Here is a 144,179-nt window from a genome sequence, read left to right on the forward strand (position 1 = left end):
CTCGCGGTGCAGATATTCATATCTTTATACAGATGGCATTGTAGATATTTCCTTATTCACACAGATGTCGGTGTAGATATTTCCATATTTATACAGATAGCGGTGTAGATATTTCCATGTTTATACAGAGAGCGGTGGAAATATTTCCATGTTTATACAGATAGTGTTGGAGATATTTCATGTTTATACAGATGGCGGTGTAGATATTTCCATGTTTATACATATAGCGGTGTAGATATTTCAAAGTTTATACAGATAGCGGTGTAGATATTTTCATGTTCATAGATATAGCATTGCAGATATTTCCATGTTTATACAGATGGCGGTGTAGATAGTTCCAAGTTTATGGAGATGGCGGTGTAGATATTTTCATGTTTATAGAGATTGCGGTGTAGATATTTCCATGTTTCTAAAGATAGTGGTGTAGGTGTTTCCATCTTTTTAGAGTTGGTGGTGTAGATATTTCCATGTTTATACAGATGGCTGTGTAGATATATCCATGTGTATACAGATGGTAGTGTTGATATTTCCATGTTTATAGAGATGGTGGTGTAGATATTTCCATGTTTATACAGATGTCTGTGAAGATATTTCCATGTTTATATAGACGGCGGTGTAGATATTTCAATGTTTATAGAGATAGCGTTGTAGATATTTCCATGTTTATAGAGATAGCGGTGTAGATATTTCCATCTTTGCACAGATTGCGGTGTAGATATTTCCATTTTTGCACAGATAGCGGTATAGATATTTCCATGTTTACACAGATAGCTGTGTAGATATTTCCATGTTTACACAGATAGCTGTGTAGTTATTTCCATTTTTACACAGATATCATTGTAGATATTTCCGTGTTTATACAGATAGCGTTGTAGAGATTTCCATGTTTATAAAAATAGTGGTATAGATATTTCCATGTTTATAGAGATAGCGGTGGAGCTATTTCCATGTTTATACAGAAAGCAGTGAAGGTATTTCCATGCTTATACAGATAGCAGTGTTGTTATATCCATGATTATACAGATAGTGGTGTAGATATTTCTAAGTTTATACAGATAACTGGGGAGATATTTCCATGTTTATAAAGATAGCGGTGGAGATATTTCCATGTTTATATAGATGGCGGTGTAGATATTTCCATGTTTATACAGATAGCGGTGTAGATATTTCCAAGTTGCTGCAGATAGTGGTGTAGATATTTCCATGTTTATAGAGATAGCAGTGTGGATATTTCCATGTTTACACAGATAGCGTTGTAGATATTTCCATGTCTATAGAGATGGCTGTCTAGATATTTCCATGTGTATACAGATAGCGGTGTAGATATTTCCATGTTTATACAGATGGCGGTGTAGATAGTTCCATGTTTATGGAGATTGCGTTGTAGATATTTTCATGTTTATAGGGATGACGGTGTAGATATTTCCAAGTTTATAGAGATTGCTGTGCAGATATTTCCACGTTTATACAGATAGCGGTGTTGGTATTTCCATGTTTTTAGAGATAGTGGTGTAGCTATGTCCATGTTCATGCAGATCGCTGTGTACATATTTCCATGTGTATACAGATGGCAGTGTAGATATTTCCATGATTATAGAGATGGTGATGTAGATATTTCCATGTTTATACAGATGACAGTGTAAATATTTCCGTTTATACAGATATCAGTGTAGATATTTCCATTTTTATACAGATAGCGGTGTAGATATTTCCATGTTTATATAGATAACCGTGTAGATATTTCCATGTTTATAGAAATAGCTGTTTAGATATTTCCATATTTATACAGATAGCATTGTAAATATTTCCATGTTTATAAAGATGGCGGTTTAGGTATTTCCATGTTTATGGAGATCGTGGTGTAGATATTTTCACATTTATACAGATAGCGGTGTAGATATTTCCATGTTTATACAGATAGCGGTGTAGATATTTCCATGTTTACACAGATAGCGGTGTAGATATTTCCATCTTTGCACAGATTGCGGTGTAGATATTTCCATCTTTAGACAGAAAGCGGTGTAGATATTCCCATATTTATAGAGATAGCGATGTAGGTATTTCTATGTTTATACAGATCGCGGTGTAGATATTTCCATGTTTCTACAGATGGAATTGTAGATATTTCCATGTTTAAACAGATGGCTCGGTAGATATTTCCATGTTTATACAGATAGCAGTGTAGATGTTTCCATGATTACACAGATAGCGGTGTGGATATTTCCATCTTTGCACAGATTGCGGTGTAGATATTTAGATGTTTAGACAGAGAGCTGTGTAGATATTTCCATGTTTACACAGATAGCGTTGTAGATATTTCCATGTTTATAGAGATAGCGGTTAAGATATTTCCATGTTTATAGAGAGAGCGGTGTAGACATTTCCATGTTTATAGACATAGCGGTGTAGATCTTTCCATATTTGTACACATAGCAATGTCGATATTTCCATGTTTATACAGATAGCGGTGTAGATATTTCCATGTTTCTATAGATGGATGTGTAGATATTTCCATGTGTATACAGATGTCATTGTAGATATTTCCATGTTTATAAAGATGGTGGTATAGATATTTCCATGTTTATACAGATGACTGTGTAGATATTTCCATGTTTTTACAGATGGCAGTGTAGATTTTTCCATGTTTATAGTGATAGCGGTGTGAATTTTCCATGTTTATACACATAGCGGTTTAGATATTTCCATGTTTATAGAGATAGCGGTGTAGATATTTCTATGTTTACACAGATAGTGGTGTAGATATTTGCATGTTTATACAAGGAGTGGTGTAGATATTTCCATGTTTATACAGATCGCGGTGTAGAGATTTCCGTCTTTCTTCAGATGGCAGTGTAGATATTTCCATGTTTATAGAGATAGTGGTTTAGGTATTTCCATGTTTATACAGATAGGGGCGCAGTTATTTCGAAGATTATACAGATAGCGGTGTAGGTATTTCCATGTTTATACAGATCATTGTGTAGATATTTCCATGTTTTTAGAGATGGCAGTACAGATATTTCCATGTTTATACACATGGCTGTGTAGATATTTCCATGTTTATACAGGTGGCAGTGTAGATATTTCCAAGTTTATAGAGATGGTGGTGTAGATATTTCCATGTTTATACAGATGACAGTGTAGATATTTCCATGTTTATACAGATGGCAGTGTAGATATTTCCATGTTTATAGAGATGTCGGAGTAGATATTTCCATGTTTATACAGATAGCGGTGTTGGTATTTCCATGTTTATACAGATAGCAGTGTAGATATTTCCATGTTTATACAGTTCACGGTGCAGATATTTACATCTTTATACAGATGGCAGTGTAGATATTTCCATGTTTACACAGATGGCGGTGTAGATATTTCCATGTTTATACAGATGGCAGAGTAGATAGTTCCATGTTTATGGAGATGGCAATGTAGATATTTTCATGTTCATGCAGATGGCGGTGTAGATATTTCCATGTTTATAAAGATAGTGATGTATGTATTTCCATGTTTTTAGAGATAGTGTTGTAGGCATTTCCATGTTTATACAGATGGCGGTGTAGATATTTCCAAGTTCATAGAGATATCGGTGGAGATATTTCCATTTTTATAGAGATAGCGGTGTAGATATTTCCATATTTATAGAGATAGCGGTGTAGATATTTCCATGTTTATACAGATAGCAGTGTAGATATTTCCATGTTTATACAGATGGTGATGTAGATATTTCCATGTTTATACAGATAGTGGTTTAGATATTTCCAAGTTTACGGAGATAGCTGTGTAGATATTCCCATCTTTGCACAGATTGCATTGTAGATATTTCCATTTTTACACAGATAGCGTTGTAGATATTTCCAGGTTTACACAGAGAGCTGTGAAGATGTTTCCATGTTTACACAGATAGCTGTGTAGATATTTCCATGTTTACACAGATAGCATTGTAGATATTTCCATGTCTATACAGGTAGATGTGTAGATATTTCCATGTTTATAAAGATAGTGGTGTAGATATTTCCATGTTTATAGAGATAGCGATGGAGATATTTCCATGTTTATACAGATAGCGGTGAAGGTATTTCCATGATTATACAGATAGCTGTGTAGATATCTCCATGTTTATACAGATAGCCATGTAGATATTTCTATGTTAATACAGATAGCGGGGGAGATATTTCCATGTTTATACCGATAGCGGTGTAGATATTTCCATGTTTAAACAGATGGCGGTGTAAATAATTCCATGTTTATACAGATAGCGGTGTAGATATTTCCAAGTTTATGCAGATAGCGGTGTAGATATTGCCATGTTTATACAGATAGCGTTGTAGATATTTCCATCTTTACACAGATAGTGGTGTAGATATTTCCATGTTTAGACAGATAGCTGTGTAGATATTTCCGTGTTTCTCAAGACAGCGGTGTAGGTATTTCCATGTTTTTAGAGTTAGTGGTTTAGATATTTCCATGTTTATACAGATGGCTTTATAGATATTTCCATGTGTATACTGATGGCAGTGTACATATTTCCATGTTTATAGAGATGGTGGTGTAGATATTTGCACGTTTGTACAGATGACAGTGTAGATATTTCCATGTTTATACAGATGGCAGTTTAGATATTTCCATGTTTATAGAGATAGCGGTGTAGATATTTCCATGTTTATGCACATAGCGGTGTAGATATTTCCATGTTTATAGAGATAGCTATTTAGATATTTCCATATTTATACAGATAGCAGAGGAGTTATTTCCGTGTTTATACAGATGGCGGTGTAGATATTTCCAGGTTTAAAGAGATGGTGGTGTAGATAGTTCCATGTTTATACAGATAGCGGTGTAGATATTTCCATGTTTATACTGTTAGCGTTGTAGATATTCCATGTTTATACAGATCATGGTGTAGATATTTCCATGTTTATAGAGATAGCGGTGTAGATATTTCCATGTTTATACAGATAGCGGTGTAGATATTTCCATGTTCATACAGATTGTGGTGTAGATATTTCCATGTTTATAGAGATAGTGATGTGGATATTTCCATGTTTATACAGATCGCCATGTAGATATTACCATCTTTCTATAGATGGCATTGTAGATATTTCCATGTTTATACAGATGGCGGTGTAGATATTTCCATGTTTACACAGATAGCAGTGTAGATATTTCCATCTTTGCAAAGATAGTGTTGTAGATATTTCCATGTTTAGACAGATAACTGTGTAGATATTTCCATGTTTACACCGATAGCATCGAAGATATTTCCATGTTTATAGAGATAGCGGTTTAGATATTTCCATGTTTATACAGATAGCGGTGTAGATAATTACATGTTCCTTCAGATTGTCGTGTAGCTATTTCCATGTTTATACAGATTGCGGTGTAGATATTTCCATGCTTATACAGATAGCGATGTCGATATTTCTTTCTTTATACAGATAGCGGTGTTGGTATTTCCATGTTTACAGATAGCGGTGTAGATATTTCCATGTTTAAACAGATGGCACTGTAGATAGTTCCATGTTTATGGAGATGGCGTTGCAGATATTTTCATTTTTATAGTGATGGCGGTGTATTTCCATGATCGTTGAGACAGCAGTGTAGATATTTCAAGGTTTATACAGTTGTCTGCGTAGATATTTCTATGTGTATACAGATGGTAGAGCACATATATCCATGTTTATACAGTTGGAAGTGTAGATACTTACATGTTTATACAGATGACTATGTAGATATTTCCATGTTTTTACAGATGGCGGTGTAGATATTTCGAGGTTTATACAGACAGCGGTGGAGATATTTCCATGTTTATACAGATAGTGGTGGAGATATTTCCATGTTTATACAGATGGCAGTGTAGGGATTTCCAAGTTCATACAGATGGCGTTGTAGATATTTCCATGTATATAGAGATAGCAATGTAGATATTTCCATGTTTATACAGATAGCGGTGTAGGCATTTCCATGTTCATAGAGAAGGCATTGTAGATATTTCCATATGTAGACACATAGGGGTGTAGATATTTCCAAGTTTATACAGATGGCGTTGTAGATATTCCCATGTTTATACAGATAGCGGAGTGGCTATTTCCATGTTTATACAGATAGCGATGTAGATATTTCCATGTTTATGGAGATGGCTGTGTAGATATTTCCATGTTTATACAGATGGCTGTGTAGATATTTCCATGTGTATACAGACGACTGTATAGATATTTCCTTGTATAAACAGATGGCGGTGTAGTTATTTCCATGTATATAGAGATAGCCATGTAGATATTTCCATGTTTATACAGATAGCGGTGTAGTTATTTCCATGTTTATATAGATAGCGGCGGAGATATTTCCATGTTTACACAGATAGCGGTGGATATATTTCCATGTTTATACAGATAGTGCTGTGGCTATTTCCATGTTTATACAGATAGCGATGTAGATATTTCCATGTTTATACAGACCGCGGTGCAGATATTTCCATGTTTGTACAGATGGCGGTGTTGGTATTTCCGTCTATACACAGATGACCGTGTAGATATTTCCATGTTTATACAGACGGAAGCGCAGATAATTCTATGGATATGTAGATGGCGGTGTGGATATTTCCATGTATATACAGATAGCGGTGTAGTTATTTCCATGTTTATAGAGAGAGCGGTGTAGATATTTCCATATTTATACAGATAACTTTGTAACTATTTCCATGTTTACACAGATGGCGGTGTAGATATTTCCATGTTTATACAGATCGCGGTGTAGATATTTCCATGTTTATACAGATAGCGGTGAAGATATTTCCATGTTTTTATAGATATCGGTGTAGATATTTCCATGTTTACACAGATTGCGTTGTAGTTATTTCCGTCTTTCTACAGATGGCATTGTAGATATTTCCATGTTTATACAGATGGCCGTGTAGATATTTCCATGTTTATATAGATGGTGGTGTAGATATTACCATGTTTATACAGATAGCGGTGTAGATATTTCCATGTTTATACAGATCGTTTTGAAGATATTTCCATGTTTATGCAGATCGTGGTGTAGATATTTCCATGTTTATACAGATAGTGGTGGAGATATTTCCATGTTTATACAGATATAGGTGTAGATATTTCCATGTGTATAGAGATAGCAGTGTAGGTATTTCCATGTTTATAGACATAGCGGTGTAGATACTTCCATGTTTATGTAGATGGCGTTGTAGATATTTCCATGTATATACACATGGCTCTGTAGATATTTCCATGTTTATACAGATGGCGGTGTGGATATTTCCATGTTTATACACATAACTTTGTAAGTATTTCCATGTTTATAACCATGGTGGTGTTGATATTTCGATGTTTATAGAGATAGCAGTGGAGATATATCCATGTTTATACAGATAGCGGTGTAGATATTTCCATGTTTATACTGATCGTGGTGTAGATATTTCCATGTTTATAGAGATGGCGGTGTAGATATTTCCACGTTCATAGAGATAGCGGTGTTGATTTTTCCATGTTTATAGAGATAACGGTGTGTATATTTCCATGTTTATACAGATAGGGGTGGAGATATTTCCATGTTTATAGAGATGGCGGTGTAGATATTTCCATATTTATACAGATCACGGTGTAGATATTTCCTTGTTTATACAAATAGCAGTGTAGTTATTTCCATGTTTATACAGACAGCGGTGTAGGTATTTCCATGTATATACAGATGGCTGTGTAGATATTTCCTTGTTTATACAGATGGCTGTGTAGATATTTCCATGTTTATACAGATGACTTTGTAGGTATTTCCATGTTTATAGACATAGTGGTGTAGATATTTCCATGTTTATATAGATGGCGTTGTAGATATTTCCACGTTTATACCCATAGCGGTGTTGGTGTTTCCACGTTTATACACATAGCGATGCAGATATTTCCATGTTTATACAGCTCGCGGTGCAGATATTTATCTCTTTATACAGATGGCATTGTAGATATTTCCTTGTCCACACAGATGGCGGTGTAGATGTTTCCATGTATATACAGATGGCGGAGTAGTTAGTTCCATGTTTATGGAGATGGCGGTGCAGATATTTTCATGTTTATAGAGATGGCGGTGTAGATATTTCCATGTTTGTAGAAATAGCAGTGTAGATATTTACATATTTCTACAGATGACTGTGTAGATATTTCCATGTGTATACAGATGGCATTGTAGATATTTCCATGTTTATACAGATGACGGCATAGGTATTTCCATGTTTTTACAAATGGCAGTGCAGATATTTCCATCTTTATAGAGATAGCGGTGTAGATATTTCCATGTTTGTACAGATGGCGGTGTTGATATTTCCATCTATACACAGATTGCCGTGAAGGTATTTCCATGTGTATACAGATGGCATTGTAGATATTTCCATGTTTATACAGATGGTGGTGTAGATATTTCCATGTTTACACAGTTGACTGTATAGGTATTTCCATGTTTATACAGATGGCAGTGTAGATATTTCCATGTTTATAGAGATAGCGGTGTGGATATTTCCATATTTATACATATAACGGTGTAGAAGTTTCCAAGTTTATACAGATAGCGGTGTAAATATTTCCATGTTTATACAGATCACGGTGTAGATATTTCCATGGTTATACAGATATCGGTGCAGATATTTCCATGTTTGTATAGATGGCGGTGTTGATATTTCCATCTATACACAGATGACCGTGTAGATATTTCCATGTTTATACAGATGGCGGCGCAGATATTTCCATGGATATGTAGATGGCGGTGTAGATATTTCCATGTTTATACAGATAGTGGTGTAGTTATTTCCTTGTTTATATAGATAGCGTTGTAGATATTTCCATGTATATACACATTGCTGTGTAGATATTTCCATGTTTATACAGATGCCTGTGTAGATATTTCCTTGTTTATACAGATAACTTTGTAAGTATTTCCATGTTTATACAGATGGCGGTGTAGATATTTCGATGTTTATAGAGATACCAGTGGAGATATTTCCATGTTTATACAGATAGCGGTGTAGATATTTCCATGTTTATACTGATCGTGGTGTAGATATTTCCATGTTTATACTGATCGTGGTGTAGATATTTCCATGTTTATACAGATTGATGTGTAGATATTTCCATGTGTATTGAGATAGCGGTGTAGGTATTTCCATGTTTATAGACATAGCGGTGTAGATATTTCCATGTTTATATAGATGGCGTTGTAGATATTTCTATGATTATACCGATAGCGGTGTTGGTGTTTCCACGTTTATACAGATAGCGATGGTGATATTTCCATGTTTATACAGCTCGCGGTGCAGATATTTATATCTTTATACAAATGGCATTGTAGATATGTCGTTATTCACACAGATGGCGGTGTAGATGTTTCCATGTTTATACAGATGGCGGACTAGTTAGTTCCATGTTTATGGAGATGGCAGTGTAGATATTTTCTTGTTTATAGAGATGGCGGTGTAGATATTTCCATGTTTATAGAGATAGCAGTGTAGATATTTACATGTTTATATAGATGGCTATGTAGATAATTCCATGTGTATACAGATGGCATTGTAGATATTTCCATGTTTATACGGATGACTGTATAGGTATTTCCATGTTTTTACAGATGGCATTGCAGATATTTCCATGTTTATAGAGTTAGCGATGTAGTTATTTCCATGTTTGTACAGATGGTGGTGTTGATATTTCCATCTATACACAGATGGCCATGTAGATATTACCATGTTTATACAGATGGCAGCGTAGATATTTCCATGGACATGCAGATGGCTGTGTAGATATTTCCATGTTTATACAGATGGCCGTGTAGATATTTCCATATTTATACAGATGTCTGTGTAGATATTTCCATGTTTTTACACAAGGCAGTGTAGATATTTCAATGTTTATAGAGATGGCGCTGTAGATATTTCCATGTTTAAACAGATACCGGTGTAAATATTTCCATGTTTATACAGATCACGGTGTAGATATTTCCATGTTTATACAGATAGTGGTGTAGATATTTCCATGTTTATACAGACCACGGTGAAGATATTTCCATGGTTATACAGATAGCGGTGCAGATATTTCCAAGTTTGTACAGATGGCGGTGTTGATATTTCCATCTATACACAGATGACCGTGTAGATATTTCCATGTTTATACAGATGGCGGCGCAGATATTTCCATGGAAATGTAGATGGTGGTGTAGATATTTCCATGTTTATACAGATAGCGGTGTAGTTATTTCCATGTTTATATAGATAGCGGTGTATATATTTCCATGTATATACACATGGCTGTGTAGATATTTCCATGTTTATACAGATGGCGGTGTAGATATTTCCATGTTTATACAGATAACTTTGTAAGTTTTTCCATGTTTATACAGATGGTGGTGTAGATATTTCGATGTTTATAGAGATAGCAGTGGAGATATTTCCATGTTTATACAAATAGTGTTGTAGATATTTCCATGTTTACAGATATAGCGGTAAAAATATTTCCATCTTTGCACAGATTGCGATGTAGACATTGCAAACTTTACACAGATAGCGGTGTAGATATTTCCAAGTTTAAACAGTTACCTGTGTCTATATTTCCATGTTTACAGAGATAGCATTGTAGATATTTCCATGTTTATACAGATAGCGGTGTAGTTATTTCCATGTTGATACTGATATCGGTGTAGATATTTTCAGGGTTATACAGATAGTGGTGAAGGTGTTTCCACGATTATACAGATAGCGATGTAGATATTTCCACGTTTATAGAGATAGCGTTGTAGGTACTTCCACATTTATACAGATAGCGGTTTAGATATTTCCACATTTATACAGATAGCGGTGTAGGTATTTCCACGTTTTACAGATAGCTGTGTAGATATTTACCTGTTTACACAGATAGCGTTGTAAATATTTCCATGTTGACACTGATAGCGTTGTAGATATTTCCATGCTTACACAGATTGCGGTGTAGATATTTCCAAGTTTACACAGATAGCTGTGTAGATATTTCCATGTTTACACAGATGGTTTTATAGATATTTCATTGTTTATTGAGATAGCGGTGTAGGTATTTCCATGTTGATAACGATACCGGCGTAGGTATTTCCGTGTTTATAAAGATAGCAGTGGAGATATTTCCATGTTTATACAGATAGCGGTGTAAAACTTTCCATGTTTATACAGATAGCGGTGTAGATAATTCCATGTTTATACAGATAGCGCTGTAGATATTTCCATGTTTATAGAGGCTGCGGTGTAGATATTTCCATCTTTGCACAGATTGCTGTCTAGATATTTTGATTTTTACACCGATTGCTGTGTAGATATTTCCAAGTTTACACAGATAGCGGTGTAGATATTTCCATGTTTATAGAAATAGCAGTGTGGATATTTCCATGTTTATACAGATGGCTCGGTACATATTTCCATGTGTATACAGATGGCAGTGTAGATATTTCCATGTACATACAGATAGCTCTGTAAATATTTCCATGTTTATGCAGATGGCAGTGTAGATATTTCCATGTTTATACAGATAGCGGTGTAGATATTTCCATGTTTACAGAGATAGCGGTGAAGATATTTCCATCTTTGCACAGATTGCGCTGTAGTTATTGCCAAATTTACACAGATAGCGGTTTAGATATTTCCAAGTTTACATAGATAGCTCTGTAGATATTTCCATGTTTACAGAGATAGCATTGTAGATATTTCCATCTTTATACAGATTGCGTTGTAGTTTTTTCCATGTTGATACAGATAGCGGTGTAGAAATTCCCATGTTTATACAGATCACTTTGTAGATATTTCCATCTTTCTACAAATGTCAGTGTAGATATTTCCAAGTTTATACAGACGGCAGTGTAGATATTTCCATGTTCATACCGATGACTGTGTAGATATTTCCATGTTTGTGCAGATGGCGGTGTAGATATTACCATGTTTATAGAGATGTCGGTGTAGATATTTCTATGTTTAAAGAGATAGCGGTGTAAATATTTCCATGTTTACAGAGATGGTGGTGTAGCTATTTTCATGTTTATAGCGATAGCGGTGTAGATATTTCCATGTTTATACAGATCGCGGTGTAGATATCTCCTTGTTTATTCAAATAGCGGTGTATTTATTTCCATGTTTATACAGATAGCGGTGTAGATATTTCCATGTATGCACAAATGGCTGCGTAGATATTACCATGTTTATACAGATGGCTGTGTAGATATTTCCATGTTTATACAGATGACTTTGTAGGTATTTCCATGTTTATACAGATGGCGGTGTAGATATTTCCATGTTTATGGAGATAGCTGTGTAGATATTTCCATGTTTATACAGATCGCGGTGTAGATACTTCCATGTTTATACAGATCGCGGTGTAGATATTTCCATGTTTATACATATAGCGGTGTAGACATTTCCATGTTTTTACAGATATCGGTGTAGATATTTCCATGTTTACACAGATTCCGTTGTAGATATTGCCATCTTTCTACAGATGGCATTGTAGATATTTCCATGTTTATACAGATGGCGGTGTAGATATTTCCATGTTTATACAGATGGTGTTGAAGATATTACCATGTTTATACAGATAGCGGTGTAGATATTTCCATGTTTATACAGATCGTTTTGAAGTTATTTCCATGTTTATGCAGATCGCGGTGTAGATATTTCCATGTTTATACAGATCGCGGTGTAGATATTTCCATGTTTATACAGATAGCGGTTTAGATATTTCCCTGTTTATACAGATTGATGTGTAGATATTTCCATGTGTATTGAGATAGCGGTGTAGGTATTTCCATGTTTATAGACATAGCAGTGTAGATATTTCCATGTTTATATAGATGGCGTTGTAGATATTTCTATGATTATACCGATAGCGGTGTTGGTGTTTCCACGTTTATACAGATAGCGATGGTGATATTTCCATGTTTATACAGCTCGCGGTGCAGATATTTATATCTTTATACAAATGGCATTGTAGATATGTCGTTATTCACACAGATGGCGGTGTAGATGTTTCCATGTTTATACAGATGGCGGACTAGTTAGTTCCATGTTTATGGAGATGGCAGTGTAGATATTTTCTTGTTTATAGAGATGGCGGTGTAGATATTTCCATGTTTATAGAGATAGCAGTGTAGATATTTACATGTTTATATAGATGGCTATGTAGATAATTCCATGTGTATACAGATGGCATTGTAGATATTTCCATGTTTATACGGATGACTGTATAGGTATTTCCATGTTTTTACAGATGGCATTGCAGATATTTCCATGTTTATAGAGTTAGCGATGTAGTTATTTCCATGTTTGTACAGATGGTGGTGTTGATATTTCCATCTATACACAGATGGCCATGTAGATATTACCATGTTTATACAGATGGCAGCGTAGATATTTCCATGGACATGCAGATGGCTGTGTAGATATTTCCATGTTTATACAGATGGCCGTGTAGATATTTCCATATTTATACAGATGTCTGTGTAGATATTTCCATGTTTTTACACAAGGCAGTGTAGATATTTCAATGTTTATAGAGATGGCGCTGTAGATATTTCCATGTTTAAACAGATACCGGTGTAAATATTTCCATGTTTATACAGATCACGGTGTAGATATTTCCATGTTTATACAGATAGTGGTGTAGATATTTCCATGTTTATACAGACCACGGTGAAGATATTTCCATGGTTATACAGATAGCGGTGCAGATATTTCCAAGTTTGTACAGATGGCGGTGTTGATATTTCCATCTATACACAGATGACCGTGTAGATATTTCCATGTTTATACAGATGGCGGCGCAGATATTTCCATGGAAATGTAGATGGTGGTGTAGATATTTCCATGTTTATACAGATAGCGGTGTAGTTATTTCCATGTTTATATAGATAGCGGTGTATATATTTCCATGTATATACACATGGCTGTGTAGATATTTCCATGTTTATACAGATGGCGGTGTAGATATTTCCATGTTTATACAGATAACTTTGTAAGTTTTTCCATGTTTATACAGATGGTGGTGTAGATATTTCGATGTTTATAGAGATAGCAGTGGAGATATTTCCATGTTTATACAAATAGTGTTGTAGATATTTCCATGTTTACAGATATAGCGGTAAAAATATTTCCATCTTTGCACAGATTGCGATGTAGACATTGCAAACTTTACACAGATAGCGGTGTAGATATTTCCAAGTTTAAACAGTTACCTGTGTCTATATTTCCATGTTTACAGAGATAGCATTGTAGATATTTCCATGTTTATACAGATAGCGGTGTAGTTATTTCCATGTTGATACTGATATCGGTGTAGATATTTTCAGGGTTATACAGATAGTGGTGAAGGTGTTTCCACGATTATACAGATAGCGATGTAGATATTTCCACGTTTATAGAGATAGCGTTGTAGGTACTTCCACATTTATACAGATAGCGGTTTAGATATTTCCACATTTATACAGATAGCGGTGTAGGTATTTCCACGTTTTACAGATAGCTGTGTAGATATTTACCTGTTTACACAGATAGCGTTGTAAATATTTCCATGTTGACACTGATAGCGTTGTAGATATTTCCATGCTTACACAGATTGCGGTGTAGATATTTCCAAGTTTACACAGATAGCTGTGTAGATATTTCCATGTTTACACAGATGGTTTTATAGATATTTCATTGTTTATTGAGATAGCGGTGTAGGTATTTCCATGTTGATAACGATACCGGCGTAGGTATTTCCGTGTTTATAAAGATAGCAGTGGAGATATTTCCATGTTTATACAGATAGCGGTGTAAAACTTTCCATGTTTATACAGATAGCGGTGTAGATAATTCCATGTTTATACAGATAGCGCTGTAGATATTTCCATGTTTATAGAGGCTGCGGTGTAGATATTTCCATCTTTGCACAGATTGCTGTCTAGATATTTTGATTTTTACACCGATTGCTGTGTAGATATTTCCAAGTTTACACAGATAGCGGTGTAGATATTTCCATGTTTATAGAAATAGCAGTGTGGATATTTCCATGTTTATACAGATGGCTCGGTACATATTTCCATGTGTATACAGATGGCAGTGTAGATATTTCCATGTACATACAGATAGCTCTGTAAATATTTCCATGTTTATGCAGATGGCAGTGTAGATATTTCCATGTTTATACAGATAGCGGTGTAGATATTTCCATGTTTACAGAGATAGCGGTGAAGATATTTCCATCTTTGCACAGATTGCGCTGTAGTTATTGCCAAATTTACACAGATAGCGGTTTAGATATTTCCAAGTTTACATAGATAGCTCTGTAGATATTTCCATGTTTACAGAGATAGCATTGTAGATATTTCCATCTTTATACAGATTGCGTTGTAGTTTTTTCCATGTTGATACAGATAGCGGTGTAGAAATTCCCATGTTTATACAGATCACTTTGTAGATATTTCCATCTTTCTACAAATGTCAGTGTAGATATTTCCAAGTTTATACAGACGGCAGTGTAGATATTTCCATGTTCATACAGATGACTGTGTAGATATTTCCATGTTTGTGCAGATGGCGGTGTAGATATTACCATGTTTATAGAGATGTCGGTGTAGATATTTCTATGTTTAAAGAGATAGCGGTGTAAATATTTCCATGTTTACAGAGATGGTGGTGTAGCTATTTTCATGTTTATAGCGATAGCGGTGTAGATATTTCCATGTTTATACAGATAGCGGTGTTGCTATTTCCATGTTTATAGAAATAGCGGTGTAGATATTTCCATGTTAATACAGCTCACGGTGTAGATATTTCCATCTTTATACAGATGGCAGTGTAGATATTTCCATGTTTATACAGATAGCGGTGTAGATATTTCCTTGTCTATAGAGATAGCGGTGTAGGTATTTCCATATTTATACAGATTGCGGTGTAGATATTTCCATCTTTATACAGATGGCGGTGTAGGTTTTTCCATGTTTATACAGATAGCAGTGAAGGTATTTCCATGTTTATACAAATAGTGGTGTAGATATTTCCATGTTTCTACAGATGGCGGTGTAGATACATCCATGTTTCTGAAGATGGCGGTGTATTTTCTTGTTTATAGAGATGCCGGTGCAGATATTTCCATGTATGTAGAGATTGCAGTGTAGATATTTCCATGTTTATGGAGAAAGTGGTGTACGTATTTACAAGATTATTGAGATAGCGGCGTAGATATTTCCATATTTATACAGATAGCGGTGTAGATATTTCCATGTTTCTACAGATGGCGGTGTAGTTATTTCCTTGTTTATGCAGACAGCAGTGTAGATATTTCCATGTTTATACAGGTAGCGGTGTAGATATTTCCATTTTTACAGAGATAGCGGTGTAGTTATTTCCATCTTTGCACAGATTGCCGTGTAGATATTTCCATGTTTACGCAAATATCAGTGTAGATATTTCCAAGTTTACACATATAGCTGTGTAGATATTTCCATGTTTACACACATAGCGTTGTAGGTATTTCCATGTTTATACAGACTGCGGTGTAGATATGTCCATGTTTATACAGATAGCGGTGTAGATATTTTCATGTTTATACAGATAGCGGTGGAGATATTTCCATGTTTATAGAGACAGCAGTATAGATATTTCCATGTTTATACAGATAGCGGTGTAGATATTTCCATGTTTACAGAGATATCAGTGTAGATATTTCAATCTTTGCAGAGATGGCTATGTAGATATTTTCATTTTTACACAGATAGCTGTGTAGATATTTCCAAGTTTACACAGATAGCTGTGTAGATATTTCCATGTTTACTCAGATAGCATTGTAGATATTTCCAAGTTTATACAGATAGCGATGTAGACATTTTCATGTTTATAGAGATAGCGGTGTAGATATTTCCATGTTTATACAGATGGCTATTTAGATATTTCAATGAGTGTAGAGATGGTGGTGTAGATATTTCCATGTTTATACAGATGGCAGTGTAGATATTTCCATTTTTATACAGATAGCGGTGTAGATATTTCCATGATTACAGAGATAGCGGTGTAGATATTTCCATCTTTGCACAGATTACGCTGTAGGTATTGCCAAATTTACCCAGATAGCGGTGTAGATATTTCCAAGTTTACACAGATAGTTGTGTAGATATTCCCATGTTTACAGAGATAGCATTGTAGATATTTCGATGTTTATACAGATTGCGGTGTAGTTATTTCCATGTTTATACAGCTCGCGGTGTAGATATTTCCATCTTTATACAGATGGCAGTGTAGATATTTCCATGTTTATACAGATAGCGGTGTAGATATTTCCATGTCTATAGAGATAGCGGTGTAGATATTTCCATATTTATACAGATGGCGGTGTAGATATTTCCATGTTTATACAGATGGCAGTGAAGATATTTCCATGTTTATACAGATAGTGGTGTAGATATTAACATGTTTATACAGATGGCGGTGTAGATACATCCATGTTTCTGAAGATGGCGGTGTAGATATTTTCATGTTTATAGAGATGGAGGTGTAGATATTTCCATGTTTATACAGATGTCTGTGTAGATATTTCCAAGTTTATGCACATGGCGGTGTAGATATTTCCATGTTTATAGAGATGGCGGTGTAGTTATTTCTATGTTTATAGAGATAGCGTTGTAAATATTTCCATGTTTATAGAGATCGTGGTGTAAGTATTTTCATGTTTATAGAGATAGCGGTGTAGATATTTCCATGTTTAAACAGATAGCGGTGTTGGTAGTTCCATGTTTATACAGATAGCGGTGTAGATATTTCCATGTTTACACAGCTGACGGTGTAGATATTTCCATCTTCATACAGATGGCAGTGTAGGTATTTCCATTTTTATACAGATAGCGGTGTAGATATTTCCATGTCTATAGAGATAGCGGTGTAGATATTTCCATATTTATACAGATAGCGGAGTAGATATTTCCATCTTTATACAGATGGCGGTGTAGATATTTCCAACTTTTTACAGATAGTGGTGTAGATATTTCCATGTTTATAGAGATAGCAGTGTAGATATTTCAATCTTTATACAGATAGCGCTGTAGATATTTCCATGTTTATACAGATGGAGGTGTAGATAGTTCCATGTTTATGGAGATGGCAGTGTAGATATTTTCATGTTTATATACATGGTCGTGTAGATATTTCCATGTTTGTAGAGATTGCGGTGTAGATATTTCCATGTTTATAGAGATAGCGGTGCAGGTATTTCCTTGTTTATAGAGATAGCTGTGTAGATACATCCATGTTTATATAGATGATTGTGTAGGTATTTCCATGTCTATACAGATGACTGTGTAGATATTTGTATGTTTACACAAATGGCCGTGTAGATATTTCCATATTTATACAGATAGCGGTGTATATATTTCCATGTTTATACAGATAATGGTGTAGATATATCCATGTTTATACAGATAGCGATGTAGATATTTCCATGTTTATACAGATAGTGGTGTAGATATTTCCATGTTTACGGAGATAGAGCTGTAGATATTTCCATCTTTGCGCAGATTGCGGTGTAGTTATTTCCATCTTTACACAGATAGCGGTGCAGATATTTTCATATTTATACAGATCGTGGTGTAGATATTTCCATCTTTCCACAGATGGCAGTGTAGATATCTCCATATTTATACAGATGACAGTGTAGATATTTCCATGTTTATACAGATAATGGTGTAGATATTTCCATGTTCATGCAGATGGCGGTGTAGATATTTCCATGTTTATAGAGGTGGTGGTGTAGATATTTCAATGTTTATAGAGATAGCAGTGTAGATATTTCTATGGGTATAGAGATGGCAGTGTAGGTATTTCCATGTTTATAGAGATAGTTGTGTAGATATTTCCATGTTTATGCAGATAGCAGTGTAGATATTTCCGTGGTTATACAGATAGCGGTGTTGGTATTTCCATGTTTGTACAACTAGCGTTGTAGTTATTTCCATGTTTATACAGCTCGCAGTGCAGATATTTCCATCTTTATAGAGATGGAAGTGTAGATATTTCCATGTTTATACAGATAGCGGTTTAGATATTTCCATGTTTATACAGATGGCGGTGTAGATATTTCCATGTTTATACAGATATCGGTTTAGGTATTTCCGTGTTTATACAGATAGCTGTGTTGTTATTTCCATGTTTATGCAGATAGCGGTGTAGATTTTTCCATATTTATAGAAATAGCCATGTAGGTATTTCCATGTTTAAACAGATAGCGGTGTAGACTTTTCCATTTTTATATAGATAGCGGTGTAGATATTTCCATATTTATACAGATAGCGGTTTAGATATTTCCATGTTTATACAGATAACTTTGTAAGTTTTTCAACGTTTATACTGATGGCGGTGTTGATATTTCGATGTTTATAGGGATAGCAGTGGAGATATTTCCATGTTTATACAGATAGCGGTGTAGATATTTCCATGTTTATAGAGATGGCGGTGTAGATATTTCCATGTTCATAGAGATAGCGGTGTTGATTTTTCCATGTTTATAGAGATAGCGGTGTGGATATTTCCATGTTTATACAGATAGGGGTGTAGATATTTCCATGTTTATAGAGATGGCGGTGTAGATATTTCCATTTTTATACAGAACACGGTGTAGATATTTCCATGTTTATACAGATCGCGGTGTAGATATTTCCATGTTTATACAGATCATGGTGTAGATATTTCCATGTTTATACAGACCGCAGTGTATATATTTAAATGTTTACAGAGATATCGTTGTAGATATTTCCATGTTTGTACAGATGGCGGTGTTGATGTTTCCATCTATACACAGATTGCCGTGTAGTTTTTCCATGTGTATACAGGTGGCATTGTAAATATTTCCATGTTTATACAGATGGTGGTGTAGATATTTCCATGTTTATACAGATGACTGTATAGGTATTTCCATGTTTTTACAGATGGCATTGTAGATATTTCCATGTTTATAGAGATAGCAGGGTAGATATTTCCATGTTTATATAGATGGCGGTGTAGATATTTCCATGTTTATAGAGATAGCGGTGTAGATATTTCCATGTTCATACAGATAGCGGTGTAGATATTTCCATGTTTATACAGACTGCAGTGTACATATTTCCATGTTTATACAGATAGCGGTGCAGATATTTCCATGTTTGTACAGATGGCGGTGTTGATATTTCCATCTATACAAAGATGACCGTGTAGATATTTCCATGTATATACAGATGGCAGTGTAGATATTTCCATATTTATAGAAATAGCCATGTAGGTATTTCCATGTTTAAACAGATAGCGGTGTAGACTTTTCCATTTTTATTGAGATAGCGGTGTAGATATTTCCATATTTATACAGAAAGTGGTGTAGATATTTCCATGTTTATACAGATAATTTTGTAAGTTTTTCAACGTTTATACTGATGGCGGTGTTGATATTTCGATGTTTATAGGGATAGCAGTGGAGATATTTCCATGTTTATACAGATAGCGGTGTAGATATTTCCATGTTTATAGAGATGGCGGTGTAGATATTTCCATTTTTATACAGAACACGGTGTAGATATTTCCATGTTTATGCAGATCGCGGTGTAGATATTTCCATGTTTATACAGATCATGGTGTAGATATTTCCATGTTTATACAGACCGCAGTGTATATATTTAAATGTTTACAGAGATATCGGTGTAGATATTTCCATGTTTGTACAGATGGCGGTGTTGATGTTTCCATCTATACACAGATTGCCGTGTAGTTTTTCCATGTGTATACAGGTGGCATTGTAAATATTTCCATGTTTATACAGATGGTGGTGTAGATATTTCCATGTTTATACAGATGACTGTATAGGTATTTCCATGTTTTTACAGATGGCATTGTAGATATTTCCATGTTTATAGAGATAGCAGTGTAGATATTTCCATGTTTATATAGATGGCGGTGTAGATATTTCCATGTTTATAGAGATAGCGGTGTAGATATTTCCATGTTTATACAGATAGCGGTGTAGATATTTCCATGTTTATACAGACTGCGGTGTACATATTTCCATGTTTATACAGATAGCAGTGCAGATATTTCCATGTTTGTACAGATGGCGGTGTTGATATTTCCATCTATACAAAGATGACCGTGTAGATATTTACATGTTTATACAGATGGCGGCACAGATATTTCCATGGATAAGTAGATGGTGGTGTAGATATTTCCTTGTTTATACAGATAGCGGTGTAGTTATTTCCATGTTTATATAGATAGCGGTGTAGATTTTTCCATGTATATACACATGGCTGTGTAGATATTTCCATGTTTATACAGATGGCGGTGTAGATATTTCCATGTTTATGCAGAGAAATTTGTAAGTATTTCCATGTTTATACAGATGGCGTTGTAGATATTTCGATGTTTATAGAGATAGCAGTGGAGATATTTCCATGTTTATACAGATACCGGTGTAGATATTTCCATGTTTATACTGATCGCGGTGTAGATAATTCCATGTTTATAGAGATGGCAGTGTAGATATTTCCATGTTCATAGAGATAGCGGTGTTGATTTTTCCATGTTTATAGAGATAGCTGTGCGGATATTTCCATGTTTATACAGATGGTGTGTAGATATTTCCATGTTTATAGAGATGGCGGTGTAGATATTTCCATGTTTATACAGATCACGGTGTAGATATTTCCAAGTTTATACAGATCTCGGTGTAGATATTTCCATGTTTATACAGATCATGGTGTAGATATTTCCATGTTTATACAGATCACGATGTTGATATTACCATGTTTATAGGGATGGCGGTGCAAATATTTCCACATTTATACAGATAGCCGTGTAGTTATTAGCATGTTTATACAGATATCGGTGTAGATATTTCCATGTATAAACAGATGTCTGTGTATATATTTCCATGTTTAAACAGATGGCGGTGTAGATATTTCCTTGTTTATTAAAATAGCGGTGTAGAAATTTCCATGTTTATACAGATAGCGGTGTAGATATTTCCATGTATATACAGATGGCTGTGTAGATATTTCCATGTTTATACAGATGGCTGTGTAGATATTTCCATGTTTATACAGATGACTTTGTAGGTATTTCCATGTTTATACAGATGGCTGTGTAGGTATTTCGATGTTTATAGAGATAGATGTGTAGATATTTCCATGTTTATAGAGATAGCGGTGTAGATATTACATGTTTATACAGATAGCGGTGTAGATATTTCCATGTTTATACAGACCGCGGTGTAAATATTTCCATGTTTATACAGATAGCATTGCAGATATTTCCATGTTTGTACAGATGGCGGTGTTGATATTTCCATCTATACACATATGACCGTGTAGATATTTCCATGTTTATAGAGATGGTGGCACAGATATTTCTATGGATATGTAGATGGCGGTGTAAATATTTCCATGTTTATACAGATAGCGGTGTAGTTAATTCCATGGTTATATAGATAGCGGTGTAGATATTTCCATGTATATACACATGGCTGTGTAGATATTTCCATGTTTATACATTTGGCGGTGTAGATATTTCCATGTTTACACAGATAACTTTGTAAGTATTTCCATGCTTATACAGATGGCGGTGTAGATATTTCGATGTTTATAGAGATAGCAGTGGAGGTATTTACATGTTTATACAGATAGCAGTGTAGATATTTCCATGTATATACTGATCGCGGTGTAGATATTTCCATGTTTACAGAGATGGCTGTGTAGATATTTCCATGTTCATAGAGATAGTGGTGTTGATTTTTCCATGTTTATAGAGATAGCGCTGTGTATATTTCCATGTTTATACAAATAGGGGTGTAGATATTTCCATGTTTATACAGAAGGCGGTGTAGATATTTCCATGTTTATACAGATCACGGTGTAGATATTTCCATGTTTGTACAGATCATGGTGTAGATATTTCCATGTTTATACAGATCGCGGTGTTTATATTACCATGTTTATATGGATAGCGGTGCAAATATTTCCACATATATACTGATAGCGGTGTAGTGATTATCATGTTTATACAGATAGCGGTGTAGATATTTCCATGTATAAACAGATGTCTGTGTATATATTGCCATGTTTAAACAGATGGCGGTGTAGATATTTCCTTGTTTATAGAAATAGCGGTGTAGTTATTTCCATGTTTATACAGATAGCGGTGTAGATATTTCCATGTATATACAGATGGTTGTGTAGATATTTCCATGTTTATACACATGGCTGAGTAGATATTAGCATGTTTACACACATGACTTTGTAGTTATTTCCATGTTTATACAGATGGCGGTGTAGGTATTTCCATGTTTATAGAGATAGATGTGTAGATATTTCCATGTTTACAGATAGCGGTGGAGATATTTCCATGTTTATACAGATGCCTATGCAGAAATTTCCATATTTATACAGAGGGCTCTGTAGATATTTCTATGTTTATACAGATGGCAGTGTAGATATTTTCATGTTCCTACACATGACTGTGTAGGTGTTTCCATGTTTATACAGATGGCTTTGTAGATATTTCCATGTTTATAGAGATAGCAGTGGAGATATTTCCATGTTTATACAGATAGCGGTGTAGATATTTCCATGTTTATGGAGATGGCGGTATAGATATATCCAAATTCATAGAGATAGCAGTGAGGATATTTCCATGTTTATACAGATAGCAGTGTTGATATTTCAATTTTTATAGAGATAGCGGTTTAGATATTTCATATTTATACAGATTACGGTGTAGATATTTCCATCTTTATACAGATTACGTTGTAGATATTTCCATGTTTACTCAGATGACTGTGTAGATATTTCCATGTTTATAGAGATGGCGGTGTAGATATTTCCTTGTTTATACAAATAGCGGTGTAGTTATTTCCATATTTATACAGATATCGGTGTAGATATATCCATGTATATACAGATGGCTGTGTAGATATTTCCATGTTTTTACAGATGGCTGTGTAGATATTTCCATGTTTATACAGATTACGGTGTAGATATTTCCGTGTTTATACAGATCACGGTGTAGATATTTCCATGTTTATACAGGTCGCAGTGTAGATATTTCCATGTTTATACAGATCGCAGTGTAGATATTTCCATGTTTATAAAGATAGCTGTGTAGATGTTTCCATGTTTATACAGATAGGGCTGTAGATATTTCCATGTTTATACAGATGGCGGAGTAGATATTTCCATGTTTATGGAGATGGCGGTGTAGATATATCCATGTTCATAGAGATAGCAGTGAGGATATTTCCATGTTTATACAGATAGCAGTGTTGATATTTCCAATTTTATAGAGAGAGCGGTTTAGATATTTCATATTTATACAGATTGCGGTGTAGATATTTCCATCTTTATACAGATTATGGTGTAGATATTTCCATGTTTATTCAGATGACTGTCTAGATATTTCCATGTTTTTACAGATGGCAGTGTAGGTATTTCAATGTTTATAGAGATGGGGCTGTAGATATTTCCATGTTTATACATTTAACGGTGGAGATATTTCCATGTTTATGCAGACAGCAGTGGAGATATTTCCATGTTTATACACATAGCGGTGTACATATTTCCATGTTTATAGAGACAGCGGTGTAGGTATTTCCATGTTTCTACAGATCGCGGTGTAGAAATTTCCATGTTTATACAGATGGCTGAGTAGATATTTGCATGTTTACACAGATGACTTTGTAGGTATTTCCATGTTTATACAGATGGTGGTGTAGGTATTTCCATGTTTATAGAGATAGATGTGTAGATATTTCCATGTTTATACAGATAGCGGTGTAGATATTTCCATGTTTATACAGATCGCGGTGTAGATATTTCCATGTTTATACAGACAGCAGTGGAGATATTTCCATGTTTATACACATAGCGGTGTACATATTTCCATGTTTATAGAGACAGCGGTGTAGGTATTTCCATGTTTATACAGATAGCGGTGCAGATATTTCCATGTTTATACAGATGCCTATGCAGAAATTTCCATATTTATACAGAGGGCTCTGTAGATATTTCCATGTTTATACAGATGGCAGTGTAGATATTTCCATGTTCCTACACATGACTGTGTAGGTGTTTCCATGTTTATACAGATGGCTTTGTAGATATTTCCATGTTTATAGAGATAGCAGTGGAGATATTTCCATGTTTATACAGATAGCGGTGTAGATATTTCCATGTTTATACTGATCGCGGTGTAGATATTTCCATGTTTATAGAGATGGCGGTGTAGATATTTCCATGTTCATAGAGATAGCGGTGTTGATTTTTCCATGTTTATAGAGATAGCGCTGTGGATATTTCCATGTTTATACAGATAGGGGTGTAGATATTTCCATGTTTATAGAGATGGCGGTGTAGATATTTCCAAGTTTATACAGATCACGGTGTAGATATTTGCATGATTATACAGATCATGGTGTAGATATTTCCAAGTTTATACAGATCACGGTGTAGGTATTTCCATGATTATACAGATCATGGTGTAGATATTTCCATGTTTATACAGAGCGCGGTGTTGATATTACCATGTTTATAGGGATAGCGGTGCAAATATTTCCACATATATACTGATTGCGGTGTAGTTATTATCATGTTTATACAGATAGGGGTGTAGATATTTCCATGTTTATAGAGATGGCGGTGTAGATATTTCCTTGTTTATACAAATAGCGGTGTAGTTATTTCCATCTTTATACAGATATCGGTGTAGATATTTCCATATATATACAGATGGCTGTGTAGTTATTTCCATGTTTTTACAGATGGCTGTGTAGATATTTCCATGTTTATACAGATGACTTTGTAGGTATTTCCATGTTTATACAGATCGTGGTATAGATATTTCCATGTTTATAGAGATAGCTGTGTAGATATTTCCGTGTTTATACAGATTACGGTGTAGATATTTCCGTGTTTATACAGATCACGGTGTAGATATTTCTATGTTTATACAGATCGCAGTGTAGATATTTCCATGTTTATAAAGATAGCTGTGTAGATGTTTCCATGTTTATACAGATAGGGCTGTAGATATTTCCATGTTTATACAGATGGCGGAGTAGATATTTCCATGTTTATGGAGATGGCGGTGTAGATATATCCATGTTCATAGAGATAGCAGTGAGGATATTTCCATGTTTATACAGATAGCAGTGTTGATATTTCCATTTTTATAGAGATAGCGGTTTAGATATTTCATATTTATACAGATTGCGGTGTAGATATTTCCATCTTTATACAGATTACGGTGTAGATATTTCCATGTTTATTCAGGTGACTGTGTAGATATTTCCATGTTTTTACAGATGGCAGTGTAGGTATTTCAATGTTTATAGAGATGGGGCTGTAGATATTGCCATGTTTATACATTTAACTGTGGAGATATTTCCATGTTTATGCAGACAGCAGTGGAGATATTTCCATGTTTATACACTTAGCGGTGTACATATTTCCATGTTTATAGAGACAGCGGTGTAGGTGTTTCCATGTTTCTACAGATCGCGGTGTAGAAATTTCCATGTTTATACTGATGGGTGAGTAGATATTTGCATGTTTACACAGATGACTTTGTAGGTATTTCCATGTTTATACAGATGGCGTTGTAGGTATTTCCATGTTTATAGAGATAGATGTGTAGATATTTCCATGTTTATACAGATAGCGGTGTAGATATTTCCATGTTTATACAGATCGCGGTGTAGATATTTCCATGTTTATACAGAAAGCAGTGGAGATATTTCCATGTTTATACACATAGCGGTGTACATATTTCCATGTTTATAGAGACAGCGGTGTAGGTATTTCCATGTTTATACAGATAGCGGTGCAGATATTTCCATGTTTATACAGATGCCTATGCAGAAATTTCCATATTTATACAGAGGGCTCTGTAGATATTTCAATGTTTATAGAGATGGCAGTGTAGATATTTCCATGTTCCTACACATGACTGTGTAGGTGTTTCCATGTTTATACAGATGGCTTTGTAGATATTTCCATGTTTATAGAGATAGCAGTGGAGATATTTCCATGTTTATACAGATAGCGGTGTAGATATTTCCATGTTTATACTGATCGCGGTGTAGATATTTCCATGTTTAAAGAGATGGCGGTGTAGATATTTCCATGTTCATAGAGATAGCGGTGTTGATTTTTCCATGTTTATAGAGATAGCGCTGTGGATATTTCCATGTTTATACAGATAGGGGTGTAGATATTTCCATGTATATAGAGATAGCTGTGTAGATATTTCCATGTTTATACAGATTACGGTGTAGATATTTCCGTGTTTATACAGATCACGGTGTAGATATTTCCATGTTTATACAGATCGCAGTGTAGATATTTCCATGATTATACAGATCATGGTGTAGATATTTCCATGTTTATACAGAGCGCGGTGTTGATATTACCATGTTTATAGGGATAGCGGTGCAAATATTTCCACATATATACTGATAGCGGTGTAGTTATTATCATGTTTATACAGATAGGGGTGAAGATATTTCCATGTTTATAGAGATGGCGGTGTAGATATTTCCTTGTTTATACAAATAGCGGTGTAGTTATTTCCATATTTATACAGATATCGGTGTAGATATTTCCATGTATATACAGATGGCTGTGTAGATATTTCCATGTTTTTACAGATGGCTGTGTAGATATTTCCATGTTTATACAGATGACTTTGTAGGTATTTCCATGTTTATACAGATGGCGGTATAGATATTTCCATGTTTATAGAGATAGCTGTGTAGATATTTCCATGTTTATACAGATTACGGTGTAGATATTTCCGTGTTTATACAGATCACGGTGTAGATATTTCCATGTTTATACAGATCGCAGTGTAGATATTTCCATGTTTATACAGATTGCAGTGTAGATATTTCCATGTTTATAAAGATAGCTGTGTAGATGTTTTCATGTTTATACAGATAGGGCTGTAGATATTTCCATGTTTATACAGATGGCGGAGTAGATATTTCCATGTTTATGGAGATGGCGGTATAGATATATCCAAGTTCATAGAGATAGCAGTGAGGATATTTCCATGTTTATACAGATAGCAGTGTTGATATTTCCATTTTTATAGAGATAGCGGTTTAGATATTTCATATTTATACAGATTACGGTGTAGATATTTCCATCTTTATACAGATTACGGTGTAGATATTTCCATGTTTACTCAGATGACTGTGTAGATATTTCCATGTTTATAGAGATGGCGGTGTAGATATTTCCTTGTTTATACAAATAGCGGTGTAGTTATTTCCATATTTATACAGATATCGGTGTAGATATTTCCATGTATATACAGATGGCTGTGTAGATATTTCCATGTTTTTACAGATGGCTGTGTAGATATTTCCATGTTTATACAGATTACGGTGTAGATATTTCCGTGTTTATACAGATCACGGTGTAGATATTTCCATGTTTATACAGATCGCAGTGTAGATATTTCCATGTTTATACAGATCGCATTGTAGATATTTCCATGTTTATAAAGATAGCTGTGTAGATGTTTCCATGTTTATACAGATAGGGCTGTAGATATTTCCATGTTTATACAGATGGCGGAGTAGATATTTCCATGTTTATGGAGATGGCGGTGTAGATATATCCATGTTCATAGAGATAGCAGTGAGGATATTTCCATGTTTATACAGATAGCAGTGTTGATATTTCCATTTTTATAGAGAGAGCGGTTTAGATATTTCATATTTATACAGATTGCGGTGTAGATATTTCCATCTTTATACAGATTACGGTGTAGGTATTTCCATGTTTATTCAGATGACTGTCTAGATATTTCCATGTTTTTACAGATGGCAGTGTAGGTATTTCAATGTTTATAGAGATGGGGCTGTAGATATTTCCATGTTTATACATTTAACGGTGGAGATATTTCCATGTTTATGCAGACAGCAGTGGAGATGTTTCCATGTTTATACACATAGCGGTGTACATATTTCCATGTTTATAGAGACAGCGGTGTAGGTATTTCCATGTTTCTACAGATCGCGGTGTAGAAATTTCCATGTTTATACAGATGGCTGAGTAGATATTTGCATGTTAACACAGATGACTTTGTAGGTATTTCCATGTTTATACAGATGGTGGTGTAGGTATTTCCATGTTTATAGAGATAGATGTGTAGATATTTCCATGTTTATACAGATAGCGGTGTAGATATTTCCATGTTTATACAGATCACGGTGTAGATATTTCCATGTTTATACAGACAGCAGTGGAGATATTTCCATGTTTATACACATAGCGGTGTACATATTTCCATGTTTATAGAGACAGCGTTGTAGGTATTTCCATGTTTATACAGATAGCGGTGCAGATATTTCCATGTTTATACAGATGCCTATGCAGAAATTTCCATATTTATACAGAGGGCTCTGTAGATATTTCCATGTTTATACAGATGGCAGTGTAGATATTTCCATGTTCCTACACATGACTGTGTAGGTGTTTCCCTGTTTATACAGATGGCTTTGTAGATATTTCCATGTTTATAGAGATAGCAGTGGAGATATTTCCATGTTTATACAGATAGCGGTGTAGATATTTCCATGTTTATACTGATCGCGGTGTAGATATTTCCATGTTTATAGAGATGGCGGTGTAGATATTTCCATGTTCATAGAGATAGCGGTGTTGATTTTTCCATGTTTATAGAGATAGCGCTGTGGATATTTCCAAGTTTATACAGATCACGGTGTAGATATTTCCATGATTATACAGATCATGGTGTAGATATTTCCATGTTTATACAGAGCGCGGGGTTGATATTACCATGTTTATAGGGATAGCGGTGCAAATATTTCCACATATATACTGATAGCGGTGTAGTTATTATCATGTTTATACAGATAGGGGTGTAGATATTTCCATGTTTATAGAGATGGCGGTGTAGATATTTCCTTGTTTATACAAATAGCGGTGTAGTTATTTCCATATTTATACAGATATCGGTGTAGATATTTCCATGTATATACAGATGGCTGTGTAGATATTTCCATGTTTTTACAGATGGCTGTGTAGATATTTCCATGTTTATACAGATGACTTTGTAGGTATTTCCATGTTTATACAGATGGCGGTATAGATATTTCCATGTTTATAGAGATAGCTGTGTAGATATTTCCATGTTTATACAGATTACGGTGTAGATATTTCCGTGTTTATACAGATCACGGTGTAGATATTTCCATGTTTATACAGATCGCAGTGTAGATATTTCCATGTTTATACAGATTGCAGTGTAGATATTTCCATGTTTATAAAGATAGCTGTGTAGATGTTTCCATGTTTATACAGATAGGGCTGTAGATATTTCCATGTTTATACAGATGGCGGAGTAGATATTTCCATGTTTATGGAGATGGCGGTGTAGATATATCCATGTTCATAGAGATAGCAGTGAGGATATTTCCATGTTTATACAGATAGCAGTGTTGATATTTCCATTTTTATAGAGATAGCGGTTTAGATATTTCATATTTATACAGATTGCGGTGTAGATATTTCCATCTTTATACAGATTACGGTGTAGATATTTCCATGTTTATTCAGATGACTGTCTAGATATTTCCATGTTTTTACAGATGGCAGTGTAGGTATTACAATGTTTATAGAGATGGGGCTGTAGATATTTCCACGTTTATACATTTAACGGTGGAGATATTTCCATGTTTATGCAGACAGCAGTGGAGATATTTCCATGTTTATACACATAGCGGTGTACATATTTCCATGTTTATAGAGACAGCGGTGTGGTGTAGGTATTTCCATGTTTCTACAGATCGCGGTGTAGAAATTTCCATGTTTATACAGATGGCTGAGTAGATATTTGCATGTTTACACAGATGACTTTGTAGGTATTTCCATGTTTATACAGATGGCGGTGTAGGTATTTCCATGTTTATAGAGATAGATGTGTAGATATTTCCATGTTTATACAGATAGCGGTGTAGATATTTCCATGTTTATACAGATAACGGTGGAGATATTTCCATGTTTATACAGACAGCAGTGGAGATATTTCCAATTTTATACACATAGCGGTGTACATATTTCCATGTTTATAGAGACAGCGGTGTAGGTATTTCCATATTTATACAGATAGCGGTGCAGATATTTCCATGTTTACAAAGATGCCTATGAAGGTATTTCCATATTTATACAGAGGGCTGTGTAGTTATTACTATGTTTATACAGATGGCAGTGTAGATATTTCCATGTTCCTACACATGACTGTGTAGGTATTTCCATGTTTATACAGATGGCTTTGTAGATATTTCCATGTTTATTGAGATAGCGGTGCAGATATTTCCATGTTTATACAGATAGCGCTGTATATATTTCCATGTTTATACAAATCGTGGTGTAGATATGTCCAGGTTTATACAGATACCGGTGTAGATATTTCCATGTTTATACAGACCGCATTGTAGACAATTCCCTGTTTATAGAGATAGCAGTGTAGATATTTTCATGTTTGTACAGATGGCGGTGATGATGTTTCCATCTATACACAGATAGCCGTGTAGGTATTTCCATGTGTATACAGATGGCATTGCAGATATTTCCATGTTTATACAGATGGCGGTGTAGATATTTCCATGTTTATAGAGATAGCGGTGTAGATATTTCCATATTTATACAGATAACGGTGTAGAAATTTCCAAGTTTATACAGATAGCGGTGTAAATATTTCCATGTTTATACAAATCGTGGTGTAGATATTTCCAGGTTTATACAGATACCGGTGTAGATATTTCCATGTTTATACAGACCGCATTGTAGACAATTCCCTGTTTATAGAGATAGCAGTGTAGATATTTTCATGTTTGTACAGATGGCGGTGATGATGTTTCCATCTATACACAGATAGCCGTGTAGGTATTTCCATGTGTATACAGATGGCATTGCAGATATTTCCATGTTTATACAGATGGCGGTGTAGATATTTCCATGTTTATAGAGATAGCGGTGTAGATATTTCCATATTTATACAGATAACGGTGTAGAAATTTCCAAGTTCATACAGATAGCGGTGTAAATATTTTCATGTTTATACAGATCGCGCTGTAGATATTTCCATGTTTATACAGATAGTGGTGTAGATACTTCCATGTTTATACAGACCGCGGTTAAGATATTTCCATGGTTACACAGATAGCGGTGCAGATATTTACATGTTTGAACAGATGGCGGTGTTGATATTTCCATCTTTACACAGATGAACGTGTAGATATTTCCATGTTTATACAGATGACGGCACAGATATTTCCATGGATATGTAGATGGCGGTTTAGATATTTCCATGTTTATACAGATAGCAGTGTAGTTATTTCCATGTTTATATAGATATCGGTGTAGATATTTCCATGTATGTACACATGGCAATGTAGATAATTCCATGTTTATACAGATGGCGGTGTAGATATTTCCATGTTTATACAGATAACTTTTTAAGTATTTCCATGTTTATACAGGTGGCGGTGTAGATATTTCGATGTTTATAGAGATAGCAGTGGAGATATTTCCATGTTTATACAGATAGCGGTGTAGATATTGCAATGTTTATACTGATGTTTGTGTAGATATTTCCATGTTTATAGAGATGGCGGTGTAGATATTTCCATGTTCATAGAGATAGTGGTGTCGATTTTTCCATGTTTATAGTGACAGCGGTGTGGATATTTCCATGTTTATACAGATAGGGTTGTGGATATCTCCATGTTTATAGAGATGGTGGTGTAGATATTTCCATGTTTATACAGATCACGGTGTAGATATTTCCTTGTTTATACAAATATAGGAGTAGTTATTTCCATGTTTATATATATAGCGGTGTAGATATTTCCATGTATATACAGATGGCTGTGTAGATATTTCCATGTTTATACAGATGGCTGTGTAGATATTTCCAAGTTTATACAGATGACTTTGTAGGTATTTCCATGTTTATACAGATGGCGGTGCAGATATTTCCATGTTTATGGAGATAGCTGTGTGGATATTTCCATGTTTATACAGATCGCGGTGTAGATATTTCCATGTTTATACAGATAGCGGTGTTGATATTTCCATGTTTATACAGATGGCTGTGTAGATATTTCCATGTGTATACAGATGGCATTGTAGATATTTCCATGTTTATACAGATGACTGCATAGGTATTTCCATGTTTTTACAGATGGCAGTGCAGATATTTCCATGTTTATAGAGATAGCGAGGTAGATATTTCCATGTTTATTCAGATCGTGTTGTAGATATTTCCATGTTTATACAGATGGTGGTGTAGATATTTCCATGTTTATACAGATAGCGGTGTAGGTATTTCCATGTTCATACAGATAGCGGTGTAGATATTTCCAAGTTTATAGAGATAGCGGTGTAGGTATTTCCATGTTTATAAACATATCGGTGTAGATATTTCCATGTTTATGTAGATGGTGTTGTAGATATTTCCATGTTTATACCGATATCGGTGTTGGTATTTCCATGTTTATACAGATAGCGATGTAGATATTTCCATGTTTATTCAGCTCGCGGTGCAGATATTTATATCTTTATACAGATGGCATTGTAGATATTTCCTTATTCACACAGATGGCTGTGTAGGTGTTTCATGTTTATACAGATGGCGGAGTAGTTATTTCCATGTTTATGGAGATGGCAGTGTAGATATTTTCATGTTTATTGACATGGCGGTGTAGATATTTCCATGTTGATACAGATAGCGGTGTAGTTATTTCCATGTTTATATAGATAGCTTTGTAGATATTTCCATGTATGTACACGTGGCTGTGTAGATATTTCCATGTTTATACAGATGGCGGTGTAGATATTTCCATGTTTATACAGATAACTTTGTAAGTATTTCCATGTTTATACAGATGGCGGTGTAGATATTTCGATGTTTATAGAGATAGATGTGGAGATATTTCCATGTTTATACAGATAGCCGTGTAGATATTTCCAAGTTTATACTGATCGGGGTGTAGATATTTCCATGTTTATAGTGATGGCGGTGTATATATTTCCATGTTCATAGAGATAGCGGTGTTGATTTTTCCGTGTTTATAGATTTAGCGGTGTGGATATTTCTATGTTTATACAGATAGAGGTGTAGATATTTCCATGTTTATAGGATGGCAGTGTAGATATTTCCATGTTTATACAGATCACGGTGTAGATATTTCCTTGTTTATACAAATAGCGGTGTAGTTATTTCCATGTTTATACAGATAGCGGTGTAGATATTTCCATGTATATACAGATGACTGTGTAGATATTTCCATGTTTATACAGATGGCTGTGTAGATATTTCCATGTTTATGGAGATAGCTGTGTAGATATTTCCATGTTTATACAGATAGCGGTGTAGATATTTCCTTGTTTATACAGATCGCGGTGTAGATATTTCCATGTTTGTACAGATGGCGGTGTTGATATTTCCATCAATACACAGATGGCCGTGTAGATATTCCCATGTTTATACAGATGGCGGCGTAGCTATTTCCATGGACATGCAGATGGCGGTGTAGATATTTCCATGTTTATACAGATAGCGGTGTAGATATTTCCATGTTTACGCAGATGGTGGTATAGATATTTCCGTGTTTATACACATGGCGGAATAGATACTTCCATCTTTATGGAGATGGCAGTGTAGATATTTTCATGTTTATAGAGATGGCGGTGTAGATATTTCCGTATTAATAGAGATAGCGGTGTAGATATTTCCATCTTTCTACAGATGGCAGTGCAGATATTTCCATGTTTATACAGCTGGCGGTGTAGATATTTCCATATTTATACAGATGTCTGTGTAGATATTTCCATGTGTATACAGATGGTATTGTAGGTATTTCCATGTTTATACAGATGGCGGTGTAGATATTTCCATGTTTTTACAGATGGCAGGGTAGATATTTCAATGTTTATAGAGATGGCGCTGTAGATACTTCCATGTTTATACAGATAATTGTGGAGATATTTCCCTGTTTATACAGAGAGCAGTGGAGATATTTCCATGTTTATACACATAGCGGTGTACGTATTTCCATGTTTATAGAGACAGCGGTGTAGGTATTTCCATGTTTATACAGATAGCGGTGCAGATATTTCCATGTTTATACAGATGCCTATGCAGATATTTCCATATTTATACAGAGGGCTGTGTAGATATTTCTATGTTTATACAGATGGCAGTGTAGATATTAACATGTTCCTACACATGACTGTGTAGGTATTTCCATGTTTATACAGATGGCTTTGTAGATATTTCCATGTTTATAGAGATAGCGGTGAAGATATTTCCATGTTTATACAGATAGCGGTGTATATATTTCCATGTTTATACAGATCGTGGTGTAGATATTTCCATCTTTATACAGATAACGGTGTAGATATTTCCATGTTCATACAGACTGCACTGTAGATATTTCCATGTTTATAGAGATAGCAGTGTAGATATTTCAATGTTTGTACATATAGCGGTGTTGGTGTTTCCATCTATACACAGATTGCCGTGTAGGTATTTCCATGTGTATACAGATGGCATTGTAGATATTTCCATGTTTATACAGATGGTGGTGTAGATATTTCCATGTTTACACAGATGACTGTATAGGTATTTCCATGTTTATACAGATGGCATTGTAGATATTGCTATATTTATACAGATAACTGTGTAGAAGTTTCCATGTTTATACAGATAGCGGTGTAAATATTTCCATGTTTATACAGATCACGGTGTAGATATTTCTATGTTTATAGAGATAGCGGTGTAGATATTTCCATGTTTATACAGATAGCGGTGTAGATATTTCCATGTTTATACAGACCGCGGTGCAGATATTTCCATGTTTATAAAGATAGCGGTGCAGATATTTCCATGTGTGTACAGATGGCGGTGTTGATATTTACATCTATACACAGATGACTGTGTAGATATTTGCAGGTATATACAGATGGCGGCGCAGATATTTCCATGGATATGTAGATCGCGGTGTGGATATTTCCATGTTTATACAGATAGCGGTGTAGTTATTTCCATGTTTATATAGATATCGGTGTAGATATTTCCATGTATGTACACATGGCAGTGTAGATATTTCCATGTTTATACAGATGGCGGTATAGATATCTCCATGTTTATACAGATAACTTTGTAAGTATTTCCATGTTTATACAGATGGCGGTGTAGATATTTCGATGTTTATAGAGATAGCAGTGCAGATATTTCCATGTTTATACCGATAGCGGTGTAGATATTTCAATGTTTATACTGATGGTGGTGTAGATATTTCCATGTTAATAGAGATAACGGTGTCGATTTTTCCATGTTTATAGTGATAGTGGTGTGGATATTTCCATGTTTATACAGATAGGGGTGTGGATATTTCCATGTTTATAGAGATGGCGGTGTAGATATTTCCATGTTTATACAGATCACGGTGTAGATATTTCCTTGTTTATACAAATAGCGGAGTAGTTATTTCCATGTTTATACAGATAGCAGTGTAGGTATTTCCATGTGTATACAGATGGCTGTGTAGATATTTCCATGTTTATACAGATGGCTGTGTAGATATTTCCATGTTTATATAGATGACTTTGTAGGTATTTCCATGTTTATACAGCTGGCGGTGTAGGTATTTCCATGTTTATATAGATAGCTGTGTAGATATTTCCATGTTTATACAGATCGTGGTGTAGAAATTTCCATGTTTTTACAGATATCGGTGTAGATATTTCCATGTTTACACAGATTGCGGTGTAGATATTTCCATCTTTCTACAGATGGCATTGTAGATATTTCCATGTTTATACAGATGGCAGAGTAGATATTTCCATGTTTATATAGATGGTGGTGTAGATATTACCATGTTTATACAGATAGCGGTGTAGATATTTCCATGTTTATACAGATCGTTTTGAAGATATTTCCATGTTTATACAGATCACGGTGTAGATATTTCCATGTTTATACAGATCGCGGTGTAGATATTTCCATGTTTATACAGATAGCGGTGTAGATATTTCCATGTTTTTACAGATATCGGTGTAGATATTTCTAAGTTTACACAGATTGAGGTGTAGATATTTCCATCTTTCTACAGATGGCATTGTAGATATTTCCATGTTTATACAGATGGCGGTGTAGATATTTCCATGTTTATATAGATGGTGGTGTAGATATTACCATGTTTATACAGATAGCGGTGTAGATATTTCCATGTTTATACAGATCGTTTTGAAGATATTTCCATGTTTATACAGATGGCGAAGAAGTTAGTTCTATGTTTATGGAGATGGCAGTGTAGATATTCTCATGTTTATAGAGATGGCGGTGTAGATATTTCCATGTTTATAGAGATAGCAGTGTAGATATTTACATGTTTATACAGATGGCTGTGTAGATATTTCCATGTGTATACAGATATCATTGTAGATATTTCCATGTTTATACAGATGACTGCATAGTTATTTCCATGTTTTTACAGATGGCAGTGCAGATATTTCCATGTTTATAGAGATAGCGATGTAGATATTTCCATGTTTGTACAGATGGTGGTGTTGATATTTCCATCTATACACAGATGGCCGTGTAGATATTTCCATGTTTATTCAGATCACGGTGTAGATATTTCCATGTTTATACAGATGGTGGTGTAGATATTTCCATGTTTATACAGATAGCGGTGTAGGTATTTCCATGTTTATACAGATAGAGGTGTAGATATTTCCATGTTTATAGAGATAGTGGTGTAGGTATTTCCATGTTTATAAACATAGCGGTGTAGATATTTCCATGTTTATATAGATGGCGCTGTAGATATTTCCATGTTTATACCGAGAGTGGTGTTGGTATTTCCATGTTTATACAGATAGCGATGTATATATTTCCATGTTTATTCAGCTCACGGTGCAGATATTTATATCTTTATACAGATGGCATTGTAGATATTTCCTTATTCACACAGATGGCGGTGTAGATGTTTCATGTTTATACAGATGGCGGAGTAGTTATTTCCATGTTTATGGAGATGGCAGTGTAGATATTTTCATGTTTATTGAGATGACGGTGTAGATATTTCCATGTTTATACAGACAGCGGTGTAGTTATTTCCATGTTTATATACATAGCTTTGTAGATATTTCCATGTATGTACACATGGCTGTGAAGATATTTCCATGTTTATACATATGGCGGTGTAGATATTTCCATGTTTATACAGATGGCATTGTAGATATTTCCATGTTTATACAGATGACTGTATACATATTTCCATGTTTTTACAGATGGCAGTGCAGATATTTCCATGTTTATAGAGATAGCGGTGTAGATATTTCCATCTTTCTACAGCTGGCAGTGTAGATATTTCCATGTTTATACAGCTGGCGGTGTAGATATTTCCATATTTATACAGATGTCTGTGTAGATATTTCCATGTGTATACAGATGGTATTGTAGGTATTTCCATGTTTATACAGATGGTGGTGTAGATATTTCCATGTTTATTCAGATGACTGTGTAGACATTTCCATGTTTTTACAGAAGGCAGTGTAGATATTTCAATGTTTATAGAGATGGCGCTGTAGATATTTCCATGTTTATACAGATAATGGTGGAGATATTTCCCTGTTTATAGAGAGAGCAGTGGAGATATTTCCATGTTTATACACATAGCGGTGTACATATTTCCATGTTTATAGAGACAGCGGTGTAGGTATTTCCATGTTTATACAGATGGCGGTGCAGTTATTTCCATGTTTATACAGATGCCTATGCAGATATTTCCATATTTATACAGAGGGCTGTGTAGATATTTCTATGTTTATACAGATGGCAGTGTAGATATTTCCATGTTCCTACACATGTCTGTGTAGGTATTTCCATGTTTATACAGATGGCTTTGTATATATTTCCATGTTTATAGAGATGGCGGTGCAGATATTTCCATGTTTATACAGATAGCGGTGTAGATATTTCCATGTTTATACAGATCGTGGTGTAGATATTTCCATGTTTATACAGATACCGGTGTAGATATTTCCATGTTTATACAGACCGCAGTGTAGATATTTCCATGTGTATAGAGATAGCAGCGTAGATATTTCCATGTTTGTACAGATGGCGGTGTTGATGTTTCCATCTATACACAGATTGCCGTGTAGGTATTTCCATGTGTATACAAATGGCATTGTAGGTGTTTCCATGTTTATACAGATGATGGTGTAGATATTTCCATGTTTACACAGATGACTGTATAGATATTTCCATGTTTATACAGATGGCGGTGTAGATATTTCCAAGTTTATAGAGATAGCGGTGTAGATATTTCCATATTTATACAGATAACTGTGTAGAAGTTTCCATGTTTACAGATAGCTGTGTAAATATTTCCATGGTTATACAGATCACGGTGTATGTATGTCTATGTTTATAGAGATAGCGGTGTAAATATTTCCATGTTTATACAGATAGCGGTGTAGATATTTCCGTGTTTATACAGACCGTGGTGTAGATATTTCCATGTTTATACAGATAGCGGTGCAGATATTTCCATGTTTGTATAGATGGCTGTGTTGATATTTCCATCTATACACAGATGACTGTGTAGATATTTCCAGGTTTACAGATGGCGTCGCAGCTATTTCCATGGATATGTAGATCGTGGTGTAGATATTTCCATGTTTATACAGATAGCGGTGTAGTTATTTCCATGTTTATATAGATATCGGTGTAGATATTTCCATGTATGTACACATGGCAGTGTAGATATTTCCATGTTTATACAGATGGCGGTGTAGATATATCCATGTTTATACAGATAACTTTGTAAGAATTTCCATGTTTATACATATGGCGGTGTAGATATTTCGATGTTTATAGAGATAGCATTGGAGATATTTCCATGTTTATACAGATAGCAGTGTAGATATTTCAATGTTTATACTGATGGTGGTGTAGATATTTCCATGTTTATAGACATGGTGGTGTAGATATTTCCATGTTCATAGAGATAGCGGTGTCGATTTTTCCATGTTTATAGTGATAGCGCTGTGCATATTTCCATGTTTATACAGATAGGGGTGTAGATATTTCCATGTTTATAGAGATGGCGGTGAAGATATTTCCATGTTTATACAGATCACGGTGTAGATATTTCCTTGTTTGTACAAATAGCGGAGTAGTTATTTCCATGTTTATACAGATAGCGGTGTAGATATTTCCATGTAAGTACAGATGGCTGTGTAGATATTTCCATGTTTATGGAGATAGCTGTGTAGATATTTCCATGTTTATACAGATCGTGGTGTAGATATTTCCATGTTTATACAGATCACGGTGTAGATATTTCCATGTTTATACTGATAGCGGTGTAGATATTTCCATGGTTTTACAAAAATCGGTGTAGATATTTCCATGTTTACACAGATCGCGGTGTAGATATTTCCATCTTTCTACAGATGGCATTGTAGATATTTCCATGTTTATACAGATCGCGGTGTGGATATTTCCATGTTTATATAGATGGTGGTGTAGATATTACCATGTTTATACAGATAGCGGTGTAGATATTTCCATGTTTATACAGATCGTTTTGAAGATATTTCCATGTTTATACAGATCGCGGTGTAGATATTTCCATGTTTATACAAATCGCGGTGTAGATATTTACATGTTTATACAGATGGCTGTGTAGATATTTCCATGTGTATACAGATGGCATTGTAGATATTTCTGTGTTTATACAGATGACTGCATAGATATTTCCATGTTTTTACAGATGGCAGTGCAGATATTTCCATGTTTATAGAGATAGCCATGTAGATATTTCCATGTTTTTAGAGATGGTGGTGTTGACATTTCCATCTATACACAGATGGCCGTGTAGGTATTTCCATGTTTATTCAGATCGCGGTGTAGATATTTCCATGTTTATACAGATGGCGGTGAAGATATTTCCATGATTATACACATAGCGATGTAGATATTTTCCTGTTTACAGATGGCGATGTAGATATTTCCATGTTTATAAAGATAGCGGTGTATATAGTTCCATATTTATACAGATAGCGGTGTAGATATTTCCACGTTTATACAGATAGCAGTGTAGATATTTCCACGTTTATACAGATAGCAGTGTAGATATTTCCACGTTTATACAGATAGCAGTGTAGATATTTCCACAATTATACAGATAGCGGTGTAGATATTTCCATCTTTATAGAGATAGCGGTGTAGATATTTCCATGTTTACACAGATAGCGGTGTAGATATTTCCATGTTGACACAGATACGGTTGTAAATATTTCCATGTTTATACAGATAGCGGTTTAGGTATTTCCATGTTTGTACAGATGGCGGTGTGGATTTTTCCATGTTATAGACATACCGGTGTATGTATTTCCATGTTTATAGTGATAGCGGTGAAGGTATTTCCATGTTTATACAGGTAGCGGTGTAGATATTTCCATGTTTATGCAGATAGCGGTGTTAATATTTCCATGTTTATACGGATAGCGGTGTAGATATTTCTGTGGTTATACAGATAATGTTGTAGGTATTTCCATTTTTATACCGTTAGCAGTGTAGATATTTCCATGTTCATAGAGATGGCTGTGTAGATATTTTCATGTTTATACAGATGGCGGTGTAGATATTTCCATGTTTATACAGATGTTGCTGTAGATATTTTCATGTTTATAGAGATATCGGTGTACATATTTCCATGTTTATACAGATAGCAGTGTAGGTATTTCCATGTTAATAGAGATATTGTTGTAGATATTTCCATATTTATAAAGAAAGCGGTGTAGATATTTCCACGTTTATACAGATAGCGGAGTTGGTATTTCCATGTTTATACAGATAGCAGTTTAGATATTTCCATGTTTATACAGCTCGCGTTATAGTTATTTCCATCTTTATACAGATGGCAGTGTAGATGTTTCCATGTTTATACAGAAAGCGGTGTAGATATTTCCACGTTTATACAGATGGCGGTGTAGTTAGTTCCATGATTATGGAGATGGCGGTGTAGATATTTTCATGTTTATAGAGATGGCGTTGTAGATATTTCCATGTTTATAGATATGCGGTGTAGATATTTCCATGTTTCTAGAGATAGCTGTGTAGGTATTTCCACGTTTATAGAGAATGCAGTGTAGATATTTCCATGTTTATACAGATCGCAGTGTAGTTATTTCCATGTTTGTAGAGACAGCAGTGTAGATATTTCCATATTTATACAGATAGCGGTGTAGATATTTCCATGTTTATACAGATGGCGTTGTAGATATTTCCAAGTTTACACAGATAGCTGTGTAGATATTTCCATGTTTACACAATTAGCGTTGTAGATATTTCGATATTTATAGAGACAGCAGTGTAGATATTTCCATGTTTACACAGATAGCATTGCAGATATTTCCATGTTTATACAGATAGCCGTGTAGATATTTCCATGTTTATACAGACGGCGGTGTAGATATTTCCATGTTATAGAGATAGCGGTGTTGGTATTTCCATGTTTATAATGATAACGGTGTAGATATTTCTATGTTTATAGTGGTAGCAGTGTACATATTTCCATGTTTATACGGATAGTGGTGTTGTTATTTCCATGTTTATAGGGATAGCGTTGTAGATGCTTCCATGTTTATACAGATAGCGGTGTAGGTATTTCCATTTTTATACAGTTATCGATGTGGATATTTCCATGTTTACAGAGATGGCTGTGTTGATATTTCCATGTTTGTACAGATGGCAGTGTAGATATTTCCATGTTTATACAGATGGCTGTGGAGATATTTCCATGTTTATACAGATGTTGGTGTAGATATTTTCATGTACATAGAGATATCAATGTAGATATTTCCATGTTTATACAGATAGCGGTGTAGACATTTCCATGTTTATAGGGATAGCAGTGTAGATATTTCCATATTTATACAGATAGCGATGTAAATATTTCCATGTTCACACAGATAGCGGTGAAGATATTTCCATGCTTATGCAGATATCGGTGTTGATATTACCATGTTTATAGAGATGGCGTTGTAGGTATCTCCATGTTTATAAAGATAGTTGTGTAGATATTTCCATGTTTATACTGATAGCAGTGTAGATATTTCCACGTTTATACAGATAGCGGTGTTGTTATTTCCATGTTTATACGAATAGCAGTTTATATATTTCCATGTTTACACAGCTCGCGGTATAGATATTTCCATCTTTATGCAGATGGAAGTATAGATGTTTCCATGTTTATACAGAAAGCGGTGTAGATATTTCCAAGTTTATACAGATGGTGGTGTAGTTAGTTCCATGATAATGTAGATTGCGGTGTAGATATTTTCATGTTTACAGAGATGGCGGTGTAGATATTTCCATGTTTATAGAGATTGCGTTGTAGATATTTCCATCATTCTAGAGATACCTGTGTAGGTATTTCCATGTTTATACAGATGGCTGTGTAGATATTTCCATTTGTATACAAACGGCAGTGTAGATATTTCCATGTTTATAGACATGGTGGTGTAGATTTTCCATGTTTATAGAGATAGTGGTGTAGATATTTCTATGTTTATACAGAAAGCGGTTTAGATATTTCCATGTGTATACAGATCCCGTTGTAGATATTTCCAGGTTTATACAGATGGCAGTTTAGTTATTTAAATGTTTATAGAGATAACGGTGTAGATATTTCCATGTTTATACAGATTGTGGTGCAGATATTTCCATGTTGATTCAGATCGTGGTGTAGATATTTCCAAGTTTATACAGATAGCGGTGTAGATATTTCCACGTTTATGCAGATAGCGTTGTAGATATTTCCATGTTTATAGAGATGACGGTGTAGATATTTCTATCTTTATAGACATAGTAGTGTACAAAATTCCATGTTTATAGAGATGGCGTTGTAGGTACTTCCATGTTTATGGGTATAGTGGTGTAGATATTTCCATGTTTATACAGATAGCGGTGTCGATATTTCCATGTTTATACAGGTAGCTGTATTGGTATTTCCATGTTTATACAGATAGCGGAGTAGATATTTCCATGTTTATACAGATAGCGGTGTTGGTATTTCCATGTTTATACAGAGAGCGTTGTAGACATTTCCTTGTTTATTCAGCTCACGATGTAGACATTTCCATCGTTATACAGATGGCAGTGTAGATATTAGCATGTTAATACAGATATCGGTGTCGTTATTTCCATGTTTACACAAATGGTGGTGTAGATAGTTCCATCTTTATGGAGAAGGTGGTGTAGATATTTTCATGTTTATAGAGATGGCGGTATAGATATTTCCATGTTTATAGAGATTGCGGTGTAGATATTTCCATGTTTATAGAGATAGCGGTGTAGGAATTTCCATGTTTATACAGATAGCGATGGAGATATTTCAATGTTTATACACATTGCGGTGTAGATATTTCCATTTTTATGCAGATAGTGGTGTAGATAGCTCCATGTTTATACAGGTTGTGGTGTAGATATTTCCATGTTTATACAGATATCGGTGCAGATACCTCCATGTTTATACAGATAGGGGTGTAGATATTTCCATTTTTATACAGATAGCTGTGTAGATATTTCCATGTTTATACAGATAGCGGTGTAGATATTTCCATATTTATAAAGATAGCGGTGTATGTATTTCCATGTTTATTCAGATGGCGGTGTAGATATTTCCACATTTATACACATAGCGGTGTGGCTATTTGCATGTTTATACAGATGCAGGGTAGATATTTCCATGTTTACACAGATACTGGTGTAGATATTTCCATGTTTATACAGATGACTGTGTAGGTATTTCCATGTTTATACAGATGACGGTATAGATATTTCCATGTTTATAGAGATAGCCATGTAGATATTTCCATGTTTATACAGATAGCGGTGTAAACATTTCCATGTTTATACAGATAGGGGTGTAGATATTTCCATGTTTATACAGATAGCGGTGTAGTTATCTCCATGTTTATACAGATAGCGGTGTAGATATTTAGGTGTTTATGCAGATAGCGGTGCAGATATTTCCTTGTTTCTACAAATAGTGGTGCAGATATTTCCACGTTTATACGTAAAGCGGTGTAGATATTTCCATTTTTATACAAATAGCGGTGGAGATATTTCCATGTTTATACAGATATCGATGTAGATGCTTCCAGGTTTATGCAGATAGCGGTGTAGATATTTCCATGCTTATACAGATAGCAGTGGAGATATTTCCATGTTTATTCAGATGACTGTATAGATATTTCGATGTTTATACAGATGGCGGTGTAGATATTTCCATGTTTATAAAGATAGCGGTGTAGATATTTCCAAGTTTATACAGATAGCGGTGTAGCTATTTAAAAGTTTTTACTGATAGCGGTGAAGATATTTCCATGTTTATACAGATAGCGGTGTAGGTATTTCCAGGTTTATAGAGATAGTGGTGTAGACATTTCCATGTTTATAGAGATAGCGGTTTAGATATTTCCATATTTATACAGATAGCGGTGTAGTTATTTCCATGTTTATACAGGTAGCGGTGTAGATATTTCCATGATTATAGAAATGGCGGTGTAGATATTTCCATGTTTGTACAGATGACTCTGTAGGAATTTCCATGTTTCCACAGATGGCAGTCTAGATATTTCCATGTTCATACAGATAGCGGTGTGGCTATTTCCATGTTTATAGAGATAGAGGTGTAGATATTTCCGTGTTTATAGTGATGGCTGTGTGGATATTTCCACATTTATACAGATGACAGTGTAGATATTTCCATGTTTATGCAGATGACTGTGTAGTTATTTCCATTTTTATACAGATGGCTGTTTAGATATTTCCATGTTTATAGAGATAGCCGTGTAGATATTCCCATGTTTATACAGATAGCGGTGTAGACATTTCCATGTTTACAGAGATAGCGGTGTAGATATTCCGATATTTATACAGATCGCGGTGTAGGTATTTCCTTGTTTATACAGATAGCAGTGTAGATATTTCCATGTTTATCGAGATAGCGGTGTTGATATTTCCGTGTTTTTACAGATAGCGGTGTAGATATTTCCATGTTTATACAGATAGCGGTGTAGGCATTTCCATGTTTATAGAGATAGCGGTGTAGATATTTCCATATTTATACAGATAGCGGTGTAGGTATTTCCATGTTTATACAGATAGCGGTGTAGGTATTTCCATGTTTTTACAGATAGCTGTGTAGATATTTCCATGTTTATACAGATAGCGGTGTAAATATTTACATGTTTATACAGATGGCGGTGTAGATATTTCCATGTTTATACAGATAGCGGTGTAGATATTTCCATGTTTATACAGGTAGCGGGGTAGATATTTCCATGTTTATACAGATCGCGGTGTAGACATTTCCAAATTTCTACAGATAGAGTTGTAGATATTTCCATTTTTACACAGGTGTTGGTGTAGACATTTCCATGTTTATGGAGATGGCGCTGTAGATATATTCATGTTTATAGAGATGGCGGTGTAGATATTTCCATGTGTATAGAGATGGCGGTGAAGATATTTCCATGTTTATACAGATAGCGGTGTAGATATTTCCATGTGTATAGAGATAGCGGTGTAGATATTTCCATGTTTATATAGATAGCAGTCTAGATATTTCCATGTTTATATAGATAGCGGTGTAGATATTTCCATGTTTATAGAGATGGCGGTGTAAGTATTTCCATGTTTACAGAGATAGCGGTGTAGATATTTCCATGTTTATACAGCTCACACTGTAGATATTTGCATGATTACACAGATCACGGTGTAGATATTTCCATCTTTGCACAGATTGCGGTGTAGATATTTCCATTTTTACACAGATAGTGGTGTGGATATTTCCATCGTTGCACAGATTGTGCTGTGGATATTTTAATCTTTACACAGATAGTGATGTAGTTATTTCCATGTTACACAGACAGCGGTGTAGATGTTTCCATGTTTACACAGATGGCGTTGTATATATTTGCATGTTTATACAGATAGCGGTGTAGATATTTCCATGTTTATACAGATAGCGGTGTAGATATTTCCATGTTCATAGAGATAACCGTGTAGATATTTCCATATTTATACAGATGGCGTTGTAGATATTTCCATGTTTATTCAGATGTCGGTGTAGATATTTCCATCTTTATACAGATGGTGGTGTAGATATTTCCATGTTTATTCAGATAGAGGTGTAGATATTTCCATGTTTATACAGATAGTGGTTTAGATATTACCAAGATTACACAGATAGCGATGTAGATATTTCCATATTTGCACAGATTGTGGTGTAGTTCTTTCCACCTTTACACAGACAGCGGTGTAGGTATTTCTATCGTTGCACAGATTGTGCTGTAGATATTTCAATCTTTACACTGATATTGGTGTAGATATTTCCATGTTTACACAGATAGCACTGTATATGTTTGCATGTTTATACAGATAGTGGTGTAGATAGTTCCATGTTTTTACAGGTAGTGGTGTAGATATTTCCATCTTTATACAGATATCGGTGTAGATACTTCCATGTTTATACAGATAGCGGTGTAGATATTTCCATGTTTATACAGATAGCGGTGTAGGTATTTCCATGTTTATAGAAATGGTGTTGTAGATATTTCCAGGCTTATGCAGATGACTGTGTAGATATTTCCATGTTTATACAGAGGGCGGTGTAGATATTTCCATGTTTATAGAGATAGCGCTGTAGATATTTCCATGTTTATACAGACAGCGGTGTAGCTATTTCCATGATTATAGAGATGGCGGAGTAGATATTTCCATATTTATACAATTAGCGGTGTAGATATTTCCATGTTTATACAGATGGCGGTGTAGATATTTCCATGTTTTTACAGATAGCGGTGTAGATATTTACATGTTTATACAGATCGTGGTGTAGATATTTCCATGTTGATACAGATAGCGGTGTAGGTATTTCCCTGTTTATACAGGTAGCGTTGTAGATATTTCCATGTTTATACAGATCGCAGTGTAGACTTTTCCATCTTTCTAGAGATAGCGGTGTAGATATTTCCATTTTTACACAGATGATGTTGAAGATAGTTCCATGTTTATGGAGATGGCGGTGTAGATATTTTCAGGTTTATGGATATGGCGGTGTAGATATTTCCGTGTTCATAGAGACATCGGTGGAGGTATTTCCATGTGTATAGTGATGGCGGTGTAGATATTTCCATGTTTATACAGATAGCGGTGTAGATATTTCCATGTTTATAGAGATAGCAGTGTAGATATTTCCATATTTATATAGATAGCAGTGTAGATATTTCCATGTTTATTCAGATGGCGGTGTAGATATTTCCAAGATTATACAGATAGCGGTGTGGCTATTTCCATGTTTATACAGATAGCGGTGTAAATATTTCCATGTTTATGGAGATGGCTGTGTTGATATTTCCATGTTTATACAGATGGCGGTATAGACATTTACATGTTTATAGAGATAGGCATGAAGATATTTCCATGTTTATACAGATAGAGGAGTAAACATTTCCATGTTTATAGAGATAGCGGTGTAGATATTTCCATGTTTATACTGATAGCGGTGTAGATATTTCCATTTTTATACAGATAGCGGTGGAGATATTTCCATCTTTATACAGATGGCTGTGTAGATATTTCCATGTTTATTCAGATTGCGGTGTAGATATTTCCCTATTTATAGAGACGGCAGTGTAGATATTTCCATGTTTATACAGATGGCGGTGTAGATATTTCCATGTTTATACAGATGGCGATGTAGGTATTTCCATGTGTATAGAGATGATGGTGTAGATATTTCTATGTTTACAGAGATAGCGGTGTAGATATTTTCATGTTTATAGAGATGGCGGTGTGATATTTCCATGTGAATAGAGATAGAGGTGTAGATATTTCCATGTTTATACACATAGTGGTGTTGATATTTCCATGTTTACAGATAGCGGTGTTGCTATTTCCATGTTTATACAGCTCACGGTGTAGATCTTTTCATGGTTACAATGATAGCAGTGTAGATATTTCCATCTTTGCTCAGATTGCGGTGTAGATATTACCATGTTTATGCAGATAGCGGTGTACATATTTCCATGTTTACACAGATAGTGGTGTAGATAGTTCCATGTTTATACAGATAGCGGTGTAGATATTTACATGTGTATACAGATAGCGGTGGAGATATTTCCATGTTTCTACAGATAGCAGTGTAGATATTTCCATGTTTATACAGAAGGCGGTGTACATATTTCCATGTTTACACAGATTGCGGTGTACATATTTCCAAGTTTATGCAGTTAGCGGTGTAGATATTTAAATGTTTTTACAGATAGCGGTGCAGATATTTCCATGTTTATACAGATAGCGGTGTAGGTATTTCCATGTTTATAGAGATAGCTGTATAGACATTTCCATGTTTATAGAGGTAGCGGTGTAGATATTTCCAAATTTATAAAGATAGCGGTGTAGATATTTCCATGTTTATACAGATATCGGTGGAGATACATCCATGTTTATACAGATAGCGATGTAGATATTTCCATGTTTATACGGATAGCGGTGTAGATATTTCCATGTGTATACAGATGGCAGTGTAGATATTTCCTTGTTTATAAAGATGGTGGTGTAGATATTTCCATGCTTATACAGATGAGTGTGTAGATATTTCCATGATTATACAGATGGCGGTGCAGCTATTTCCATGTTTATACAGATAGCAGTGTAGATATTTCCATGTTTACACATAGCGGTGTAGATACTTCCATGTTTATAGCGATAGCGGTGTAGATATTTCCATATTCATACAATTATCGGTGAAGATATTTCCATTTTTATACAGATGGCGGTGTAGATATTTGCATGTTTATACAGATCGCGGTGTAGATATTTCCATGTTTATACAGATGGCGGTGTAGATATTTCCATGTTAATAGAGATGGCGGTGAAGATATTTCTATGTTTATAGAGATAGTGGTGTAGATATTTCCATGTTCATAGAGATGTCGGTGTAAGTATTTCCATGTTTATAGAGATAGCGGTGTGGATATTTCCATGTTTATACACATAGCGGTGTAGGTATTTCCATGTTTACAGATAGCGGTGTTGGTATTTCCATGTTTATACTTATAGCGATGTAGATATTTCCATGTTTATTCAGCTCGCGGTGTAGATATTTCCATCTTTATAGAGATGACATTGTAGATAATTCCATGTTTATTCATATAGCGGTGTAGATATTTCCATGTTTATACAGATGGCGGTGTAGATATTTCCATGTTAATAGAGATGGCGGTGAAGATATTTCTATGTTTATAGAGATAGTGGTGTAGATATTTCCATGTTTATAGAGATGTCGGTGTAAGTATTTCCATGTTTATAGAGATAGCGGTGTGGATATTTCCATGTTTATACACATAGCGGTGTAGGTATTTCCATGTTTACAGATAGCGGTGTTGGTATTTCCATGTTTATACTTACAGCGGTGTAGATATTTCCATGTTTATATAGCTCGCGGTGTAGATATTTCCATCTTTATAGAGATGACATTGTAGATATTTCCATGTTTATTCATATAGCGGTGTAGATATTTCCATGTTTATACAGATGGCGATGTAGATAGTTCCATGTTTATGAAAATGACGTAGATATTTTCATTTTTACAGAGATGGCGGTGTAGATATTTCCATGTTTATAGAGATAGCGATGTAGGTATTTCCATGTTTATTCAGATGGCGGTGTAGATATTTCCATGTTTATACAGGTAGCGGTGTGGCTATTTCCAAGTTTATACAGAAAGCGGTGTAAATATTTTCATGTTTATGGAGATGGCTGTGTAGGTATTTCCATGCTTATGCAGATGCAGTGTAGATATTTCCAGGTTTATACAGATAGTGGTGTAGATATTTCCATATTTATACAGATGACTGTGTAGGTATTTCCATGTTTATACAGATGGCGGTACAGATATTTCCATGTATATAGAGATAGCCATGTAGATATTTCCCTATTTATATGGATAGCGGTGTAAACATTTCCATGTTTATAGAGATAGCGGTGTAGATATTTCCATGTTTATACAGATAGCAGTGAATATATTTCCATGTTTATACAGATAGTGGTGTGGCTATTTAAATGTTTATACAGATAGCTGTGTAGATATTTCCATGTTTATAGAGATGGATGTGTAGATGTTTCCACGTTTATACAGATGGCAGTATAGATCTTTCCATGTATATACAGATGGTGGTGTAGATATGTCTATGTTTATACAGATGACTGTAAAGATATTTCCATGTTTTTACAGGCGGCGGTTTAGATATTTCCATGTATATAGAGATACAGGTGTAGATATCTCCAAGTTTATACAGATAGCGGTGTAGTTATTTCCATGTGTATAAAGATAGCGATGTAGAAATTTCCCTATTTATACAGATGGCGGTCTAGATATTTCCATGTTTATACAGATGGCAGTGTAGATATTTCCATGTTTATGCAGATGGCGGTGTAAGTATTTCCATGTTTATAGAGATAGCGGTGTAGATATTTCCATGTTTATACACATAGCGGTGTAGATATTTCCATGTTTACAGATAGCGGTGTTGGTATGTCCATGTTTATACAGATAGCGGTGTAGATATTTCCATGTTTATACAGCTCGTGGTTTAGATATTTCCATCTTTATACAGATGACATTGTAGATATTTCCATGTTTATTCAGATAGCGGTGTATATATTTCCATGTTTATACAGATGGCGATGTAGATAGTTCCATGTTTATGGAAATGACGGTTTAGATATTTTCATGTTTACAGAGATGGCAATGTAGATATTTCCATGTTTCTAGAGATAGCAGTGTAGGTATTTCCATGTGTATTCAGATGGCGGTCTAGATATTTCCATGTTTATACAGGTAGCGGTGTAGATATTTCCATGTTTATACAGATAGCTGTGTACATATTTCCATGTGTGTACAGATGGCAGTGTAGAAATTTCCATGTTTATAGAGATGGTGGTGTAGATGTTTCTATGTTTATTCAGAAGACTGTGTAAATATTTCCATGTTTATACAGATTGCGGTGTAGTTATTTCCATGTTTATGCAGAAAACGTTGTAGATATTTCCATGTTTGCAGAGATAGCGCTGTTGATATCTCCATCTTTGCACAGAATGCGGTGTAGATATTTCCATCTTTACACAGATAGCCATGTAGATATTTCCAAGTTAACACAGATAGCTGTGTAGATATTTCCATTTTTCCATAGATAGCATTTTAGATATTTCCATGTTTACACAGATAGCGGTGGAGATATTTCCATATTTAAACAGATAGCGATGTAGATATTTGCATGTTTATACAGATAGTGGTGTAGATATTTCCATGTTTATGGAGATAGCGGTGTAGATATTTCCTTGTTTATACAGATGGCTGTGTAGATATTTCCATGTATATACAGATGGCAGTGTAGATATTTCCATGTTTACAGAAAAGGTGGTGAAGATATTTCCATGTTTATACAGATGCCTGTGTATATATTTGCATGTTTATACAGATAGCGGTGTAGATATTTCTATGTTTATACAGATAGCGGTGTAGTAATTTCCATGTTTATGGAGATAGCGGTGTAGATATTTCCATGTTTATAAAGACAGCAGTGTAGATATTTCCATGTTTATACAGGTAGCAGTGTTGTTATTTCCACGTTTATACAGATAGCTTTGTAGATACTTCCTTGTTTATACAGTTCGTGGTGAAGATATTTACATCTTTATTCAGATGGAAGTGTAGATATTTCCATGTTTATACAGATGGCGTTGTAGATATTTCCATGTTTATACAGATAGTGGTGTAGATATTTCCATGTTTATACAGATGACTGTGTAGGTACATCCATGTTTTTACAGATGGCGGTGTAGATATTTCCATGTTTATACAGATAGCTGTTTAGGTATTTGCATGTTTATACAGATAACGGTGTAGGTATTTCCATGTTTATACAGATAGCAGTGTGGATATTTCCATGTTCATACAGATCTTGGTGGAGATATTTCCATGTTTATACAGATGGCGGTGTAGATATTTCCATGTTTATACAGATAGCGGTGTAGATATTTCCTATTGTATACAGATAGTGGTGTAGGTATTTCCATGTTTATACAGGTAGCGGTGTTGGTATGTCCATGTTTATACAGATAGCGGTGTAGATATTTCCATGTTTATTCAGCTCACGTTGTTGATATTTCCATCGTTGTACAGATGGCAGTGTAGATATTTCCATGTTTATACAGATATCGGTATCATTATTTCCATGTTTACACAAATGGTGGTGTAGATATTTCCATCTTTATGGAGATGGTGGTGTAGATATTTTCATGTTTATAGAGATGGCGGTGTAGATATTTCCATGTTTATAGAGATTGCGGTGTAGATATTTCCATGTTTATAGAGATAGCGGTGTAGGTATCTCCATGTGTATACAGATAGCGGTGTAGATATTTCCATGTTTATTCAGCTCACGTTGTTGATATTTCCATCGTTATACAGATGGCAGTGTAGATATTTCCATGTTTATACAGATATCGGTATCGTTATTTCCATGTTTACACAAATGGTGGTGTAGATATTTCCATGTTTATAGAGAAGGTGGTGTAGATATTTCCATGTTTATACAGATGACTGAGTAGATATTTCCAGGTTTATACAGATGTTGGTGTAAATATTTCCATGTTTATAGAGATAGCGCTGTAGATATTTCCATGTTTATACAGATAGCGGTGAGGATGTTTGCGTGTTCATACAGATAGCGGTGTTGATATTTTCATGTTTATACAGATAGCGGAGTAGATATTTCCATTTTTATGCACATAGCGGTGGAGATATTTGCATGTTTATACAGATGGCGGTGTAGATATTTCCATGTTTATACAGATAGCAGTGTAGATATTTCCAAGTTCATACAGATAGTGGTGTCGGTATTTCCATGTTTATACAGATATCGGTGTAGACATTTCCATGCTTATACAGAAAGCGGTGTAGTTATTTCCATGTTTATAGAGATAGCAGTGTAGATATTTCCATGTTTATACTCATGGAGGTGTAGATATTTCCAAGTTTATACAGATGACTGTGTAGATATTTCCATGTTTTTACAAATTGCGGTGTAGATATTTCCATGTTTATACAGATGGTGTTGTGGATTTTTCCATGATTATGCAGATGGCGGTGTTGAAGTTTCCATGTTTATACAGATAGCGGTGTAGATATTTCCATGTTTATTTATCTCGCGGAGTAGATATTTACATTTTACACAGATGGCATTGTAGATATTTCCATGTTCATTCAGATAGCGGTGTAGATATTTCCATATTTATACAGATGGCGGTGTAGATAGTTCCATGATTATGGAGATGGCAGTGTAGATATTTTCATGTTTATAGAGATGGCGGTGTAGATATTTACATGTTTATACAGATAGCGGTGTAGATATTTCCATGTTTATAGAGATAGCGGTGTATTTATTTCCATGTTCATAGAGATAACGGTGTAGATATTTCCTTGTTTATACAGACGGCAGTGTAGATATTTCCATGTTTATACAGATAGCGGTGTAGATAGTAGCCTGATTATGGAGATGGCAATGTAGATATTTTCATGATTATAGAGATGGCATTGTAGATATTTCCATGTTTATAGAGATAGCGGTGTAGGTATTTCTATGTTTACAGAGATTGCGGTATAGAAATTTCCATGTTTATGCAGATGGTTGTGTAGATATTTCCATGTTCATACAGATAGCGGAGTAGGTATTTCCATGTTTATACAGATAGCGGTGTAGATATTTCCATGTTTCCACAGATAACGTTGTAGATATTTCCATGTTTATAGAGATAGCGGTTTATGTATTTCCATGTTTACACAGATAGCGTTGTAGTTATTTCTAAATTTATAGAGATAGCGGTTTAGATATTTCCACTTTTATACAGATAGCGGTGTAGATATTTCCATGTTTATAGAGATAGCAGTGTAGATATTTCCATATTTAACGATATAGTGGTGAAGGTATTTCCATGTTTATACAGATATCGGTGTAGATATTTCCATGTTTATACAGATAGTGGTGTAGTAATTTCCATGTTTATAGAGATTGCGGTGTAGATATTTCCATGTTTATTCTGATGTCCGTGTAGATATTTCCATGTGTGTACAGATGGCAGTGTAGATATTTACATGTTTATACAGATGACTGAGTAGATATTTCCAGGTTTTTACAGAAGGCGGTTTAGATATTTCCATGTATATACAGATGGCCGTGTGGATATTTCCATGATTATACAGATGGCGGTGTTGATATTTACAAGTTTATACAGACGGTGGTGTAGATATTTCCATGTTTATACAGATGGCGATGTAGATATTTAGATGTTTATGCAGATAGCGGTGTAGGTATTTCCAAGTTTATAGAGATAGAGTTGTAGATATTTCCATATTTACACAGAAAGCGGTGTAGATATTTCCAAGTTTATACAGGTGAGTGTGTAGATATTTTGATCTTTTTACAAATGTCGGTGTAGATATTTCCATGTTTATACAGATGGCGGTGTAGATATTTCCATGTTTATAGAGATAGCGGTGTAGATATTTCCATGTTCATATAAACGGCCGTGTAGATATTTCCTTGTTTATGTAGATGGCTGTGTAGGTATTTCCATGTTTATGGAGATGGCAGAGTATATATTTCCATGTTTGTAGAGATAGCGGTGCTGATATTTCCATGATTATAGAGATAGCGGTGTAGGTATTTCCCTGTTTATAGAGATAGCGGTGTAGATACTTCCTTGTTTATACAGTTCACGGTGTAGATATTTACATGTTTATAAAGATGGAAGTGTAGATATATCCATGTTTATACAGATGGCGATGTAGATATTTCCATGTTTATACAGATAGCGGTGTAGATATTACCATGTTGATACAGATGACTTTGTATGTATATCCATGATTTACAGATGGCGGTGTAGTTATTCCATGTTTATACAGATACCGGTGTAGGTATTTGCATGTTTATACAGATAATGGTGTAGGTATTTCCATGTTTATACAGATAGCGGTGTAGATATTGCCATGTTTACAGAGATAGAGCTGTAGATATTTCAGTATTTGCACAGACAGTGGTGTAGATATTTCCATGTTTATACAGATGGCGGTGTAGATATTTCCATGTTGATACAGATGACTTTGTATGTATATCCATGTTTTTACAGATGGCGGTGTAGTTATTCCATGTTTATACAGATACCAGTGTAGGTATTTGCATGTTTATACAGATAATGGTGTAGGTATTTCCATGTTTATACAGATAGCGGTGTAGATATTGCCATGTTTACAGAGATAGAGCTGTAGATATTTCAGTATTTGCACAGACAGCGGTGTAGATATTTCCATGTTAATAGAGATAGCAGTGTAGATATTTCGATGTTTATACAGATGGCGGTGCAGGTATTTCCATGTTTATAGAGATAGCGGTGTAGATATTTCCATGTTTATACAGATGGCTGTGTAGGTATTTCCATATGTATACAGATGGCAGTGTAGATATTTCCATGTCTTACAGATGGCGGTGTAGATATTTCCATGTTTATACAGATACCGTTGTAGATATTTCCATGTTTATAGAGATGGCTGTGAAGATATTTCCATGTTTATACAGATGGCAGTGTAGTTATTTCCATGTTTACACAGATAGTGGTCTAGATATATCCATGTTTATGCAGATGACTGTGTAGGTAATTCCATGTTGATACAGATGGCGGTGTAGATATTTCCATGTTTATAGAGATAGCCATGTAGATATTTCCATGTTTATACAGCTAGCGGTGTAGACATTTCCACGTTTATAGAAATAGCCGTGTAGTTATTTCCATATTTCTTCAGATAGCGGTGTAGATATTTCCATTTTTATACAGACAGCGGTGTAGATATTTCCAGGTTTATACAGATTGCGGTGTAGGTATTTCCATGTTTATAGAGAGAGCGGTGTAGATATTTCCATGTTTATACAGATGGCTGTGTAGATATTTCCATGTGTATACAGATGGCAGTGTAGATATTTCCATGTTTATACACATGGTGGTGTAGATATTTCCAGGTTTATACAGATAGCGGTGTGACTATTTCCATGTTCTTATAGATAGCTTTGTAGATATTTCCATGTTTATAGAATGGCTGTGTAGATATTTCCGTGTTCATAGAGATTGCTGTTTAGATATTTCCACGTTTATAAAGATGACTGTGTAGGTATTTCCGTGTTTAAACAGATGGCGGTGTAGACATTTCCATGTATACAGACATAGCCATGTGGATATTTACATGTTTATACAGATAGCAGTGTAGATATTTTGATGTTTATAGAGATAGCAATGTAGATATATCTATATTTATACAAGTAGCAGTGTACATATCTCCATGTTTATACAGATAACAGTGTAGATATTTCCATGTTTATACACATAGCTGTGTAGATATTTCCATGTTTATACAGATAGCGGTGAAGTTATTTCCATGTTTACAGAGATAGCGCTGTAGATATTTCCATATTTGCACAGATTGCCGTGTAGATATTTCCATCATTACACAGCTAGCGGCGTAAATATTTCCATGTTTACACAGATAGCTGTGTAGATATTTCCATGTTTACACAGATAGTGTTTTAGATATTTCCATGTTTATACAGATAGCGGTGTAGATAATTCCATGCTTATAAACATAGCGGTGTAGATATTTCCATGTTTATAAAAATAGCGGTGGAGATATTTCCATGTTTGTGCAGATAGCGTTGGAGATATTTCCATGTTTATACAGATAGCATTGGAGATATTTACATGTTTATACAGATAGCGTTGTAGATATTTCCATGTTTATACAGTTAGCGGTGTAGATATTTCCATGTTTATACTGATCGTGGTGTAGATATTTACATCTTTATACAGATAGTGGAGTAGATATTTCCATGTTTATACAGATAGCGGTGTAGATATTTCCATGTTTATACAGATAACGGTGTAGCTACATCCATGTTTATATAAGTCGACGTGTAGGTATTTCCATGTTTATACAGATAGCAGTGAACATATTTCCATGTTTATACAGATGGCGGTGGAGATATTTCCATTTTTATACAGATAGCGGTGGAGAAATTTCCATGTTTATACAGATGGCGGTGTAGATATTTCCATGTTTATACAGATAACGTTGTAGATATTACCATGTTTATAGAGATGGCTGTGTAGATATTTCCATGTTTATACAGATGGCAGTGTAGGTTTTTCCATGTTTATACACATAGTGGTGTAGATATTTCCATGTTTATGCAGATGACTTTGTAGTTATTTCCATGTTGATACAGATGGCGGTGTATATATTTCCATGTTTATAGAGATAGCCATGTAGATATTTCCATGTTTATACAGCAAGCTGTGTAGACATTTCCATGTTTATAGAATTAACCGTGTAGATATTTCCATATTTATACAGATAACATTGTAGATATTTCCATGTTTATACAGATAGCGGTGGAGTTATTTCCATGTTTATACAGATAGCGGTGTAGATATTTCCATTTTTAAACAGATAGCAGTGTAGACAATTCCATGTATATAGAGATAGCGGTGTAGATATTTCCATATTTATACAGATAGCTGTGTAGATATTTCCATGTATATACAAATAGCGGTGTCGATATTTCCATGTTTATACAGATTGCGGTGTAGGTATTTCCATGTTTATATAGATAGCCGTGTATATATTTCCATGTTTATACAGATGACTGTGTAGATATTTCCATGTTTTTACAGATGGCATTGTAGATATTTACATGTTTATACAGATGGAGGTGTAGATATTTCCATGTTTATTCAGATGACTCTGTAGATATTTTCATGTTTTTATACATGGCGGTGTTGATAATTCCATGTTTATACAGATAGCGGTGTGGCTATTTCCATGTTTATACAGATAGCAGTGTAGGAATTTCCATGTTTATAGAGATAGCTTTGTAGGCATTTCCATGTTTATACAGATAGCGGTGTAGATATTTCCATGTTTATACAGATGGCAGTGTATATATTTCCATGTTTATACAGAGAGTGATGTAGATAATTCCATCTTTATACAGATGACTGTGGAGGTATTTCCATGTTTATACAGATGGCGGTGTAGATATTTCCATGTTTCTTGAGATAGCCAAAAAGATATTTAAATGTTTATACAGCTAGAGGTGTAAATATTTCCATGTTTATAGAGATAGCGGTGTAGATATTTCCATATATTTACAGATAGCGGTGTAGATACTTCCATGTTTATACAGATAGCGGTGTAGACATTTCAATGTTTATACAGAGTGCGGTGTAGGTATTTTCATGTTTATGGAGATAGCAGTGTAGATATTTCCATGTTTATACAGATGGCTCTGTAGATATTTTCGTGTTTATACAGATGGCAGTGTAGATATTTCCATGTTTATATAGATGGAGGTGTAGGTATTTCCATGTTTATACAGATGACAGTGTAGATATTTCCATGTTTTTACAGATGGCGGTGTAGATATTTCCATGTTTATACAGATGGCAGGGTTGATATTTCCATGTTTGTGCAGATAATGGTGTAGATATTTCCATGTTTATACAGATAGCGGTGTAAAATATTTCCATGTTTATTCAGATGGCGGTGTAGATACTTCCATTTTTATACTGGTAGCCGTGTAAATTCCATGTTTATGCAGATAGCGGTGTAGATATTTCCATGTTTTTACAGATGGCGGTGTAGATATTTCCATGATTATGCAGATAGCGGTGTGGCTACTTGCATGATTATAGAGATCGTGGTGTAGATATTTCCATATTTATACAGATAACGGTGTAGATATTTCCATGTTTATAGGGATAGCGGTGTAGATATTTCCATCTTTGCACAGAAATCGGTGCAGATATTTCCATCTTTACACAGATAGCGGTGTACATATTTCCATGTTTCCACAGATAGCGGTGTAGATATTTCCATGTTAACACAGATAGTGTTGTAGATATTTCCATGTTTATATAGATTGCGGTATAGATATTTCCATGTTTATAAAGATTGCGGTGCAGGTATTTCCATGTTTATACAGATAGCGGTGGAGATATTTCCATGTTTATACAGATAGCAATGTAGATATTTCCATGTTTATACAGATAGCGGTGGATATATTTCCATGTTTATAGAGATGGTGGTGTACATATTTCCATGTTTATAGAGATAGCCATGAAGATATTTCCATGTTTATACAGACAGCGGTGTAGATTTTCATGTTTATACAGATTGCGGTGTAGATATTTCCATGTTTATAAAGATAGCGGTGTAGATATTTCCATGTTTATAGAGAGAGCGGTGTAGACATTTCCATGTTTATTCAGATAGCGATGCAGATATTTCCAGGTTTATACAGATAGCGGTGTGGATATTTCCATGTTTATGCAGATAGTGGGGTAGATATTTCCATGTTTATACAGATAGCGGTGTACATATTTCCATGAGTATACAGATAGCGGTGGAGATATTTCCTTGTTTATACAGATAGCGGTGGATATATTTATATGTTTATACAGATGGCGCTGTAGATATTTCCAAGTTTATACAAATCGTGGTGTAGATATTTCCATGTTTATTCAGGTAGCGGTGTAGATATTTCCATGTTTATACCGATAGTGGTGTAGGTATTTCCATGTTTATAGAGATAGCATTGTAGATAATTCCATGTTTATACAAATGGCTGTGTAGATATTTTCATGTGTATATGGATTGCAGTGTAGGTATTTCCATGTGTATACAGATGGAGGTGTAGATATTTCCATGTTTATACAGATGATTGTGAATATATTTCCATGTTTTTACAGATGGTGGTGTAGATATTTCCATGTTTATAGATATTGCTATGTAGATACATGCATGTTTATATAGATGGCAGTGTAGATATTTCCAAGTTTATACAGATAGCGGTGTAGATATTTCCATGTTTATACAGATCGTGGTGTAGATATTTCCTTGTTTATACAGACAGCAGTGTAGATATTTTCATGTTTATAGAGATAGCAGTGTAGATATTTCTATTTTTACAGAGATAGCGGTGTAGATATTTCCATCTTTGCACAGATTGCAGTGTAGATATTTCCATCTTTACACAGATAGCGGTGTACATATTTCCATGTTTACACAGATAGCGGTGTAGATATTTCCATGTTTATACAGATCGTGGTGCAGATATTTTCATGTTTATACAGACAGCAGTGTAGACATTTTCATGTTTATAGACATAGCAGTGTAGATATTTCCATATTTACAGAGATAGCGGTGTAGATATTTCCATCTTTGCACAGATTGCGGTGTAGATATTTCCATCTTTACACAGATAGCGGTGTACATATTTCCATCTTTACACAGATAGCGGTGTACATATTTCCATGTTTACACAGATAGTATTGTAGATATTTCCATGTTTATACAGATAGCAGTGTCGATATTTCTATGTTTATAAAGATATCGGTGTAGATGTTTCCGTCTTTATACAGATAGCAGTGTAGATATTTCCATGTTTATACAGATGGTGGTGTAGGTATTTCCATATTTATAGAGAAAGCGGTGTAGATATTTCCGTGTTCATACAGACGGCAGTGTACATATTTCCTTGTGTATACAGATGGCAGTGAAGATATTTCCATGTTTATACAGATGTAGGTGTAGTTATTTCCATGTTTATACAGATTACAGAGTAGATATTTCCATGCTTTTACAGTTGGTGGTGTAGATATTTCCATGTTTATACAGATGGCAAGGTTGATATTTCCATGTTTGTGCAGATAATGGTGTAGATATTTCCATGTATATACAGATAGCGGTGTAAAATATTTCCATGTTTATTCAGATGGCGGTGTAGATACTTCCATTTTTATACTGGTAGCGCTGTAATTTCCATGTTTATACAGATAGCGGTGTAGATATTTCCATGTTTTTACAGATAGCGGTGTAGATATTTCCATGTTTATGCAGATAGCGGTGTGGCTACTTGCATGATTATAGAGATCGTGGTGTAGATATTTCCATATTTATACACATAACGGTGTAGATATTTCCATGTTTATAGAGATAGCGGTGTAGATATTTCCATCTTTGCACAGAAAGCGGTGCAGATATTTCCATCTTTACACAGATAGTGGTGTACATATTTCCATGTTTCCACAGATTGCGGTGTAGATATTTCCATGTTAACACAGATAGTGTTGTAGATATTTCCATGTTTATATAGATTGCGGTATAGATATTTCCATGTTTATAAAGATTGCGGTGCAGGTATTTCCATGTTTATACAGAAAGCGGTGGAGATATTTCCATGTTTATAAAGATAGCGATGTAGATATTTCCATGTTTATACAGATAGCGGTGGATATATTTCCATGTTTATAGAGATGGTGGTGTACATATTTCCATGTTTATACAGATAGCCATGAAGATATTTCCATGTTTATACAGACAGCGGTGTAGATTTTCATGTTTATACAGATTGCGGTGTAGATATTTCCATGTTTATAAAGATACCAGTGTAGATATTTCCATGTTTATAAAGATAGCGGTGTAGACATTTCCATGTTTATTCAGATAGCGATGCAGATATTTCCAGGTTTATACAGATAGCGGTGTGGATATTTCCATGTTTATACAGATAGTGGGGTAGGTATTTCCATGTTTATACAGATGGCTCTGTAGATATTTTCATGTGTATACAGATGGCAGTGTAGATGTTTCCATGTTTATACACATGGAAGTGTAGATTTTTCCATGTTTATAAAGATGACTGTGTAGGTATTTCCATGTTTATACAGACGGCGGTGTAGATATTTCCATGTTTATGGAGATAGCCATGTAGATATTTCCATCTTCATACAGATAGCAGTGCAGATATTTCTGTGTTTATGCTGATAGCGTTGGAGATATTTCCATGTTTATACAGATGGCGGTGTAGATATTTCCATGTTTATACAGATGGCAGTGTAGGTATTTCCATGTTTATACACATAGTGGTGTAGAAGTTTCCATGTTTATACAGATGACTGTGTAGGTATTTCCATGTTTATACAGATGTCGGTGTAGATATTTCCATGTTTATAGAGATAGCCATGTAGATATTTCCATGTTTATACAGATAGCTGTGTAGGCATTTCCATTTTTATACAGATAGCGTTTTAGATATTTCAATATAGAGAGAGCGGTGTAGATATTTCCATGTTTATACAGATAGCGGTGTAGATATTTCCATGTTTATACAGATAACGGGGTAGATATTTCCATGTTTACAGACATAGCGTAGTAGATATTTTGATGTTTGTACAGATTGCGGTGTACATATTTTCATCTTTACACAGATATTGGTGTACATATTTCTATGTTTACACAGATAGCTGTGCAGATATTTCCATGTTTACACAGATATTGTTGTAGATATTCCCATGTTTATAGAGATAGCGGTGTAGATATTTCCATGTTTATAAAGATAGCGGTGTAGATATTTCCACGTTTACACAGATAGCGGTGTAGATATTTCCATGTTTATGCAATCGAATGTGTAGATATTTCCATGTTTATGCAATCGAATGTGTAGATATTTCCATGTATATACAGATGGCGGTTTAGATATTTCCATGTTCCTAGAGAGAGCCAAGTAGATATTTCCACGTTTATACAGCTAGCGGTGTAGATATTTCCTTGTTTATAGAGATAGCGGTGTAGATATTTCCATATTTTTACAGATAGCAGTGTAGATACTTCCACGTTTATAGAGATTGCGGTGTAGATATTTCCATGTTTATGCAGATTGCGGTGTGGGTATATCCAAGTTTATGGAGATAGCGGTGTAGATATTTCCATGTTTATACAGATGGCTGTGTAGATATTTCCATGTGTATACAGATGACGGTGTAGATATTTCTATGTTTATACACATGGAGATGTAGATATTTCCATGTTTTTACAGATGAGTGCGTAGATATTTCCATGTTTTTACAGACGGCGGTGCAGATATTTCCATGTTTATACAGATAGCGGTGTGGCTATTTCCATGTTTATACAGATAGCTCTGTAGATATCTCCATGTTTATTGTGATGGCTGTGTAGCTATTTCCATGTTTATACAGATGGCTGTGTAGATATTTCCATGTTTATACAGATGGCAGTGTAGATATTTCCATGTTTATACAGATAGTGGTGTAGATTTTTCCATGTTCATACAGATGACTGTGTAGGTATTTCCATGTTTATACAGATGGCGGTGTAGATATTTCCATGTTTATAGAGATAGCCATGTAGATGTTTCCAGGATTATACAGATAGCAGGGCAGATATTTCCATGTTTATACAGATAGCGGTGTAGATATTTCCATGTTTACAGAGATAGCGGTGTAGATATTTCCATATTTACAGATATGGTGGTGTAGATATTTCCATATTTGCCCATATTGGGGTGTAGATATTTCCATCTTTACACAGATAGCGGTGTACATATTTCCACGGTTACACAGATAGCTGTGAAGATATTCCCATGCTTACACAGAAAGTGTTGTAGGTATTTCCGTGTTTATACAGGTAGCGGTGTAGATATTTCCAAGTTTATAGATATTGCTATGTAGATATTTGCATGTTTATACAGATGGCAGTGTAGATATTTCCGTGTTTATACAGATAGTTTTGTAGATATTTCCAAGTTTATACAGACAGCGGTGTAGATATTTCCATGTTTATACAGATCGTGGTGTAGATATTTCCATGTTTATGCAGAGAGCAGTGTAGATATTGTCATGTTTATAGAGATAGCAGTGTAGATATTTCTATGTTTATAGAGATAGCGGTGTAGATATTTCCATCTTTGCACAGATTGCGGTGTAGAAATTTCCATCTTTACACAGATAGTGGTGTACATATTTCCATGTTTACACAGTTAGCGGTGTAGATATTTCCATGTTTACACAGATATTGTTGTAGATATTTCCATGTTTATACAGATAGCAGTGTAGATATTTCTATGTTTATAAAGATCGCGGTGTAGATGTTTCCATCTTTTTACAGATAGCGGTGTAGATATTTCCATGTTTATACAGATGGCGGTGTAGGTATTTCTATATTTATAGAGATAGCGGTGCAGTTATTTCCGTGTTCATACAGACGGTAGTGTACATATTTCATTGTGTATACAGATGTCAGTGTAGATATTTCCATGTTTATACAGATGGAGGTGTAGTTATTTCCATGTTTATACACATGACAGTGTAGATATTTCCATGTTTTTACAGATGGCGGTGTAGTTATTTCCATGTTTATACAGATAGCGGTGTAAAATATTTCCGTGTTTTTTCAGATGGCCGTGTAGATACTTCCATTTTTATACTGGTAGCGGTGTAATTTCCACGTTTATACAGATAGCGGTGTAGATATTTCCATGTTTGTACAGATGGCGGTGGAGATATTTCCATGTTTATGCAGATAGCGGTGTGGCTATTTCCATGTCTATAGAGATCGTGGTGTAGATATTTCCATATTTATACAGATGACGGTGTAGATATTTCCATGTTTATAGAGATAGCGGTGTAGATATTTCCATATTTGCACAGATAGCGGTGTAGATATTTCCATCTTTACACACATAGCGGTGTACATATTTCCATGTTTCCACAGATAGTGGTGTAGATATTTCCATGTTAACACAGATAGTGTTGTAGATATTTCCATGTTTATACAGATTGCAGTATAGATATTTCCATGTTTATAAAGATTGTGGTGCAGATATTTCCATGTTTATACAGATAGCGGTGGAGATTTTTCCATGTTTACACAGATAGCGATGTGGATATTTCCATGTTTATACAGATAGCGGTGGATATATTTCCATGTTTATACAGATGGTGGTGTAGATATTTCCATGTTTATAGAGATAGCCAGGTAGATATTTCCATGTTTATACAGATAGCGGTGAACATATTTCCATGAGTATGCAGATAGCGGTGGAGATATTTCCATGTTTATACAGATAGCGGTGGAGATATTTCCATGTTTATACAGATGGCCGTGTAGATATTTCCAAGTTTCTACAAATCGTGGTGTAGATATTTCCATGTTTATTCAGATAGCGGTGTAGATATTTCCATGTTTATACCGATAGCGTTGTAGGTATTTCCATGTTTATAGAGATAGCGGTGTAGATAATTCCATGTTTATACAGATGGCTGTGTAGATATTTCCATGTGTATACGGATGGCAGTGTAGATATTTCCATGTGTATACAGATGGAGTTGTAGATATTTCCATGTTTATACAGATGACTGTGAAGATATTTCCATGTTTTTACAGATGGTGGTGTAGATATTTCCATGTTTATAGATATTGCTGTGTAGATATTTGCATGTTTATACAGATGGCAGTGTAGATATTTCCATGTTTATACATATAGTGTTGTAGATATTTCCATGTTTATACAGATGGCTGTGTAGGTATTTCCATGTTTATACAGTTGGTGGTGTAGATATTTCCATGTTTGTAGAGATATCCATGTAGATATTTCTATGTTTATACAGATAACGGTGTAGACATTTCCATGTTTATAGAGATAGCAGTGCATATATTTCCATATTTATACAGATAGCGGTGTATATATTTCAGTGTTTATGCAGGTAGCGGTGGAGATATTTCCATGTTTATACAGATAGCGGTGTAGATATTTCCATGTTTACACAGATGGTGGTGTAGATATTTCCATGTTTACACAGATAGCATTGTAGATATTTCCATGTTTATACAGATAGCGGTGTACATATTTCTATGTTTATACAGATAATGGCGTAGATGTTTCCATGTTCATACAGATACCAGTGGAGATATTTCCATGTTTATACCGATCGCGTTGTATATATTTCCATGTTTATAGATATAGCGGTGTTGATAATTCCATATTTATACAGATAGCGGAGTAGAGATTTCCATGTTTATTCAGATGACGGCGTAGATATTTCCATGTTTATACAGATAGCAGTGTAGATATTTCCATGTTTATACAGTTAGCGTTGCAGATATTTCCATGTTTATACAGATCATGGTGTCGATATTTCCATGTATATACAGATAGAGGTATAGATATTTCCATGTTTATAGAGATGGCTTTGTAGATATTTCCATGTGTATACAGATGGCAGTGTAAATATTTCCATGTTTAGACATATAGTGGTGTAGATATTTCCACGTTTATACAGATGACTGAGTAGTTATTTTCATGTTTGTACAGATGGCGGTTTAGATATTTCCATGTTTATAAAGATAGCGGTGTAGACATTTCCATGTTCATAGAGATAGCGGTGTAGATATTTCCATATTTATACAGATAGCTGTGTAGATATTTCCATGTTTATACATATAGAGGTGTAGATATTTCCAAGTTTATGCAGATGTCGGTGTAGATATTTCCATCTTTCTACAGATGGCAGGGTAGATATTTCTATGTTTATAGAGATGGCAGTGTTGATAATTCCATGTTTATACAGAAGGCGGTGAAGTTATTTCCATGTTTATGCTGATGGCGGTGTAGATATTTAAATGTTCATAGAGATGGCGGTGTAGATATTTCAGGGTTTGTAGAGATAGCGTTGTAGATAATTCCATGTTTATAGAGACGGCGGTGTAGGTATTTCCATGTTTATAGAGATAGTGTTGTAGATATTTCCATGTTTATACAGATAGAGCTGTAGATATTTCCATGTTTATACAGATAGTGGTGTGGGTATTTCCATGATTATACAGATAGCGGTGTAGAAATTTCCATGTTTCCACAGTTGGCAGTGTAGATTGTTCCATGTTTATGGAGATGGCTGTGTAGATATTTTCATGTTTACAGAGATGGCGGTGTAGATATTTCCATGTTTATACAGATTGCCGTGTAGATATTTCCATGTTTATAGAGATTTCGGTGTAGATGTTTCCATGTTTATACTGATAGTGGTGGAGATATTTCCATGTTTATACAGATCGTGGTGTAGATATTTCCATGTTTATGGAGATAGCGGTGTAGATATTTCCATATTTATACAGATAGCGGTGTGGATATTTCCATATTTATTCAGATGGCGTTGTAGATATTTCCAAGTTTATACAGATGTTGGTGTAGATATTTCTATGTTTATACTGATAGTGGTGTAGATATTTCCACGTTTATACAGATAGTGGTGTAGATATTTCCATGTTTATACAGATAGCGGTTTAGATGTCTCCATGTTTACAGAGATAGTGGTGTAGATATTTCCATATTTACCCAGATTGTGGTGTAGATATTTTCATCTTTACACAGACAGCGGTGTACATATTTCCATGTTTACACAGATAGCTGTGTAAATATTTCCATGTTTACAAAGATAGTATTGAAGATAGTTCCATGTTTATACAGATAGCGTTTTAGATATTTCCATGTTTTTACAGATAGCGGTGGAGATCTTTCCATGTTTATACAGATGGCCGTGGAGATATTTCCATCTTTATACAGATGGCGGTGTAGATATTTCCAAGTTTATACAGATAGCAGTATAGATATTTCCATGTTTATTCAGATAGCGGTGTAGATATTTGCATGTTTATACAGGTAGAGGTGTAGATATTTCCATGTTTATACAGATCGTGGTGTAGATATTTCCATGTTTATGCAGATGGCGGTGTAGATATTTCCATGTTTATAGAGATGGCGGTGTAGATATTTCTATGATTATAGAGATAGAGGTGTAGATAATTCCATGTTTATAGAGATGGTGGTGTAGATATTTCCATGTTTATATAAATAGTGGTGTAGATATTTCCATGTTTATACACATAGCGGTGTAGACATTTCCATGTTTATTCAGTTCGCGGTCTAGATATTTCCATGTTTATATTGATCGTGGTGTGTATATTTCCATGTTTATACAGATAGCGGTGGAGATATTTCCATGTTTATACAGATCGTGGTGTAGATATTTCCATGTTTATGGAGATAGCGGTGTAGATATTTCCATATTTATACAGATAGCGGTGTAGATATTTCCATGTTTATTCAGATGGTGGTGTAGATATTTCCATGTTTATAGAGTTGGTGTAGATATTTCCATGTTTTCACTGATAATGTTGTAGATATTTTCATGTTTATACAGATAGCGGTGTAGATATTTCCATGTTTATAGAGATAGCGGTGTAGATATTTCCATGTTTATACAGATACCGGTGCAGATATTTCCAAGTTTATACAGATTGCGGTGGAGATATTTCCATGTTTAGACAGATGGCGGTGTAGTTATTTCCATGTATATACAGATAGCGGTGTGGATATTTCCATGTTTATACAGACAGTGGTGTAGATATTACCATGTTTACACAGATAGCGGTTTAGATATTTCCATCTTTGCACAGATTGCGTTGTAGATATTTCCATCTTTACAAAGATAGCGGTGTAGAGATTTCCATGTTTACAGAGATTGCGGTGTAGGTATTTCCATGTTTACACAGATAGTGGTGTAGATGTTTCCATGTTTATACAGATAACTGTGTAGGTATTTCCATGTTTATACAGATGGCAGTGTAGATATTTCTATGTTTATACAGAGGGCGGTGCAGATATTTTCATGTTATATAGAGATGGCGGTGTAAATATTTCCATTTTTATACAGATCGTGGTGTATATGTTTCCATGTTTATACAGATGTTTGCACAGATTGCGGTGCAGATATTTCCATCTTTACAAAAATAGCGGTGTAGATATTTCCATGTTTACACTGATAGCTGTGTAGACATTTCCATGTTTACACAGATAGCGTTGTAGATATTTCCATGTTTATATTGATAGCGGTGTAGATATTTCCATAACTATACAGATAGCTCTGTAGATGTCACCATGTTTATACAGATGATTGTGCAGGTATTTCCTTGTTTATACAGATTGCGGTGTAGATATTTCCATGTTTTTACAGATGACGGCATAGATATTTCCATGTATATACAGATAGCATTGTGGATATTTCCATGTTTATACAGACACTGGTGTAGATATTACCATGTTTACACAGATAGCGGTTTAGATATTTCCATCTTTGCACAGATTGCGGTGTAGATATTTCCATCTTTACAAAGATAGCGGTGTAGATATTTCCATGTTTACACAGATTGCGGTGTAGATATTTCCATGTTTACACAGATATTGGTGTAGATGTTTCCATATTTATACAGATAACTGTGTAGGTATTTCCATGTTTATACAGATGACAGTGTAGATATTTCTATGTTTATACAGATGGCGGTGCAGATATTTTCATGTTTATACAGATGTCGGTGTAGATATTTCCATTTTTATACAGATCGTGGTGTATATGTTTCCATGTTTATACAGAGAGCGGTGTAGGTATTTCCATGTTTACACAGATAGTGTTGTAGATATTTCCATGTTTATACAGACAACGGTGTAGATATTTCCATGTTTATACAGATCGCGGTGGAGATATTTCCATGTTTATACATATCGTGGTGTAGATATTTCCATGTTTATGGAGATAGCGGTGTAGATATTTCCATATTTATACAGATAGCGGTGTAGATATTTCCATGTTTATTCAGATGGCGGTGTAGATATTTCCATATTTACACAGATCGCTTTGTAGATATTTCCACGTTTATACTGACAGTGGTGTAGATATTTCTATGTTTATACAGATAGTTGTGCAGATATTTCCATGTTTACACAGATAGCGGTGTAGATATCTCCATATTTACAGAGATGGCGGTGTAGATAATTCCATATTTGCCCAGATTGTGTTGTAGATATTTCCATCTTTACACAGATAGCGGTGTACATATTTCCATGTTTACACAGATAGCTGTGTAGATATTTCCATGTTTACACAGATAGTGTTGTAGATATTTCCATGTTTATACAGATAGCGGTGGAGATCTTTCCATGTTTATACAGATGGCCATGGAGATATTTCCCTGTTTATACAGAAGGCGGTGTAGATATTTCCAAGTTTATACAGGTAGCGGTGTAGATATTTCCATGTTTATACAGATAGTGGTGTAGATATTTGCAAGTTTATACTGGTAGAGGTGTAGATATTTCCATGTTTATACAGATCGCGGTGTAGATATTTCCATGTTTATGCAGACGGCGGTGTAGCTATTTCCATGTTTATACAGATGGAGGTGTAGATATTTCTATGTTTATAGAGATAGCGGTGTAGATAATTCCATGTTTATAGAAATGGTGGTGTAGGTATTTCCATATTTATAAAGATAGTGGAGTAGATATTTCCATGTTTATTCATATAGCAGTGTAGATATTTCCATGCTTTTACAGATAGTGGTGTTGATATTTCCATGTTTATACACATAGCGGTGTAGACATTTCCATGTTTATTCTGCTCACGGTGCAGGTATTTCCATGTTTCTACAGATGGCAGTGTAGGTATTTCCATGTTTATGCAAATAGCGGTGTAGATATTTCCATGTTTATACAGATAGCAGTGTATATCTTTCCATGTTTATAGAGATAGCGGTGTAGGTATTTCCATGTGTATTCAGATAGTGGTGCAGATATTTCCAAGTTTATACTGATGGCTGTGTAGATATTGCCATGAGTATACACATGGCAGTGTAGATATTTCCATGTTTATGGAGATGGTGGTGTAGATATTTCCAAGTATATACACATGACTGTGTAGATATTTCCATATTTATACAGATACCGGTGAAGATATTTCCATGTTTATAGAGATAGCGGTATAGATATTTCCATATTTATACAGATAGCGGTGCAGATATTTCCACGTTTATAGAGACAGTGGTGTTGGTATGTCCATGTATATACAGATAGCGTTGTAGATATTTCCATGTTTATACAGCTCGCGGTGTAGGTATTTCCATCTTTATAGAGATGTCAGTGTAGGTATTTCCATGTTTTTCCAGATAGTGGTGTAGATATTTCCATGTTTATGCAGATAGCGGTATAGGTTTTCCATGTTTATAGAGATAGCGGTGTAGATAGTTCCATGTTTACACAGATGACTGTGTAGTCTTTTCCATGTGTATTCAGATGGCAGTGTAGATATTTCCATGTTTATAAAGATAGCGGTGTAGATATTTCTATGTTTACACAGATTGCGGTGGAAATATTTCCATGTTTATACAGATAGCGATGTAAATATTTCCATGTTTATACAGATAGTGGAGTAGATATATCCATGTTTATACAGATAGCGGTGTAGACATTTCCATGTTTATACAGATAGCGGTGTAGATATTTCCTTGTTTATACAGATAGCGGTGGAGATATTTCCATGTTTAGACAGATAGCGGTGGAGATATTTCAATGTTTATACAGGTGACTGTGTAGATATTTCCATGTGTATACAGATGGCAGTGTAGATATTTCCATCTTTATACAGATGGCAGTGTACACAATTCCATGTTTATACAGATTGCGGTGTGGCTATTTTCATGTTTATAGAAATAGCGGTGAAGGTATTTCCATGTTTATAGAGATGGCTGTGTAGATAATTACATGTTTACACAGATGACTGTGTAGGTATTTCCATGTATATCCAGAAGGCAGTGTTGATATTTCAATGTTTATAGATATAGCGGTTTACTTATTTCCATGTTTATACAGATGGCAGTGTAGATGTTTCCATGTTTATACAGAGGGCGGTGAAGATATTTCCATATTTTTAGGGATAGCCATTTAGATATTTCCATGTTTATACAGATAGCGGTGTTGACATTTCCATGTTTATAGAGATAGCGGTGTAGATATTTCCATATTTATGCAGATAGCGGAGTAGATATTTCCATGTTTATACAGATAGCAGTGTAGATATTAACATGTTTATACAGATAGCGGTGTAGGTATATCCATGTTTATACAGATTGTGGTGTAGATATTTCCATGTTTATACAGATAGCGGTGTAGCTATTTCCATGTTTATACAGATAGTGGTGTAGATATTTCCATGTTTACAGAGATAGAGGTGTAGATATTTCCATATTCACACAGTTTGCGGTGTACATATTTCCATATTTAAACCGACAGCTGTGAAGATATTCCCTTGTTTACACAGATACTACTGTAGATGTTTCCATGTTTATAGAGATTGCAGTGTACATATTTCCATGTTTATAAAGATAGCGATGTAGATATTTCCATGTTTATGCAGATAGCGGTGGAGATATTTCCATGTTTATATAGATAGCGCTGTAGATATTTGCTTGTTTATACAGATAGCGGTGTAGATATTTCCATGTTTATACAGATAGCGGTGTAGATATTTCCATGTTTATACAGATAGCGGTGGAGTTATTTCCTTGTTTATAGAGATAGCGGTGTAGATATTTCCATGCTTATAGAGATACCGGTGTAGATATTTCCATGTTTATACTGTTAGTGGTGTAGATATTTCCATGTTTATTCAGATGGTGGTGAAGATATTTCCACGTTTTTACAGATTGCGGTGTAGGTATTTCCATGTTTATACAGATAGCAGTGTAGACATTTCCATGTTTATACAGAGAGTGGTGTAGATATTACCATGTTTACAGAGATAGCGGTGTAGATATTTCCATCTTTTCACAGATTGCGGTGTAGATATTTCCTACTTTACAAAGATAGCGGTGTAGATATTTCCACCTTTGCACAGATTGCTGTGTAGATATTTCCATCTTTACACAGATAGCAGTGTAGATATTTCCATGTTTACACAGATAGCGTTGTAGATATTGGCATGTTTATACAGATAGCGGTGTAGATATTTCCATGTTTATGAAGATAGCGGTGTAGATGTTTCTATGTTTATACTGATAACGGTGGAGATATTAGCATGGTTATACAGATGGCGGTGTAGATATTTCCATGTTTTCACAGATGGCGCTGTAGATATTTCCATGTTTATACAGATGACTGTGTTGTTATTTCCATGTTTATACAGAAGGCGGTTTAGTTATTTCCATATTTATAGAGTTAGCCTTTTAGATATTTCCATGTTTAAACACATAGCGGTATAGACATTTCCATGTTTATAGAGATAGCGGTGTAGATATTTCCATTTTTATACAGATCTCGGTGTAGATATTTGCATGCTTATACAGTTAGCGGTGTAGTTATTTCCATGTTTATACAGATAGCAGTATAGATATTTCCATTTTTATACAGATCGTGGTGTAGATGTTTCCATGTTTATATAGATAGCGGTGTAGATATTTCCATGTTTATACAAGTAGCGGTGTAGATATTTCCAAGTTTATACAGGTCGCGGTGTAGACATTTCCATCTTTCCACAGATGGCAGTGTAGATATTTCTATGTTTATACAGATGGCGGCATAGACATTTCCATGTTTACAGATGGCGGTGTTGATATTTCCATGTGTATACAGATCACGGTGCAGATATTTCCATGTTTATACAGATCATCGAGTAGATATTTCCATGTATAAACAGATGTCTGTGTATATATTTCCATGTTTAAACAGATGGCGGTGTAGATATTTCCTTGTGTATAGAAATAGCGGTGTAGTTATTTCCATGTGTATACAGATCACGGTGTAGATATTTCCATGTTTATACAGATCATGGAGTAGATATTTCCATGTTTATACAGATCACGGTGTTGATATTACCATGTTTATAGGGATAGCGGTGCAAATATTTCCACATTTATGCAGATAGCGGTGTAGTTATTAGCATGTTTATACAGATAGCGGTGTAGATATTTCCATGTATAAACAGATGTCTGTGTATATATTTCCATGTTTAAACAGATGTCGGTGTAGATATTTCCTTGTTTATACAAATAGCGGTGTAGTTATTTCCATGTTTATACAGACAGCGGTGTAGATATTTCCTAGTTTATACAAATAGCGGTGTAGATATTTCCATCTTTATTTAGATCACGGTGTAGATATTTCCTTGTTTATACAAATAGCGGTATAGTTATTTCCATGTTTATACAGATAGCGGTGTAGACATTTCCATGTATATACAGATGGCTGTGTAGATATTTCCATGTTTATACAGATGGCTGTGTAGATATTTCCATGTTTATACAGATGACTTTGTAGGTATTTCCATGTTTATACAGATGGCGGTGTAGATAGTTCCATGTTTATAGAGATAGCTGTGTAGATATTTTCATGTTTATACAAATAGCGGTGTAGATATTTCCATGTTTATACAGATCGCGGTGGAGATATTTCCATGTTGATGGAGATAGCGGTGTAAATATTTCCATATTTATACAGATAGTGGTGTAGATATTTCCATGTTTCTACAGATAGCGGTGTAGATATTTCCATCTTTATTCAGAGAGTGCTGTACATATTTCCATGTTTAAACAGATCACTGTGTAGATATTTCCATGTTTATGCAGATAACGTTGCAGATATTTCCATCTTTATACAAACGGTGGTGCAGATATTTCCATGTTCCTACACATGACTGTGTTGGTATTTCCATGTTTATACAGATGGCGGTGGAGATATGTCCATGTTCATAGAGATATCGGTGTTGATTTTTCCATGTTTATACAGATAGCGTTGTGGATATTTCCATATTTATACAGATAGGGGTGTAGATATTTCCACGTTTATAGAGATGGCGGTTTAGATATTTCCATGTTTATACTGATCACGGTGTAGATATTTCCATGTTTATACAGATCGTGGTGTAGATATTTCCATGTTTATACAGATCATTGTGTAGATATTTCCATGTTTATACAGATCGCGGTGTTGATATTACCGTGTTTATAGGGATAGCGGTGCAAATATTTCCACATTTATACAGATAGCGGTGTAGATATTAGCATGTTTATACAGATAGCGGTGTAGATATTTCCATGTATAAACAGATGTCTGTGTAGATATTTCCATGTTTAAACAGATGGTGGTATAGATATTTCCTTGTTTATAAAAATAGCGCTGTATTTGTTTCCATGTTTATACAGATAGCGTTGTAGATATTTCCATGTATATACAAACGGCTGTGTAGATATTTCCATGTTTATACAGATGGCTGTGTAGATATTTCCATGTATATACAGATGACTTTGTAAGTATTTCCATCGTTATACAGATTGAGGTGTAGATATTTGCATGTTTATAGAGATAGCTGTGTAGATATTTCCATGTTTATACAGATAGCTGTGTTGATATTTCCATGTTTATACAGACTGCGGTGTAGATATTTCCATGTTTATACAGATCGTGGTGTAGATATTTCCATGTTCCTACACATGACTGTGTTGGTATTCCCATGTTTATACAGATGGCTTTGTAGATATTTCCATGTTTATAGAGATAGCGGTGTAGATATTTCTATGTTTATACAGATAGCGGTGTAAATATTTCCATGTTTATGCAGATCGTGGTGTAGATATTTCCATGTTTATACATATACCGGTGTAGAAATTTCCATGTTTATACAGACCACAGTGTAGATATTTCCATGTTTATACAGATAGTGGTGTAGATATTTCCATGTTTGTACAGATGGCGGTGTTGATGTTTACATCTATACACAGATTGCCGTGTAGGTATTTCCATGTGTATACAGATGGAATTGTAGATATTTCCATGTGTATACAGATGGAATTTTAGATATTTCGATGTTTATACAGATGGTGGTGTAGATATTTCCATGTTTATACAGATGACTGTATAGGTATTTCCATGTTTTTACAGATGGCATTGTAGATATTTCCATGTTGATAGAGATAGCAGTGTAGATATTTCCATGTTTATACAGATGGCGGTGTACATATTTCCATGTTTATAGAGATAGCGGTGTAGGTATTTCCATATTTATACAGATAACGGTGTAGATATTTCCATGTTTATACAGATAGCAGTGTAAATATTTCCATGTTTATACAGATCACGGTGTAGACATTTCCATGTTTATAGAGATAGTGGTGTAGATATTTCCATGCTTATACGGATAGCGGTTTAGATATTTCCATGTTTATACAGACCGCGGTGTAGATATTTCCATGTTTATACAGATAGCAGTGTAGATATTTCCATGTTTGTACAGATGGCGGTGTTGATATTTCCATCTATACAGAGATGACCGTGTAGATATTTCCATGATTATACAGACGGCGGCGCAGATATTTCCATGGATATGTAGATGGCGGTGTAGATATTTCCATGTTTATAGAGATAGCGGTGTAGTTATCTCCATGTTTATATAGATAGCGGTGTAGATATTTCCATGTATATACACACGGCTGTGTAGATATTTCCATGTTTATACAGTTGGCTGCGTAGATATTTCCATGTTAATACTGATAACTTTGTAAGTATTTCCATGTTTATACAGATGGCGGTGTAGATATTTCGATGTTTATAGAGATAGCAGTGGAGATATTTCCATGTTTATAGAGATAGCGGTGTAGATATTTCCACGTTTATACTGATCGCGGTGTAGATATTTCCATGTTTATAGAGATGGCGGTGTAGATAATTCCATGTTCATAGAGATAGCGATGTTGATTTTTCCATGTTTATAAAGATAGCGGTGTGGACATTTCCATGTTTATACAGATAGGGGTGTAGATATTTCCAAGTTTAAAGAGATGGCGGTGTAGATATTTCCATGTTTATACAGATCACGGTGTAGATATTTCCATGTTTATAGAGATCACGGTGTAGATATTTCCATGTTTATACAGATCATGGTGTAGATATTTCCATGTTTATACAGATCACGGTGTTGATATTACCATGTTTATAGGGATAGCGGTGCAAATATTTCCATATTTATGCAGATAGCGTTGTAGTTATTAGCATGTTTATACAGATAGCGGTGTAGATATTTCCATGTATAAACAGATGTCTGTGTATATATTTCCATGTTTAAACAGATGTCGGTGTAGATATTTCCTTGTTTATACAAATAGCGGTGTAGTTATTCCCATGTTTATACAGATAGCGGTGTACATATTTCCTTGTTTATACAAATCGCGGTGTAGATATTTCCATGTTTGTATAGATCACGGTGTAGATATTTCCTTGTTTATACAAATAGCGGTGTAGTTATTTCCATGTTTATACAGATAGCGGTGTAGACATTTCCATGTATATACAGATGGCTGTGTAGATATTTCCATGTTTACACAGATAGCGTTGTAGATATTTCCATGTGTATACAGATAGCGGTGTAGATATTTCCATGTTTATACAGATAGCGGTGTAGATATTTCTATGTTTATACAGATAGCGGTGGAGATATTTCCCTGTTTATACAGATAGTGATGTAGATATTTCCATGTTTATACAGATAGCGGTGTAGATATTTCCATGTTTATAGAGATAGCAGTGTAGACATTTCCATGTTTATACAGAGAGTGGTGTAGATATTACCATGTTTACAGAGATAGCGGTGTAGATATTTCCATCTTTTCACAGATTGCGGTGTAGATATTTCCTACTTTACAAAGATAGCGGTGTAGATATTTCCACCTTTGCACAGATTGCTGTGTAGATATTTCCATCTTTACACAGATAGCAGTGTAGATATTTCCATGTTTACACAGATAGCGTTGTAGATATTGGCATGTTTATACAGATAGCGGTGTAGATATTTCCATGTTTATGAAGATAGCGGTGTAGATGTTTCTATGTTTATACTGATAACGGTGGAGATATTAGCATGTTTTTACAGATGGCGTTGTAGATATTTCCATGTTTTCACAGATGGCGCTGTAGATATTTCCATGTTTATACAGATGACTGTGTTGTTATTTCCATGTTTATACAGAAGGCAGTTTAGTTATTTCCATATTTATAGAGTTAGCCTTTTAGATATTTCCATGTTTAAACACATAGCGGTATAGACATTTCCATGTTTATAGAGATAGCGGTGAAGATATTTCCATTTTTATACAGATCTCGGTGTAGATATTTGCATGTTTATACAGTTAGCGGTGTAGTTATTTCCATGTTTATACAGATAGCAGTATAGATATTTCCATTTTTATACAGATCGTGGTGTAGATGTTTCCATGTTTATATAGATAGCGGTGTAGATATTTCCATGTTTATACAAGTAGCGGTGTAGATATTTCCAAGTTTATACAGGTCGCGGTGTAGACATTTCCATCTTTCCACAGATGGCAGTGTAGATATTTCTATGTTTATACAGATGGCGGCATAGACATTTCCATGTTTACAGATGGCGGTGTTGATATTTCCATGTGTATACAGAACACGGTGTAGATATTTCCATGTTTATACAGATCATCGAGTAGATATTTCCATGTATAAACAGATGTCTGTGTATATATTTCCATGTTTAAACAGATGGCGGTGTAGATATTTCCTTGTGTATAGAAATAGCGGTGTAGTTATTTCCATGTGTATACAGATCACGGTGTAGATATTTCCATGTTTATACAGATCATGGAGTAGATATTTCCATGTTTATACAGATCACGGTGTTGATATTACCATGTTTATAGGGATAGCGGTGCAAATATTTCCACATTTATGCAGATAGAGGTGTAGTTATTAGCATGTTTATACAGATAGCGGTGTAGATATTTCCATGTATAAACAGATGTCTGTGTATATATTTCCATGTTTAAACAGATGTCGGTGTAGATATTTCCTTGTTTATACAAATAGCGGTGTAGTTATTTCCATGTTTATACAGACAGCGGTGTAGATATTTCCTAGTTTATACAAATAGCGGTGTAGATATTTCCATCTTTATTTAGATCACGGTGTAGATATTTCCTTGTTTATACAAATAGCGGTATAGTTATTTCCATGTTTATACAGATAGCGGTGTAGACATTTCCATGTATATACAGATGGCTGTGTAGATATTTCCATGTTTATACAGATGGCTGTGTAGATATTTCCATGTTTATACAGATGACTTTGTAGGTATTTCCATGTTTATACAGATGGCGGTGTAGATAGTTCCATGTTTATAGAGATAGCTGTGTAGATATTTTCATGTTTATAAAGATAGCGGTGTAGATATTTCCATGTTTATACAGATCGCGGTGTAGATATTTCCATGTTGATGGAGATAGCGGTGTAAATATTTCCATATTTATACAGATAGTGGTGTAGATATTTCCATGTTTCTACAGATAGCGGTGTAGATATTTCCATCTTTATTCAGAGAGTGCTGTACATATTTCCATGTTTAAACAGATCACTGTGTAGATATTTCCATGTTTATGCAGATAACGTTGTAGATATTTCCATCTTTATACAAACGGTGGTGCAGATATTTCCATGTTCCTACACATGACTGTGTTGGTATTTCCATGTTTATACAGATGGCGGTGTAGATATGTCCATGTTCATAGAGATATCGGTGTTGATTTTTCCATGTTTATACAGATAGCGTTGTGGATATTTCCATATTTATACAGATAGGGGTGTAGATATTTCCACGTTTATAGAGATGGCGGTTTAGATATTTCCATGTTTATACAGATCACGGTGTGGATATTTCCATGTTTATACAGATCGTGGTGTAGATATTTCCATGTTTATACAGATCATTGTGTAGATATTTCCATGTTTATACAGATCGCGGTGTTGATATTACCGTGTTTATAGGGATAGCGGTGCAAATATTTCCACATTTATACAGATAGCGGTGTAGATATTAGCATGTTTATACAGATAGCGGTGTAGATATTTCCATGTATAAACAGATGTCTGTGTAGATATTTCCATGTTTAAACAGATGGTGGTATAGATATTTCCTTGTTTATAAAAATAGCGCTGTATTTGTTTCCATGTTTATACAGATAGCGTTGTAGATATTTCCATGTATATACAAACGGCTGTGTAGATATTTCCATGTTTATACAGATGGCTGTGTAGATATTTCCATGTATATACAGATGACTTTGTAAGTATTTCCATCGTTATACAGATTGAGGTGTAGATATTTGCATGTTTATAGAGATAGCTGTGTAGATATTTCCATGTTTATACAGATAGCTGTGTTGATATTTCCATGTTTATACAGACTGCGGTGTAGATATTTCCATGTTTATACAGATCGTGGTGTAGATATTTCCATGTTCCTACACATGACTGTGTTGGTATTCCCATGTTTATACAGATGGCTTTGTAGATATTTCCATGTTTATAGAGATAGCGGTGTAGATATTTCTATGTTTATACAGATAGCGGTGTAAATATATCCATGTTTATGCAGATCGTGGTGTAGATATTTCCATGTTTATACATATACCGGTGTAGAAATTTCCATGTTTATACAGACCGCAGTGTAGATATTTCCATGTTTATACAGATAGTGGTGTAGATATTTCCATGTTTGTACAGATGGCGGTGTTGATGTTTCCATCTATACACAGATTGCCGTGTAGGTATTTCCATGTGTATACAGATGGAATTGTAGATATTTCCATGTGTATACTGATGGAATTTTAGATATTTCGATGTTTATACAGATGGTGGTGTAGATATTTCCATGTTTATACAGATGACTGTATAGGTATTTCCATGTTTTTACAGATGGCATTGTAGATATTTCCATGTTGATAGAGATAGCAGTGTAGATATTTCCATGTTTATACAGATGGCGGTGTACATATTTCCATGTTTATAGAGATAGCGGTGTAGGTATTTCCATATTTATACAGATAATGGTGTAGATATTTCCATGTTTATACAGATAGCAGTGTAAATATTTCCATGTTTATACAGATCACGGTGTAGACATTTCCATGTTTATAGAGATAGTGGTGTAGATATTTCCATGCTTATACGGATAGCGGTTTAGATATTTCCATGTTTATACAGACCGCGGTGTAGATATTTCCATGTTTATACAGATAGCAGTGTAGATATTTCCATGTTTGTACAGATGGCGGTGTTGATATTTCCATCTATACAGAGATGACCGTGTAGATATTTCCATGATTATACAGACGGCGGCGCAGATATTTCCATGGATATGTAGATGGCGGTGTAGATATTTCCATGTTTATAGAGATAGCGGTGTAGTTATTTCCATGTTTATATAGATAGCGGTGTAGATATTTCCATGTATACACACACGGCTGTGTAGATATTTCCATGTTTATACAGTTGGCTGTGTAGATATTTCCATGTTAATACTGATAACTTTGTAAGTATTTCCATGTTTATACAGATGGCGGTGTAGATATTTCGATGTTTATAGAGATAGCAGTGGAGATATTTCCATGTTTATAGAGATAGCGGTGTAGATATTTCCACGTTTATACTGATCGCGGTGTAGATATTTCCATGTTTATAGAGATGGCGGTGTAGATAATTCCATGTTCATAGAGATAGCGATGTTGATTTTTCCATGTTTATAAAGATAGCGGTGTGGACATTTCCATGTTTATACAGATAGGGGTGTAGATATTTCCAAGTTTAAAGAGATGGCGGTGTAGATATTTCCATGTTTATACAGATCACGGTGTACATATTTCCATGTTTATAGAGATCACGGTGTAGATATTTCCATGTTTATACAGATCATGGTGTAGATATTTCCATGTTTATAGAGATCACGGTGTTGATATTACCATGTTTATAGGGATAGCGGTGCAAATATTTCCACATTTATGCAGATAGCGGTGTAGTTATTAGCATGTTTATACAGATAGCGGTGTAGATATTTCCATGTATAAACAGATGTCTGTGTATATATTTCCATGTTTAAACAGATGTCGGTGTAGATATTTCCTTGTTTATACAAATAGCGGTGTAGTTATTCCCATGTTTATACAGATAGCGGTGTACATATTTCCTTGTTTATAGAAATCGCGGTGTAGATATTTCCATGTTTGTATAGATCACGGTGTAGATATTTCCTTGTTTATACAAATAGCGGTGTAGTTATTTCCATGTTTATACAGATAGCGGTGTAGACATTTCCATGTATATACAGATGGCTGTGTAGATATTTCCATGTTTACACAGATAGCGTTGTAGATATTTCCATGTGTATACAGATAGCGTTGTAGATATTTCCATGTTTATACAGATAGCGGTGTAGATATTACTATGTTTATACAGATAGCGGTGGAGATATTTCCCTGTTTATACAGATATTGATGTAGATATTTCCATGTTTATACAGATAGCGGTGTAGATATTTCCATGTTTATAGAGATAGCAGTGTAGATATTTCCATCTTTATACAGATGGCGGTGTAGATATTTCCATGTTTATGGAGATAGCGTTGTAGATATTTCCATCTTTAAACAGATAGCGGTGTAGATATTTCCATGTTTATACAGATGGCGTTGTTGACAGTACCATGTTTATGGAGATGGCGGTGTAGATATTTTCATGTTTATATAGATGGCGGTGTAGATATTTCCATGTTTGTAGAGATTGTAGTGTTCATATTTCCATGTTTATAGAGATAGCGCTGTAGGTATTTCCTTGTTTATAGAGATAGTTGTGTAGATACATCCATGTTTATACAGAAGGCTGTGTAGATATTTCCAAGTGTATACAGATGACTCTGTAGATATTTGTATGTTTACACAAATGGCGGTGTAGTTATTTCCATATTTATACAGATTGCGGTGTAGATATTTCCATGTTTATACAGATAACTGTGTAGATATATCCATGTTTATACAGATAGCGATGTAGGTATTTCCATGTTTATACAGATAACCGTGGAGATATTTCCATGTTTATACAGACAGCAGTGGAGATATTTCCATGTTTATACACATAGCGGTGTACATATTTCCATGTTTATAGAGACAGCGGTGTAGGTATTTCCATGTTTATACAGATAGCGGTGCAGATATTTCCATGTTTATACAGATGCCTATGCAGATATTTCCATATTTATAAAGAGGGCTGGGTAGATATTTCTATGTTTATACAGATGGCAGTGTTGATATTTCTTTGTTCCTACACATGACTGTGTAGGTATTTCCATGTTTATACAGATGGCTTTGTAGATATTTCCATGTTTATAGAGATAGCAGTGCAGATATTTCCATGTTTATACAGATAGCGGTGTATATATTTCCATGTTTATACAGATCACGTTGTAGATATTTCCATGTTTATAGAGATAGCGGTGTATATATTTCCATGTTTATACAGATAGCGGTGTAGATATTTCCATGTTTATACAGACCGCGGTGTAGATATTTCCGTGTTTATACATATAGCGGTGCAGATATTTCCATGTTTGTACAGATGGCGGTGTTGATATTTCCATCTATACACAGATGACCGTGTTGATATTTCCATATTTATACAGACGGCGGTGCAGATATTTCTATGGATATGTAGATGGCGGTGTAGATATTTCCATGTAAATACAGATAGCGGTGTAGTCATTTCCATGTTTATATAGTGAGCGGTGTAGATATTTCCATGTATTCACACATGGCTGTGTAGATATTTCCATGTTTATACAGACCGCAGTGTAGATATTTTAATGTTTATAGAGATAGCAGTGTAGATATTTCCATGTTTGTACAGATGGCGGTGTTGATGTTTCCATCTATACACAGATTACCGTGTAGGTATTTCCATGTGTATACAGATGGCATTGTAGATATATCCATGTTTATACAGATGGTGGTGTAGATATTTCCATGTTTACACAGATGACTTTATAGGTATTTCCATGTTTATACAGATGGCGTTGTAGATATTTCCATGTTTATAGAGATAACCGTGTAGATATTTCCATATTTATACAGATAACGGTGTAGAAATTTCCATGTTTATACAGATATCGGTGTAAATATTTCCATGTTTATACAGATCACTGTGTAGATATTTCCATGTTTATAGAGATAGCGGTGTATATATTTCCATGTTTATACAGATAGCGGTGTAGATATTTCCATGTTTATACAGACTGCGGTGTAGATATCTCCATGTTTATACAGATAGCGGTGCAGATATTTCCATGTCTGTACAGGTGGCGTTGTTGATATTTCCATCTATACACAGATGACCGTGTTGATATTTCCACATTTATACAGACAGCGGTGCAGATATTTCTATGGATATGTAGATGGCAGTGTAGATATTTCCATGTATATACAGATAGCAGTGTAGTCATTTCCATGTTTATATAGATAGCGCTGTAGATATTTCTATGTATATACACATGGCTGTGTAGATATTTACATGTTTATACAGATTGCGGTGTAGCTATTTCCATCTTTCTACAGATGGCATTGTAGATATTTCCATGTTTATACAGATCGCGGTGTTGATATTATCATGTTTATAGGGATAGCGGTGCAAATATTTCCACATTTATACAGATAGCGGTGTAGTTACTAGCATATTTACACAGATAGCGGTGTAGATGTTTCCATGTATAAACAGATATATGTGTATATATTTCCATGTTTAAAAAGATGGCGGTGTAGATATTTCCTTGTTTATACAAATAGCGGTGTAGTTATTTGCATGTTTATACAGATAGCGGTGTAGATATTTCCATGTATATACAGATGGCTGTGTAGATATTTCCATGTTTATACAGACGGTGGTGTAGATATTTCCATGTTTCCACAGATGACTGTATAGGTATTTCCATGTTTATACAGATGGCGGTGTAGATATTTCCATGTTTATAGAGATAGCGGTGTAGATATTTTCATGTTTATACAGATCGCGATGTAGATATTTCCATGTTTATACAGACAGCAGTGGAGATATTTCCATGTTTATACACATAGCGGTGTACATATTTCCATGTTTAGAGAGACAGCGGTGTAGGTATTTCCATGTTTATACAGATAGCGGTGCAGATATTTCCGTGTTTATACAGATGCCTATGCAGATATTTCCAAATTTATACAGAGGGCTGTATAGATATTTCCATGTTTATACAGATGGCAGTGTAGATATTTCCATGTTCCTACACATGACTGTGTAGGTATTTCCTTGTTTATACAGATGGCTTTGTAGATATTTCCATGTTTATAGAGATAGCGGTGCAGATATTTCCATGTTTATACAGATAGCGGTGTAAATATTTCCATGTTTATACAGATCGTGGTGTAGATATTTCCATGTTTATACAGATACCGGTGTAGATATTTACATGTCTATACAGACCGCAGTGTAGGTATTTCCATGTTTGTAGACATAGCGGTGTAGATATTTCCATGTTTGTAGAGATGGCGGTGTTGATGTTTCCATCTATACACAGATTGCCGTGTAGGTATTTCCATGTGTATACAGATGGCATTGTAGATATTTCCATGTTTATACAGATGGTGGTGTAGATATTTCCATGTTTATACAGATGACTGTATAGGTATTTCCATGTTTTTACAGATGGCATTGTAGATATTTCCATGTTTATAGAGATAGCCGTGTAGATATTTCCATGTTTATGCAGATGGCGGTGTAGATATTTCCATGTTTATAGAGATAGCGATGTAGATATTTCCATATTTATACAGATAACTGTGTAGATATTTCCATGTTTATACAGATAGCGGTGTAAATATTTCCATGTTTATACAGATCATGGTGTAGATATTTCCATGTTTATAGAGATAGCGGTGTACATATTTCCATGTTTATACCGATAGCGGTGTAGATATTTCCATGTTTATACAGACCGCGGTGTATATATTTCCATGTTTATACAGATAGCGGTGCAGATATTTCCATGTTTGTACAGAGGGCGGTGTTGATATTTCCATTTATACACAGATGACCGTGTAGATATTTCCATATTTATACAGATGGCGGCACAGATATTTCTCTGGATATGTAGATGGCGGTGTAGATATTTCCAAGTTTATACAGATAGCGTTGTAGTTATTTCCATGTTTATATAGGTATCATTGTAGATATTTCCAAGTATATACACATGGCTGTGTAGATATTTCCAAGTTTATACAGATGGCGGTGTAGATATTTCCATTTTTATACAGATAACTTTGTAAATATTTCCATGTTTATACAGATGGCGGTGTAGATATTTCGATGTTTATAGAGATAGCAGTGGAGATATTTCCATGTTTATACAGATATCGGTGTAGATATTTCCATGTTTATACTGATCGCGGTGTAGATATTTCCGTGTTTATACAGATGGCGGTGTAGATATTTCCATATTTATACAGATGTCTGTGTAGATATTTCCATGTGTATACAGATGGTATTGTAGCTCTTTGCATGTTTATAGAGATGGTGGTGTAGATATTTCCTTGTTCATTCAGATGACTGTGTAGATATTTCCATGTTTTTACAGATGGCAGTGTAGATATTTCGATGTTTACAGAGATAGCAGTGGAGATATTTCCATGTTTATAGAGATAGCGGTGTAGATATTTCCACGAATATACTGATCGCGGTGTAGATATTTCCATGTTTATAGAGATGGCAGTGGAGATATTTCCATGTTCATAGATATAGCGGTGTTGATTTTTCCATGTTTATAGAGATAGCGGTGTTGGTATTTCCATGTTTATACAGATAGGGGTGTAGATATTTACATGTTTATACAGATGGCGGTGTAGGTATTTCCATGTTTATTCAGATCACGGTGTAGATATTTCCATGTTTATACAGATCGCGGTGTAGATATTTCCATGTTTATACAGATCATGGTGTAGATATTTCCATGTTTATACAGATCGTGGTGTTGATATTACCATGTTTACAGGGATAGCGGTGCAAATATTTCCACATTTATGCAGATAGCGGTGTAGTTATTATCATGTTTATACAGATAGTGGTGTAGATATTTCCATGTATAAACAGATGTCTGTGTATATATTTCCATGTTTAAACAGATGGCGGTGTAGATATTTCCTTGTTTATACAAATAGCAGTGGAGTTACTTCCATGTTTATACAGATCACGGTGTAGATATTTCCTTGTTTATACAAATCACGGTGTAGTTATTTCCATGTTTATACAGATAGCGATGTAGTTATTTCCATGTTTATATAGATATCGGTGTAGATATTTCCATGTATATACACATGGCTTTGTAGATATTTCCATGTTTATACCGATGGCGGTGTAGATATTTCCATGTTTATACAGATAACTTTGTAAGTTTTTCAATGTTTATACAGATGGCGGTGTAGATATTTCCATGTTTATATAGATGGTGGTGTAGATATTACCATGTTTATACAGATAGTGGTGTAGATATTTCCATGTTTATACTGATCATGGTGTAGATATTCCCATGTTTATACAGATGGCGGTGTAGATAATTCCATGTTCATAAAGATAGCCTTGTTGATTTTTCCATGTTTATAGAGATAGCGGTGTGGATATTTCCATGTTTATACAGATAGGGGTGTAGATATTTCCATGTTGATAGAGATGGCAGTGTAGGTATTTCCATGTTTATACAGATCACGGTGTAGATATTTCCATGTTTATACATATCGCGGTGTAGATATTTCCATGTTTATACAGATCATGGTGTAGATATTTCCATGTTTATACAGATTGCGGTGTTGATATTACCATGTTTATAGGGATAGCGGTGCAAATATTTCCACATTTACCCAGATAGCGGTGTAGTTATTAACATGTTTATACAGATAGTGCTGTAGATATTTCCATGTATAAACAGATGTCTGTGTAGATATTTCCATGTTTAAACAGATGGTGGTGTAGATATTTCCTTGTTTATACAAATAGCTGTGTATATATTTCCATGTTTATACAGATTGCGGTGAAGATATTTCCATGTTTATAGAGATACCTGTGTAGATATTTCCATGTTTATATAGATAGCGGTATAGATATTTCCGTGTTTATACAGATCGCGGTGTAGATATTTCCATGTTTATACAGATCGCGGTGTAGATATTTCCTTGTTCCTACACATGTCTGTGTTGGTATTTCCATTTTTATACAGATGACTTTATAGGTATTTCCATGTTTTTACAGATGGCATTGTAGATATTTCCATGTTTATAGAGATGGTGGTGTAGATATTTCCATGTTTATAGAGATAGTGGTGTAGGTATTTCCATATTTATACAGATAATGTTGTAGGTATTTCCATGTTTATACAGATGGCGGCGTAGATATTTCCATGGACATGCAGATGGTGTTGTAGATATTTCCATGTTTATACAGATAGCGGTGTAGATATTTCCATGTTTACACAGATGGTCGTGTAGATATTTCCGTGTTTATACACATGGCGGAGTAGATACTATCATCTTTATGGAGATGGCAGTGTAGATATTTTCATGTTTATAGAGATGGCGGTGTAGATATTTCGATATTTATAGAGATAGCGGTGTAGATATTTTCATCTTTCTACAGATGGCAGTGTAGATATTTCCATTTTTATACAGCTGGCGGTGTAGATATTTCCATATTTATACAGGTGTCTGTGTAGATATTTCCATGTGTATACAGATGGTATTTTAGTTATTTCCATGTTTATACAGATGGTGCTATAGATATTTCCATGTTTATTCTGATGACTGTGTAGATATTTCCATGTTTTTACACATGGCAGTGTAGATATTTCAATGTTTATAGAGATGGCGCTGTAGATATTTCCATGTTTACACAGATAAAGGTGGAGATGTTTACATGTTCATACAGACAGCAGTGGAGATATTTCCATGTTTATACACATAGCGGTGTATATATTTCCATGTTTATACAGATCGTGTTGTAGATATTTCCATGTTTATACAGATAGCGGTGTAGATATTTAAATGTTTATACAGACCGCAGTGTAGATATTTCCATGTTTACAGATATAGCAGTGTAGATATTTCCACGTTTGTACAGATGGCGGTGTTGAAGTTTCCATCTATACACAGATTGCCTTGTAGGTATTTCCATGTGTATACAGATGGCATTGTAGTTATTTCCATGTTTATACAGATGGTCGTGTAGATATTTCCATGTTTACACAGATGACTGTATAGGTATTTCCGTGTTTATACAGATGGCGGTGTAGAAATTTCCATGTTTATACAGATAGCGGTGTAAATATTTCCATGTTTATACAGATAACGGTGTAGATATTTCCATGTTTATAGAGATAGCGGTGCAGATATTTCCATGTTTATACAGATAGCAGTGTAGATATTTCCATGTTTATACAGACCGCGGTGTAAATATTTCCATGTTTAAACAGATAGCGGTGCAGATATTTCCATGTTTGTACAGATGGCGGTGTTGATATTTCCATCTATACACAGATGACCGTCTAGATATTTCCATGTTTATACAGATGGCGGCGCAGATATTTCCATGGATATGTAGATCGCGGTGTAGATATTTCCATATTTATACAGATGGCGGTGTAGATATTTCCATGTTTATACAGATAACTTTGTAAGTATTTCCAGGTTTATACAGATGGCAGTGTAGATATTTCGATGTTTATAGAGATAGCAGTGGAGATATTTCCATGTTTATACAGATAGCGGTGTAGATATTTCCATGTTTATACTGATCGTGGTGTAGATATTTCCATGTTTATAGAGATGGCGGAGTAGATATTTCCATGTTCATAGAGATAGCAGTGTTGATATTTCCATGTTTATAGAGATAGCGGTGTGGATATTTCCATGTTTATACAGATAGGGGTATAGATATTTCCATGTTTATAGAGATGGCGGTGAAAATATTTCCATGTTTATACAGATGACGGTGTGCATATTTCCTTGTTTATACAAATAGCGGCGTAGTTATTTCCATGTTTATACAGATAGCGGTGTAAATATTTCCATGTATATACAGATGGCTTTGTAGATATTTCCATGTTTATACAGATGGCGGTGTAGATATTTATATGTTTATAGAGATAGCTGTGTAGATATTTCCACGTTTATACAGATAGCAGTGTAGATATTTCCATGTTTATACAGATCGTGGTGTAGATATTTCCATGTTTATACAGATAGCGGTGTAGATATTTCCATGTTTTTACAGATATCGGTGTAGATATTTCCATGTTTACACAGATTGCGGTGTAGATATTTCCATCTTTCTACAGATGGCATTGTAGATATTTCCATGTTTATACAGATGGCGGTGTAGATATTTCCATGTTTGTATAGATGGTGGTGTAGATATTACCATGTTTATACAGATAGCGGTGTAGATATTTCCATGTTTATAAAGATCGTGGTGAAGATATTTCCATGTTTATACAGATCACGGTTTAGATATTTCCATGTTTATAGAGATAGCGGTGTAGATATTTCCATGTTTTTACAGATATCGGTGTAGATATTTCCATGTTTACACAGATAGCAGTGTAGATATTTCCATCTTTCTACAGATGGCATTGTAGATACTTCCATATTTATACAGATGGCGGTGTAGATATTTCTATGTTTATATAGATGGTGGTGTAGACATTACCATGTTTATACAGATAGCGGTGAAGATATTTCCATGTTTATACAGATCGTGGTGAAGATATTTCCATGTTTATACAGATCGCGGTGTAGATATTTCCATCTTTATACAGATCGTGGTGTAGATATTTCCATGTTTATACAGATAGCGTTGTAGATATTTCCAAGTTTATAGAGATAGCGGTGAAGTTATTTCCATGTTTATAGACATAGCGGTGTAGATATTTCCATGTTTATATAGATGGCGTTGTAGATATTTCCATGTTCATACCGATAGCGGTGTTGGTGTTTCCACGTTTATACAGATAGCGATGTAGATATTTCCATGTGTATACAGATGGCAGTGTAGATATTTCCATGTTTATAGAAATGGTGGTGTAGATATTTCCATGTTTATACAGGTGATTGTGTAGATATATCCATTTTTTTACAGATGGTGGTGTAGATATTGCCATGTTTATAGAGATAGCGGTGCAGATATTTCCATGTTCATATAGATGACTGTGTAGATATTTCCTTGTTTATGTAGACGGCTGTGTAGATATTTCCATGTTTATAGAGATGGGAGAGTATATATTTCCATGTTTGTAGAGATAGTGGTGCTTAAATTTCCATGTTTATAGAGATAGCGGTGTAGGTATTTCCATGTTTATAGAGATAGCGGTGTAGATATTTCCATGTTTATACAAATAGCTGTGTAGATATTTCCATGTTTATACAGGTAGCGGTGCTGGTATTTTTATGTTTACAGATAGCGGTGTAGATACTTCCTTATTTATACAGCTCGCAGTGTATATATTTACATATTTATACAGATGGAAGTGTACATATTTCCATGTTTATAAAGATGGCGATGTAGATAATTCCATGTTTATACTGATAGCGGTGTAGATATTTGCAAGTTTATACAGATAACGCTGTAGATATTTCCATGTTTATACAGATAGCGCTGTAGGTATTTCCATGTTTATACAGACCGCAGTGGAGATATTTAAATGTTTATATAGATGGCGGTGTAGATATTTCCATGTTTATACAGATAGCGTTGTAGATATTTCCAAGTTTATAAAGATAGTTGTGTAACTATTTCCATGTTTATACAGATAGCGGTGTATATATTTCCATGTTTATACAGATAGCGGTGTAGGAATTTCCATGTTTACAGAGATAGCGGTGTAGATATTTCCATGTTTATACTGATGGCTGTGTAGATATTTCCATGTGTATACAGATGGCACTGTATATATTTCCACGTTTATACTCATGGAGGTGTAGATATTTCCATGTTTATACAGATGACTGTGTAGGTATTTCCATGTTTTTACAGATGGCAGTGAAGATATTTCCATGTTTACAGAGTTAGTGGTGTAGATATTTCCATGTTCATACAGAAAGCTCTGTAGATATTTCCATGTTTATACAGATAGCGGTGCAGATATTTCCCTGTTTATACAGATCTCGGTGTTGATATTTCCATATTCATAGCGATAGCGGTATAGGTATTTCCATGATTATACAGATAGCGGTGTTGCTATTTCCATGTTTACACAGATAGCGGTGTAGATATTTCCCTGTTTCTACAGGTCGCGGTATAGGTATTTCCATGTTTATACAGATGGCGGTGTAGATATTTTCATGTTTATACAGATGGCGGTGTAGATATTTCCATGTTTATACATATGGCGGTGTAGATAGTTCCATGATTATTGGGATGGCGGTGTAGATATTTTCATGTTTATAGAGATGGCGGTGTAGATATCTCCATGTTTATAGAGATAGTGGTGTACATATTTCCATGTTTATAGAGATAGAGGTGTAGGTATTTCCATGTTTTTAGAGATAGCGGTGTATAGATTTCCATGTTTATACAGATGGCTGTGAAGATATTTCCATGTGAATACAGATGGCAGTGTAGATATTTCCATGTTTATACAGATGGTGGTGTAAATATTTCCATGTTTATACAGATGACTGTGTAGATATTTCCATGTTTTTACAGATGGCGGTGTAGACATTTCCATGTATATATAGATAGCGGTGTAGATATTTCCATGTTTACACAGATTGAAATGTTGGTATTTCAATGTGTATAAAGATAGCGGTGTAGAAATTTCCATATTTATACAGATAGCGGTGTAGATATTCCTACGTTTATACATATGGTGGTGTAGATATTTCCATGATTATACTGATGGCAGTGTAGATATTTCCATCTTTATACAGATGACTGTGTAGATATTTCCATGTTTATACAGATGGCGGTGTAGATATTTGCATTTTTATACAGATGGCGGTGTAGATAGTAGCATGATTATGGAGATGGCTGTGTAGATATTTTCATGATTATAGATATGGCAGTGTAGATATTTCCATGTTTATAGAGATAGCGGTGTAGATATTTCCATGTTTATAAAGATAGCTCTGTAGGTTTTTCCATGTTTATAGCGATAGCGGTGTATTTATTTCCATGTTTATAGAGATAGCGGTGTAGGTATTTCCATGTTTATAGGGATGGTGGTGTAGATATTTCCATGTTTATACAGATGACTGTGTAGATATATCCATGTTTTTACAGATGGTGGTGTAGATATTACCATGTTTATAGTGATAGCAGTGTAAATATTTCCACGTTCATATAGATGGCCGTGTACATATTTCCTTCTTTATGTAGATGGCTGTGTAGGTATTTCCATGTTTATAGAGATGGCAGAGTATATATTTCCATGTTTTTAGAGATAGCGGTGCTGATATTTCCATGTTTATAGAGATAGCGGTGTAGGTATTTCCATGTTTATAGAGATAGCGGTGTAGATATTTCCATGTTTATACAGATGGCAGTGTACATATTTCCATGTTTATACAGATGGAGGTGTAGATATTTCCATGTTTATACAGATGACTGTGTAGATATTTCCATGTTTTTCCAGATAGCGGTGTAGTTATTTCCATGTATGTAGAGAGAGCGGTGTAGATATTTCCATGTTTATATAGATGGCCGTGTAGATATTTCCTTGTTTATGTAGATGGCGGTGTAGGTATTTCCATGTTTATAGAGATGGCAGAGTATATATTTCCATGTTTGTATAAATAGCGTTGCTGGTATTTCCATGTTTATAGAGATAGCTGTGAAGGTATTTCCATGTTCATACAGATAGCGGTGTAGATATTTCCATGTTTATACAGATAGCGGTGTAGATATTTCCATGTTTACAGAGATAGCAGTGAAGATATTTCAATCTTTGCACTGATTGCTGTGTAGATATTTTCATTTTTACACAGATAGCTGTGTAGATATTTCCAAGTTTACACAGATAGCTGTGTAGATATTTCCATGTTTACACAGATAGCGTTGTAGATATTTCCAAGTTTATACAGATGGCGGTGTAGATCTTTCCATGTTTATACAGATACCGGTGTAGATATTTCCATGTTTGTACAGATAGCGGTGGAGATATTTCCTTGTTCATATAGATAGCGATGTAGACATTTCCATGTTTATAGAGATAGCGGTGTAGATATTTCCATGTTTATACAGATGGCTGTTTAGATATTTCCATGAGTGTACAGATGGCGGTGTAGATAGTTCCATGTTTATACAGATGGCACTGTTGATATTTCCATGTTTATACAGCTGTCTGTGTAGATATTTCCAAGTTTATGCAGATGGTGGTGTAGATATTTCCATGTTTATAGAGATGGCGGTGTAGTTATTTCTATGTTTATAGAGATAGCGTTGTAGATATTCCCATGTTTATAGAGATGGTGGTGTAAGTATTTTCATGTTTATAGAGATAGCGGTGTAGATATTTCCATGTTTATACAGATAGCGGTGTTGGTATTTCCATGTTTATACAGATAGCGGTGTAGATATTTCCATGTTTATACAGCTCGTGGTGTAGATATTTCCATCTTTATACAGATGGCAGTGTAGATATTTACATCTTTATACAGATAGCGGTGTAGATATTTCCATGTCTATAGAGATAGCGGTGTAGGTATTTCCGTAATTATTCAGATTTTGGTGTAGATATTTCCATCTGTATACAGATTGCGGTGTAGATATTTCCATGTTTATACAGATAGCCGTGTAGATATTTCCATGTTTGTACAGATAACGGTGGAGATATTTCTCTGTTTATACAGATAGCGATGTAGACATTTCCATGTTTATAGAGATAGCGGTGTAGATATTTCCATGTTTATACAAATGGCTATTTAGATATTTCCATGAGTGTACAGATGGCAGTGTAGATATTTCCATGTTTATACAGATGGCGCTGTAGATATTTCCATGTTTATACAGATGACAGTGTAGATATTTCCATGTTTATACAGATAGCGGTGTAGATATTTCCATGTTTACAGAGATAGCGGTGCAGATATTTCCAACTTTGAACAGATTGCGCTGTAGGTATTGCCAAATTTACGCAGATAGCTGTGTAGATATTTCCAAGTTTACACAGATAGCTGTGTAGATATTTCCATGTTTACAGAGATAGCATTGTAGATATTTCCATGTTTATACAGATTGCGGCGTAGTTATTTCCATGTTGATACAGAGAGCGGAGTAGATATTTCCACGTTTATACAGGTAGCGGTGTAGAAATTCCCATGTTTATACAGATCGCTTTGAAGACATTTCCATCTTTCTACAGATGTCAGTGTAGATATTTCCAAGTTTATACAGACGGCAGTGTAGATATTTCCATGTTTATACAGATGTCATTGTAGATATTTCCAATTTTATACAGATGGCAGTGTAGATATTTCCATGTTTATACAGATGTCTGTTTGGATATTTCCATGTTTATGCAGATAGCGGTGTAGATATTTCCATGTTTATAGAGATGGTGCTGTAGTTATTTCTATTTTTATAGAGATAGGGGTGTAAATATTTCCATGTTTACAGAGATTGTGGTGTAATTATTTTCATGTTTATATAGATAGCGGAGTAGATATTTCCATTTTTATACAGATAACGGTGTTGGTATTTCCATGTTTATACAGATATCAGTGTAGATATTTCCATGTTTATACAACTCACGGTGTAGATATTTCCATCTTTATACAGATGGCAGTGTATATATTTCCATGTTTATACAGATAGCGGTGTAGATATTTCCATGTCTATAGAGATAGCGGTGTAGTTATTTCCATATTTATACAGATTGCGGTGTAGATATTTCCATCTTTATACAGATGGCAGTGTAGATATTTCCATGTTTATACAGATGGCAGTGAAGATATTTCCATGTTTATACCGATAGTGGTGTAGATATTTCGATGTTTACACATATGGAGTTGTAGATATATCCATGTTTCAGAAGATGGCTGTGTAGATATTTTCATGTTTATAGAGATTGCGATGTAGATATTTCCATGTTTATACAGATGTCTGTGTAGATATTTCCAAGTTTATGCAGATGGTGGTGTAGATATTTCCATGTTTCTAGAGATGGCGGTGTAGTTATTTCTATGTTTATAGAGATAGCGTTGTAGGTATTTCCATGTTTATAGAGATGGTGGTGTAAGTATTTTCATGTTTATAGAGATAGCGGTGTAGATATTTCCATGTTTATACAGCTCGCGGTGTAGATATATCCATCTTTACACAGATGGCAATGTAGATATTTCCATGTTTATACAGATAGCGGTGTAGATATTTCCATGTCTATAGAGATAGCGGTGGAGGTATTTCCATATTTATAGAGATTGCGGTGTAGATATTTCCATCTGTATACAGATGATGGTGTAGATATTTCCATATTTATACAGATAGCAGTGAAGATATTTCCATGTTCATACAGATAGTGGTGTAGTTATTTCCATGTTTTTACAGTTGGCGGTGTAGATACATCCATGGTTCTGAAGATGGCGTTGTAGATGTTTTCATGTTTATAGAGTTGGCGGTGTAGATATTTCCATGTTTATACAGATGACTGTGTAGGTATTTCCATGTTTATACAGATGGCGGTGAAGATATTTCCATGTTTATACAGATAGCGTTGTAGATATTTCCAACTTTATACAGATAGTGGTGTAGATATTTCCATGTTTACAGAGATAGCGGTGTAGATATTTTCATCTTTATACAGATAGCGGTGTAGATATTTCCATGCTTATACAGATGACAGTGTAGATATATCCATGTTTATACAGATAGCGTTGGAGATATTTCCATGTTTATACAGATAGTGGTGTTGGTATTTCCATGTTTATACAACTAGCACTGTAGATATTTCCATGTTTATACAGCTCCCGGTGTTGTTATTTCCATCTTTATAGAGATGGCAGTGTAGATAATTCCATGTTTTTAGAGATGGCAGTGTAGATAATTCCATGTTTTTACAGATAGCGGTGTAGATAGTTCCGTGTTTATACAGATGGTGGTGTAGATATTTCCATGTTTATGGAGATTACGGTGCAGATATTTTCAGGTTTATAGAGATGGCGGTGTAGATATTTCCACATATATAGAGATGGCAGTGTAGATATTTCCATATTTATAGAGATAGTGGTGTAGGTATTTCCGTGTTTATATAGATGGCGGTGACGATATTTCCATTTCAATGCAGATGGCTGTGTAGATATTTCCATGTGCATGCAGATAGCAGTGTAGATATTTCCATGTTTAAGCAGATGGTGGTGTCGATATTTCCATGTTTATAGAGATGACTGTGTAGATAGTTCCATGTTTATACAGATGGTGGTGTAGATATTTCCATGTTTATAGAGATAGTGGTGTAGATATTTCCATGTTTATACAGATAGCGGTGTAGGTATTTCCATGTTTATAGAGATAGCGGTGCAGATATTTCCATATTTATACAGATAGCTTTGTAGATATTTCTATGTTTATACAGATCGCGTTGTAGATATTTCCATGTTTATAGAGATGGCGGTGTAGATATTTCCATGTTTATACAGATATCGGTGTAGATATTTCCATGTTTATACAGATAGCGGTGTAGATATTACCATGTTTACACAGATAGCGGTGTAGATATTTCCATCTTTGAACAGATTGCGGTGTGAATATTTCCATGTTTATTCAGATAGCGTTGTAGATATTTCCATGTTTACACAGATAGCTCTGTAGACATTTCCATGTTTACACAGATACCATTATAGATATTTCCATGTTTATAGAAATAGTGGTTTAGTTATTTCCATTTTATACAGATAGCTGTGTTTTTATTTCCATGTTTATACAGATAGCGGTGTAGATTGTTCCATGTTTATGGAGATGGCGGTGTAGATATTTTCATGTTTATAGAGATGGTGGCGTAGATATTTCCATTTATATAGAGATGACTGTGTAGATATTTCCAATTTTATACAGATGGTGGTGTAGACATTTCCATGTTTATACAGATAGCGGTGGAGATATTTCCTTGTTTATAGAGATCGTGTTGTAGATGTTTCTATGTTTATATAGAGAGCCGTGTAGATATTTCCATGTTTATATAGGTAGCGGTGTTCATATTTCCATGTTTATACAGATCGTGTTGTAGATATTTCCATTTTCCTCAGATGGCAGTTTAGATATTTCCATGTTTATGCAGATGGCGGTGTAGATATTTCCATGTTCATTCAGAAGGCGGTGTAGATATTCCATGTTTACAGAGATGTCCGTGTTGATATTTCTATGTTTATAGAGATAGCGGCGTAAATATTTCCATGTGTATAGAGATGGTGGTGTAGGTATTTCCATGTTTATAATGACAGTGGTGTAGATATTTCCATGTTTATTCAGATAGTGGTGTAGGTATTTCCATGTTTATACAGATGTCTGTGTAGATAGTTCCATGTTTATGGAGATGGCCATGTAGATATTTCCATGTTTATACAGATAGCGGTGTAGACATTTCCATGTGTATAGAGATAGTGGTATAGATATTTCCATATTTATACAGATAGCAGAGTAGATATTTCCATGTTTATACAGATAGTGGTGTAGATATTTCCATGTTTATACAGATAGCTGTGTAGATATATCCATGTTTATAGAGATTGTGTTGTAGATATTTCCATGTTTATACAGATACCGGTGTAGATATTTCCATGTTTATACAGAGAGTGGTGTAGATATTTCCATGTTTAGAGAGATAGAGGTGTAGATATTTCCATATTTGCAAAGATTGCCGTGTAGATATTTCCATCTTCACACAGATTGCGGTGTAAATATTTCCATGTTTAAACAGGCAGCTGTGTACATATTTCCATGTTTACACACATAGTGTTGTAGATATTTCCATGTTTATACAGATTGTTGTGTAGATATTTACATGCTTATAAAGATAGCGGTGTAGATATTTCCATGTTTATACAGATAGCGGTGTAGATATTTCCATGTTTATACAAACAGCGTTGTAGATATTTCCATGTTTATACAGAGAGTGGTGTAGATATTTCCATGTTTATACAGATAGCGGTGGAGATATTTCCATGTTTCTTGAGATGGTGGTGTAGATATTTCCAAGTTTATGCAGGTAGCGGTGTAGATATTTCCATGTTTATAGAGATAGCAGTGTAGTTATTTCCATGTTTATACAGATGGCAGTGTAGGTATTTCCATGTTTATGCAGAAGGCGGTGTAGATAATTCCATGTTTTTAGAGAGAGCCATGTAGTTATTTCCATGTTTATACAGATAGCAGTGAAGTCATTTCCATGTTTATAGAGATAGCGTTGAAGATATTTCCATATTTATACAGATAGCGGCACAGATATTTCCATGTGTATACAGATAGTGGTGTAGATATTTCCATGTTTATACAGATTGCGGTGTAGATATTTCCATGTTTATACAGATTGTGGTGTGGATATTTCCATGTTTATACAGAGAGCGGTGTAGATATTTCCATGTTTATACAGATAGTGGTGTAGATATTTCCATGTTTACAGAGATAGAAGTGTAGATATTTCCATATTTGCACAGATTGCGGTGTAGATATTTCCATCCTCACACAGATTGCGGTGTACATATTTCCATGTTTACACAGACAGCTGTGTAGCTATTTCCATGTTTATACAGATAGTTTTGAAGATATTTCCATGTTTATAGTGATTGCGGTGTAGATATTTCCATGTTTATAAAGACAGCGGTGTAGATATTTCCATGTTTATGCAGATAGCGGTGGAGATATTTCCATGTTTATACAGATAGCGCTGTATATATGTGCATGTTTATGCAGATAGCGGTGTAGATATTTCCATGTTTATACAGATAGCGGTTTAGCTATTTCCATGTTTACACAGATAGCGATGTAGATATTTCCATGTTTATAGAGATGGCTGTGTAGATATTTCCATGTTTATACAGATGGCAGTGTAGATATTTCCATATTTATAGAAATAGCTATGTAGATATTTCCATTTTTAAACAGACAGCGGTGTAGACTTTTCCATGTTTATAGATAGCGGTGTAGAGATTTCCATATTTATACAGATAGCAGTGTAGATATTTCCATGTTTATACAGATAGCGGTGTAGATGTTTCCATGTTTATACAGATAGCGGTGTAGCTATTTCCATGTTTACAGAGATAGAGTTGTAGATATTTCCGTATTTGCACAGATTGCTGTGTAGATATTTCCACCTTCACACAGATAACGTTGTACATATTTGCATGTTTACACAGACATCTGAGTAGATATTTCCATGTTTACACGGATAGTGTTGTAGATATTGCCATGTTTTTACAGATAACGGTGTAGGTATTTCCACGTTTATAGAGATGGCGGTGTAGTTACTTTCTTTGTTATGTAGATGGCGATGTAGATTTTTTATGTTTATAGAGATGGCGGTGTATATATTTACATGTTTATAGAGATAGTGTTGTAGATATTTCCTTGTTTACAGAGATAGCGGTGTAGGTATTTCCTTGTTTATAGAGGTAGCGGAGTAGATATTTCCATGTTTACACAGATAGCGTTGTAGACATTTCCAAGTTTATACAGATAACGGTGTTGGTATTTCCAAGTTTATATATATAGCGGTGTAGATATTTCCATGTTTACACAGCTCGCGGTGTAGATATTAACATCTTTATACAGATGGCGGTGTAGATATTTCCATGTTTATACAGATGTCGGTGTACATAGTTCCATGTTTATGGAAATGGCAGTGTAGATATTTCCATGTTTATAGACATAGTGGTGCAGGTATCTCCATGTTTATAGAGATAACGGTGTAGATATTTGAATGATTATACAGAAGGTTGTGTAGATATTTCCATGTGTATACAGATGGCAGTGTAGGTATTTCCTTGTTTATACAGATGGCAGTGTAGATATTTCCATGATTATAAAGATAGCGGTGTAGACATATCCATGTTTATAGAGATCGCAGTGTAGCTATATCCATGTTCATACAGATAGCGTTGTAGATCTGTATACGGTGAAGATATTTCCATGTTTTTAGTGATAGCCATGTACATATTTCCATGTATATACAGACAGCGGTTTCGACATTTCCATGTTTATAGAGATAGCGGTGTAGATATTTCCATATTTATACAGATAGCGGAGTAGACATTTCCATGTTTAAACAGATAGCAGTGTAGATATTTCCATGTTTATACAGATAGCGGTGTAGATATATCAATGTTTATACAGACTGTGGTGTAGATATTTCCATGTTTATACAGATAGTGGTGTAGATATTTCCATGTTTACAGAGACAGAGGTGTAGATTTTCCATCTTCACACACATTGCGGTGTACATATTTCCATGTTTACACAGACAGCTGTGTAGGTATTTCTATGTTTAAACAGATAGGGTTGTAGATATTTCCATGTTTATAGAGACTGCAGTTTAGATATTTCCAGGTTTATAAATATAGCGGTGTAGAAATTTCCATCTTTATACAGATAGCGGTGGAGATATTTCCATGTTTATACAGATAGCGCTGTAGATATTTGCATGTTTATGCAGATATCGGTGTAGATCTTTCCATGTTTATACAGATAGCGGTGTAGATATTTCCATGTTTATAGAGATAGCGGTGGAGTTATTTCCATATTTATACAGATAGCAATGTAGCTATTTGAATGTTTATAGAGATAGCGGTCTAGATATTTCCTTGTTTATACAGATAGCGGTGTAGATATTTCCATGTTAACACAGATAGCGGTGTAGATATTTCCATGTTTATACAGATAGCGGTGGAGATATTTTCAAGTTTATACAGATAGCGGTGGACGTATTTTCATGTTTATACTGATGGCGGTGTAGATATTTCCAAGTATATACAGATAGCGGTGTAGATATTTCCGTGTTTATACACATAGCGGTGCAGGTATTTCCATGTTTATAGAGATAGCGGTGTAGATATTTCCATGTTTATACAGATGACTGTGTAGATATTTCCATGTGTATACATGTGGCCGTGTAGATATTTCCATGTTTATACACATGGTGGTGTAGATATTTCCATGTTTATACAGATGAATGTGTAGATATTTCCATGTTTTTTACAGATGGCAGAGTAAATACTTCCATGTTACACAGATAGCGGTGTGGATATTTCCATGTTTATACAGACAGCGATGTAGATATATCCATGTTTATAGAGATGGCAGTGTAGATATTTCCATGTTTATAGAGATGGCTCTGTAGATATTTCCATGTTTATGCAGATTGCAGTGTAGCTATTTCCATGTATATACAGATGACAGTGTAGATACTTCCATGTTTATACAGGTAGCGGTGTAGATATGTCCGTGTTTACGGAGATAGCGGTGTAGACATTTCCATGTTTACAGAGATAGCGGTGTACATATTTCCATAGGTATACAGATAGCGGAGTAGATATTTCCATGTTTATACAGACCGCGGTGTAGATATTTCCATGTTTACAGAGATAGCGGTATAGATATTTCCATTTTTACACAGATACCTGTGTAGATATTTCAAAGTTTACACAGATAGCTGTGTAGATATTTCCATGTTTACACAGATAGCGTTGTAGATATTTCCATGTTTATACAGATGACAGTGTAGATATTTCCATGTTTATACAGATAGCAGCATAGATATTTCCATGTTCATGCAGATGGCGGTGTAGATATTTCCATGTTTATAGAGATGGCGGTGTAGATATTTCTATGTTTATAGAGATAGCGGTGTAGATATTTCTATGTGTATAGAGATGGCGGTGTAGGTATTTCCATGTTTATAGAGATAGTTGTGTAGATATTTCCATGTTTATACAGATGGCGGTGTAGGTATTTCCATGTTTATACAGATAGCGGTGTTGGTATTTCCATGTTTATACAACTAGCATTGTAGATATTTCCATGTTTATACAGCTCGCGGTGTAGATATTTCCATCTTTATAGAGATGGCAGTGTAGATATTTCCATGTTTATAGAGATGGCGGTGTAGATATTTTCATGTTTGCACAGATATCGGTGAAGATATTTCCATGTTTATACAGATAGCGGTGTAGATATTTCCAGGTTTATACAGATCGTGGTGTAGAAATTTACATGTTTATACAGATAGTGGTTTAGATATTAACAGGTTTATACAGACCGCGGTGTAGATATTTCCATGTTTACACACGTAGCGTGATAGATATTTCCATGTTTATACAGATTGCGGTGTAGATATGTCCATGATTATACAGAAAGCGGTGTAGATATTTTCATGTTTATAGAGATAGCGGTGGAGATATTTCCATGTTTATAGAGACTGCAGTATAGATATTTCCATGTTTATACAGATAGCGGTGTAGATATTTCCATGTTTACGGAGATAGCGGTGTAGATATTTCCATCTTTGCACAGATTGCTGTGTAGATATTTCCATTTTTACACTGATAGCCGGGTAGATATTTCCAAGTTTACACAGATAGCTGTGTAGATAGTTCCATGTTTACACAGATAGCATTGTACATATTTCCATGTTTATACAGATAGCGGTGTAGATATTTCCATGTTTATACAGATAGTGGTGTAGATATTACCATGTTTATACAGATAGCGGTGTAGATATTTCCATGTTTATAGAGATAGCGGTGTAGATATTTCCATGTTTATACAGATTGCTGTGTAGATATTTCCATGTGTGTACAGATGGCAGTGTAGATATTTCCATGTTTATACAGGTGGCGCTGTAGATATTTAAAGGTTTATACAGATGGCAGTGTAGATATTTCCATGTTTATACAGATTGCGGTGTATATATTTCCATGTTTAAAGAGATAGCGGTGTAGATATTTTCATCTTTGCACAGATTGCGGTGTAATTATTGCCAAATTTACACAGACAGCGTTGTAGATATTTCCAAGTTTACACAGATAGCTGTGTAGATATTTCCATGTTTACAGAGATAGCATTGTAGATATTTCCATGTTTATACAGATTGCGGTGTAGTTATTTCCATGTTTATACAGGTAGCAGTGTAGAAATTCCCATGTTTATGCAGATCGCTTTGTAGACATTTCCATCTTTCTACAGATGTCAGTGTAGATATTTCCAAGTTTGTACAGATGGCAGTGTAGATATTTCCATGTTTATACAGATGTCTGTGCAGGTATTTCCATGTTTATGCAGATGGCGGTGTAGATATTTCCATGTTTATAGGGATGTCGTTGTAGTTATTTCTATGTTTATAGAGATAGCCTTGTAAATATTTCCATGCTTATAGAGATGGTGGTGTAAGTATTTTCATGTTTATAGAGATAACGGTGTAGATATTTCCATGTTTATACAGATAACGGTGTTGGTATTTCCATGTTTATACAGATAGCGGTGTAGATATTTCCATGTTTATACAGCTCGCGGTGTAGATATTTCCATCTTTATACACATGGCATTGCAGATATTTCCATGTTTATACAGATAGCGGTGTAGATATTTACATGTCTATAGAGGTAGCGGTGTATGTATTTCCATATTTATACAGATTGCGGTGTAGATATTTCCATGTTTATACAGATGGCGGTGTAGAAACATCCATGTTTCTGAAGATGGCGGTGTAGATATTTTCATGTATATAGAGAAGGCGGTGTAGATATTTCCATGTATATAGAGATTGCAGTGTAGATATTTCCATGTTTATAGAGAAATCGGTGTTGATATTTCCATGTTTATAGAGATAGCGGTGTGGATATTTCCATATTTACACAGATAGCGGTGTAGGAATTTCCATGTTTATACAGATGGGGGTGTAGATATTTCCTTGTTTATACAGATATCGGTGTAGATATTTCCAGGTTTATACAGAGAGCTGTGTAGATTTTTCCACGTTTTACAGATAGTGGTGTAGATATTTCTATGTTTACACAGATAGAGTTACAGGTATTTACATGTATATAAAGATAGCGGTGCAGACATTTCCATGTTTATACAGAGAGCGGTGTGGCTATTTCCATGTTTATACAGATAGCGGTGTGGGTATTTCCATGTTTATACAGATAGCGGTATAGATATTTCCATGTTTATAGAGATGACTGTCTAGATATTTCCATGTTTATACAGCTTTCCGTGTAGATATTTCCATGTTTATACAGATGGTGGTGTAGATATTTCCATGTTTATACAGATGACTGTGAAGTTATTTCCATGTTCATACATATGTCAGTGTAGATATTTTCATGTTTATAGAGATAACGATGTAGATATTTCCATGTTTATACAGATAGCGGTGAAGGCATTCCCATGTTTAGAGAGACAGCGTTGTACATATTTCCATGTTTATACAGATTGCTGTGTACATCTTTCCAGGTTTATACAGATAGCGGTGTAGATATTTCCATGTTTATAGAGATAGCGGTGTAGATATTTCCATTATTATACAACTCGCACTGCAGATATTTCCATCTTTATACAGATGGCAGTGAAGATTTTTCGATGTTTATACAGATAGTGGTGTAGATATTTCCATGTTTATACAGATGGCGGTGTAGATACAGCCATGTTTCTGAAGGTGGCGGTGTAGATATTTTCATGTTTATAGACATGGTGGTGTAGATAATTCCATGTTTATGGAGATTGCGATGTAGATATTTCCATGTTTATAGAGAAAGCGGTGTTGGGTATCCAAGATTACAGAGATAGCGTTGTAGATATTTCCATAGATGGCGGTGTAGATATTTCCATGTTTATAGAGATAGCTGTGTAGATATTACCATGTTTATACAGAGTGTGGTGTAGATATTTCCATGTTCATACAGATCGCGGTGTAGATATTTCCATGTTTATACAGATCGCGGTGTAGATATTTCCATGTTTATACAGATAGCGGTGAAGATATTTCCATGTTTTTACAGATAGCGGTGTAGATATTTCCATGTTTACACAGATTGCGGTGTAGATATTTCCACCTTTCTAAAGATGGCATTGTAGGTATTTCCATCTTTATACAGATGGCGGTGTAGATATTTCCATGTTTATATAGATGGTGGTGTAGGTATTACCATGTTTATACAGATAGCGGTGTAGATATTTCCATGTTTATACAGATCGCGTTGTAGATATTTCCATGTTTATACAGATCGCGGTGTAGATATTTCCATGTTTATACAGATCGTGGTGTAGATATTTCCATGTTTATACAGATAGCGTTGTAGATATTTCCATGTTTATACAGATAGCGTTGTAGATATTTCCATGTTTATACAGATAGCGGTGTAGATATTTCCATGTTTATAGAGATAGCGGTGTAGGTATTTCCATATTTATAGACATATCAGTGTAGATATTTCCATGTTTATATAGATGGCGTTGTAGATATTTCCATGTTTATGCCGATAGCGGTGTTGGTGTTTCCACGTTTATACAGATAGCGATGTAGATATTTCCATGTTTATACAGCTCGCAGTGCAGATATTTTTATCTTTATACAGCTGGCATTGTAGATATTTCCTTATTCACACAGATGGCGGTTTAGACGTTTCCATGTTTATACAGATGGTTGAGTAGTTAGTTCCATGTTTATGGAGATGGCAGTGTAGATATTTTCACGTTTATAGAGATGGCGGTGTAGATATTTCCATGTTTATAGAGATACCAGTGTAGATATATTCTTGTTTATGTAGATGGCGTTGTAGATATCTCCATGTTTAAAGAGATGGCGGTGTATATATTTCCATGTTGATGGAGATAGCAGTGTAGACATTTCCATGTTTATAGGGATAGCGGTGTAGTTATTTCCATGTTTATAGAGATAGCGGTGTAGATATTTCCAGGTTTCTACAGATAACTGTGTAGATATTTCCATGTTTGTACAGATGGCATTGTAGATATTTCAATGTTTATAGAGATAGCGGTGTAGATATTTTCATGTTTATACATATTGCGGTGGAGATATGTCCATGTTTATACAGAGAGCAATGGAGATATTTCTACGTTAATAAACATAGTGGTGTAGATATTTCCATGTTTATACAGATAGCGGTGTAGATATTTCCATGTTTATACAGATGGCTGTGCAGATATTTCCATGTTTATACATAGTTCTCTGTAGATATTTCCATGTTTATATAGATGACAGTGTAGATATTTCCAGGTTTATACAGATGACTGTGTAGATATTTCTATGTTAATACAGATGACGGTGTAGATATTTCCATGTTTATAGAGATAGCGGTGTAGATATTTACATGTTTATAGAGATAGCGGTGTAAATATTTCCATATTTATGCAGATAGTGGTGTAGATATTTCCATGTTTATACAGATAGCGATGTAGATTTTCCCATGTTTATACACATAGTGCTGTGTACATTTCCATGTGTATGCAGATGGCAGTGTGGATATTTAAATGTTTATACAGATGACCGTTTAGATATTTCCATGTTTTTACAGATGGCGGTGTAGATATTTCTATCTTTATACAGATTTCTGTGTGGCTATTTCCATGTTCATACAGAAAGCCGTGTAGATATTACCATTTTTATATAGATGGCTTTGTAGATATTTCCATGTTTATACAGATGGCAGTGTAGGTATTTCGAAGTTTATACAGACGGCGGTGTAGATATTGCCATGTTTATACAGATGACTCTGTAGTTATTTCCATGTTTATACAGAAGGCACTTTAGATATTTCCATGTTTACATAGATATCCGTGTAGATATCTCCATGTTCATACAGATATCGGTGTAGAAATTTCCATGTTTATAGAGATAGCGCCGTATATATTTCCATATTTATAGAGATAGCGGTGTAGTTATTTCCAAATTTGTACAGATAGCTGTGTAGTTGTTTCCATGTTTATTCAGATGTTGGTGTAGATATTTCCATGTTTATACTGATAGCAGTGTAGATATTTCCATGTTTATACAAATTGTGGTGTAGGTATTTCCATGTTTATAGAGATAGCGGTGTAGATATTTCAATGTTTATACAGATGACTGTGTAGGTATTTCCATGTTTATACAGATGGCGGTGTAGATATTTCCATGTTTATAGACATAGCCATGTAAATATTTCCATGTTTATACAGATAGCTGTGTAGACATTTCCATGTTTATAGAGATAGCGGTGTAGATATATCCATATTTATACAGATAGCCGTGTAGATATTTCCATGTTTATTCAGATTGCGGTGTAGTTATTTCCTTGTTTATATAGATAGCGGTGTAGATATTTTCATGTTTATACAGATAGCGGTGTAGATATTTCCATGTATATACAGATAGCGGTGTACATATTTCCATGTTTATACAGATAGCGGTGTAGATATTTCCATGTTTATTCAGAGAACGGTGTAGATATTTCCATGTTTATAAAGACAGTGGTGTAGATATATCCATGTTTATAGAGATAGCGGTGGAGATATATCCATGTTTATACATATAGCGATGTAGATATTTCCATGTTTATACAAATATCTAGGTAGATATTTCCATGTTTATACAGATAGCGGTGGAGATATTTCCATTTTATGCAGATGGCGATGTAGATATTTCCAAGTTTATACAGATAGCGGTGTAGATATTTCCATGTTTATACAGATAGCAGTGTAGTTATTTCCATGTTTATACAGATTGCGGTGTAGATATTTGCAGATTTATACAGATGGCGGTGTAGTTATTTCCATGTTTATACCGATAGCGATGTAGATTTTCCCATGTTTATACACATAGTGCTGTGTACATTTCCATGTGTATGCAGATGGCAGTGTGGATATTTAAATGTTTATACAGATGACCGTTTAGATATTTCCATGTTTTTACAGATGGCGGTGTAGATATTTCTATCTTTATACAGATTTCTGTGTGGCTATTTCCATGTTCATACAGAAAGCCGTGTAGATATTACCATTTTTATATAGATGGCTTTGTAGATATTTCCATGTTTATACAGATGGCAGTGTAGGTATTTCGAAGTTTATACAGACGGCGGTGTAGATATTGCCATGTTTATACAGATGACTCTGTAGTTATTTCCATGTTTATACAGAAGGCACTTTAGATATTTCCATGTTTACATAGATATCCGTGTAGATATCTCCATGTTCATACAGATATCGGTGTAGAAATTTCCATGTTTATAGAGATAGCGCCGTATATATTTCCATATTTATAGAGATAGCGGTGTAGTTATTTCCAAATTTGTACAGATAGCTGTGTAGTTGTTTCCATGTTTATTCAGATGTTGGTGTAGATATTTCCATGTTTATACTGATAGCAGTGTAGATATTTCCATGTTTATACAAATTGTGGTGTAGGTATTTCCATGTTTATAGAGATAGCGGTGTAGATATTTCAATGTTTATACAGATGACTGTGTAGGTATTTCCATGTTTATACAGATGGCGGTGTAGATATTTCCATGTTTATAGACATAGCCATGTAAATATTTCCATGTTTATACAGATAGCTGTGTAGACATTTCCATGTTTATAGAGATAGCGGTGTAGATATATCCATATTTATACAGATAGCCGTGTAGATATTTCCATGTTTATTCAGATTGCGGTGTAGTTATTTCCTTGTTTATATAGATAGCGGTGTAGATATTTTCATGTTTATACAGATAGCGGTGTAGATATTTCCATGTATATACAGATAGCGGTGTACATATTTCCATGTTTATACAGATAGCGGTGTAGATATTTCCATGTTTATTCAGAGAACGGTGTAGATATTTCCATGTTTATAAAGACAGTGGTGTAGATATATCCATGTTTATAGAGATAGCGGTGGAGATATATCCATGTTTATACATATAGCGATGTAGATATTTCCATGTTTATACAAATATCTAGGTAGATATTTCCATGTTTATACAGATAGCGGTGGAGATATTTCCATTTTATGCAGATGGCGATGTAGATATTTCCAAGTTTATACAGATAGCGGTGTAGATATTTCCATGTTTATACAGATAGCAGTGTAGTTATTTCCATGTTTATACAGATTGCGGTGTAGATATTTGCAGATTTATACAGATGGCGGTGTAGTTATTTCCATGTTTATACCGATAGCGGTGTAGACAATTCCATGTATATAGAGATAGCGGTGTAGATATTTCCATATTTATACAGATATCGGTATAGATATTTCCATATTTATACAGATAGCGGTGTAGATATTTCCATATTTACACAGATAGCAGTGTAGTTATTTCCATGTTTATAGAGATAGTGGTGTAGATATTTCCATGTTTATGCACATGGCAGTGTAGATATTTCCATGTGTATACAGATGGCAGTGTAGATATTTGCATGTTTATACCGACGGAGGTGTAGATATTTCCATGTTTATACAGATGACTGTGTAGATATTTTCATGTTTTTACAGATGGCGTTGTAGATATTTCCATGTTTATTCAGATTGCGGTGTAGGTATTTCCATCTTTATAGAGATAGCGGTGTAGATATTTCCATGTTAATACAAATGACTGTGTAGATATTTCCATGTTTATACATATTTCTATGTTTATACAGATGGAGGTGTAGATATTTCCATATTTATACAGATGACTGTGTAGATATTTCCATGTTTATACAGATAGTGGTGTAGACATTTCTAGGTTTATAGACGTAGCGGTGTAGATATTTATATATATTTAAACAGATAGCGGTGTAGATATTTCCATGTTTATAAAGATAGCGGTGTAGATATTTCCGTGTTTATACAGACAGCGGTTTAGATATTTCCATGTTTACAGAGAGAGTGGTGTAGATATTTCCATATTTGCACAGATTGTGCTGTAGATATTTCCATCTTTACACAGATAGCTGTGTACATATTTCCATGTTTACACAAATAGCTGTGTATTTATTTGCATGTTAACACAGATAGTGTTGTAGATATTTCCAAGTTTATACAGATTGCGGTGTAGATATTTACAAGTTTATACAGATCGTGGTGTAGATATTTCCATGTTTATACAGACAGCAGTGTAGATATTTCCATGTGTATACAGATGGAGGTGTAGATATTTCCATGTTTCTACAGATGACAGTGTAGATATTTCCTTGTTTTTACAGATGGTGGTGTAGATATTTCCATGTTTATACAGATGGCAGGCTTGATATTTCCTTGTTTGTACAGATAATGGTGTAGATATTTCCAGTTTTTACAGATAGCGTTGTAAAATATTTCCATGTTTATTCAGATTGCGGTGTAGATACTTCCATTTTTACACTGGTAGCGGTGTAATTTCCATGTTTATACAGATAGCGGTGTAGATATTTCCATGTTTTTACAGATGGCGGTGTAGATATTTCCATGTTTATGCAGATAGCGGTGTGGCTACTTCCATGATTATAGAGATCGTGGTGTAGATATTTCCATATTTATACAGATAACGATGTAGATATTTCCATGTTTATAGAGATAGCAGTGTAGATATTTCCATGTTTATAGAGATAGCGGTGTAGATAATTCCATGTTTATACAGATGGCGGTGTAGATAATTCCATGTGTATACGGATGGCAGTGTGGATATTTCCATGTGTATACAGATGGAAGTGTAGATATTTCCATGTTTATACAGATGACTGTGAAGGAATTTCCATGTTTTTACATATAACTTTGTAATTATTTCCATGTTTATACAGATAGCGGTGTAGATATTTTCATGTTTATAGAGATGTCTTTGTAGATATTTCCATGTTTATACAGATGGCAGTGAAATATTTCCATGTTTAGACTTATGGTGGTGTAGATATTTCCATGTTTATACAGATGACTTTGTAGTTATTTCCATGTTTATACAGATGGCGGTTTAGATATTTCCATGTTTTTAAAGATAGCGGTGTAGACATTTCCATGTTCATAGAGATAGCGGTGTAGATATTTCCATATTTATACAGATAGCTCTGTAGATATTTCCATGTTTATACAGATAGAGGTGTAGATATTTCCATGTTTATGCAGATGTCGGTGTAGATATTTCCATCTTTCTACAGATGGCACTGTAGATATATCAATGTTTATAGAGATGGCAGTGTTGATAATTCCATGTTTATATAGAAGGCGGTGAAGTTATTTCCATGTTTATGCTGATGGCGGTGTAGATATTTAAATGTTTAAAGAGATGGCGGTGTAGATATTTCAAGGTTTGTAGAGATAGCGTTGTAGATAATTCCATGTTTATAGAGATGGCGGTGTAGGTTTTTCCATGTTTATAGAGATAGTGGTGTAGATATTTCCATGTTTATAGAGATAGAGATGTAGGTATTTCCATGTTTATACAGATAGTGGTGTTGGTATTTCCATGTTTATACCGATAGCGGTGTACAAATTTCCATGTTTCCACAGATGGCAGTGTAGGTTGTTCCATGTTTATGGAGATGGCTGTGTAGATATTTTCATGTTTATAGAGACGGTGGTGTAGATATTTCCATGTTTATACAGATTGCAGTGTAGATATTTCCATGTTTAAAGAGATTGCGGTGTAGATGTTTCCATGTTTATACAGATAGCGGTGGAGATATTTCCATGTTTATACAGATCGTGGTGTAGATATTTCCATGTTTATGGAGATAGCGGTGTAGTTATTTCCATATTTATACTGATAGCGGTGTAGATATTTCCATGTTTATTCAGATGGTGTTGTAGATATTTCCATGTTTATACAGATGGTGGTGTAGATATTTCCATGTTTATACTGATAGTGGTGTAGATATTTCCACGTTTATACAGATAGTGGTGTAGATATATCCATGTTTATACATATAGCGGTTTAGATTTCTCCATGTTTACAGAGATAGCTGTGTAGATTATTGCATATTTGCACAGATTGCTGTGTAGATATTTCTATCTTTACACAGATAGCGGCGTACATATTTCCATGTTTACACAGATAGCTGTGTAGATATTTCCATGCTTACACAGATAGTGTTGTAGATATTTCCATGTTTATACGGATAGTGTTGTAGATATTTCCATGTTTATACAGATAGCGGTGGAGATCTTTCCAGGTTTATAGAGATGGCCGTGGAGATATTTCCATTTTTATACAGATGGCGGTGTAGATATTTCCAAGTTTATACAGATAGCAGTGTAGATACTTCCATGTTTATACAGATAGCGGTGTAGATATTTGCATGTTTATACAGGTAGAGGTGTAGATATTTCCATGTTTATACAGATCGTGGTGTAGATATTTCCATCTTTATGCAGATGGCGGTGTAGATATTTACATGTATATAGAGATGGCGTTGTAGATATTTCTATGTTTATAGAGATAGCGGTGTAGATAATTCCATGTTTATAGAGATGTTGGTGTAGTTATTTCCATGTTTATAGAAATAGTGGTGTAGATATTTCCATGTTTATTCAGATAGCGGTGTAGATATTTCTATGTTTATACAGATAGTGGTGTTGATATTTCCATGTTTATACACATAGCGGTGTAGACATTTCCATGTTTATTCACCTCGTGGTGTAGATATTTCCATGTTTATACAGATGTTATTGTAGGTTTTTCCATGTTTATGCAGATATCGGTGTAGATATTTCCATGTTTATACAGAGAGCGGTGTAGATATTTCCATTTTCATGCAGATCGTGGTGTATATGTTTCCATGTTTATACAGATAGCGGTGTAGTTATTTCCATGTTTACACAGATAGCTGTGTAGATATTTCCATGTTTCCACAGATAGTGTTGTAGATATTTCCATGATTATACATAAAGCGGTGTAGATATTTCCATGTTTATACAGATAGCGCTGTAGATGTTTCCATGTTTATACAGATCGCGGTGTAGATATTTCCATGTTTATGCAGATGGCGGTGAAGATATTTCCATGTTTATAGAGATGGCGGTGTAGACATTTCTATGTTTAGAGAGACAGCTGTGTAGATATTTCCATGTTTATAGAGATGGTGGTGAAGGCATTTCCATGTTTATTCAGATAGCGGTGTACATATTTGCATGCTTATACAGATATCGGTGTTGATATTTCCATGTTTATACACATAGCGGTGTAGTCATTTCCATGTTTATTCAGCTAGCGGTGCAGGTATTTCCATGTTTATACAGATGGCAGTGTAGGTATTTCCATGTTTATGCAGATTGCGGCGTAGATATTTCCATGTTTATAGAGATAGCAGTTTAGATCTTTCCATGTTTATAGAGATAGCGGTGTAAGTATTTCCATGTGTATTCAGATAGTGGTGCAGATGTTTCTAAGTTTATACTGATGGCTGTGTAGATATTTCCATGTGTATACACATGGCAGTGTAGATATTTCCATGTTTATAGAGATGGTGGTGTACATATTTCCATGTATATACAGATGACTGTGTAGATATTTCCATGTTTATGCAGATGGCGGTGTAGATATATCCATGTTTATAGAGATAGCGGTGTAGACATTTCCATGTTTATACAGATACCAGTGTAGATATTTCCATGTATATAGAGATAGCGGTGTAAACATTTCCATGTTTGCACAGATTGCGGTGCAGATATTTCCATCTTTACAGAAATATCGGTATAGATATTTCCATGTTTACACAGATAGCTGTGTAGACATTTCCATGTTTACACAGTTAGCGTTGTAGATATTTCCATGTTTATACTGATAGCGGTGTAGATATTTCCATGACTATACAGATAGCTGTGTAGATGTCACCATGTTTATACAGATGATTGTGTAGGTATTTCCATGTTTATACAGATTGCGGTGTAGATATTTCCATGTTTTTACAGATGGCTGTGTAGGTATTTCCATGTATATACAGATAGCGTTGTGGAAATTTCCATGTTTATACAGACAGTGGTGTAGATATTACCATGTTTACACAGACAGCGCTGTAGATATTTCCATCTTTGCACAGATAGCTGTGTAGATATTTCCATGTTTACACAGATAGTGTTGTAGATATTTCAATGTTTATACAGATAGCGGTGTTACTATTTCCATGTTTATAGAGATAGCGGTGTAGATATTTCCATGTTTATACTGCTCACAGTGTAGATATTTCCATCTTTATACAGATGGCAGTGTAGATATTTCCATGTTTATACAGATAGCGGTGTAGATATTTCCATGTTTATACAGATAGTGGTGTAGATATTTCCATGTTTATACAGATGGCGGTGTAGATACATCCATGTTTCTGAAGATGGCGGTGTAGATATTTTCATGTTTATACAGATGGCGGTGTAGATATTTCCATGTATATAGAGATTGCAGTGTAGATATTTCCATGTTTATAGAGAAATCGGTGTAGGTATTTCCATGTTGACAGAGATAGCGGTGTAGATATTTCCATATTTATACAGATAGCGGTGTAGATATTTCCATGTTTCTACAGATGGCGGTGTAGATATTTCCTTGTTTATACAGACAGCGGTGTAGATATTTCCATGTTTATACAGGTAGCGGTGTAGATATTTCCATTTTTACAGAGATAGCGGTGTTGTTATTTCCATCTTTGCACAGATTGACGTGTAGATATTTCCATATTTACGCAGTTATCTGTGTAGATATTTCCAAGTTTACACAGATAGCTGTGTAGATATTTCCATGTTTACACACATAGCGTTGTAGATATTTCCATGTTTCTTCAGACTGCGGTGTAGATATGTCCATGTTTATACAGATAGCGGTGTAGATATTTTCATGTTTATACAGATAGCGGTGGAGATATTTCCATGTTTATAGAGACAGCTGTATAGATATTTCCATGTTTATACTCATAGCGGTGTAGAAATTTCCATGTTTACAGAGATATCAGTGTAGATATTTCAATCTTTGCACAGATTGCTGTGTAGATATTTCCATTTTTACACTGATAGCTGTGTAGATATTTCCAAGTTTACACAGATCGCTGTGTAGATATTTCCATGTTTACACAGATAGCGTTGTAGATATTTCCAAGTTTATACAGATAGCGGTGTAGATATTTCCATGTTTATACAGATAGCGGTGTAGATATTTCCATGTTTACAGAGATAGCGGTGTAAATATTTCCATCTTTGCACAGATTGCAGTGTACATATTTCCATCTTTACACAGACAGCGGTGTAGATATTTCCAAGTTTACACACATAGCTGTGTAGATATTTACATGTTTACAGAGATACTGTTGTAGATTTTCCATATTTATAGAGAGGGAGGTGTAGATATTTCCATGTTTATAGAGATAGCAGTGTAAATATTTCCATATTTATATAGATAGCTGTGTAGTTATTTCCATGTTTACAGAGATATCGGAGGAAATATTTCAATCTTTGCACAGACTGCGGTTTAGATATTTCCATTTTACACAGATAGCGGTGTAGATATTTCCATGTTCATAGAGATAGCGGTGTAGATATTTCCATGTTTATACAGATGACTGTTTAGATATTTCCATGAGTGTACAGATGGCGGTGTAGATATTTCCTTGTTTATACAGATGGCGCTGTAAATATTTCCATGTTTATACAGATGGCAGTGTAGATATTTCCATGTTTATACAGATAGCGGTGTAGATGTTTCTATGTTTACAGAGATAGCGGTGTAGATATTTCCATCTTTGCACAGATAGCTGTGTAGATATTTCCATGTTTACCGAGATAGCATTGTAGATATTTCCATGTTTATACAGATTGCGGTTTAGTTATTTCCATGTTGATACAGATAGCGGTGTAGATATTTCCACGTTTATACAGGTAGAGGTGTAGAAATTCCCATGTTTATACATATCGCTTTGTAGACATTTCCATCTTTCTGCAGATGTCTGTTTAGATATTTCCATGTTTATGCAGATGGCGGTGAAAATATTTCCATGTTTATAGAGATGGCTGTGTAGTTATTTCTATGTTTATAGAGATAGCGGTGTAAATATTTCCATGTTTACAGAGATGGAGATGTAAATATTTTCATGTTTATACAGATAGCGGTGTAGATATTTCCATGTTTATACAGCTCGCAGTGTAGATATTTCCATGTTTATACAGATGGCAGTGTAGATACTTCCATGTCTATACAGATAGCGGTGTAGATATTTCCATATTTATACAGATTGCGGTGTAGATATTTCCATGTCTATACAGATAGCGGTGTAGATATTTCCATATTTATACAGATTGCGGTGTAGATATTTCCATCTTTATACAGATGGCGGTGTAGATATTTCCATGTTTATACAGATAGCGGTGTTGGTATTTCCATGTTTATACAGATAGCGTTGTAGATATTTGCATGTTTATACAGCTCGTGGGGTAGATATTTCCATCTTTATACAGATGTCAGTGTAGATATTTCCATGTTTATACAGATAGCGGTGTAGATATTTCCATGTCTATAGAGATAGCGGTGTAGGTATTTCCATATTTATACAGATTGCGGTGTAGATATTTCCATCTTTATACAGATGTCGGTGTAGATATTACCATGTTTATACAGATAGCAGTGAAGATAATTCCATGTTTATTCAGATAGTGGTGTAGATATTTCCATGTTTTTACAGATGGCGGTGTAGATACATCCATGTTTCTGAAGATGGCGGTGTACATGTTTTCATGTTCATAGAGATGGCGGTGTAGATATTTCCATGTTTATACAGATGACTGTGTAGTTATTTCCAAGTTTATGCAGATGGCGGTGAAGCTATTTCCATGTTTATACAGATAGCGGTGTAGATATTTCCAACTTTATACAGATAGTGGTGTAGATATTTCACGTTTATAGAGATAGCGGTGTAGATATTTCCATCTTTATAGAGATAGCGGTGTAGATATTTCCATGTTTATACAGATGGCGGTGTAGATATTTCCATGTTTATGGAGATGGCGGTGTAGATATTTTCATGTTTATATACATGGCCTTGTAGATATTTCCATGTTTGTAGAGATTGTGGTGTAGATATTTCCATGTTTATAGAGATAGCGGTGTAGGTATTTCCTTGTTTATAGAGATAGCTGTGTAGATACATCCATGTTTATACAGATGGCTGTGTAGGTATTTCCATTTCTATACAGATGACTGTGTAGATATTTGTATGTTTACACAAATGGCGCTGTAGATATATCAATATATATACAGATAGCGGTGTAGATATTTCCATGTTTATACAGATAACGGTGTAGATATATCCATGTTTAGAGAGATAGCCGTGTAGATATTTCCATGTTTATAGAGGTAGCGGTGCAGATATTTCCATATTTATAGAGATAGCGGTGTAGATATTTCCATGTTTATATAGATAGCTGTGCAGATATTTCCATGTTTATACAGATTACTGTGTGGTTACTTCCATATTTATACACGTGGTGGTGTAGATATTTCCATGTTTTTACAGAGAGCAGTGTAGATATTTCCATGTTTATACAGTTAGCAGTGCAGATATTTCCATGTTTACACAGATAGCGGTTTAGATATTTCCATCTTTGCACAGATTGCGGTGTAGAAATTTCCATTTTTAAACAGGCAGCGGTGTAGATATTTCCATGTTTATAGAGATAGCGGTGTAGACATTTCCACATTTATACATATAGCGGTATAGATATGTCCATGTTTATACAGATGGCAATGTAGGTATTTCCATGTAGATACAGATGGCGGTGTAGATATATCCATGTTTATACAGATAGCGGTGTAGATATTTCCATGTTTATACAGATAGCGGTGTAGATATTTCCATGTTTACAGAGATAGCGGTGTAGATATTTCCATCCTTGATCAGATTTCATTGTAGATATTTCCATGTTTACATAGATAGCGTTCTAGATATTTCCATGATTACACAGATATCTGTGTAGATATTTCCATGTTTACACAGATAGCGTTATAGATATTTCCATGTTTATACAGATAGCGGTGTAGAGATTTCCATGTTTATAGAGATAGCGGTGGAGATATTTCCATGTTTATACAGATAGCGATGTAGATATCTCGATGTTTATACAGATAGCGGTGTAGATATTTCCATGTTTACAGAGATAGCGGTGTAGATATTTCCATCTTTGCACAGATTGCGGTGTAGATATTTCCATGTTTACACAGATAGCTGTGTAGATATTTCCATGTTTACACAGATAGCGTTGTAGTTATTTCCATGTTTATACAGATAGCGGTGTAGATAGTTCCATGTTTATACAGATTGCGGTGGAGGTGTTTCCATGTTTATACACATAGCGGTGTAGCTATTTCCACGTTTACACAGATGGCGGTGTAGATATTTCCATGTTTATAGAGATAGTTGTGTAGATTTTTCAATATTTATACAAATAACGGTTTAGATATTTCCATGTTTATACAGATCCCGTTGTAGATATTTCATGTTTATACAGATGGTGGTGTAGATATTTCCATGGTTTTAGAGATAGCGGTGTAGATTTTTCCAAGTTTATACAGATAGCGGTGTAGATATTTCCATGTTTACAGAGATAGCGGTGTAAATATTTCCATCTTTGCACAGATTGCAGTGTAGATATTTCCATCTTTACACAGACAGCGGTGTAGATATTTCCAAGTTTACACAGATATGTGCTTCGATATTTACATGTTTACAGAGATACTGTTGTAGATTTTCCATACTTATAGAGAGAGAGGTGTAGATATTTCCATGTTTATAGAGATAGCAGTGTAAATATTTCCATATTTATATAGATAGCTGTGTAGATATTTCCATGTTTATACAGATAGCAGTGTACTGCGGTTTAGATATTTCCATTTTACACAGATAGCGGTGTAGATATTTCCATGTTTATACAGAAGGCGGTGTAGTTATTTCCATGTTTATACAGATGGCGGTGTAGATATTTCCATGTTTATACAGATGGAAGTGTAGATATTTCCTTGTTTATTCAGATGGCTGTGTAGTTAGTTCCATGTTTATAGAGATGGCAGTGTAGATATTTTCAGGTTTATAGAGTTGGCGGTGTAGATATTTCCATGTTTATAGAGATAGCGATGTAGATATTTCCATGTTCATACAGATAGCGGTGTGGGTATTTCCATGTTAATAGAGATAGCGGTGTAGATATTTCCATGTTTCTAGGGATGGCAGTGTAGATATTTCCTTGTGTATACAGATGGCAGTGTAGATATTTCCATGTTTATACAGATGGTGGTGTAGATATTTCCAAGTTTATACATATGACTGTGTAGATATTTCCTTGTTTTTTCAGATGGCGGTGTAGATATTTCCACGTTTATAGAGATAGCACTGTAGATATTTCCATGTTTATAAAGATAGCAGTGTAGATATTTCCATGTTTATAGAGATAGCGGTGTAGATATTTACATATTTATACACATAGCGGTGTAGATATTTGCATGTTTATACAGATAGCGGTTTAGATATTTCCATGTTTGTAGAGATAGCAGTGTAGATATTTCCATGTTTATAGAGATAGCGGTGTAAATATTTCCATATTTATACAAATAGCTGTGTAGTTGTTTCCAGGTTTATACAGATAGCGATGTAGATATTTCTATCTTTATACAGAGACTGCTGTACATATTTCCATATTTATACAGATAGCAGTGCAGATATTTCCATGTATATACAGAAGCAGTGTTGATATTGCCGTGTTTATACACATGGCAGTGTAGATATTTCCATGTTTATACATTTGACTGTGTATGTATTTCCATTTTTATACAGACGTCGGTGTAGATATTTTCATGTTTATAGAGATAGCGGTGTAGATATTTCCATGCTTATACAGATAGCGGTGTAGACATTTCCATGTTAACAGAGATTGTGGTGTAGATATTTCCATATTTATACAGATAGCGGTGTAGATATTTCCATGTTTACACAGAGAGTGGTGTAAGTATTTCCATGTTTACACAGATAGCATTGCAGTTATTTCCATGTTTATTGTGATAGTGGTGTAGAGATATCCATGTTGATACGGACAGTGATGTTGATATTTCCATGTTTTAAAGATAGCGGTGTAGATATTTCCATGTTTATACAGACAGCGTTGTAGTTATTTCCATGTTCATACAGATAGCTGTGTAGATATTTCCATGTTTATAGAGATGGCTGTGTAGATATTTCCATGTTTGTTCAAATGGCAGTGTAGATATTTCCATGTTTATACAGATGGTGGTGTGGATATTTCCATGTTTACAAAGATAGCGGTGTAGATATTTCAATCTTTGCACAGATTGCAGTGTAGATATTTCCATCTTTAAACAGGTACTGGTGTAGATATTTCCAAGTTTACACAGATAGCTGGGTATATATTTCCATGTTTACACAGATAGCATTGTAGATGTTTACAAAGGTAGCGTTGTAGTTATTTCAGGTTTACACAGATAGTGTTGTAAATATTTCCATGTTTATAAGGGCAGCGGTGTAGGTATCTCCATGTTTATACAGATAGCGTTGTACATATTTCCATGTTTATAGAGATAGCGTTGTAGATATTTCCATGTTTATACAGATAGCGATGTAGATATATCCATGTTTCTACAGATAGTGGTGAAGATATTTCCATGTTTAGAGAGATAGCGGTGTAGAAATTTCCATGTTTATACAGATGACTCTGTAGATATTTCCATGTGTATAGATATGGCTGTCTAGATATTTCCTTGTTTATTGAGATGGTGGGGTAGATATTTACATGTTTATACAGATGACTGCATAGATATTTGCATGTTTATACAGATGTCGTTGTAGTTATTCCATGTTTATACAGATATCGGCGTAGATATTTCCATGATTATACAGATAGCAGTGTAGATATTCCCACGTTTACAGAGATAGCGCTGTAGATATTTCCTCTTTGCACAGATTGCGGTGTAGTTTTTTCCATCTTTACACAGATAGCGGTGTAGATATTTCCAAGTTTACACAGATAGTTGTGTAGATAGTTCCACATTTACACAGATATCATTGCATATATTTCCATTTTTATACAGATATCGGTGTAGATATTTCCACGTTTATACAGATAGCGGTGTAGATATTTCCACGTTTATACAGATATCAGTGTAGATATTTCCACTATTATACAGATAGCGGTGTACATATTTCCATCTTTATAGAGATAGCGGTTTAGATATTTCCCTCTTTACACAGATAGCGGTGTAGATATTTCCATGTTTAGAGAGATATTGGTGTAGATATTTCCATATTTATAAAGATAGCAGTGTAGGTATTTCCATGTTTATAGAGATATTGGTGTAGATATTTCCATATTTATAAAGACAGCAGTGTACATATTGCCACGTTTATACAGATAGCGGAGTTGGTATTTCCATCTTTATCCAGATGGCAGTGTAGATGTTTCCATGTTTATACAGAAAGCGGTGTAGATATTTCCACGTTTATACAGATGGCGGTGTATTTCCAGGATTATGGAGATGGCGGTGTAGATATTTTCATATTTATAGAGATGGCGGTGTAGATATTTCCATGTTTATAGACATTGTGGTGTAGATATTTCCGTGTTTCTAGAGATAGCTGCGTAGGTATTTCCATGTTTATAGAGAATGCAGTGTAGATATTTCCATGTTTATACAGATGGCTGTGTAGGTATTTCCATCTGTATACAGACGGCAGTGTATATATTTCCATGTTTATAGAGATGGTGGTGCAGATATTTCCATGTTTACAGAGATAATGTTGTAGATATTTCCATATTTATTCAGATAGCGGTTTAGATATTTCCATGTTTATACAGATCCCGTTGTAGATATTTCCATATTTATATAGTTGGCAGTGTAGATATTTCCATCTTTACAGAGATACCGTTGTAGATATTTCCATCTTTGCACAGATTGCCGTGTAGATATTTCCATCTTTACACAGATAGCGGTGTAGATATTTCTGAGTTTACACAGATAGCTGTGTAGGTATTTACAGGTTTACACAGATAGCGTTGTAGATATTTCCATGTTTATACAGATACCAGTGTAAATATTTCCATGTTCATACAGATAGCGGTGGAGATATTTCCATCTTTATGCAGATAGCGATGTAGACATCTCCATGTTTATACAGATAGCGTTTTAGATATTTCCATGTTTATAGATATAGCGGTGTAGATATTTCCATGTTTATACAAATGGCTGTGTAGATATTTCCAACTGTATACAGATGTCAGTGTAGATATTTCCAACTTTTTAGAGATGGTGGTGTAGATATTTCCATGTTTATACAGATGATTGTGAGGATATTTGCATGTTTATACAGATGGCAGTGCAGATATTTCCATGTTTATAGAGATAGCGGTGTAGACATTTCCATGTTTATACAGATAGCGGTGTAGATATTTCCATGTTTGTTGAGAGAGCGTTGTAGATATTTCCATATTTATACAGATAGCGGTGTAGATATTTCCATGTTTATACAGATGGCTGTGTAGATATTTCCAAGTGTATACAGATGGCAGTGTAGATATTTCCAAGTTTTTAGAGATGGTAGTGTAGATATTTCCATGTTTATACAGATGATTGTGAGGATATTTGCATGTTTATACAGATGGCAGTGCAGATATTTCCATGTTTATAGAGATAGCGGTGTAGACATTTCCATGTTTATACAGATAGCGGTGTAGATATTTCCATGTTTGTTGAGAGAGCGGTGTAGATATTTCCATATTTAAACAGATAGCAGTGTAGATATTTCCATGTTTATACAGATGGCGTTGTAGATATTTCCAAGTTTACACAGATAGCTGTGTAGATATTTCCATGTTTACACAATTAGTGTTGTACATATTTCCATATTTATAGAGATAGCGGTGTAGGTATTTCCATGTTTATACAGATAGCGGTGTAGATATTTCCATGTTTACACAGATAGCATTGCAGATATTTCCATGTTTATACAGATAGCCGTGTAGATATTTCCATGTTTATACAGACGGCGATGGAGATATTTCCATGTTATAGAGATAGCGGTGTTGGTATTTCCATGTTTATAATGATAACAGTGTAGATATTTCTATATTTATAGAGGTAGCAGTGTACATATTTCCATGTTTATACGTATAGTGGCGTTTTTATTTCCATGTTTATAGGCATAGCGTTGTAGATGCTTCCATGTTTACACAGATAGCGGTGTAGGTATTTCCATTTTTATACAGTTATCGGTGTGGATATTTCCATGTTCACAGAGATGGCTGTGTGGATATTTCCATGTTTGTACAGATGGCAGTGTAGATATTTCCATGTTTATACAGATGGCGGTGGAGATATTTCCATGTTTATACAGATGTTGGTGTAGATATTTTCATGTTCATAGAGATATCGGTGTATTTATTTCCATGTTTATACAGATAGCGGTGTAGACATTTCCATGTTTATAGAGATAGCGGTGTAGATATTTCCATATTTATACAGATAGCGATGTAGATATTTCCATGTTTACACAGATAGCGGTGAAGGTATTTCCATGCTTATGCTGATATCGGTGTTGATATTTCCATGTTTATAGAGATGGCGGTGAAGGTATTTCCATGTTTATAGAGATAGTGGTGTAGATATTTCCATGTTTATACAGATAGCGGTGTAGATATTTCCACGTTTATACAGATGGCGGTGTTGGTATTTCCATGTTTATACGGATAGCAGTTAATCTATTTCCATGTTTATAGAGATGTCGGTGTAGGTATTTCCATGTTTATAGAGATAGTGGTGTAGATATTTCCATGTTTATACAGAGAGCAGTGTAGATATTTCCACGATTATACAGATAGCGGTGTTGGTATTTCCATGTTTATATGCATAGCAGTTTACATATTTCCATGTTGATACAGCTCGCGGTATAGATATTTCCATCTTTATACAGATGTAAGTGTAGATGTTTCCATGTTTATACAGAAAGAGGTGTAGATATTTCCAAGTTTATACAGATGATGGTGTAGATAGTTCCATGATTATGTAGATTGTGGGATAGATATTTCCATATTTCTACAGATAGCGCTGTAGATATTTCCATGTTTATACAGATGGCCTTGTAGATATTTCCAAGTTTACACAGATAGCTGTGTAGATATTTCCATGTTTAAACAATTAGCGTTGTAGATATTTCCATATTTATAGAGATAGCGGTGTAGGTATTTCCATGTTTATACAGATAGCGGTGTGGATATTTCCATGTTTACACAGATAGCATTGCAGATATTTCCATGTTTATACAGATAGCCGTGTAGATATTTCCATGTTTATACAGACGGCGGTGTAGATATTTCCATGTTATAGAGATAGCGGTGTTGGTATTTCCATGTATATAATGATAACAGTGTAGATATTTCTATGTTTATACAGGTAGCGGTGTACATATTTCCATGTTTATACGTATAGTGGTGTTGTTATTTCCATGTTTATAGGGATAGCGTTGTAGATGCTTCCATGTTTATACAGATAGCGGTGTAGGTATTTCCATTTTTATACAGTTATCGGTGTGGATATTTCCATGTTCACAGAGATGGCTGTGTGGATATTTCCATGTTTGTACAGATGGCAGTGTAGATATTTCCATGTTTATACAGATGGCGGTGCAGATATTTCCATGTTTATACAGATGTTGGTGTAGATATTTTCATGTTCATAGAGATATTGGTGTAGATATTTCCATGTTTATACCGATAGCGGTGTAGACATTTCCATGTTTATAGAGATAGCGGTGTAGATATTTCCATATTTATACAAATAGAGATGTAGATATTTCCATGTTTACACAGATAGCGGTGAAGGTATTTCCATCCTTATGCAGATATCGGTGTTGATATTTCCATGTTTATAGAGATGGCAGTGTAAGTATTTCCATGTTTATAGAGATAGTGGTGTAGATATTTCCATGTTTATACAGATAGCAGTGTAGATATTTCCACGTTTATACAGATAGCGGTGTTGGTATTTCCATGTTTATACGGATAGCAGTTAATCTATTTCCATGTTTATGTAGATGTCGGTGTAGGTATTTCCATGTTTATAGAGATAGTGGTGTAGATATTTCCATGTTTATACAGATAGCGGTGTAGATATTTCCACGTTTATACAGATAGCGGTGTTGGTATTTCCATGTTTATACGGATAGCAGTTCATCTATTTCCATGTTTATAGAGATGTCGGTGTAGGTATTTCCATGTTTATAGAGATAGTGTTGTAGATATTTCCATGTTTATACAGAGAGCGGTGTAGATATTTCCACGTTTATACAGATAGCGGTGTTGGTATTTCCATGTTTATACGGATAGCAGTTTATATATTTCCATGTTTATACAGCTCGCAGTATAGATATTTCCATCTTTATACAGATGGAAGTGTAGATGTTTCCATGTTTATACAGAAAGAGGTGTAGATATTTCCAAGTTTATACAGATGGTGGTGTAGTTAGTTCCATGATTATGTAGATTGCGCTGTAGATATTTTCATGTTTATAGAGATGGCGGTGTAGATATTTCCATGTTTATAGAGATTGCGGTGTAGATATTTCCATGATTCTAGAGATAGCAGTGTAGGTATTTCCATGTTTATACAGATAGCAGTGTAGATATTTCCGTGTTTATACAGATGGCTGTGTAGATATTTCCATTTGTATACAAACGGCAGTGTAGATATTTCCATGTTTATAGAGATGGTGGTGTAGATTTTCCATGTTTATAGAGATAGTGGTGTAGATATTTCCATGTTTATACAGATAGCGGTTTAGATATTTCCATGTGTATACAGATCCCGTTGTAGATATTTCCAGGTTTATACAGATGGTGGTTTAATTATTTAAATGTTTATAGAGATAGCGGTGTAGATATTTCCATGTTTATACAGATAGCGGTGTAGATATTTCAATGTTTATACAGATAGTGGTGGAGATGTTTCCATCTTTATGCAGATAGCGATGTTGACATTTCCATGTTTTTACAGATAGCGATGTAGATATTTCCATGTTTATAGAGATGGTGGTGTAGATATTTCCATGTTTATACAGATGGATGTGAGGATATTCGCATGTTTATACACATGGCAGTGCAGTTATTTCCAGGTTTATACAGATAGTGGTGTAAATATTTACATGTTTATACAGATAGAGGTGTAGATATTTCCATGTTTGTAGATATAGCGGTGTAGATATTTCCATATTTATAGAGATAGCGGTGTAGATATTTCCATGTTTATACACACGGCGTTGTAGATATTTCCATGTTTCCACAGATAGTGGTGGAGATATTTCCATGTTTACAAAGATAGTGGTGTAGATATTTCCATGTTTATACAGATGGCTGTGTAGATATTTCCATGTGTATACCGATGGCGTTGTAGGTATTTCCATGTTTATAGACATAGTGGTGTAGATATTTCCATGTGTATAAAGAAAGCGGTGCAGATATTTCCATGTTATAGAGATAACGGTGTAGATATTTCCAAGTTTATACAGATAGCGGTGTAGACATTTCCATGTTTATAGAGATAGAAGTGTAGATATTTCTCTATTTAAAGATATACTGGTGTAGGTATTTCCATGTTTAAACAGATAGCGGTGTAGACATTTCCATGTTTATACAGATAGCGGTGTAGTAATTTCCGTGTTTATAGAGATAGCGGTGTAGATATTCCCGTGTTTATACTGATGTCCGTGTAGATATTTCCACGTGTGTACAGATGACAGTGTAGATATTTCCATGTTTATACAGATGACTGTTTAGATATTTCCAGATTTTTACAGATGGCGGTTTAGATATTTCCATGTTTATACTGTTGGCGGTGTGGATATTTCCATGATTATACATATGCCGCTGTTGATATTTCCATGATTATACAGATCGTGGTGTAGATATTTCCATGTTTACACAGATAGCGGTGTTGGTATTTCCATGTTTATACAGAGACCGGTGTAGATGTTTCCATGTTTCTACAGCTCACGGTGGAGATATTTCCTTGCTTATACTGATGGTGGTGTAGATATTTCCATGTATATACAGATGGCGTTGTAGACATTTCGATGTTTATAGAGATAGTGGTGTAGGTATTTCCATGTTTATAGAGATAGTGGTATAGATATTTCTATGTTTATAGAGATAGCGATGTAGATACTTCCAAGTATATACAGATGGTTTTGTAGATATTTCCATGTTTATACAGATAGCGGTGTAGGTATTTCCATGTTTATACAGATAGCGTCATAGATATTTCCATGTTTACACAGATAGCGTTGTATATGTTACCATGTTTATAGAGATAGTGGTTTACCTATTTCCATGTTTACACAGATAGCATTGTAGTTATCTCCACGTTTATGGAGACAGCGGTTTAGGTATTTCCAAGTTTATCCAGATAGCGGTGTAGACATTGCCATGTTTATAGAGATTTCGGTGTAGATACTTCCATGTTTACACAGATAGTGGTGTAGATATTTCCATGTTTATACAGATCGTGGTGTAGATATTTCCAACTTTATACAGATAGCGGTGTAGATATTTCCACGTTTATACAGATAGCGTTGTAGATATTTCCATGTTTATAGAGATGGCGTTGTAGGTACTTCCATGTTTATGGGTATAGTGGTGTAGATATTTCCATGTTTATAAGAAAGCGGTGTCGATATTTCCATGTTTATACAGGTAGCTGTGTTGGTATTTCCATGTTTATACAGATAGCGGAGTAGATATTTCCATGTTTATACAGATAGCGGTGTTGGTATTTCCATGTTTATACAGATAGCGTTGTATACAATTCCATGTTTATTCAGCTCACGATGTAGATATTTCCATCGTTATACAGATGGCAGTGTAGATATTTCCATGTTAATACAGATATCGGTGTCGTTATTTCCATGTTTACACAAATGTTGGTGTAGATAGTTCCATCTTTATGGAGATGGTGGTGTACATATTTTCATGTTTCTAGAGATGGTGGTGTAGATATTTCCATGTTTATAGAGATTGCGGTGAAGATATTTCCATGTTTATAGAGACGGCGGTGTAGGTATTTCCATGTTTATACAGATAGCGAAGGAGGTATTTCCATGTTTATACAGATAGCGGTGTAGATATTTCCATGTTTATGCAGATAGTGGTGTAGATAGCTCCATGTTTATACAGGATGCGGTGTAGATATTTCCATGTTTATACAGATATCGGTGCAGATACCTCCATGTTTATACAGATAGCGGTGTAGATATTTCCATTTTTATACAGATAGCTGGGTAGATATTTCATATTTATAAAGATAGCGGTGTATGTATTTCCATGTTTATTCAGATGGCGATGTAGATATTTCCACATTTATACACATAGCGGTGTGGCTATTTGCATGTTTATACAGATGCAGTGTAGATATTTCCATGTTTATACAGATAGTGGTGTAGATATTTCCATGTTTATACAGATGACTGTGTAGGTATTTCCATGTTTATACAGATGACGGTATAGATATTTCCATGTTTATAGAGATAGCCATGTAGATATTTCCATGTTTATACAGATAGCGGGGTAAACATTTCCATGTTTATACAGATAGTGGTGTAGATATTTCCATGTTTATACAGATAGCGGTGTAGTTATTTCCATGTTTATACAGATAGCGGTGTAGATATTTAGGTGTTTATGCAGATAGCGGTGTAGATATTTCCATGTTTCTACAGATAGCAGTGTAGATATTTCCACGTTTATACATAAAGCGGTGTAGATATTTCCATGTTTACAGAGATAGCGGTGTAGATTTTTCCATATTTGCACAGATTGTGGTGTAGATATTTCCATCTTTTCACAGAGAGCGCTGTAAATATTTCCATGTTTACACAGATAGCTGTGTAGATATTTCCATGTTTACACAGATAGTGTTGTAGATATTTCCATATTTATACAGACAGCAGTGTAAATATTTCCATGTTTATAAAGATAGCGGTGTACATATTTCCATGTTTATAGAGATAGCGATGGAGATATTTCCATGTTTATACAGACAGCGATGGAGATATTTCCATGTTTATACACACAGTGGTGTAGATGTTTCCATGTTTATGCAGATAGCGGTGAAAATATTTCCATGTTTATACAGATAGCGATGTAGATATTTCCATGTTTATACAGGTAGCGGTGTAGATATTTCCATTTTTATACAGAAAGCAGTGGAGATATTTCCATGTTTATACAGATGGCTGTGTAGATATTTCCCAATTTATACAGATGGCGGTGAACTTATTTACAAGTTTATACAGATGGCGGTGTAGATATTTCCATGTTTATGCAGATGGCGGTGTAGATATTTCCATCTTTAAAGAGATGGCGGTGTAATTATTTCCATGTTTATAGAGATAGCGGTGTAGATATTTCCATGTTTACAGATAGCGGTGTTGGTATTTCCATGTTTCTACAGATAGCGGTGTAGATATTTCCATGTTTATACAGCTCGCGGTGTAGATATTTGCATATTTACACAGATAGCGGTGTAGATATTCCCATCTTTGCACAGATTGTGGTGTAGATATTTAAATCTTTACACAGATAGCGGTGTAGATATTTCCATCGTTGCACAGATTGTGCTGTAGAGATTTCAATTTTTACACAGATAGTGGTGTAGATATTTCTATGTTTACACAGACAGCGGTGTAGATATTTCCATATTTACACATATAGCGTTGCATATATTTGCATGTTTATACAGATACTGGTGTAGATATTTCCATGTTTATACAGATAGCGGTGTAGATATTTCCATGTTCATAGAGATAACGGTGTAGATATTTCCATATTTATACAGATGGCGATGTAGATATTTCCATGATTATTCAGATGTCAGTGTAGATATTTCCATGTTTATACAGATGGCAGTGTAGATATTTCCATGTTTATACAGATAGAGGTGTAGATATTTCCATGTTTATACAGATAGCGGTGTAGATATTACCAAGTATACACAGATAGCGGTGTAGATATGTCCATATTTCCACAGATTGCGGTGTAGATATTTCCATCTTTACACAGATAGCGGTGTAGATATTTCCTTCGTTGCACAGATTGTGCTGTAGATATTTCAATCTTTACAGTGATAGCGGTGTAGATATTTCCATGTTTACACAGACAGCGGTGTAGATATTTCCATGTTTGCATAGATAGCATTGTGTATATTTGCATGTTTATACGTATAGTGGTGTAGATAGTTCCATGTTTATACAGGTAGCGGTGTAGATATTTCCATGTTTATACAGATATCGGTGTAGATACTTCCAGGTTTATACAGATAGCGGTGTAGATATTTCCATGTTTATACAGATAGCGGTGCAGATATTTCCATGTTTATACAGATAGCGTTGTAGATATTTCCATGTTAATACAGATGGCGGTGTAGATATTTCCATGTTTAGACATATAGCGGTGTGGATATTTCCAAGTTTATACAGATAGCGGTGTAGATATTTAAATGTTTTTACAGATAGCGGTGCAGATATTTCCATGTTTACACAGATATCTGTGTAGATATTTCCATGTTTACACAGATAGTGTTGTAGATATTTCCATATTTATACAGACAGCGGTGTAAATATTTCCATGTTTATAAAGATAGCGGTGTACATATTTCCATGTTTATAGAGATAGCGATGGAGATATTTCCATGTTTATACACACAGTGGTGTAGATATTTCCATGTTTATGCAGATAGCGGTGAACATATTTCCATGTTTATAAAGATAGCGATGTAGATATTTCCATGTTTATACAGGTAGCGGTGTAGATATTTCCATTTTTATACAGATAGTGGGGGAGATATTTCCATGTTTATACAGATGGCTGTGTAGATATTTCCCAATTTATACTGATGGCGGTGAAGTTATTTACAAGTTTATATAGATGGCGGTGTAGATATTTCCATGTTTATGCAGATGGCGGTGTAGATATTTCCATCCTTAAAGAGATGGTGGTGTAATTATTTCCATGTTTATAGAGATAGCGGTGTAGATATTTCCATGTTTACAGATAGCGGTGTTGGTATTTCCATGTTTCTGCAGATAGCGGTGTAGATATTTCCATGTTTATACAGCTCGCGGTGTATATATTTGCATATTTACACAGATAGCGGTGTAGATATTCCCATCTTGGAACCGATTGTGGTGTAGATATTTAAATCTTTACACAGATAGCGGTGTAGATATTTCCATCGTTGCACAGATTGTGCTGTAGAGATTTCAATTTTTACACAGATAGTGGTGTAGATATTTCTATGTTTACACAGACAGAGGTGTAGATATTTCCATATTTACACATATAGCGTTGCATATATTTGCATGTTTATACAGATACTGGTGTAGATATTTCCATGTTTATACAGATAGCTGTGTAGATATTTCCATGTTCATAGAGATAACGGCATAGATATTTCCATATTTATACAGAAGGCGATGTAGATATTTCCATGATTATTCAGATGTCAGTGTAGATATTTCCATGTTTATACAGATGGCAGTGTAGATATTTCCATGTTTATACAGATAGAGGTGTAGATATTTCCATGTTTATACAGATAGCGGTGTAGATATTACCAAGTATACACAGATAGCGGTGTAGATATGTCCATATTTGCACAGATTGCTGTGTAGATATTTCCATCTTTACACAGATAGCGGTGTAGATATTTCCATCGTTGCACAGATTGTGCTGTAGATATTTCAATCTTTACAGTGATAGCGGTGCAGATATTTCCATGTTTAAACAGATAGCGGTGTAGATATTTCCATGTTTACACAGATAGCGTTGTGTATATTTGCATGTTTATACATATAGTGGTGTAGATATTTCCATTTTTATACAGGTAGCGGTGTAGATATTTCCATGTTTATACAGATATCGGTGTAGATACTTCCAGGTTTATACAGATAGCGGTGTAGATATTTCCATGTTTATACAGATAGCGGTGGAGATATTTCCATGTTTATACAGATAGCGTTGTAGATATTTCCATGTTAATACAGATGGCGGTGTAGATATTTCCATGTTTAGACAGATAGCGGTGTAGATATTTCCAAGTTTATACAGATAGCGGTGTAGATATTTAAATGTTTTTACAGATAGAGGTGCAGATATTTCCATGTTTACACAGATAGCTGTGTAGATATTTCCATGTTTACACAGATAGTGTTGTAGATATTTCCATGTTTATAGAGATAGCGGTGTAGATATTTCCATATTTATACAGATAGTGGTGTAGATATTTCCATGTTTATAGAGATGACATTGTAGATATTTCCATATTTATACAAATAGCGGTGTAGATATTTCCATGTTTTTACAGATGGCTGTGTAGATATTTCCATGTTTGAAGAGATGGCGGTGTAGATATTTCCATGTTTGTACAGATGACTCTGTAGGTATTTCCATGTTTTCACAGATGGCAGTGTAGATATTTCCATGTTCATACAGATAGCGGTGTGGCTATTTCCATGTTTATAGAGATAGCGGTGTAGATATTTCCATATTTATACAGATAGGGGTGTAGGTATTTCCATGTTTTTACAGATAGCGGTGTAGGTATATCCATGTTTTTACAGATAGCGATGTAGATATTTCCATGTTTGTACAGATAGCGGTGTAGATATTTACATGTTTATACAGATCGTGGTGTAAATATTTCCATGTTTATACAGATAGCGGTGTGGATATTTCCAAGTTTATACAGGTAGCGGGGTAGATATTTCCATGTTTATACAGATCGCGGTGTAGACATTTCCAAATTTCTACAGATAGCATTGAAGGTATTTCCATTTTTACACAGATGTTGGTGTAGATATTTCCATGTTTATGGAGATGGCAGTGTAGATATTTCCATGTTTATAGAGATAGCGGTGGAGATATTTCCATGTGTATAGAGATGGCGGTGGAGATATTTCCATGTTTATACAGATAGCGGTGTAGATATTTCCATGTGTACAGAGATAGCAGTGTAGATATTTCCATGTTTATACAGATAGCAGTGTACATATTTCCATTTTTATACAGATAGCGGTGTAGATATTTCCATTTTTATACAGATAGCGGTGGAGATATTTCCATGTTTATACAGATGGCTGTGTAGATATTTCCAAGTATATAGAGATGGCGGTGTAGATATTTCCAAGTATATAGAGATGGCGGTGTAGATATTTCTACGTTTATATAGATAGCGGTGTAGATATTTCCATGTTTATAGAGATGGCGGTGTAAGTATTTCCATGTTTATAGAGATAGCAGTGTAGATATTTCCATGTTTATACACATAGCGGTGTAGATATTTCCATGTTTATATATAGCGTTGTTGGTATTTCTATGTTTATACAGATAGTGGTGTAGATATTTCAATGTTTATACAGCTCGCGGTGTAGATATTTGCATGTTTACACAGATAGCGGTGTAGATATTTCCATCTTTGCACAGATTGCGGTGTAGATATTTCCATTTTTACACATATAGTGGTGTAGATATTTCCATTGTTGCACAGTTTGTGCTGTAGATATTTCAATCTTTACACAGATAGTGGTGTAGATATTTCCATGTTTACACAGACAGCGGTGTAGATATTTCCATGTTTACACAGATAGCGTTGTATATATTTGCATGTTTATACAGATAGCGGTGTAGATATTTCCATGTTTATACAGATAGCGTTGTAGATATTTCCATGTTCATAGAGATAACGGTGTAGATATTTCCTTATTTATAAAGATGGCGTTGTAGGTATTTCCATGTTTACTCAGATGTCGGTGTAGATATTTCCATCTTTATACAGATGGCGGTGTAAATATTTCCATGTTTATACAGATAGAGGTGTAGATATTTCCATGTTTATACAGATAGCGGTGTAGATATTACCAAGTTTACACAGATAGCGGTGTAGATATTTCCATATTTGCACAGATTGTGGTGTAGTTATTTCCACCTTTACACAGATAGCGGTATAGATATTTCCATCGTTGCACAGATTGTGCTGTAGATATTCCAATATTTTCACTGATAGTGGTGTAGATATTTCCATGTTTACACAGAGAGCGGTGTAGATATTTCCATGTTTACACAGATAGCATTGTATATGTTTGCATGTTTATACAGATAGTGGTGTAGATAGTTCCATGTTTTTACATGTAGTGGTGTAGATATTTCCATGTTTATACAGATATCGGTGTAGATACTTCCATGTTTATACAGATAGCGGTGTGGATATTTCCATATTTATACAGATGACTGTGTAGGTATTTCCATGTTTATACAGATGGCGGTACAGATATTTCCATGTATATAGAGATAGCCATGTAGATATTTCCCAGTTTATACGGATAGCGGTGTAAACATTTCCATGTTTATAGAGATAGCGGAGTAGATATTTTCATGTTTATACAGAGAGCCGTGAATATATTTCCATGTTTATACAGATAGTGGTGTGGCTATTTCCATGTTTATACAGACAGCGGTGTAGATATTTCCATGTTTATAGAGATGGCTTTGTAGATGTTTCCACGTTTATACAGATGGTATTGTAGCTATTTCCATGTTTATACAGATGGTGGTGTAGATATGTCCATGTTTATACAGATGACTGTGAAGATATTTCCATGTTTTTACAGAAGGCGGTGTACATATTTCCATGTATATAGAGATAGCGGTGTAGATATCTCCAAGTTTATACAGATAGCCGTGGAGATATTTCCATGTGTATAAAGATAGCGGTGTAGATATTTCCGTATTTATACAGATGGCGGTGTAGATATTTCCATGTTTATACAGATGGCAGTGTAGATATATCCATGTTTAGGCAGATGACGGTGTAAGTATTTCCATGTTTATAGAGATAGTGGTGTAGATATTTCCATGTTTATACACATAGCGGTGTAGATATTTCCATGTTTACAGATAGCGATGTTGGTATGTCCATGTTTATACAGATAGCGGTGTAGATATTTCCATCTTTATACAGCTCGCGGTGTAGATATTTCCATCTTTATACTGATGACATTGTAGATATTTCCATGTTTATTCAGAAAGTGGTGTAGATATTTCCATGTTTATACAGATGGCGATGTAGATAGTTCCATGTTTTTGGAAATGACGGTTTAGATATTTTCATGTTTACAGAGGTGGCGGTGTAGATATTTCCATCTTTGCACAGATTGCGGTGTAGATATTTCCATTTTTACACACATAACGGTGTAGATATTTCCATCGTAGCCCAGATTGTGCAGTAAATATTTCCATCTTTAAACAGATAGTGGTGTAGATATTTCAATGTTTACACAGACAGCGGTGTATATATTTCCATGTTTACACAGAGAGCATTGTATATATTTGCATGTTTATACAGATAGCGGTGTAATTATTTCCATGTTTATAGAGATAGCGGTATAGACATTTCCATCTTTATAGAGGTACCGGTGTAGAAATTTCCAGATTTATGAAGATAGCGTTGTAGATATTTCCATGTTTATACAGATAGCGGTGGAGATATATCCATGTTTATAGAGATAGCGATGTAGATATTTCCATGTTTATACGGATAGCTGTGTAGCTATTTCCATGTGTATACAGATGGTAGTGTAGATATTTCCTTGATTATAAAGATGGTGGTGTAGATATTTCCATGCTTATACAGATGAGTGTGTAGATATTTCCATGATTATACAGATGGCGGTGTAGCTATTTCCTTGTTTATAGAGATAGCGGTGTAGATATTTCCATGTTTATACAGATAGCGGTGTAGATATTTCCAGGTTTATGCAGATGGCGGTGTAGATATCTCCATGTTTATACAGATAGTGGTGTACATATTTCCATGTGTATAAAGATGGCGGTGTAGATATTTCCCTATTTATACAGATGGCGGTGTAGATATTTGCATGTTTATACAGATCGCGGTGTAGATATTTCCATGTTCATGCAGATGGCGGTGTAGATATTTCCATGTTTATAGAGATGGCGGTGAAGATATTTCTATGTTTATAGAGATAGCGGTGTAGATATTTCCATGTTTATAGAGATGGCGGTGTAAGGATTTCCATCTTTATAGAGATAGCGGTGTGAATATTTCCATGTTTATACACATAGCGGTGTAGATATTTCCATGTTTACAGGTAGCGGTGTTGGTATTTCCATGTTTACACAGATAGCGGTGTAGATATTTCCATGTTTATACAGCTCGCGGTTTAGATATTTCCATCTTTATACAGATGACATTGTAGATATTTCCATGTATATTCAGATAGCGGTGTAGATATTTCCATGTTTATACAGATGGCGATGTAGATAGTTCCATGTTTATGGAAGTGACGGTGTAGATATTTTCATTTTTACAGAGATGGCAGTGTTGATATTTCCATGTTAATAGAGATAGCGGTGAATGTATTTAAATGTTTATTCAGATGGAGGTATAGATATTTCCATGTTTATGCAGGTAGCGGTGTGACTATTTCCATGTTTATACAAATATCCTTGTAAATATTTCCATGTTTATGGATATGGCTGTGTAGGTATTTTCATGCTTATGCAGATGCAGTGTAGATATTTCCATGTTTATACAGACAGTGGTGTAGATATTTCCATATTTATACAGATGACTGTGTAGGTATTTCCATGTTTATACAGATGGCGGTACAGATATTTCCATGTATATAGAGATAGCCATGTAGATATTTCCCTGTTTATATGGATAGCGGTGTAAACATTTCCATGTTTATAGAGATAGCGGTGTAGATATTTCCATGTTTATACAGATAGCAGTGAGTATATTTCCATGTTTATACAGACAGTGGTGTGCCTATTTCCATGTTTATACAGATAGTGGTGTAGATATTTCCATGTTTACAGAGATGGCTGTGTAGATGTTTCCACGTTTATACAGATGGCAGTATAGATATTTCCATGTTTATACAAATGGTGGTGTAGATGTGTCCATGTTTAAACAGATGACTGTGAAGATATTTCCATGTTTTTACAGATGGCGGTTTAGATATTTCCATGTATATAGAGATAGCGGTGTAGATATCTCCATGTTTATACAGATAGCGGTGTAGATATTTCCATGTGTATAAAGATAGCGATGTAGATATTTCCCTATTTATACAGATGGCGGTGTAGATATTTCCATGTTTATACAGATGGCAGTGTAGATATTTCCATGTTTATGCAGATGTCGGTGTAACTATTTCCATGTTTATAGAGGTAGCAGTGTAGATATTTCCATGTTTATACACATAGCGGTGTAGTTATTTCCATGTTTACAGATAGCGGTGTTGGTATGTCCATGTTTATACAGATAGCGGTGTAGATATTTCCATGTTTATACAGCTCGCGGTGTAGATATTTCCATCTTTATACAGATGACATTGTAGATATTTCCATGTTTATTCAGATAGCAGTGTAGATATTTCCATGTTTATACAGATGGCGATGTAGATAGTTCCATTCTTATGGAAATGACGGTTTAGATATCTTCATGTTTACAGAGATGGCGGTGTAGATATTTCCATGTTTATAGAGATAGCGGTGTAGGTTTTTCCATGTGTAATCAGATGGCGGTGTAGATATTTCCATGTTTATACAGTTAGCGGTGTAGATATTTCCATGTTAATACACATAGCTGTGTACATATTTCCATGTGTGTACAGATGGCAGTGTACAAATTTCCATGTTTATAGAGACGGTGGTGTAGATGTTTCTATGTTTATTCAGATGTCTGTGTAAAAATTTCCATGTTTATACAGATTTCGGTGAAGTTATTTCCATGTTTATGCAGAAAACGGTGTAGATATTTCCATGTTTGCAAAGATAGCGGTGTTGATATTTCCATCTTTGCACAGAATGCGGTGTAGATATTTCCATCTTTACACCGATAGCGGTGTAGATATTTCCAAGTTTACACAGAGAGCTGTGTAGATATTTCCATTTTTCCATAGATAGCATTTTAGATATTTCCATATTTACACAGATAGCGGTGGAGATATTTCCATGTTTAAACATATAGCGATGTAGATATTTCCATGTTTATACAGATAACGGTGTAGATAATTCCATGTTTATGGAGATAGCGGTGTAGATATTTCCATGTTTATACAGATGGCTCTGTAGATATTTCCATGTATATACAGATGGCAGTGTAGTTATTTCCATGTTTATAGAAACGGTGGTGAAGATATTTCCATGTTTATACAGATGACTGTGTAGATATTTGCATATTTATACAGATAGCGGTGTAGATATTTCTATGTTTATACAGATAGCGGTGTAGTAATTTCCATGTTTATTGAGATAGCGGTGTAGATATTTCCATGTGTATATTGATGTCCGTGTAGATATTTCCATGTGTGTACAGATGGCAGTGTAGATATTTCCATGTTTATACAGATGACTGTGTAGATATTTCCAGGTTTTTACAGTTGGCGGTTTAGGTATTTCTATGTTTATACAGATGGCCGTGTGGATATTTCCATGCTGATACAGATGGCGGTGTTGATATTTACATGTTTATACAGATGGCGGTGTAGATATTTCCATGTTTATACTGATGGGGATGTAGATATTTAGATGTTTATGCAGATGGCGGTGTAGATATTTCCATGCTTATAGAGATAGAGGTGTAGATATTTCCATATTTACAAAGAAAGCAGATTAGATATTTCCAAGTTTATACAGGTGAGTGTGTAGATATTTCCATCTTTTTACAAATGGCGGTGTAGATATTTCCATGTTTATACAGATGGCGGTGTAGATATTTCTATGTTTATAGAGATAGCGGTGTAGATATTTCCATGTTCATATAGATGGCCGTGTAGATATTTCCTTGTTTATGTAGATGGCTGTGTAGGTATTTCCATGTTTATGGAGATGGCAGAGTATATATTTCCATGTTTGTAGAGATAGCGGTGCTGATATTTCCATGTTTATAGAGATAGCGGTGTAGGTAATTCCCTGTTTATAGAGATAGCGGTGTAGATATTTCCATGTTTATACAGGTAGCAGTGTTGGTATTTCCATGTTTATACAGATAGCGGTGTAGATACTTCTTTGTTTATACAGTTCGCGGTGTAGATATTTACATCTTTATAAAGATGGAAGTGTAGATATTTCCATGTTTATACTGATGGCGATGTAGATATTTACATGTTTATACATATAGCGGTGTAGATATTTCCAAGTTTATACATCTAGTGGTGTAGGTATTTCCATGTTTATACAGATAGCGGTGTTGGTATTTACATGTTTATACACATAGCGGTGTAGATATTTCCATGTTTATTCAGCTCACGTTGTTGATATTTCGATCGTTATACAGATGGCAGTGTAGATATTTCCATGTTTATACAGATATCGGTATCGTTATTTCCATGTTTACCCAAATGGTGGTGTAGATATTACCATCTTTATCGAGATGGTGGTGTAGATATTTTCATGTTTATAGAGATGGCGGTGTAGATATTTCTATGTTTATAGAGATTGCGCTGTAGATATTTCCATGTTTATAGAGATAGCGGTGTAGGTATTTCCATGTGTATAGAGATAGCGGTGTAGATGTTTCCATGTTTATACTGATGGCTGTGTAGGTATTTCCATTTTTATACCGATGGCAGTGTTGATATTTCCATGTTTATAGAGATGGTGGTGTAGATATTTCCATGTTTATACAGATGACTGTTTAGATATTTCCATATGTATACAGATGGCAGTGTTGATATTTCCATGTTTATAGAGATGGTGGTGTAGATATTTCCATTTTTATATAGATGGCTGTGTAGGTATTTCCACATGTATACAGATGGCAGTGTAGATATTTCCATGTTTTACAGATGGCGGTGTAGATATTTCCATGTTTATACAGATGACTGTGTAGATATTTTCATGTTTATACAGATGGCAGCATAGGTATTTCCATGTTTATACAGATAGTGGTGTAGATATATCCATGTTTATGCAGATGACTGTGTAGGTATTTACATGTTGATACAGACGGCGGTGTAGATATTTCCATGTTTATAGAGAGAGCCATGTAGATATTTCCATGTTTATACAGCTAGCGGTGTAGACATTTCCATGTTTATAGAAATAGCCGTGTAGTTATTTCCATATTTGTACAGATAGCGGTGTAGATATTTCCATGTTTATACAGATAGCAGTGTACATATTTCCAGGTTTATACAGATTGCGGTGTAGGTATTTCCATGTTTATAGAGAGAGCGGTGTAGATATTTCCATGTTTATACAGATGGCTGTGTAGATATTTCCATATGTATACAGATGGCAGTGTAGATATTTCCATGTTTATACACATGGTGGTGTAGATATTTCCATGTTTATACAGATAGCGTTGTGACTATTTCCATGTTCATATAGGTAGCTTTGTAGATATTTCCATGTTTATAGAAATGGCTGTGTAGATATTTCCATGTTCATAGAGATTGCTGTTTAGATATTTCCATGTTTATACAGATGGTTGTGTAGATAATTCCAAGTTTATACAGATGGCATTGTAGATATTTCCATGTTTATACAGATAGTGGTGTAGATATTTCCACATTTATACAGATGACTGTGTAGGTATTTCCATGTTTATACAGATGGCGGTGTAGACATTTCCATGTTTACAGACGTAGCCATGTGGTATTTACATGTTTATACAGATAGCGGTGTAGATATTTTGATGTTTATAGAGATAGCGGTGTACATATTTCTATATTTATACAAATAGCAGTGTACATATCTCCATGTTTATACAGATAACAGTGTAGATATTTCCATGTTTATACAGATAGCGGTGAAGATATTTCCATGTTTACAGAGATAGCACTGTAGATATTTCCATATTTGCACAGATATCCGTGTAGATATTTCCATCATTACAAAGCTAGCGGCGTACACATTTCCATGTTTACACACATAGCTGTGTAGATATTTCCATGTTTACACAGATAGTGTTGTAGATATTTCCAAGTTTACAGATAGCGGTGTAGATAGTTCCATGCTTATAAACATAGCATTGTAGATATTTCCATCTTTATAAAAATAGAGGTGGAGATATTTCCATCTTTATGCAGATAGCGATGTAGATATTTCCATGTTTATACAGATAGCGGAGTAGGTATTTCCATCTTTACACAGATAGCGTTGTAGATATTTCCATGTTTATAGAGATGGCGTTTTAGATATTTCTATGTTTATAGAGATAGCAGTGTAGATATTTCCATGTTTATACAGATAGCGGTGTAGATGTTTCCATGTTTATACAGATAGCGGTATAGATATTTCCATGTTTATACAGATAGTGGTGTAGATATTTCCATGTTTATGCAATCGACTGTGTAGGTATTTCCATGTTTGTACAAATGGCGGTGTAGGTATTTCAATGTTAGTAGAGATAGCCAAGTAGATATTTCCAAGTTTATACAGCTAGCGGTGTAGATATTTCCATGTTTATGGAGATAGCGGTGTAGATTTTTCCATATATTTACCGATAGCGGTGTAGATACTTCCATGTTTATACAGATAGTGGTGTAGATGTTTCCATGTTTATACAGATGACTGTGTAGGTATTTACATGTTTATACAGATGGCGGTGTTGATATTTCCATGTTTATAGAGATAGCCATGTAGATATTTCCATGTTTATACAGATAGCTGTGTAGGTATTTCCATGTTTATAGAGATAGCGTTGTAGATATTTCAATATTTATAGAGATAGCGGTGTAGATTTTTCCATGTTTATACAGATAGCGGTGTAGATATTTCCATGTTTATACAGATAACGGGGTAGATATTTCCATGTTTACAGAGATAGCATAGTAGATATTTTGATATTTGTACAGATTGCAGTGTACATATTTTCATCTTTACACTGATATTGGTGTACATATTTCCATGTTTACACAGATAACTGTGTAGATATTTCCATGTTTACACAGATATTGTTGTAGATATTCCCATGTTTATACAGATAGCAGTGTAGATATTTCCATGTTTATACAGATAGCGGTGTAGATATTTCCAAGTTTATACATCTAGTGGTGTAGGTATTTACATGTTTATACAGATAGCGGTGTTGGGATTTACATGTTTATACACATAGCGGTGTAGATATTTCCATGTTTATTCAGCTCACGTTGTTGATATTTCGATCGTTATACAGATGGCAGTGTAGATATTTCCATGTTTATACAGATATCGGTATCGTTATTTCCATGTTTACCCAAATGGTGGTGTAGATATTACCATCTTTATCGAGATGGTGGTGTAGATATTTTCATGTTTATAGAGATGGCGGTGTAGATATTTCTATGTTTATAGAGATTGCGCTGTAGATATT

The sequence above is a fragment of the Pan troglodytes genome, chromosome 22 (genome assembly GCF_028858775.2).
Source record: "Pan troglodytes isolate AG18354 chromosome 22, NHGRI_mPanTro3-v2.0_pri, whole genome shotgun sequence".
In the NCBI taxonomy this organism is placed as follows: domain Eukaryota; kingdom Metazoa; phylum Chordata; class Mammalia; order Primates; family Hominidae; genus Pan; species Pan troglodytes.